Source organism: Ovis canadensis, chromosome 1 (genome assembly GCF_042477335.2).
Source record: "Ovis canadensis isolate MfBH-ARS-UI-01 breed Bighorn chromosome 1, ARS-UI_OviCan_v2, whole genome shotgun sequence".
NCBI classification, from domain to species: domain Eukaryota; kingdom Metazoa; phylum Chordata; class Mammalia; order Artiodactyla; family Bovidae; genus Ovis; species Ovis canadensis.
Genome location: NC_091245.1, coordinates 174249643 through 174393821, shown reverse-complemented (window position 1 = coordinate 174393821; position 144179 = coordinate 174249643). Strand labels below are relative to the sequence as shown.

The 144179-nt window shown below is 37.9% G+C and overlaps 1 long non-coding RNA gene across 1 annotated transcript; it reads left to right on the top strand.

Moving 5' to 3' along the window:
- The first annotated feature begins 38218 nt into the window (after nt 1-38218).
- LOC138419514 (uncharacterized) lies at nt 38219-143362 on the top strand. Its single transcript, XR_011248996.1, has 3 exons — nt 38219-38461; nt 69249-69360; nt 141529-143362. It is a non-coding gene; the product is annotated as an uncharacterized lncRNA (long non-coding RNA).
- The last annotated feature ends 817 nt before the right edge of the window (nt 143363-144179 follow it).

The window sequence follows — 144179 nt, the reverse complement described above, 5'->3', positions numbered from 1 at the left end:
GTCTGAGGCAATTGGCTGAGATATTAATGACTCTCCTAACCATCCCCCCTCCTCCTTGGTCCCAGGGGTATTGAGACCTTGCTGCTTCAGACCACAGTCCACTGACTTCCAGAGTGTGTCCCAGCAGTACCTCTGCCTCAGGCTCCTTTGCGCCTTTGCTGTGGGCTCCCAAAGGGCTCCAGCATAAAGGATGGAGAATGGTAGTAGAGACATGGAACATTTAGTCAAAGGCAGGATACATTCTCTAGAGCTGTGACTGCCATATGTGTCTTTAGGACGGAGCAGAAGCCTTAAGCATTTAGGCCTTGTTTACTTCTATCTGTAGCCTTCAAGTCCACTGAATTACCATCTTACCACTACCCCAACCCACACCCTACCACCAAATATCTAGTAAGATGCCTCTTTTACATAAATATTCAAATACGCTGAATTTACCTCAAAATATTGATCATAGTTTAAAACCAAATATTTCTGTGGCTGTTTGGTTAATGTATTCTTCCCCATAAACTATAAATTCAATGAAACCAAAACGTTTATCAATTTGATCACCACTATATAAAATAGCTGGAAAAATGTTCCCATTAAGTTCTTCTGAATAAACTGATGATTAAAACATTACAGACTATTAACTAGGCTGAAATTTTAACAAAGAGGTAATATCATATTTATTTTTCTGTCTCTTGTTATCTCTAGCCTAGTCTTTTATATGAAATAGACAATGAAAGTGAAAGTGAAGTTGCTCAGTTGTGTCCGACTCTTTGCGATCCCATGGACTGTAGTCTACCAGGCTTCTCTGTCCCTGGGATTCTCCAGGCAAGAGTACTGAAGTGGGTTGCCATTTCCTTCTCCAGGGGATCTTCCTGACCCAGGGATCGAACCCAGGTCTCCTGCATTGCAGGCAGACGCTTTACCCTCTGAGCCACAGGGAAGCCCTGCTGAAATAGACAATACATGCATAATTGAAACAAAAGGACAACAGCGTTGTTTGAGTCTCCTGCTTGAGGATTTTTTTAAGGTCTTCTCTGTATGACAGATCCATGGTCGCCAGCAGCTGTGGGAACATATTTTTTTTTACAGGTCATAATTTAAAGGGAAAGATAAAGGTTTTCCTTTAATATCAATATTAAGTTCTGTATAAAGATTCTGATTTGTGCAACTTGTGTCATATGATTTTCCCTGAGCCAGCTTCTGTGGTCAGAAGGGTGAAATGTTGTGACTGATGGTTAAATGTACACCCAACAGAAAGAGGGCAGATGTGCTCTGATCAGGAGCTCAAAGAGTCATATAGAATGAGGAACAGGTCCTTCCCAAGGATATAGAGCTGTTGTTCTAACAGAAACAAAAAAGATGCAGAACTTCTGTTATATACACCACCACCATTGTTGTCATCAACAACAACCAATATTTACTGCAATTCATATGAATATACAGTAATTGGGAAAGTTGAGAGTGTGATAGACAGAGGTGAAATAGTTCATTAATGATTTATCACCAGGCTATACTTTATTCATAAGTTAGTTAATATTCTTAATTTACTAGGGATAAATTTTTTAGGCAAAATTAGATTCCATCAGCTGCTGCAGACTTAATAGTTAATGTTTAAAATAAAGACCGAGAAAGCTGTGTCTGAAGTTGAGAGTCTTCCTTTATGAGTGGTGATAAGAAGCTTGTCTCTGCTTTGATTTCAAAAAGTCATTTCACTTTGGAGTCTCAAGAAATATTGACCTTCCCTAAAAACATTCCCCTTAAGTGAAACTACTGAGGATTTTTTAAAGGCAGTTAAATAAAAACTAGTGGTTTCTTTTTTTTTTTTTCTTTTTTTCCTTTGCTAAACAGAATCTTTACATTATGCATGATAATAAGTCTAGGTCTAAAGTGATTGATTTTAGTAGGACTACCCAGGGAATCAGATAAAACAAAAACCAAAAGGTTAGTGTTTTACAAATACTAAATGAAAGGCCAAACATCAAAGTTTGGAATTATGTTAGAAATGATTTTTGAATGGGTTCAATATTTGCTTAATTGAGGTTCTCCCTTAGTGAACATGAGGCTCCTCATTTTTCCCCTGTTTTGTTTCACGTCTGTTTTTAAAGACAATTTAGTTTTCTCTAATCCTCAGAAATCAAGATTTGCTAATCCTTCCAACAACCATTCCATTCCTCACTGCACATGAAAGCTTTTGCTCAAAAGTGAAATACAGTCTTGTCTTGGTTTTAATTCATTCAACTCCACTCTCAAAACTTTGTTTTATTTATTTTTTGGCAATCTAATCTATCCATAGGTCCTTTGAATAGCTGTTATGTCCTGGTACTTTTTCAATTATTGGTTTTAGAATTGCTATGCTAACATTTATCCCCAACGTACCTATAACTCTAGCTTCTCTGGACATTCCATTATGCCATTATATCTCAGATTCCAAGGAGATATGTCCCCAGGTAACAAGAGTTTATTCTTCTTTTTTGCTTATTACGGACAACCTCTTTCAGAGGAAATTCAGTGTCTCTCTGTCTACTCCCATTTTCTTTCAGATTCTACCTGGCATAATATTCACATCTAATTACCTCTAGCTCAATGCTTGCATTTCTACACACTAATTAATTCTCTTCTCCCAGAATTAACATTGTTCAAAGGATATCATCGAATGGTTGATTTATGGTATCAAATTCTGAAATAAAAAAGGATATATTTGTAGAATGTCTTTATTTTAAAAGTCTTTGCCATTTCTACTGGCTTTTTCAATCAAGAATTATAGAGCGAATTTTGAACTATAGTCTGCATACATGCTAAGTCGCTTCAGTTGTGTCTGACTCTTTGCGACCCTATGGACTATAGCCTGCCAAGTTCCTCTGTCCATGGGATTCTCCAGACAAGAATACTGGAGTGGGTTGCCATGGCCTCTTCCAGGGGATCTTCCTGACCCAGGGATAGAATCTGTGTCCTTTAGGTCTGCTGCACTGGCAGGCAGGTTCTTTACCACCAGTGCCACCTGAGAAGTTATGCTAGTTAGCTGTGTGTTTTGCAGCAAGTTGTCACTCTCATTTCTATCTTTTTTATTATAAAATAAGAGTAGTAGGTAACTCAAGTAACCTATGAGTTTTCTTGAAGCTCCCAAAGTTAAGATGTTTATTGAGAGCAATTAACAGTGTGTCGTAACAACCCCCAAGCTTTAATAGCTTGACACAATAAAATTTTATTTTTTATTCATATCGCACCTCAGTGCCACTCAGGTAGTTCTTCTGGGTGACTCTCTACCAAGTAACAACTCAGGGGTCCAGGAATCTTCTATCTAGTGTCTTTGCTATCTTTCAGGCTCAACGTGGAGGTCTCTGCTGTTATTCAGTTAGCCAATGAGCAGAGAGATTGTAAAATCTCATGCAGCATTTTAAAAACAGATCCCAAAATAGCATACATTAATTTGGCCACATTCCATATTCCATTGGCCAGAACTCAGTTATCTGGTCTTAAACTTACTGTAGAGGTCTTAAACTTACTTTTGAAGGAACTAGGAGACAAGGTCTTTCTGCATGTCCAAGAAGGAAAATCAAGATTTTAGCAAATTTCTACCACAACCCTTCAATATGAGACTAGTAATTTCCTTCTGTTTCTCTGCCATCCAGTTTCCCATCCTTCCCATCTCAATTTGTTGGATTGATGTTCTTTATTATTGTGCAAGGATCCCAGTATTACCATTTACTACCAACTTGCATGACTTCTGACCTTCAGTTTTTTTCATCTGTATCAGGTTTACCTGAGAAAAAAAACTAAGCTGTCAGAGATGTAGTATGGGCTCAAAACATTTTATTTTTGCTTCCATTTTGTTCTTGTATATTAGAAATATTATCTCATCTATTAAACCTCTACCTTATTATCTCTATAAGCAAAAAAAAAGCTATTATCTTAAATTCTGAAGCCTATCTATAGACATAAATCAACTTACTCTTCATTTCTGACCTTTCCTTATTCAAAACCTTACTGCTATATGATCTCTGTGTCTGCAATGGTCCAACTTCTCTACTCTGCTAGCAGTATTTCACAAATATTTTGCCATGAACTTTCTAGATATATAGCCAACACTGTAGATAGGGTTGTTTATCTGATTTGTTGATAAAGATAGTTAATATTCTTTTTGCTTCAATGTTTGATATTTTATTATCTCTACCATTATCCATTACCACCTCTATCAGTCAGAGGAAGTTTCTTCTATGGCTTTGACTAAAGCATTACTTGAGTAATAGCAACTACTACCTAAAATGAGATTTGGGGTTTGTATCCAAACAGATAAAAGTTTCCATGCATGAACTATTAAAGCTTGTAAACAAAACAAAACAAAACACTTTATACTGAACCTAACTGTGACCCACTTCAAGTTTATATTCCAAAAAATGCAATTATATTTAAAATTCAGGGCTGTCTCTGTTGAGCTGTATGAGGTAGGATAATGACCTCTCTGTGCTCAGTTTTCTCAACTATCAGTTTATAACCTGTGTTTCTGCTTTACCTAAAAATGATGATTTATTTTATTTGTGAGAGGCTCCTTGTGTTTGTAAATATCTTTCCAGTCACAGCAAAATATTTTTTCTTTCTACAAATCATGCATGCGCCTGTGGTAAGTTGAATAATTTCTTCCCAAAACTGACGTCTACTCAGAAACTTAGAAATTAGGAAGAGGTAAGGAAGGATTTTTCTCTGGAATCTTCAAAAGGAGTGTGGCCTTGCTGACAACTTGATCCCTAACCTCTAGCCCTCAAAACTGTGGGAGAATTAATTTCTGTTGTGTTAAGCCACCAGTACTTTTTTATGGTAGTTCTAGGAGAATAATATAATGGCTTACAATTGTTTTTAACCATTGTAATTACTCTTTTAACTTGTTTATCTTCACCATAGTTCTAAGTTCTCCCAGTGATGTTCTTTTTCAGTAGTGTATCCCCTGTATTACTCATAACCTGGTAAGCAGAAGTCTATTAATAGTTATTAAAATGAATGAATGAATAACTCAGTTCATATTGTCTTGGCACTGTTATGCTGTGAATAACTAAACTTTTCTCAGATAACAAGGGAAAAGTGTATCAATATCCTCAGTCAACAATTGTCAAAATTCACCCCAATGAATCATTTTTGCCAAAATCTTGTTTATGCATAAGACAGGAATGAGAATTTGGTGACCTTCAGATTTTCTTGAATATGAATGCTTGTGTTACTGTTTTGGTGTCTCCCTCTCTTGTTATGTTTTCACTGGACTGAGTACCTATATAAATTCTAGAAGAGGCAAATGAAAGAGCAGCTCGAGAATCTGATTTTATAAACATGGACAGCAGCAGCAAGGAGCATCCATGCCTACATTTCTTCTGTTTTCAAAATCTTGCTTTACTTCTGATGACAAAACTTACCCTATTCAATGATTATTCCATCCCAATACAAATCCTCATATATTGCTGAAGGAGATACTATGCAATATGAAGATTTTATAACTGTATCATTTCAAGGACAGTTACATAAAACATTCTGAAATATATTCCAGATTCTATATTGTGTGAGATTCGGAAGGAGTTATGTCTATTTTATTTCCTACAGCTATGTGGTTTCATTGGTGATTGTTATTATCATTTAGTTGCTAAGTCATGTCTGACTTTGCAACCCCATGGACTGTGTAGCCTACCAGGCTCCTCAGTCTATGGAATTTCCCATGAAGTGGGTGGCCATTTCCTGCTGCAGGGGGTCTTCACAACCCAGGGATCAAACCTGTGTCTCCTGCAATGGCAGGTGGACTCTTTACCACTGAGCCACCAAAGAGTCCCTCATTGATGATTACTAAGAATTTATGTTCTTTGTGGACTGACATTGTGTTCTGTTCACTGCTGTATCCCCAGGAAATTGGAAGCTTGCCTGAAATGTTCTATATAACCAGTGAATATTTTAATGAAATGTCCCTTTCCTAATTTACCATGCTGCTGATGACTCAGTGATCAGATTCTGTTTTATGTGCATTCCATGAGATAACTAGAGCAGGGTTTTCAACTTGTACAGTTTCACTGCCAGGGAGCTTTACCATATTCTCTACCCCCCCCCCCCCCCCCTAGCAAATTCAGCAATGCACACTCCAGCTGGAGCACTTCTTTTTCTCACTGACTCCAGTGTTCACCTGAGCACTACTCCTTCATGCTCAGCCTGGGCCCTGTTATTGAGGTTTGATCATCACAACATCTTTCAAGAACAGCTGATTCAAGGACTAGGGTCATCTATACCATGAATTACAAAAATTAATTAGTATAGGTAAGTACAGTTTTAACAAATTATGCATTTTTCTGTATGATTGTGAAGTATTACTTTTCTTTTGAAAAGAAAAATAAAGGTTTAGAATAGATTAAGTGTAATGTCAATCTCTTGTCTTCCTCTATCTTTCTCAACTGCTTTTAAAACTATTATCATGGCCCACAGCTTAAAGATTTGGCACAAAACTAAATCTCCCAAGGCCTTAACGAAATAAGCTTTTCTCTCCTCAATTTGAGATTAAAAGGTTTAAGAATAAAAAAAAATTCGGAAGGGTTAACACTGTGCTCATTTAGTCCATATCAAAATGGAATGTTTACTTCAACTTTTTTCCTGTTTGGCCTTCATTTATCTTTATTGGGGCTGAAATCATAAAGAGAAGTTTCCACTGCCACCCAGTAAGTCAATAACTGCACACCCAGACACCTGAATGGAAACCCTGGCTGGGAATTCTTCCAAATCTGGGAGATAGTTAAGCTAGCTAAGAGAAAAAGCAGAGGAGCAAGAAGATTCTAAGCCAAGAGTAATTAGTAGGCTCAGAACAGCAACTTATCTTTCAGGCTTAAACCAGGAAGCTGCATTCCTAGCATAGGTGCTGAACAAGCAAGCTCTGGTCTCCACTGTTTCATTCCTATCCATGCCTGCCACTTGCTTGTCATGTGAGTTTGCACAAGTTTTGTACAGTCTGTGTGCCTCAATTTCTGCCTGCATAAGACAGAGAAAATAGGTTGTTGAAAGGAGTAAGTGTGTGAATATGTATAGAGTGTTCATACAGTGCCTGACAGTAAGAACTAAGTGGTAGCTATTATTGCAGAGGTGGATGTATTAGGCCATCTTAGCATGAACTGTAAGACACTTATGTAAATAATTTCCCTTTTTGAATTTGTGTTCACTATGCCACCCTCTGATAATTTGGCTTTCCTAGAGAAGGAAATGACAACCCACTCCAGTCTTCTTGCCCGGAGAATCCTAGGGACGGCAGAGCCTGGTGGGCCGCTGTCTATGGGGTTGCACAGAGTTGGACACGACTGAAGTGACTTAGCAGCAGCAGAGAGTCTGTAGAGATCTCTCAGTATCTAGAGAGAATCACTCATCTGTACAAACAGAAAATGATTTAGCTGGCCATAACATCTATTCCTCTTGAGAGTTTCATTTCTCTTTTTAGAAAATGAATGTAACAGACACTTACCTAATGTTATACATTATTAAAATCCTGTAAATTTACCTCTTTTAATAGATCAGAACTTTGAGGAAAATATATGGATAATATAATTCGCTCAATGTCACGTAACAGTAAGTGATAGAGACTTTGTTCAAGCCTAGAATTCTTCCCTTTTTTCATACACCAGGTGATGCTCCCTGCGATGTAGCAAGAGTACATCTTTTGTGGTGTCACCAAGCTCTCTTCTATTATCGGTTGGACTAAAATTCTAGTGGAGGGTAAAAATCTAGTTAAGTGAATCCCTTGTATTTGAGTTAAAGACTCCTCAGCAGAGTGGGCCTGGGTTGCATCCTCCTTGAGGAATGGAAAATAAATTCATATAAAATTATTTGCTTTGAGGAGTCCATGGAAAGCAGCTTCCCCTTTTGTTTGTTTTGCTTGTTTCTTCTATAGTAGTTCACAAACTTCAGTATGCATCCCAGTCGCCTGGAAGACTATGATCACACCTCGTGGCTGGACTCATCCTTGGAGTTCCTGATTCAGGAGACCTGGGCTGAAGCCTGAGGCTTTGCATTTCTAACGCTTTCTCTTGTGATGATGATGTTGCTAGCACTGGGACCATGCTTTGACTCTGTCTTAAAATCAGTGGAATCAGTGCTCTTAAATTGTTCATGTGTGAACTCAGTAAAGCTTAGCTGATCTGATATTAATCTTTAACTAAAATCCTTTTTTCCACCTTTGTTAAGTACTTCAGTTTTTCTTCATTAACCAAAAAGTCCTGATACAAACCAAATAGACCTTGAGTTACCCAAGGCATCACTGAAGTCATTCATTTAATGGCTTACTAATCTCCAGCAATATAGCACAACATTTATATCTTTTTGCTCTTTCAGATTGCATTATTAATTCAGTGACTGTGTAAATATTTTTTTTAATTTTTATTACCTTTAAAATGACATTTTATATAAGATGCCATCTTCTGGACAACGAAATGGTAACCCACTCCAGTATTCTTGCCTGAAGAATCCCGTGGTCGGAAAAGCCTGGTGGGCTACAGTCCATGGGGGTCACAAAGAGTCAGACACAACTTAGTGACTAAACAAACAAACAAAATATCATTATAACATGTCTGATTAAATAAAGAATGCAAGAAAGAAACTGCATACAGGGATTTGGAGATTTTGTTTACCTTACGTATCTGATGGAGTTCACTTTAAGGTCTTGCCCTTAATCGCTAATTCTGAAGGAAGTTCTCAGAACAGGTGAAACAGCCATGAAAATAGTATTTGGAGTTAAAGGGTTGGAGATACTTTAAAGAGCTAATCAGCAGATTTTCCTTAATAAGGTACTATTCCTGTGGCATTTTACTTATATGCAGAATTTACTGTTCATCATTATCATACTTTAACACTTCCTTCCTCCCCACAAGCAACCACAGTATAGTACCAGAAAATGATGAATGGAAAAAAAGGAGTGACTTCACATTATTAACAATAGTTATAATGAGAGCAGCAACAGTGTACATGCTGACCAAAGGCCAACCCTGTCCTAATAAGCAGAGTTTCTCAACATTAGCCTACAGGCTGGATGATTCTTTGTTGTGGTGACTGGCCTATGCATTGCACGATGTCCCAAAGAATCCCTGACTCTACTGACTTAGATGCCAGTAGCACCCTCCCGGTTGTAACAACCAAAATTGGCCCAGCTGACAACCACTGATATAAAGTATATAAGATTATAATCTCTAATTCATAAAGGTGGCATTAGAAATTGAATTTGTCCAGCTTTCCACAATTCATTAGTCCCAGAACAGGGATTCAGGTCCAGACCCTCAGATTTGTCCAGTCTTAAAAAGTTGAAGAAGGCTGAGCGCCGAAGAATTGATGGTTTTGAACTGTGGTGTTGGAGAAGACTCTTGAGAGTCCCTTGGACTGCAAGGAGAGCCAACCAGTCCATTCTGAAGGAGATCAGCCCTGGGATTTCTTTGGAAGGAATGATGCTAAAGCTGAAACTCCAGTACTTTGGCCACCTCATGCAAAGAGTTGACTCATTGGAAAAGACTCTGATGCTGGGAGGGATTGGGGGCAGGATGAGAAGGGGATGACCCAGGATGAGATGGCTGGATGGCATCACTGACTCGATGGATGTGAGTCTGAGTGAACTCCAGGAGTTGGTGATGGACAGGGAGGCCTGGCGTGCTGTGATTCATGGGGTTGCAAAGAGTCAGGCATGACTGTGCAACTGAACTGAACTGAACTGAAAAAGTTGAATAAAATGGGAGCTGCAAATTTCTTTAGGCCAGGATAGAACAATCAGTTGTGATTAATTTCCTCTAAATCCAACTTTTATAAATGAATGTTGCCATATTTAGGCTCTAAATTGTATAGTCTAGTTTTTGCCTTAATTTTTGTTAGATAAATTATGTTCTTGAATACAGTCCAATGTCCACTTATAACACAAGGATTATATTATAAGTCTTTGAATACAGTCCAGGACAAATTATGTCCTCGAATACAGTCCATACATCTGTTGTTATGGCAACAACAGATGCTGTTTGCTTGTGACTAGTAACAATAGTTAAAATAGCTACTGTACAAAGTAGGGCAAGGCTGTGTTGTTCATCAGTCTTTGGTTACTGCCTAGCTTAGGCAGGATTTATGTCTTTTTTAACTTATTAATTTATTTAATTGGAGATTCTGGGTCTTAGGTGTGGCACTCAGGATCTTTAATCTTCATTGTGGCATATGGGTTCTTTAGTTGTAGCATGTGAATTCTTAGTTTCGGCTTGTGGGACCTAGTTCCTTGACCAGAGATCAAACCTGGGCCCCCTGCATTGGGAGCACAAAGTCTTAGCCACTGGACCATCAGGGAAGTCCCAGGATTGATGTCTTGATATGCATTTATTTTGCTGTGTATTTCCTTAGTTGGATCTTAGGATATTGTTCATAGCCTCCTCTCTCCCCCCTCCTCTTTCTATAGTAATGTCCAAACTTGTGTTTTCTTAATTGATTCATCACATAAGTATTATATGTATAAACTTCAACTGAAATTGGGATATGGTATGTATTTTAGATCAACCACATGTGAATAGATAGATAATAGATAGGCAGACAAGCAGACAGATAAGAGTCAGTTGTGGAAAGTATGGAATCTCTATCACTTGTAAGAGTTAGTCAGGGGCTCATGTTCTATCCTGAATGGAAAGAACTGGTGATTGTAGTAATTCCTTTGGGAAAGAGGACTATTTACCTATAAGGCAGTTGGGAAGTATTTAGATGTCGATAATGTAGGGTCATGTATGGATGTGAGAGTTGGACTCTAAAGAAAGCTGAATGCCGAAGAATTGATGCTTTTGAACTGTGGTGTTGGAGAAGACTCTTGAGAGTCCCTTGGACTGCAAGGAGATCCAACCAGTCCATCCTAAAGGAGATCAGTCTTGGGTGTACATTGGAAGGACTGATGCTGAAGCTGAAACTCCAATACTTTGGCCACCTCATGCAAAGAGTTGACTCATTAGAAAAGACCCTGATGCTGGGAGGGAATCGTGGCAGGAGGAGAAGGGGACAACAGAGGATGAGATGGCTGGATGGCATCCCCGACTCAATGCACATGAGTTTGAGTGAACTCCGGGAGTTGGTGATGGACAGGGAGGCCTGGCATGCTGTGATTCATGGGGTCATAAAGAGTCGGACACGACTGAGCAACTGAACTGAACTGAACTGAATGTAGGGTCGTTTACTCCAGAAAAGAACAGGCTGAACAGATATGGCATTATAAACTATCTAATTAAGGTAATTATAGATAGGAGAGAAGGGCTCACAATTTATATTTAGACTATAATATAGAAAGAAAGAAAATGGATATGTGTTATCAGCACAACACACACATACACAATCAAGTACTTAACTTTTGTTGCACTAGATCCTGTAAGATTTGCTATGATTAAATAACTGTCAGAAAGCATACTCATATGTTTTTATGTACCTAGTAAAATATTGTTAAAGGTTTAGTTCCTACATGAGGAAAAACAAAAATCTCATTAAAGGATATAAAACAAATATCTCAGCAAATGGAAAGACAAATCAGCTTTTAGATGAGATATACTAGAATAGACAACTTTATGCTTCTAAAACAAATGTGGACTTAATATCAATCAGAATCCCAGCTGGAAATTTTTGAATATGTAAAAAAATGCCTTACAATTTATATACAGAATAGGTTTTATCGATCTCTTTCACCCCTCTCCACATACAAAAGAATAGTAAGAGATAGCATAACCATAGAAAATCCTGTAAAATACTGATATTCAATTATTATTTTATCAGCATGACATAAATCTATAGAAGAAAAAAAGTATCTAGAAATGAATTATAGTATATAATATAAGATTTTATACCCGACAAAGGTAGTATTTCATCTCACACAGAAAAGATGTATCATTAATAATTAGCCCTGGCAAAATGAACTATCTATTTGCATCTTATACCTTGTGCAAAAAAAAAAAATTTCAGATGAATTGAAGATTTCTTTGTAAACAGTTAAAAAAATAAATTTTGCAAACATCTAGGAGACTACTGCGTGTACAATAGCTAACAGCAAGGATGACCTCTTAACTAATACTGAAAACTCAGAAGCCATAAGAGATAAGATATATAAATTTGTAGCAAAATATAACACAGACAAAATCCAAAGATGTGTAATAGGTTTTGAAAGAAAAGTATGTGTGCTGAAGAATACTGATAATGTTGTCTCTATAATACACACAGGACACTGAAAAATTTGTCAAGATGAGAATAGTAGCTCAATAATAGTCAATTCACAGAGATCATCTTCAAGTGATCAGGTATATGAAAATAATGCTCTGTTAACTTTTTATGTAAAAATAAAATAACTAAGAGACACCACATTACAGCTGTGAGCCCAACAGTAATTTGAAAGGGTGATAACTTGATGGGCAAGTATAAAACCTAAAGTATTAAAAACATTTTGAAATGCAATGTCTCTTAAAATTAAAAATACATATACCCTCTGACACAGAAACCCCTCTTCTTGTTAGTCCAGCCATAAAACAAACCACCAATAGGAAGGATATTTGTTGCAGTGCATTCACAGTAGCCAAATACTACATAGGAAGTAATGGCTCTTCAATAGGAGAATGACTGATAATATGATAAATACATATGACTCCTCTGCAGCCACAAAAAGTAAAACAAACACATAAGAGGCTTCCCATGTGGCTCTAGCAGCAAAGATCTTGCCTGCAAATGCAAAAGATGTAAGAGATAAGGGTTCAATCCCTGGGTCAGGAAGATCCCCTGGAGGAGGAAATGGCAACACACTCTAGTATTTTTGCCTGGAAAATTCCATGGCCAGAGGAGTCTGGCGGGCTACAGGCAATGGGGCCGAAAAGAGTCGGATATGACTGAGCAACTGAGCACACACACACAACCATAAGAAACATAGTTCCTTCCAGAAGAAGCTTAAAAATTCAGGGAGGATCTAAACTTTACATTTATTAAAATTAAGTAGATGTGTTTCAGCCTTGACTCGATATGGTAGCTTAAATCAATTGTAGGTTGGAGAGGTAAGGAGAGGTTTATTTAAAAGAGCCCATTACACCAGATAGAGGGGAACTCAAACATCTGAAAATGAAGTGCGCAAGTATTTAACACTTCCAGCCTTTGCCTCATTCTGGTGCTCAGGCCTATCTCAGTCCTGTATAACTCAACAGGAAAGAAGGACCACAGCTCAACTAGTAAAGTATGTTTCTAAGTATGATACACAACTGTATCTAAAATGATAGGAATCTTGAGGATAGCATCTAAGGTTTCTGTTTGAAGTAAACTCATTTAATTTACCAAAATGCTCTGCCAATCCTTAGCTTTATCCTGATTCTCATTTATGTACACAGACATAATAATTTTTAAGAGCTTCTGAAATATTGCTTGATTATGCTGGACTTTATAGCTTGCATTTCTATAGCATGAAACAATAAGGGCCTTGAGAAAGTGGCCATCTGTTCAATAATAACAACCACCAACCATCCACTCCTTCCCTCCTGGCTTCCAGAACTGGGTTGTGCAGTTTCCTTAACTTGGAGATATTTTGACAGAGCATTAGTTTCTTCCTCAGAATCCAACATAGTGCTTGTTGTATACTAGGCGTGTAATAAATATTTGTTGAATAAAGAATGAAAATATGAATAAATATGGAGCTTATTCTACTATATTCATTGGTCAGTTCTGCCTGTTTGCCTGTTCTGCCGGGCAGCACAGTAGCTTCCTCCAGAGGAGCACCTCAGAAGAGCCCTGGGTTCCCTGCCCTCATTCCTGCCTCCTTTCTATAGCTTCACCTTCTTCTGACTGGCCCTCCCTTTTCTCTTCTACCACCTATCTCCTGCTCCACTGATCCCAGTTCCTCATTCTGATTGCTCAGCTTCCTGATTTCAGTTCTGCCTTCTTGACTTGATATACTGTAGCATGCTCAGTTGCTCAGTCATGTCCCACTCTTTGTGACCCCATGGACTGTAGCCCATGAGGCTCCTCTGTCCATGGGATTTTCCAGACAAGAATGCTGGAGTGAGTGGCTACTTGCAATGACTTTTTTCTGATTGAAGATTTTTGGTGCACCCTCTTCTGCTGCTCTTCCCTTTGAGTAACCTTTAATTCACCAGAACAGTAGAACCCAGCCAGCTGTAACTTAAGAATGAGCTCACGGTTTAAACAGATGATTTCTCCTGTGTTTCTTACCTTCATCAACATGCTGCTTCTAGAGGCTTTCTCCAAGTTATAATATTTGACTCTGTTACTGGCTCTTCATTTTAAATAGCAATTCTTACGCAATCAAAGCTTTGAAATTTCATATTAACCCTCTATGATCTTACCATTTTACATTAAGGAAATAATTTCTGTTACTCCCAAACTAGAAAGATCTTAGAAAGTTATCCACAGTGATGATATGAAATGTGCAACTTCAGAGAGAGAGAAAGAATGCTTTTGACTCTCTACAAGACTTTTTTGGATATTTTGTGATAGTAAGGAGAGGAGAATCAGAATTAAGCAAAAAATTTTTACAAATACCTTATAGAGGAACACTGCATAACCATGTTAGCAATGTTATAGTATAAGTAGTGTTAAAGCAGATAAATGTGCTCTTGGCACACTTATGGTGTAAATCTTGGTAACCTTTTAGGTGTTTTGTTTACATATTTCTGTTTTCTATGTCATTGTCAAATCCACAGGTCTTTCAAACGTGCACACACACACAAATAATCAAGTAAATACATCTGAAGAATAGTAGGTTTAATGAAACTTCTCACTTACCTGTTCAAATTCCAGTTGCATTTATTTCTCTCTAGTCTCAGAAACTAAATGTCAAAGTGAAATAGATGTTCAGTTCAGTTCATTTGCTCAGTTGTGTCCAACTCTTTGCAACTCCATGAACCGTAGCACACCAGGCCTCCCTATCCATCACCAACTCCCGGAGTCCACCCAAACCCATGTGCATCAAGTCGGTGATGCCATTCAACCATCTCAACCTCTGTCATCACCTTCTCCTGCCCTCAATCTTTCCCAGCATCAGAGTCTTTTCAAATGACTCAGCTCTTCGCATTAGGTGGCCAAAGCACTGGAGTTTCAGCTTCAACATCAGTCCTTCCAATGAACACCCAGGACTGATCTCCTTTAGGTTGGACTGGTTGGAATCCTTGCAGTCCAAGGGACTCTCAAGAGTCTTCTCCAACACCACAGTTGAAAAGCATCAATTCTTCTGTGCTCAGCATTCTTCACAGTCTGACTCTCACATCCATACATGACCACTGGAAAAACCATAGCCTTGACTAGACAGACCTTTGTTGGCAAAGTAATGTCTTTGTTTTTTAATACGCTGTTATAGATGGGGTTGGTTCTTTTTAGGGTTTGGTAGGATTCTTGTTTATTTCAGACAATCACAAAGAAAAAGATTCAGAACTTTTGCTGGGTCTTTGGAACATGACTTCACATTTGAAAAACCTAAATGAATTTAGAAACAATTCTGATTCTCAACTCCATCTGGAATAACAACAACCAAATCTCTGGCTTGTAGAGGAAGCAGTATATTTGAAAACACCTCCACGGTGATTCCAGCAGACAAAGTTAAGAACTGTGGATTTAGAATGTGCTGTTGTGCAATTGTTTTCTTTGTTTTAGTTGAATAAAGACAATGTAGGCAATATAGATTGTTTTTATGTATTCCTAGAAAAAAAGAAACAAAAGTCTGCAAAACAAGAAAATACTTCAGTAGGGCCAAGTAAGTGAGGCAAACGGTTATTATTTTATAACTTGATAGACTACTGTCAAAGTATAAACCTGTCTAGGTTGGAATTCACTTTGAGATTCATAGAACTTGCTGGAAAATTAACACATAGGCTTTCTCCTGGCAACACACTTTCCTCAAACTCTCAATTACATTCTGTACTTGTTGTTTCCTGAAGATAATGCTTTTCTTTTTTTATTATTTGCTGTTTAATGTTAATTACTTTTGTCTATTAGAATTACAGTACATTTTAGAATCCAGTGAGTATATTAGTATCTTAGAATATCAACATTTCTTCCAACTTGTCATTCATTATTACAAAGCTAGCTAAAAAACAGGTATAAAATAAACATGGCAAAATGATGTATTTCTCATCCACTGAAATATACTTTTCTGATGAACAGGAAGAAATTAATCACGAATTTAACTCAGTCAAGCAGGAGAGTCCAAAATCTTTACGTAGAATTTCAAGTCCTTGTATATAGGTCAATGACATGTGCAGAGTATGCATAGATGCTTAGCACTGTAATAGGAACCTAAAGTATAAAGTTGAGATTAGACATGACTTACGCCCTGAGAATTTCATAATCTTTCAAAAGAGACGAGATAGGTTCGTACTCAGTGAATATGAATACATACAAAGAAATATTCTGACAGAAAGCGATAAGGAATGGATTGTGCAGATCAAAGAATGAGCCACAGTTAATTGAGGGAAATTTCCCTTGAGATGCTTTCCTGAAATGGGCTCTGAACTTCAATTTAAAGTGAGGGATATCGTTTGTAGGACAGGAATGCTGAGACTGTTCCTTGTATACGTGATAAATTAAATGAAAGGGCTAAGAAGTGAATAATGTGAAGTGGCAGAAAAAAAAAGCTCCTGGATGTCTGTAATGTCTGTGAAAAGGGACATATTGCATCTTGCTCAGCATTTTAAAATTAGCAATTTACTGACAGTTTTCCAAATTAAATGATTTATACAAACATTTATGGATGGAGAAATATGTTTCTCTGATGATAAAAATGCTATAATTTCTCCTATTTTAAAATTCAAGTAGCCTTTATACGTGAAATATTCTTATTATACCTCTTATGTTATAAATATTGTTACTTCTTGTTGAATTATTCTAAAGTTGGCTCCCTTGTGACAGACACGTTTATCCTCATGAAATATCCATGATCTTTTCCATATTTTTCAGCCCCCTTGAAGATAAGTGGGCCCATTTAACTAGTTTTTGGCATGTAGGCTGTGTGTAGAATTGATGTATGTAACTTTCCTGCCAAGGCATTTGAGTTGGTATGTTCCCTCAAGTTCGCTCTTCCCCAACTCATCATCTAGAAGCTGATGCAGACAAAAGATTCAAGCGGTATGGATCTCTGGGTCACTATTTGGATAAGAGCTGCCAAGAAATGTCATCACATTGTAGTAAACTTTATTAGATTACGCCACCGAGATTTTGGTTTCTTTCCCTAATAAAGCCTACACTAACCTCCTTATGTACCCTCCAAGTTTTTGGCATGCATAATCTTTTATTTTAGAAATGATTAATTTCAGGAAAGTGGTGGCAACAGGGGAGATGGGAAAAGCAAAGTATCATTGCAATTATAGACTCTTGTTCCAGCTATAAATCCTTTCTCCCTTGAAATAAACTTTTACATACTATGTCAGATTAAATTGCCTTTGTCTTTACACAGTTTAGCCAGAATAAGGCAACATCTTTCTTTGGGGTTTCTAAAGAGGATGTTATTTATTCATAGAGTTGTACTTGGGCAACAGAGTCAAACTACTTCAATTCTTTGTTGGTTGAATTGCTCTCAATTCTCCTATTTATTTGTATTTATCTTCTATAAATAAAGACTAAGATCATATCTGTTCACTGAACTTCAGCTAAGAGTTAGCTTTAGCCAGAGAACTCGAATATGCTTTAGAACTTGTCTTACTCACCCTTGCAATTGTTAAGACATCTGTGAGGAAAATAAGACTTTTACCAGGAATTAGGGAAGGATATGTTTTTATAGGGGCTAATTAGAGCTTAATGAAATTGAAACACATGTAATTCTTAAGTGAAGTCAGTTTCATGAAGCCTCTGCCATTTCAACCCTTCACCTTGTGTGTCTATTCTTAATCCTCAGTAGAAAAGTGAATCTGGTGTTGTCATAGTGCCAGAAATAAGCTGGCTGCAAGCTCTAAGAACTCTTGTTCAGTAGATAGCAGTCAAAAGTCTTATTCACATTAATAGCGTTTTATTGTTTTTCTTTTTTAATTTGAAAGAAAGCAAGGCCCTTCTTAACTTTCACTTCATTCTTTAATGATAATAACGGTATATGCAAAACAGAGTCAGGCAAAATTCCAGTGATATTACTTATTTAAAATGACAAATTGCAGACTGTATTAAAAGAGCTTTTGAAATTTTTTGAGAACTGCAGCACACTTGGCTGCCACTTTCCCTTTCTTTTGCCCTTGTCCCCTAATCATGCTAAACGGCATATGGGATCTTAGTTGCCTGACCAGGAATCAAACCTGAGCCCCTGCATTGGAAATGTGGCTGGAAGTGAAGAGTCTGAACCACTGGACCATCAGGAAATTCCCTCTATTTTTTAAATATATCAATCTTATCTTCAAAAATCTTTCCAAAATAAAAATATAATATTTGCATATTTATAATAAAGGACATGGTTTTTAAAGACCATTCCTCTATGAACAACATAGTTGATACTTGTGTGTAGAAACATGTACCTGAAAATACTGAGTAAAATCAAACTTTACAAACCAAAACAGATGTGAAGGGAAATGGTAAACAATAATGAAAATATTTTCATTTTAACAGAGATTTGGAGTTTCCCTAAAGTGACCATATTTATAATTTTTGCATATTCTTCAAATACTATTCCTGTGTTAGACATAGAATGAATTTTATCAGTGTAAATATGGTTTGGGCCATATCCGAAGACTGGTAAAATATATATATTTACAAATTACTAGCTGGAATATAGTTGAGAACTAGAAGACAAACAAAATATAAAATGATGTTACGTGTTGATGTTTTCATAGGTCATCTTTTTTCTCAGGCATAGCAGAGAAGGCAGTGGCAATCCACTCCAGTACTCTTGCCTGGAAAAGCCCATCGACGGAGGAGCCTGGTAGGCTGCAGTCCATGGGGTCGTTAAGGGTCAGACACGACTGAGGGACTTCACTTTCACTTTTCACTTTCATGCATTGGAGAAGGAAATGGCAACCCATTCCAGTGTTCTTGCTTGGAGAATTCCAGGGACTGGCGAGCCTGGTGGGCTGCCATCTATGGGGTCACACAGACTCGGACACGACTGAAGCGACTGCAGTTGAGGTGAATTTAAATGGAAGGGAAGACAAGGTTGTAGGACTATGGAACCAGAAAATACAGAACATTGACTTTGGATCTAGATAGCCCCGAGTTCAAATCTCAAATTTACCCCTTGCTAACTGAGAATGTAGTGAATTGAATTGAATTACATTCAACTTCCTACTTTGGAAAGTGGAAGTAATTACCCTTATCTTGCAGAATATTGTGGAAATAATGTGCATATATTTTGTGCATAACCTCAGACTCAGACTGTACTCTAAAATGGTAGTCATCTTTTATATATTTACTCTACACTGTTTAGTAAGAACCTACTATATGCCAAAGACCATGCTCATTCACAGATAAATGAGAGAGAATTCTAGTTTAAAGTCTAGTAGAGGATCATTGTGACTGACCCCACTCAAGCAACACATAGTTAATCATGACTTCTATAGGCATACAATTTAATAACAAGAAGGTACAATAGAGAGAAAAATATTAAGCAACTTCAAATACAAAGAAATCCAAAAAGCTGATGTAATTTAGTGAAGGGGAAAATATCCTGGTATATCTCATCATTTGTGAGGTTATGGCTATATTCAACAGCCAATATAATAATCTTGAGTCATTAAGAGTGGTTAGTAGCATAGACGGAGAAGGCAATGGCAACCCACTCCAGTACTCTTGCCTGGAAAACCCCATGGACAGAGGAGCCTGGTAGGCTGTAGTCCATGGGGTCGCAAAGAGTTGGACATGACTGAGCGACTTCACTTTCTTTTTATATTATAAAATTGTGTGATATAGTTTTTAAAACAATTAAATACTTTATTAATATCTCTATGTTACTGCTGCTGCTGCTGCTAAGTTGCTTCAGTCGTGTGCGACCCCATGGACTGTAACCTACCAGGCTCCTCCCTCCATGGGATTCTCCAAGCAAGAGTAATGGAGTGGGTTGCCATTGCCTTCTCCAGGGGATCTTCCTGACCCTGGGATTGAACCGGGGTTTCCCACATTCCAGGTAGACACTTTAACCTCTGAGCCACCAAGGAAGCCCCTCTATATAATATAAAGTGACTAATAAAAGGTAAAAGCTTACTTTCGTGTAATACTATGTGGAATACTGCATCCATTTTTGATAACATAGTATATATTTATATATTAAGCAACAATAAAAATATAAGTTCAGCTAAAGAAAGCTGAACGCTGAAGAATTGCTGCTTTTGAACTGTGGTGTTGGAGAAGACTCTTGAGTCCCTTGGACTGCAAGGAGGTCCAACCAGTCCATCCTAAAGGAGAACAGTCCTGGGTGTTCTTTGGAAGGACTGATGCTAAAGCTGAAACTCCAATACTTTGGCCACCTGATGTGAAGAGTTGACTTATTAGAAAAGACCCTGATGCTGGGAGGGATTGGGGGCAGGAGGAGAAGGGGACGACAGAGGATGAGATGGCTGGATGGCATCACTGACTCAATAGACATGAGTTTGAGTGAACTCCGGAAGTTGGTGGTGGACAGGGAAGCCTGGCATGTGTGATTCATGGGGTCACAAACAGTCGGACACGACTGAGCAACTGAACTGAACTGAACTGAAAGCACTGTAGGTGCTAAAGCAGAGAGGGAGGTAACGGAGACACTATTCTATATTTAAATGCTTTTAACAAGTTTTCTTTCTGACCATGCCATGTACATCATAGGAGTCTTTGCATCTCCCTACAAGATGGCCCACAGCTGCCCATTGCTCTCTAACAAGTTAACAAAAATATCCTGATAGGAAAAGCTTTTCTTTCCCTTATCAGTACTTTAAGTTCCTTTTAGTCAATAAGAATAATACCAAAGAGTCTTGACAAGGTGTAAATTCAAACTTGCCTGTCACAGAAGAACAACATCTTGAGACAGTCACAAACTCAGCTTTGTTCTTTTTCTTTTGGGAAAATACATTAGGTCTAAGTTTATACTGTCATTTTCCCTTAGAAGATAGTGATATCTTGAATCAGAAAATCACCAGAGTAGCATATTGTTAACCAAAAATGATTCTAAATTAACTGCTTCTGGTGTGTTAATATTCTTGTTGTACCTAATAGGATGGGGCTCAAAAAGTATGTTTTTTAAACTGTTATAGTATTTCTGTTCCTGTTGAAGTTTGCCACATGTTGATAGGAAAAAAAAAAAACACAGTAGATGAAAAATAAAAAGCAAATATGTAGCTTTAATTTATTTTGTTATCTCAGTAATTCCAGGTTGTGGTATCTTGATAATTCCAAACAGACTAATAATTAAAGGAAAGAGCTTTCTCTTCAAGTATTTTTCATTTTGTAAATCATGGCTGAGACGAGTTCAGAGGCTTAAAGGATGTATTTCTTTAAATATTTACTGAGAAAAAAATTTTTTGTCAGATTTCCTTCTCACCACCCAAGATCCCTGAGGACTTCCTGCATGGCAAACTTTTCTACAGAAAGAATTTCATGCCATCATTAGCTTTTGTGAATGCAAACACTTCATGGAAATTTCTGAGTGAGAAGGAACACTGCATCACAGAAAGACTGCTTAGACATGAGGGCTAATTCTTAATTCCAAGCATATCATGACATGTTATATGACAACAGTTTCACTTGAATTTATAGCAGGTGGTTTATTATATATTTCATTTCTTTTAAAGCAATAAGCAATGTCCATGTTCAAAGTAAGAAAATAAACCAGCATTTCAAAACTATCAGTGTTCCCAAATGAACTTTAAAGTTTCTCTTACTGGAAAGAATTTGCATAATCATTTGACATTGGTCTTTTAAAACAGCTTGAAAATGCTAGGTCGCTTCAGTCATGTCCGACTCTTTGACACCCTATGGAATATAGTCCTCCAGCCACCTCTGTCAATAGGATTCTCCAGGCAAGAATACTGGAAAGGGATGCCATACCCTCCTCCAGGGAGTCTGTCCAACCCAGGGATCAAACCCGCATCTCTTACATCTCCTGCATTAGCAGGCAGGTTCCTTACCACTAGCGCCACCTATTGCTCAGTTGTTCAGTCCTGTCCAACTCTTTGCAACCCCATGGACTGCCTCACAAAGGCTTCCCTGCCCTTCACCATTTCCCAGAGCTTGCTCAAACTCATGGCTATTGAGTCAATGATGCCATCCAACCATATCGTCCTCTGTTGTTCCTTTCTCCTCCTGCCTTCAATCTTTCCCAGCATCAGAATCTTTTCCAATGAGTCAGCTCTTCGCATTAGGTGGCCCAAGTACTGGAGTTTCAGCTTCAACATCAGTGCTTAAAATGAGTATTCAGGGTTGATTTCCTTTAGGATTGACTGGCATGATGTCTCTGTAGTCCAGTTCAGTTCAGTTCAGTTGCTCAGTACTGTCTGACTCTTTATGACCCCATGAATCGCAGCACGCCAGGTCTCTCTGTCCAATACCAACTCCCGGAGTTCATCCAAACTCATGTGCATTGAGTCAGTGGTTCCATCCAGCCATCTCATCCTCTGTCGTCCCCTTCTCCTCCTGCCCCCAATCCCTCCCAGCATCAGAGTCTTTTCCAATGAGTCAACTCTTTGCATGAGGTAGCCAAAGTACTGGAGTTTGTGCATTGAGTCAGTGATTCCATCCAGCCATCTCATCCTGGGCCGTCCCCTTCTCCTACTGCCCCCAATCCCTCCCAGCATCAGGGTCTTTTCCAATGAGTCAGCTCTTTGCATGAGGTGGCCAAAGTATTGGAGTTTCAGCTTTAGCATCAGTCCTTCCAATAAACACCCAGAACTGGTCTCCTTTAGGATGGACTGGTTGGATCTCCTTGCACTCCAAGGGACTCTCAAGAGTCTTCTCCAACACCACAGTTCAAAAGCAGCAATTCTTCGGCACTCAGCTTTCTTCACAGTCCAACTCTCACATCCATACATGACCACTGGGAAAACCATAGCCTTGTCTAGACAGACTTTTGTTGGCAAAGAAATGTCTCTGCTTTTTAATATGCTGTCTAGGTGGGTCATAACTTTCCTTCCAAGGAGTAGGCGTCTTTTAATTTCATGGCTGCAATCACCATCTGCAGTAATTTTGGAGCCCCAAAAAATAAAGTCTGACACTGCTTCCCCATCTATTTCCCATGAAGTGATGGGACCAGATGCCATGATCTTTGTTTTCTGAATGTTGAGCTTTAAGCTACCTTTTTCACTCTCCTCTTTCACTTTCATCAAGAGGTTTTTTAGTTTTTCTTCACTTTCTGCCATAAGGGTGGTGTCATCTGCATATCTGAGGTTACTGATATTTCTCCTGGCAATTTTGGTTCCAGCTTGTGCTTCTTCCAGACCAGTGTTTCGCATAATGTACTCTGCATATAAGTTAAATAAGCAGGGTGACAATATACAGCCTTGACGTACTCCTTTTCCTATTTGGAACCAGTCTGTTGTTCCATGTCCAGTTCTAACTGTTGTTTCCTGACCTGCATACAGGTTTCTCAGGAGGTAGGTCAGGTGGTCTGGGATCCCCATCTCTTTCAGAATTTTCCACAGTTTATTGCGATCCATACAGTCAAAGGCTTTGGCATAGTCAATAAAGCAGACATAGATATTTTTCTAGAACTCCCTTGCTTTTTTGATGACCCATCGGATGTTGACAATTTGATTTCTGGTTCATCTGCCTTTTCTAAAACCAGCTTGAACATCTGGACGTTCACGGTATTGCTGAATCTGGCTTGGAGAATTTTGAGCATCTAAGGGAATCTCAAAAGTCTTCTCCAATACCACATTTCAGAGACATCAGTTCTTTGGCACTCAGCCTTCTTTATGGTCCAGTTCTCACATCCCTACATGGCTACTGGGAAAAACATAGCTTTGACTAGATGGATCTTTGTTGGCAAAGTAATGTTACTGTCTAAGTTTGTCATAGCTTTTCTTCCAAGGAGCAAGCATCTTTTAATTTCTTGGCTTCAGTCCATCTGTGGTTATTTTGGAGCCCAAGAAAATAGTCTGTCATTGTCTCCATTATTTCCCCATCTATTTGCCATGAAGTGATGGGACTGGATGCCATGATCTCTGTTTTTTGAATGTTGAGTTTTAAGCCAGCTCTTTCACTCTCCTCTTTCACCTTCATCAAGAGATTCTTTAGTTCTTCATTTTCTGCCATAAGGTGGGTGAATATTATGCTAAAAGTGAAAGTGAAATCTGAAAGTGAAAGTATGTGAAAGTGAAAGTCGCTCAGTCGTGTCTGTCTCTGTGACCCCACAGACTGTACAGTTCATGGAATTCTCCAGTCTAGAATACTGGAGTGGGTAGCCTTTCCCTTCTCCAGGGCATCTTCCCAACCCAAGGACTGAACACAGGTCTCCCACATTGCAGGAAGATTCTTTAGCAGCGGAGCCACAGCGCATATCTGAGGTTACTGATGTTTTTCCCAGCAATCTTGATCCCAGTTTGTGCTTCATACAGCATGGCATTTCACATGACATACTTTGCATATAAGTTGAATAAGAAGGGTGACAATATACAGCCTTAATATGCTCGTTTTTCCATTTGGAACCAGTCCATTGTTTCATGTCCAGTTCTGTTTCTTTTTGACCTGCATACAGCTTTCTCAGATGGCAGGTGAGATGCTCTCGTATTCCCATCTCTTTAAGGATTTTCCATAGTTTGTTGTGATCCACATAGTCAAAGGCTTTAGGGTAGTCAATGAAGCAGAAGTAGATGTTTTTTTTCTGGAATTCTCTTGCTTTCTCTGTGATCCAAAGGATGTTAACAATTTGATCACTGGTTCCTCTGCCTTTTCTAAATCCAACTTGAATATCTGAAGTTCTGGGTTCACATACTGTTGAAGCTAACTTGCAATTGTGCGGTAGTTTGAGCATTCTTTGGCATCACCTTTCTTTGGGATTGGAATGAAAACTGACCTTTTCCAGTCCTGTGGCCACTGCTAAGTTTTCCAAATTTGCTGGCATATTTAGTGCAGCACTTTCACAGCATCATCTTTTAAGATTTGAAATACCTCAGCTAGAAAACCATCACCTCCTCTAGCTTTCATAGTATTCCTAAGGCCCACTTGACTTCACATTCCAGGATGTTTGGCTCTAGGTAAGTGATCACACCATCGTGGTTATCTGGGCCATGAAGATCTTTTTTGTATGGTTCTGTAGTGTATTCTTGCCACCTTCTTTTAATATCTTCTGTTTCTGTTAGGTCCATACCATTTCTGTCCTTTATTTTACCCATCTTTGCATGAAATCCCCCCTTAGTTATCACTAATTTTCTTGAAGAGATGTCTAGTCTTTCCCATTCTATTGTTTTCCTCTGTTTCTTTGCATTGATCGTTTAGGAACCTGGGAAGTTCTAAAAGAAGGATGTCTGTATATACTGGAGTGGGTAGCCATTTCCTTCTCCAGGGGATCTTCCTGACCCAGGGATCAAACCTGGGTCTCCCACATTGTGGACAGATTTTATTTACTGTCTGAGCCATCAAGAAGGCTAGTATTTAAATAGTCCCACCATACCTATGGCATAACTTATGGCTGCTCAAGCAGTGTTATTATTGTTATCTTTCAACACTGTGTCAAATTCCTATTCAAATAAATGAATGTTTCTAATTAAGTTATTGTAACTTGATGGCTACTGCTGAGCAGCTAAGAAACAATTCACAAATATTGAATTGAGAAAATTTTGAGTAGAGGAGTACTGAAAGAACTACTAGGCAACTTACCTTTTTAATCCAAGGCTCCATTATCAAGTGTATGGGAAAATTCAATAGGAAGCTAAAGTACACACTTGTTTAGTTGCTAAGTTGTGTCTGACTCTGTGACTCTGTAAACTGCAGCCCACCAGGCTCCTCTGTCCCTGGAATTTCCCAGGCAAAAATACTGGAGTGGGTTGCCATTTCCTTCTCCAGGGGATTTTCCCAACCCAGGGATTGAACCCACATTCCTTGTTTACCACTGGGCCACCTGTGAATCCCTATAAAGTACACACATACACACCTATTTGGAAGATCCATAAGATATATGTTCTCTCTTTTGTTTTCTCTTACCCACAGTTAAATTTATATTAAAAGAGTTATCATACTTTGGCTTTTATCCTTTTTTGCTTTTCTAACTTAGGGAAAATCAGAAGTTGCTATATTGATTGCTGTATTAGTAATGCTTATGATGGACATCTATCTGCTCTGGGGAGTCATGTCTCTAGTGATTAAAGCCACTCACTGGCTGACATTTTCTACTCATATCTCCAGATTTTCTTATTTGCATTCTTGTATTAAAAATTGCTTACAGATTTTCAAATCAGTGAATTAGGTGACAGTGGTGCATTTGTTGATTTATAAAAGTTTTTCTTTTTCTCAGCAGTTTAGCATAGTTTCTAGTGTAAATAGATGCTCAAAATGCTATAGAATATAAATAAAAGGATAAAGGAGTATTTAGCTACCTTGTAAAGTATACAGTTCGATGTAGCATTGAAACAGCTATCTAACTGCTCCTTCATGGATGTTGTATAGAGCACAGCATCTGCTCATCTTAGGACTGGTTGCTGGACTAGAAGCAGGTACTACTAGACACTAAGTAAGCAGTGCCTGCCATCACTGCCTTCCGTATTCCTCTTAGACTTTATGCGAATTTGCCTATAGCATTCTCAATGTCCTTATGATTCAGACCCCTTCCTGGGAAGACTGAGAATACACCAGAATTGTTAAAGCCAGGGTGTCTCCAACTAAGAAGTGAGTGCTTTTAATTTTAAAATAAAATTTTAAGTGTTTTAGGTATGCTAGATCACATAACAACAACAACAAAACAATCTTCGTATTCTTTTTCATGAAACTTCAGTGACGTTAATACCAAAGTTTGGCAAAGACAGCCAAAAAGAAAAGAACAGAAAATAAGTAAAGAACAAAAGAAAATGTCAAAACTCACAAATACAAATACCAAGCCAAAATTTACAGTTGAAAATCAGCAAACAGAATCTAGAAGCAAAGTGAAAAATAGCACTATGATGGTAAAGTGTGTTGAGCTACTGATTCAATATTAAAATCTATTAACATAATTCAAGCTATTAATAAAATCAGGAAAGCTGAATCTCTGCAGATGATGAAAAATTTTTTGATAAAATTTAGCATCCATTCTTTATTTAAAACATTAGAAACCTTCCAAATATGATCAGTAGCAAGTAGCATGAATTTTATTACTATTACCATTTTACTTTGTTTCCTAGTTGCTAATGAATGAAAGGAAGCAAAAAGGGGAAAAAGTAGCTATGGAAACAGGAAAAGTAGAGATAAAACCAGTACTTTTTTAGATGATCGTTTGTTTGGAAGAAAAAAGAACAGTTATTAATAGTAAAATAAGTAAAATGAGAAGAAGATTGATACACAGGATCATATAGCTGCCATTATACAGCAACTGCCACTTAAATTCTTTGTTGAAAAAAGCGTTCATGTATATGAGCAACAAAAAAGATAAAATATCTGAAATCATAGACTTTATGAAGACAATGTTAAAATAAAAGTTAAGGATATGCAATAGTTTAACACATAGCAATTCATACAATATTCTAGAGTAGGAAGCTTAAATATCATAAAAATATCAATATCCCCTGAGTTAACTTACATATGTCATGCTAATCTTCTAGTCAAGACCTTCTGTTTAAAAATGCCTGGAAGGGGCATTTCCCGTAATGTAAATGAAAACAACATTTTTTTTAAGGTACATAAGTTGATTCTACAGTTTTCTCAATACATAAGTGCTGCTGTGTGTTCAGTTGCTCAATCATGTCTGACTCTTTGCAACCCCATGGACTATACCCTGCCAGGCTCCGGGATTTTCCAGGCAAGAATACTGGAGTGGATAACCATTTCCTTCTCCAGGGGATCTTCCTAACCCAGTGATTGAACCCACATCTCCTATATCTCCTGCATTGGCAAGAGGATACTTTTATTAACACCTCTGAGCCACCTAGGAAGGCCCGATACGTAATTTTGAAAATAAGAAAATAAATTGTGCTATAAAGTTGTTAGAATTAAAGCAGAATGGTATTTGACATGTAAATAAACAGATCAGTAGAAAAAATAGGAACTACAGAAATAGATTTCAATATATATGAGACCTTAGTGGATGATAAATGTGGCTCTTAATACACATGTGTTGTTGGGACAACTAAGTAACCATCTTAAAAAAGTACATAAAATAAATTCCAAGTGTATCAGAATGTAAACATTCAAAAGTTGACATATGAAAGTAATAGAGTAAATATTAAAGTGTAAAAGTAATAGAATAAATATTAAAAGATTTTAGATTAAGCCCTGTTTAATATAAAACAAAATCTAGAAATAATTTTTCAAGTAATAAATTTAATTAAACTAACTTAATTTTCTGAAAAAGGAAAATGACAAATAAAATTGGAGACAATTAAAAACCAGGAAAACTATTTATAACTTTGTCATAGAAAAAGTAAATTATTTAATATATAGCAAGCCCTTACAAATAAGTAAAACTATGTAAACAACTCAATAAAGGAGCAAAAGGTGACTACAGGCCACAGAAAAGAAGGCATAGCTTCTCCATGCAGGAAAATATCCTCAAGCCCACTCATAAGAGAAATGCAAATTAAAAGCCACATAAAGATAACATTTTTCACCTCAGAGAAAGGTAAAGACAAAAAGGTTTAATAACCCTCTGTTTTATTAAGAACTTGGGGAAAGAAGTTCTGTTACATTACTGTGGGAGTGTAATTTTTATATCTCTTTGGAAATATACTTTAGCACAATCTATAAAAATGTAATATTGTATATCCTCTTTGCCCCCAGAATTCCATATTTAGAAATTCACTCTATTGATAAACTCATGGAAATGACAAATATAGAGACAAATTTTTGTGGCATAATTTGTAATAGGAAAGGATTGGCAGTAATTTAAATGTCTATTAATAGGGAATTGGTTAAATAAATAACAGTAATCCATACATGGACGTCTACATGGCCATTTAGAAAAAGCTGAGACAGAACTGTATGTGCTCATGAGGACTATCTCCAAGATATATGATTTAATATATTTTTTAAAAAGCCAAGTTCAAATCAAAGCATGTGTCAAGGGGCCCAAGTTTAAGACTGGCCACTTATTTATATCTCAGAAATTGGAAAGAACTTTAGTAAAAAATATATGATGTAATGAGGGGAAACTTTAAAGAAATCTAACGTGATATTGGCATACTGATCGTATTTCAAACTGACTGAAGGAGAACGTTGAGTCAGAAACGTTGTTTAGCACTGCCTATTCTTGGTCTTCAGTCCACCACTACCCACCCCTTAAAAAGAGTACCTGTATTGCTTAGTATAAGTCATAACTCCAGTCCATGTGGCCAAGCCAGGATACTGTTTACACTGTCCAGACCTTTCTAGTTTTTGAGCTAATATAAAAGAGAAGAGTGAAGAAAGCATGAAAGAAATATACAGGTTAATCTACAATTTCAGTCCACAACTGCTAATGCATGCAAAGTTGCTTCAGTTGTATCCAACTCTTCGTGACCCTCTGGACTGTAGCCCACCAGACTCCCCTGTCCATGGGATTCTCCAGACAATAATACTGGAGTGGGTTGCCATGCCCTCCTCCAGGAGATCTGCCTCACCCAGGGGCAGAAGCAATGTCTTTTACATTGCCTGCATCGGCAGGCGGGCTCTTTACCACTAGCACCACCGGTCAGGACTTAACTGTAGACAACAGCCCCAGGATGTACACTTGAATGTGAACCAGCTGTGTTTGGAGAAGCAGGACATGTAAGCAAATTATCAGTGGTTGGTGGGGAAGGCAAAAAAGTGGTCAGTGATTCTTACTGAGTAAACAGGAGGAAGTGTTTTAATAAGTATGGGTAAGTCTTGTGCTTGAGAAACAGAATATGCAGTTTAGCATTATTATTTAGTCCACACAGGAAGAAACCCAACACTTCTTGACTTATAAGCAACAAAGTGAATTCAGAATCTGTCTAGTGAAATATAAAAAGAAAGCATAATCTCTAAATAAATTTAAGTAAAATGGTAACTACAGTTCAGCAAGGAACATATTGTTTATTAATTTTCTGTCTGTCTGACTCAAATACCATAGCTGCTGTGGACTCTGACATAGCTCAGAGAGTTTGATATTTAATGCCCTATGCTTTTTTAAAGTTGAAATCAGTGTTTCTCTCTATATTTCCCCCCACTGTAACATCCGGTCCTTAAATCCTTATGCTGAGCTTATACTCCATAGTTGTGTTTAGACAGTGAACTGGCCTTTCCAGACCTTTTAAGTAGAAGGGCTTGACTGAAGAAGACTGGCAGCAGTTCAGTTTAACCACCTTTTATTTTCTGAGTTAGTGCAGATAAGGGAGCTATCAGCTTGGGCACCAGGCTCCAGCAGCAGATCCGATTGAAACAGAGATTACAGTAAATTAAGAATTTATCACTTGCAACAGGCTCTCCTTGCAGGACTTGTGGGCAAAGTCACAAACTGGTTGAAGGGGTTTCTTTCCCTAATAACACTGAATATTTATATTTCTGAGGCTAAAAGGACAACTTAAAGATAAAATACGTGTTGGTTTGCAAATTTAGGAGCTTCCCCAGGTGAAATGTGAAGCTGGCCCCCATGTATGGAGGGCAAGGAGAAGCCATAGATAGAGGCAGCCCACTCTGGATAAACAGAATTTATATTCAAGGCTACTCTGATCTTGGGCAACCACAAGATAAGTAGATCTCTGTACCCACTAGTTGAATCACGTCCAGATAGTCTCAACTACACCTTGCTTTCTCAAGGCTGTGAGCTGTGGGAAGGGTGAACAGAAAGTACACTCCAAGTTCAGGGGTAGGGGTTGAGGAGCCTCAAATTCTCCAGAGCCAACTTGCAGGTCAACTGTCAGTCACACTCTCTCCATGACCTCCTCCAACCCTCCTGCTTCCTTCTGGTGGCTACTATCTCACACATCCCTCACCCAACCCCACGCCCACCTTCTACAATGTGCCCTGACTCATCAGCCGGGGCTCCCATTAGCTTGGAAGTGGCTCATTAGGCGGTTATCTGGCTTCTCTGGAGGTAGGTAACACAACAGCAATAGACGCACATGCAAGACAAAACACAGATCAAGATAATGATTCACAAAATGAGTAACGATTTTTTCCACCAAAACCCCCATGAGCCTACCCATGAACCACTGGTTTATTTAAGTCCCCTGTGCTGGGAGCTGGATCACTCAGGATGTTGTTCACTTGTGTCTTCGTGTGAGTTAATAGAAATGATACATTAGCAGACTCATCAGATTTGAACACATAATACTCAGTTTAGATAATGGCACTGGTGCCTTTTGTGAGATAGTAATAATGTCCAAGGCCATCGAATCTTGGAGGACAGCTATTCTCATTAGAGACATCTGGTGTTCAGTACAAACAGAATTCTCCAGCTATTATTTAAGGTTTGCTGGGTGAATTTAGAAAGGGCTTCTACTTGCCGTATAATGTTCCAGGACACAGTGGAAGGGATGCAGATGGTGGCCAAATGATTGAGCCACTAGAACATGCTCATCTAACCTTTAGAGGAAGTAAGTTGGCTTTTTTTTTTTTTTTCACCATGAGATCGATTCTCCCCTGTAGCTAGGGAAAACCCAGGTTGGGTGCAGTGACCCAACCATACAGGTGGAAGCCATGCCAAAGATTCATGCCATACAACCACTGGGTCCTGTTCAGGGCTATCCATTAAATTTCTGGGCAGTCTAAATGGTCCATGCCAAACCAGTCACCATCCTTTGATATGACAGGATGACTGCACAGTTTTGGTGATATCCACCCCACTATCCCTGATGCAATTGGATTGGTTCCATTTAGCGTGATTTTTCTGTTCCCAGCATAGAGCTACCTGGGTTCAAATATCCCTAACTCCAGGTGAGCTACATCAACTCATCTCAGATCCAGATCCGACTATAGACACCCGTGGCTCTGATTGGTGATGTTTTTAGTACCTTTCCCATCAGCAGTTTGATGGGCTACCTGCGTAGTTTGTCAGAAAGAACCCCTACACCCAGTGTTATTGGTAGTGTATGCCACAGGCCAGGCTTCTGGATCAGTATCAGTAATGTCAGGTGAATTAAGCCCTAGGTTTTTCTTGCTACTGGTTTCGGGCCTTCCGATCCCCTCCCTGGAGTGGTGATGCCAACCATGGTAGTCCTGATGAGCTAGAGAAGGGCAGCTGCCCACATATCCATCAGCTGGATTGATACCTTTGTGGGGCATACAAGTAGGCCCATGGTAGAAATGTATTTCCATCAGGTGCCCATCTAATGACCATATACCGCAGGAACAGCAGGAGTCTAAGTTCAAAAAAACCAGTATTTAGTAGGAACTTGTATGGGATAGTCTTCTTTTCCAAAAAAAATTACACTTGTGGCCTGATCCTTCAATGGGAATCTGACCTGGTTGTGTATACCACACACATTGGCCAGGGAAGGCAGCATTGTCAAGAGTGAGGAGATGGACTAGGGGTGGGATATACCAGATCAGGATCCCCACCTTCTCCCTCTTTCGACATTGCATTCCAAGTACAACGCATTTCAATACATCTGGCTTGTAGCACAAACAGTGGGATCCCAGTGGCATTTGAGTAGTTTTGTCTCACCCAGGAATTCAAAGTAACGCACACATCTCAGTGGGATATCCCATTGCAAATCTCAGTAGATAATACCTCTCCCACGAGCACTGGGGCTTAGTGTTCTCAGCAGCCATAGGACACTGATTCACATTTAGAGTTGGGGCAATGGCTGTCTCCTGAGACTACCGTGTCTTTAAGATGTTGGGTTCTAGGCATGGTTTGCCAGTCTGGCACATGGGGCAATAGCCCTAATGACTGATTATTCAATGTGTTAAAATCTGAGACGGTACTTCAGTTCTCCCAGCCAAAGTGGTTTTACCTGTTAGTGATTTAATCTGCTGCTTTAATATTTCATTGTTTCTTTCTACCAATCCTGTCATAGGGGAGATGGAATCTCCATTCAATATCAAGTCCTTTTGCCCAGTCTTCACTTTTGAAATATGACCCTCAATCACAGCCTATTTGATGAAGGTATCTGTTCATGGTACTCATCTTCTCTAATCCATGAAGAATGGAAGCCTGGTTTGCATAGCAGCAGGGGAAAGCTTGCCTTAAGCCAGATGCAGTAATGCAAGCAAAGGCATATTTAGAACTTATACAGAGGGAGGGGGTCAGTATAATCAATTTCCAAACCCCTTACTTGCTGGGAGATGGCCGTATACTCTTTGGCATTTGCCTTAGGCATTGTTAAGAGCAAACGGGAAATGCTGTTATTGTGTTAACCAAGCCAGTCTGTTTCAGGGGCAGTCCATATTCCCAGGCAATAGAGTTGGTAGGGCTTGTACCCAAGCTAGAGAATCAGCTTCCCAATGGCTAGAGGGCGTCAGCATCTTATGAACTGAGACACGGAAGACAGTGAGGACTGCCTCAAGTTTCTGCAGGGGAACCCAAAAGTCTTCCGACATACCCTGACCCCACAATGGCTTATTCATGGTCAGTCTCTACTTGGTTTTCAGTCTCTACTTGGTTTTCATTGTCTAAGCCAGCCATAGGTTTAATTCTTTTGGAACAGCCCAATTGTTAATATAAAGAGTTATACATGTACACCCATGGCTGATCATGTCAATGTATGGCAAAAACCACTACAATATTATACAGTAATTAACCTCCAATTAAAATAAGTAAATTATTTAAAAAAAAAATACGAAGAGTTAACAGCCAGGATCAAAGAGTGATTTTAGCCAAACCTCGATGAACCCACTACTGCTATGATTATTCCTGTTTCCAACCAGATGGTGTCAGTGTTGGGCTAAATGGTGACTGCAGTCCATGTGAAACAGTTGCCCCAAATAGACCCACCTGTATAGCAGGCATCAGTGGGCATTTCCCCCACTCCCTCTTTACAGGCTGCAAGGGCCTCTGCAGGAACAAAGGCAGGAGGATCTGCATGTTCCATGGGGCCTGGTGGAACCTGCATTTCTAGAGACAGTGGTTGGTGGGCAGGATGCTGCGGTAGGTAGGCCAGTCTGTCAACATGGGAGCATGCACCATGGCAGAGGTGAGTGGGTGGAAGGCACCCACTCATTCTCAACCCAGCCCTTCATAGAAAGGGTTCTTATCACGATACACATGATACACTGTTCCGTCATGAGGGGCTCTCCCTGGAGGAGTACACTGCTAGGAGCTGTTGCTCTATGGAGAATCTGCGCCCTATAGAGAGAATCTGCCCCTTTGCAGAGCTGGGACCAAAATCCTAGGGGTGCTCTTTCCTTCTGTTTCTCTGCCACAGTGTTCAGCCCACCCCTTCCAGGGTCTCAGCTACATCTTCTCAGATGCTCACTTTGCACTGGAGGTACCCAGAGCTTTCGTCTGCTTCACTAGTACTTTTGCCATCTGAAATGTGGCTTGCTGCTCTGATCTTCAATCCCACACATACCCATTTCTAGCCAAGTGGTATAAGCGATGGAGGCACTGTGGCAGGTAAAGAAGTCAAGTTTTCCCAAACTCCCAAATCCCCACAGAAGCTGGCACCTCTCTCAGGTTCTTAGGGATTGGATAGGCTTGTATCTAATCAATCACAGCTTGTAAGTCATGAGCATCTTATCCATCAAAATGATGCCACCAAACTTCATAATGGTACATGAACCTTGCATTTTTCATGGTTTATCATCCATCTTTTCCCTCATAGGTATTCAAGCAGAGTCTGCAGAGTGTCCTGCAGTTTCGGCAAGTCTTTACATGTTAACATGATTCAGTGCAATAAGACCGTTTTACCAGTTAGGGAAAGACAACAGGGACAGTTTTCAGGCTACCATCCCATGACATTTGGTGGGCAGCTAGCTTTGAGGAAGCACTTGAAAGGCCCATTGTTGTCCTTTCCATGTGAGGGCAAATTGATTTTGTGACTCAGTGATATGAGATTTACTGAAAAAAGCATTTGCTAAATTCAGTACAGCATGGTACACTCCTATGACTCGGACCAAGCCGTCTATGGTGGTGGCATTGTTGGCACAGGCACATGGATGGGTGCACTATCTTGTTCAGTTCTCCATAGCCCATGATCATCAGCCATGAGTTATCTGGCTTTTTACCAGTCATACTGGGCTCTTGAAAGCACTATGGGCAGCATTTACAATGCACACACAGTGCAGTTCTTGCAGAATTTCTCCTATTTCCTTATGACCCCAGGCAATTTATTTTCTTTGACAGTCACTCTTCATGGGAGTGGTAGGTAGATACACTGGTTTACAATTGGTGTTTCTGCTCAGCTCTGGTTTGATTACTCTAACACAGAGGCAGAATTCATGATAGAGGTTTTCAGAGATTGACCTTGTAGGATTTCAATGCCTGGAATGTTTGGTATCTCGAAAAGGAAAAAAAAAACAAACAAACACCTAGTATTCTCATGGGAGAGAATTTGTACTGACAAAGGGACCTTCCTGACTATAACCACTTACTGCGTGTAAGCACTGATGGTACTGAGAGAGCCAGAAAACTTTGAGGTGGTGACCGTGTATTAGCCTATGTTCAGCTCCAGTGTCAACAGAACTGTCACCTTTTGCTTATTTCTGAGAGGCCAGTGAATAGCGAAGGGCTTCTTGGGTAACACAGTGGTAACGAATCTGCCTGCCAATGCAGGAGACACAGGAGACATGGGTTCAATCCCTGGGTAGGGAAGATCCCCTGGAGAAGTAGATGGCAACCCACTCCAATATTCTTGTCTGGGAAATCCCATGAACAAAGGAGCCTGGTGGCTATAGCCTATGCAATTGTAGAAGAGTCGGACATGACTTAGTGACTAAACAACATAAAAACTGAATAGTGAGCTCAACATGAGGCATCCAATCACCTCTCATACCCTTCACCTGGAGGCAGTCTTGGCCTGCATCCTATACCTGGGCTGTGGAGACACCCACCCTAAGTAGGACTGTAGAGGGAAGTTGACCAGGTCTGTACTATTCAGATTTTAAGGCTTTCCTCATCTGACCAACACAACATTGGGTTGTTAGTGTATCTTTTTGGATATGGTCCCAGTAGCAATAAAGTCAAACCACATTTGTTTCTGGGTTAGTTTTACCAGATCCGGTACAGACTGTTGGGGTAGCATTTTGGTTTTTTCACTCCCATCTCTCTCTTGGGCCTTTTCCACAGCTCAAACCTGTTCCCAGGATTTGTCAGTTTGTGGTTTCTCCTGGATCAGCAGTGAATTGTCTGACATTATAAATGTCTTGTCCCACAGAACCTCAGCGTGGATGTCGATGTTCCACGCCAGGTGCTGAGGGTGGGATGGAGGATCTGGCTTTCACTCCCATGGTGAATGTGATGGGAGCAGAGCCTTCAAAAGCAGAAGCTTAGAAGGCCTGTCTTATTCCCAGCTCCCTAAGAATTTGTCATTCTTCCTCTATGGATATCCAGAGTCCCACAAGCCCAGGGAGATCCCTCTTATTGGGCCAAGCCTCCCTGTAGCTAGAATAACCCAGTCTGCTAAAGAATAGGCACCTTAAACCCTCTGATCACCACATAGGCACTGACAGAAGGCAGGATGTGTAGTGATGTTGCTCATTTTCCCTGCCCAGTCAGGGAAATTCCACTCCACCCTATACCTCAGAGTTGCACTAACCAGGCCTGGATACTTTCCCTGGCCCTTTCCTGGAATTCGGCAGCTAGTTCAACAAGCTCAGTAAGAGTAAATCCTTTCATCATGAACATTTCCTGAATGTGGGGCTGCCCCACCCGCTGGGGGTTGTGGCTTCTGTGTTTTTGCCTTTCCTGTACATTAGGAGTCAGATGGCAGCAGGTGTTTCGTCCATTTCTGTCAATCACCATAATGTCCTCCTTCTCTTGCTCTCCTACATTCCCAAGGATTCCTCCTACTAATGCTCCAGTCAGACTTTGTCACAAACACTGGGACTTTCCTCCATGGCCATTTGCACCCTCCTAGCTTTGTAGAATGGCACCCGAAGTTCTCCAATTTCTTATCCTGCTCTCCCACCTTGTCTGCCAGCCCTGAGCTGGCAGAGCAGTGGACACTGCCTGTCCTTTTCTAATCTCAGCCCTTCTTCCAACTTTCTAACTTGAGCTTCAGCTTCTAGTTGGGCATCCAACAAGGTTAGCCTACCATGGTAACTGTTCATTTCTCTTCTTTGCCTCAGTGTGCTCCATACAGTTCCTTACACAAGCATATTAAACCATTCATGTTTTTAGGGCATCATTCATAGTCACACGGTGATCTATAAGCATCTAACATATGGGTATCCCCTCCCTACATAGAAGTTGATGGCCAACTCGGACTTCCCCTTGGATGCCTCTTCTTTCAAGACCCATTTATTCAGTCTCCTGGGCTGGTTTGCCAATTGCTGGAGCTTTGCTGGTTGAAATCTGGAACTAGCCCCAGATGGTCTCAACACCACCTTGTTCTCTCAAGGCTGCATCCTTGAAAACGACTCCAGTTGTGCGAACATCATTCTAAACTCATGAGAGAAGTAAGGAGTCTTTGATTGCTCAAGTTCAGCTCTTAGGTCAACTTGAGATCATGTCCTCTTGATGACCTCCTCCAACCACATGGAGAGTCTTGATAGATCCTGCCACATGCCAAGTAAGCCGTGTAAGTGACCATCTAGATTATGGTGACGTCAAGAGCCTGGAAATGCCTGGTCTACCTATAAGCTAGCTAATGCCTAAAATCAGTAAATATTCTCTTCCTTCTGTTGGAACAATCTTTAAATTATTAGTAGACATTTTCTCATTAAAATGAATGTGTTTCAGATTTTCCAAGGAATAGGTTTTTAAAAGTTTGAGGCTCTTTCTTAAGTATTTTTGTCATCCCTCTTTACCTACTAGAGTCTTTTCACACTTCATTTTAAAATGTATGTTTAATTATCTATTTCTTTTATTAGAGCTATTAGCTGAAGCTTTTTTTAATCTTCAAAAGTTTATCCTAGTGCCTACTGTCACTTAACAAAATCTCAGTATTTGTTATATCAAACTGAATTTCATTAGACAGAATTGAAGACAGGTTATCCCTTGAAGAGAATAAATTCCTTTGTTTCTTTCTTTAATGAAAGAAAATGGCATAGAATCAACAGCTAACATTACTAAAGACAGACTTCACTTATTGCAAATCATTAAAAGCTTGAGTAACCTTGAACCTTATTTAGTGACTCATCTATTTTAGCTGACAACTTATTTGGTGGACTTGTCCAAAGGCACAAAGATATTAATTGGCAGAAGCAGAACAAGGGCTTATATCTCTAGGCCAATAGAGAGACATTTGTTGCACCACAATTTGTCTTTCTTCTATCTCAGTGTATTGCTGTTTGGGCGAATATGGAGGAATGGCCGTGGGGGGCATATAGCAGTAGGCTCTGGAATGCATATCTGTCCAATCTGGTAAAGGCCAGCTTCCTCATCATTTATCTTTAGGTAAGTCTTACTAAAAAGTACCTCTGAACAGTAGATGCTCTCTATTTGCTTGAACAGTTGATTCTGCTGACTAGAAAGAAAGATGCTGTACTCTCTTATCTAGAGAAATTGATATAATGAGAAACTTGCTTGGGGAATATCTTTTTTTATTTTTTTTTTATTTTTACTTTATTTTACTTTACAATACTGTATTGGTTTTGCCATACATTGAATATCTTTAAAGGTAGTGGAATTCTTACTTGTTGACTTTCTTCTCCACCTTTCTGCCTCTTTTTTGTTGCTGACATCTGCCTGGCATGTTGGGTAGACATCCATAGATGACCTTACTACCTGGTAAATTTGCTTAATAAACTACCTTTAACTTGGTTAAAATGTACCTATCAGTGTCATATCTCCTTTCTGACAAACAACAATGATATGGTTATAAAGAAGTAAATTCTGCCAAGAGAATACACTAGTCATGGAAAATACCCTTTTTCAACAACAAAAGAGACAATTTTACACATGGATATCACCAAATTGTCAATACCAAAATCAAAATAATCATAATAATTCTTTGTATCTAAAGAGGGAGAAGCTATATACAGTCAGAAAAAAACAAGACCTGGAGCTGACTGTGGCTCAGATCATCAGTTTCTCACAGCAAAATTCAGGCTTAAACTAAAAAACACAGGAAAAACCACTAGGCCAGCCAGGTACGACCTCAATCAAATCCCCTATGAATACACAATAGAGGTGACAAATAGATTGAAGGGATTCAATCTAGTAAACAGTGTACCTGAAGAACTATGGATGGAGGTCCATAATATTGTACAGGGGGCAGCAAACAAAACCATTCCAAAGAAAAGTAAGAAGGCAAAGAGGCTTTACAAATAGCAGATGAGAGAAGAGAAATGAAAAGCAAGGGAGAAAGGGAAAGGTACGCCCAACTAAATGCAGAGTTCCAAAGAATAGCAAGGAGAGACAGATTTCTTCAATGAATAATACATTAAAAATAAAGGAAAACAACAGAAGGAGAAAGACTAGAGATTGCTGGGAGCCAGCGTGAGGAACTCCACCCATGGCAAAGGTCATGAGGAAGGAGGCTTGGCATACGCAAAGGCATGATCAAGCCTCAGGAAACCCCCTGTTCCCGAGCATCTAACCCCAAAACCAGAGTCTGTTTTATGCTCTCACCTACACCTCTGACTTTATGGGGGGCTCTGCCCCATAACCAATTTTCTTGGAGAAGGAGTAAACGTGCAGCTCCAAGGCAATAAAAATTCTTGGGCGTGACAAGAGTGTTTCAGCTTACGGACTCCTCTGAAGGTTATCTAGCCCACCTGTATAGGTTCGTCCGGCCACATGTGATTGTTTACAGCCTCCCAATCTGAGAGGCACGAGATGTTTTAGACTTACTAAAGGCAAATTATTTTGGGGAGTTAGAAATTACTAGTATAGTGGGTTGGTTAGGAATTATATTGGTGAAGGGTTCTTCATTTGTTGTGTCAATAATTGCTGCTAATTCCCTGCTCTGGGTGGGACAAGGATGTCTCAGGTCAAACCTCTCTGCTCACAGACTAGCTTGTGTGACAGGTTATCCATACTCCTGCCACTACACACATGATTGTTTACTACCTCTTAACCATAAACAGCACAGAGAGTTTTGGAGTATTTTGAGAGTCTTAATTAGCATAGGGCTTTTTCTTCTTGTTGAGTCAATGATTGCCACCAGGCCTCCATATCCTTAGGCACCTGGGAATATATTAATCAATGTATTTGGAATATAGCAAAGGAAATATAGTAGTTTTTGATGTTAGCAATACTAGACTTCTTGAGTTTTCTCTTTTGTAATAGATCACTGTACTTTGTTATAAATCACTGTGTCCTTGTTATGTAAAAATGTAACTTTATCATATCTTAAGACTAAATAGATCTTAAGGGGAGCATTGGTGAAAGGATTTTCATTTGTTGGGTTGATGTTTGCTGCTAAATCTCCATATTCCCTGCCCTTATAATGAATATAACTAACATATAGGAGAAATAAGTATTAACCTTTAAGATTAATCATGTTAACCATGGGTTAAATAAATTCCTTTCTTGATTGTAACTCACTACACCCTCACCCTATAGGAATGTAACTTTATTTGGTGGGTGGTGTCTGGTTTAAGAAAAAACACCCTTGGAAAAAATAACTTTTTTGGTTATCAGAAAGAAAGGATCATAAAATCCCTAAGACCTTTTTATGTGAAGCACCTGATTTTGATAAAGGTCAGGACTGCTGACTCCCCTGTGACTGTATTCATCCCTATGTGTAACAAAAGGGAAATAAGCAAACCCAAAAATAAAGAAATCGGATCAGTTTCCGGAAAGACTGATTCCCCCATGTCGCTTCTTTCTTGCTCCCGTTTTTCTGGCTGAATTCCCATCTGGAGCATGGATGCTATTCCACGTAATCCAAGTTATTCAGCCTCTTTTTCTCCACTAATCTTCCTACTACACTATCCATTTCTAATCTCTCTATATCTGTAATTAAATATGTATTTTTCCAAAGACGCCGACTCCGTCCCCACCTTCGAATCACCCTGGATCCACCAGGGCTGGACCCCGGCAAGAGATCTCTTCAGGAAACTTGGAAATGTCAAAGGAACATTTTGACCAAAGGTGGGCACAATAAAAGAGAGAAATGGTAGAGACCTGGTAGAAGCAGAAAAGATCAAGAAGAGATGGAAAGAATACATGGAAGAATTGTACAAAAAAGATCTTAATGAACCAAATAACCATGACTGTGCGGTCAGTCTCCCAGAGCCAGGCATTCTGGACTGTGAAGTCAAGTGGGCCTTAGGAAGTACTGCTGTCTGTTGTCACCCTGTTTATTTAAGCAATATGCTGAGCACATCACAAGAGATGTCAAGCTGGATGAATTATAAGCTGGAATCAAGATAGGTGGGAGAAACATCAACAACCTCAGATAATGCAGACAGTATACTACTCAAATGTCAGAAAGCAAACAGGAACTAGAGAACTTCTTGATGACAGTGAAGGAGGAGAGTGAAAAAGCTGGCTTAAAACTAAGTATTATAAAAACTGAGATTTTTAAAAAATATTATAAAAACTGACTTTTTTTTTCAGTCGTGTCCGACTCTGGGAGACCCCATAGATGACAGTCCACCAGGCTCCTCCATCCATGGAATTTTCAGGCAAGAGTACTGGAGTGGGTTGCCATTGCTTCCTCTGGTCTGGCCCAATTACTTTATGGCAAATATAAGGGGAAAAGGTGGAAACAGTGACTGATTTCTTCTTCTTGGGCTCTAAAATCGATGCAGATAGTGACTGTAGCCATGAAATTAGAAGATGATTGCTTGTTGGCAGGAAAGTTAAGACAAACCTAGACAGTGTGTTGAAAAGCAGAGACATCACTCTGCCAACAAAGGTCCCTATAGTCAAGGCTATGGTCTTCCCAGTGAGAGCTGGACTGTAATGAAAGCAGAGCACCGAAGAATTGATTCCTTTGTACTGTAGTGCTAGAGAACACTCCTGAGAGTCCCTTGGAAAGGAAGGAGATCAAACCAGTTTCTCTTAAGGGAAATCAACCCTGAATACTCATTGGAGTGACTGATGCTGAAGCTGAAGCTCCAGTATTTTGGTCACCTGATGCAAACAGCCAACTCATTAGAAAAGTCCCTGATGCTGGAAAAGATTGAAGTCAGAAGGAGTAGAGGGCATCAGAGGATGAGATGGCTGGATGGTATCACCAATGCAATGGACATGAACTTGGGCAAATTCCAGGAGATGGTGAAGGACAGGGAGGCCTGGTATGCTGCAGTCCATGGGGTCACAACAAGTTGGACATGACTGGGCCACTGAACAACAACAACAAATTGGTAGAACTTCTGCAAAAAATTCTAGCAAGGAAACAATGTACCATAACCACGGATAACAATCTGTCACAACTTAATGTCAGGTAAGAGTAGTTGAGTACGCTATAACATTTAATTGTGTGGATTACAACAAACTGGAAAATTCTTAAAGAGATGGGAATACCAAACCATCTTACCTGCCTCCTGAGAAACCTGTATGCAGGTCAAGAAGCAACATCTAGAACCAGACATAGAACAGCAGACTGGTACAAAATTGGGAAAGGTGTACATCAAGGCTGTACATTGATCACTCTGCTTATTTAACTTATATGCAGAGTACATCATGCAGAATCCCAGGCTGGCTGAATCACAAGCTAGAATCAAGAATGCAGAGAGAAATATCAATAACCTCAGATATGCAGATGACACCCACCTTGGCAGAAAGCGAAGAGGAACTAAAGGGCCTCTTGATGAAGGTGAAAGAGGAAAGTGAAAAAGCTGCTTAAAATTTAACTTAAAAAACAAATATCACATCATCCAGTCCCATCACTTCATAGCAAATAGATGGAGAAACAATGGAAACAGTGACAGGCTTTATTTTCTTGGGCTCCAAAATCACTGTGGATGGTGACTGCAGCCAGGAAATTAAAGGACACTTTCTCCTTGGAAGAAAGGCTATGACAAACTTAGACACATATTAAAAAGCAGAGACATTACTTTGCCAACAGAGGTCCATCTGGTCAGAGCTATGGTTTTTCCAGTAGTCATGTATGGATGTAAGAGTTGGACCATAAAGAAGGTTGAGCACTGAAGAACTGATGCTTTCAAACTGTGGTGCTGGAGAGGGCTCTCAAGAGTCTCTTGGATTGCAAGATCCAACCAGTCAATCCTAAAGGAAATCAACCCTGAATATTCATTGGAAGGACTGATGCTGAAACTGAAGCTCTGATACTTTGGGCACCTTTTCATCAGAAAAGACCCTGACACGAGGGAAAAATGAAGGCAGGAGGAGAATGAGACAACAGAGGATGAGATGGTTGGATGGCATCACTGACTCAATGGACATGAGTTTGAGCAAGCTCTGGGAGGTGGTAAAGGACAGAGAAGCCTGGTGTGCTGCAGTCCATGGGGCCGCAAAGAGTTGTACGTGACTTAGCAACTGAACGACAACAAAATCAAAACCAAGGGCAAGGCCAATACCAGCTCCCTAATATGAAATATTTTTCTAATTCCAACAACGGAAAATGCTAACTCAAGGAGTGGTAAACTTTCTGTTTGCCCAAGCAGAGACTGACTGACACCAATCAAGTATACTACAGTGTAAATTTTTTCATTGGGTAGAGGGTTGAGTTAGAAAACCTCAAAAATTCTTCCAACTCTTTTCTAAATATCTGTAGACAGTTGTCCAACTCTCTGTGTAGTTAGACAGTTTATTCCAATGTGAATTTGGACTCACAGCAAAGACTTTAAGCATAGTATGTCTGTTGACCACAATTCTAATTTTAACCGATTGTTCAAAACCTACCAGCTGCATTAGTCATCCAGTAAAGGGAAAGTGAATTAGCCTAGTAAGCTATGTTCTTTCTGAGCCATGACATTTGGTATGTTACCTCCTTGAAGTTTTAAAGTGTCATATGATCTAATTCAGTGTGTTAGCAGTGTTATGATTACCTTATGACACCAATCCTTGAGTGCTGCAAGTCTAAATGCCACATCCCACAGCTTGGCAGAAATACTCTGCAGTTAGGATTTCAGTGATTGCTGGTGAGGTGAGAGACTTTGCAAATGAAATTGAGGTTAGATGGGTGGGAGGGTGTGTAGAGAAAAACGTTTTATATTTCAGTCTCATTTTATGAACTCGGCTCTCCCTTTTACTTATAGGAACTGAAAAATTCTTTTGAGAACTGGATAAACCAATCTTTTTGGTATCACAGATTCCTAGAGAAAGGGAATTTCTAAATTTGAGCCTCTTTCCAGAAATAATGCTAAAAAGTCTGTTTTTTTCCAAACCACTCCCAACCCCCTGCAAGGAAAAAAAAAAACTGTGAAAAGGTCTTCTTGATCTACCAGTGTTTACCAAACTATTTTAATTGACAATATCCTTACAAAATGATCATTTTCTATATCCATACTAAATAGAGAAAGAGCTGAAGAACAAAAGCACAGAACTGGCTTCTAGTTGTTGCAACCAAAACAAGTGTTGGGAGATTAGTGTCTCGGCCTGTGGGTTGAGAAGATTGTTTCTTTAACAGCATAATTTTTATTAGGAAAAAAAATCTTATTATTTATATAAGTTCAACCTTACAAAATGGCCATTTGCAGATAAGACCCAGTTAAATAAAGGCAACTTCTTATGGCCCATCCTAACAGAAAATATGGACTCTCAAGAAAAGCACAGCAAAGGAAAAAAAATTATGCTCTAATCCCTATACTTAAAGGATCAAATATTATACATTGACGTGTATATATAGATATTCATATGTTGTTTTTGCCATGTAGATTTATATACTTTGCATAATTTAAACTACATCACAGCACATAATTTTTTGCAACCTGTTTTTTTTTTCCCCTTACTGGTTAATAATGAGTATTTTCTCATGTCATTAAGTATTCTAGAGCATGATTTTCAAGGACTCCTTGTGTTCATTCCCTCATTAGAATGAGCAAATTAATTTAAGCAATCTTCTATGGCCAAATATTTAATTGCCCAAATATCCCTTTTTTTATAAATTATGCTGCTATAAATATGTTTATAAGGCAAACTTTTGTGTATATTCCCAATTATATGCCAGATATTGCTGGGTCAAATCATGTGCACATTTTCAAACTTCTAATATTTTTGCCAAGTCGCCTCCCAGAAGACAGTATCCACCAGGATCATGTATAAGCATGTATCTTCTAATTTGTATTGTTTTAAATCTCAACTACTCATTTGTTTTTTTAATCTGAATTTCTCAGGACAATTTCAGGGTCATTAAAGTCCTGTTGTGTTTTACATTGATGGTGAACTTTCCCCTAGAATTTTAAGAATAATTCAGGAGCCTGCTTGGTACTATGCTTTTCTGTCCATAACCTCAGACCACTTCAGAGGTAGACTGCTACAGGCTACAAGGAGAAAGTCAAATGCCACAGGCAACAACCTGGGTCTTTATCCTTTAAGGAACTCGGTGCTTGAAATTATGCATCTTCAGCTCCTAATCTAATATTCTACCTCATATCTAATAATGCAGTGGGGCAGAGGTCCTTCCAAGAGAATGGCAGTCCATTAATTATTAGAGGCAAATCCATTGCCTCCTACCAGCTGCTACAAACTTAGATAGATACTTGGTATAGTAGAACAGATGCTGGGTAATCTGTCACTTCTAATAGGACAGGCACTAGTTAAAAACAGACAAGGAGGAGATGTGTTTAAATCTCTAAACAATATGCAATCCTTTAAAAAAAAAAAAAATTCTCTACTTACCTAAAATATCTGAAGAATTGTGACTTTTTTCTACTCCAGAAGTCAGTACTTGGCAAATATGTAAAACACATGGAAGCAGTCTTCAGCTCAACAAGAGGATAAATATTTAAAATAATTAATGCTACCCAACAATGAAAAAGACTGATTCTGATTCAATGAAAAATGGTTTTTCCAGAGTACCAGAATAACTGATCACTCCCTTTTAAATAGTCATATCCCACATTATTAGTCGTAATTATGGAAATTTATAATTGGTTTTACATATTTGCTCCTACTGCTAGACCATGAACTCTTCGTAGCTAACTAATATTCTTTTATGTTATAGGTCTGAAAATAGGATTTTAGAGTTGGCCTCTTATCTACAAAATACTCTTACCCAATTAGAAGTGGATCCTTTTGATCTAAAATTATAATAGCTCTGAAAGTAATAATAATAGATATGGTCTTCTTTATAATTCCAAGTGAATGAGTTATGAAATCGTTTCCTGGGAGAGGAGGGTGAAATGAAAAAAATGGACACCTTTGTGCAAAAAATATAAAGAAGTATAAAAAAAAGAGAAGACGTTGAAGCATGGAGTGTTAAAGACAAAATTTGCTGACTAAATATTTGTTGCTCTTGTTCTTGTTATTGTTGTTGGTTTTTTAAGGGTCCCTTTTGGATGTAACTGACTTCCTGCATGATTTAAAGCTGTTGTTTATTTCAAAAAAGAATCCTGCCTTAAGGCAGTGATATTGTGGGAAAAAGTTAAGTTTTCTTGCCCTTAAGCAAATATGGTATGAAAGGTCATTCGTTAGCTCTGCCAAACTCTCCCTCTTGTAAAAAGTTCAAATAAAACCTTTTTATTAAAATAGTGGAAGTAAGAGCAAGGAGGAGGAAGGAATGGAACACAGGGTGTGGTTGAGATCCAAATATTCCTGGCATCGGTGGGTGAGCCTCTTTGAAACCAAGTATTTAGGCTTGCCAGCTGATCTCAGTACAGTGGCATCCTCTCCTGCACTTGAGACTATGTCTCATGCATTCATTCAACTGTTCACTTAATAAATACATAGTGGGTACCTACTTGTGTGCCAGACCCTGCTGTGGGCTCTGGTGATACAGCAGTGAACCAAATAGACAAAACTTCCTGATTTCATGGAGTTTACATTAGGATGGGTTTTCCTTCAGTAACAGAATGTTAAACCCCAAATGAGTATAATTATGTCAACAAAAGGAGAGGTTTTGTGTTTAATCCTAAAGTAACCTAAATTTAATAAATCTAATAAAATCTGAATTAACAATGCAAGTGCCAGTCTACTCCAGCATTAAACTGTATTTTCAAGGTACGTGAAAGGCACTCCCTACTACAGCTCCCTCCCCAACAAAAGAAGGCTTCCAGCATCCAAGTGGAAAAACGTGAACTGTGGCTAAATTTAGCCAAAATTAGCATCCGTATAGTCTGAGAAATTTTTCAGCCAAGTGAATTGCGTAATCTAAATGCAACCATTTTTTCTCGCACTCTTTCCTGAGAACCATTCCAGCATTCATGCTGCCAGGTCTTATGCTGCCAGCATTGTCAATGCACTTTGCTATAAGAGATTAAAGATTGGCTACAAACAATTTCCAATGAATAACCCTAATTAGCCACTATAGTTGGCATATTTCCTGTTATCTGAAATTAGATCACAAGAGTTGGGTTGAGATGAAAAAGCTCTATTAACTCTCTAGAATTTCAATTCTTATTTACTGGAGGAAACTACTGTTTTAAACTTTATCTGCTACTATCTGAAGAAGTCTGGAGTCAATGGTAATAAAAAGATATGTGGAAGTCTGGACTTTCAGTTTCAGACTTCCAGTCTGGACTTCCCACTCTACTACTGGGACTTTCCAAAATAAACTCAAAAGAACAGTGGCTCTGAGAGATATGTCAGTGGAGTTGTGAAAATAAAAGGAAAGTATCTTCAAAAGATGTCAAAACACATTTTGTAGCTGTCCATATGTACGTGTACCTAATCCTTTCTAACAAATCAATGTTTTTGTGTTTGTTTTATTTTAAAATATGATATTGTTAATCAATAGGTGTCACTTGGACCCAGGTCTGAATCCTTTCTCTTAGAGGTTTATCTCCTAGCGTGCCTCTGCCCCTCAGTCAGGAAGGAGTGTACATGCCACAGTTAGGTGTTTCGGAAGAGCTACTCATCAGCCCCACTGAACCTTATCAGGGCAGCAACTGAGCTGGGTGCGCCTGTTTTGGAGTCCTGTCTGCTATGATCAGCTGCTCTGTGGTGGATTTGCTGATAGTTAACACACCAGATGTCGGGTGCAGCCACAAACACTCTGGAGCTTCTTCTGGGCATGATTAATCATTCAGTTCTACTGACTCCAATGTGATAATCAAAAATGAATTTAAAAGGGGGATGGACCCTGGAAAATTAGTGCAAGAATTTTGAAATGGTGAATATTCTGGGTTAAAATAATAGAGTGACTTCTTTTGAACTATTGGAATGAATCTGTATTTCACTAAAAGTTAAATATTCCCTTGACAAAAGCACTTTCAATAATCCATAAGTAGCTTTTTATCCCTTCTTTGGAAAATTTCTGATAGTCTTTTCAGAGGAAACATGATAACTTTTAAAGTACACCCACCAAGACTGGTGCTTGACCTGTGGGTGGCTTTTTAAAATTAAATACACTGTTATGCTTTTTGTAACTGACCTCTCATGAAATTTTCTTTAAAATATAAACTTAAAGTGTAATAAAATGTATTTTGTAGGTAATGGAGGCCTGTGGTTTTAATTTCTTATCAAATTATTAATTATAAAAATGTTAAACTTGACTATATTTGCCTTTTATGTGTGTACCTGTACCAGAAATTTAAAAAGAATTAGTAAATATTTGAACCAAAACAGTGCTGTTTCTATGTAGGTATGGTGTTACTCTAAATACATTGCAATTTTAAAAAAATTATTTATTTATTTTGGCTTTGCTGGGTCTTAGTTTTGGCAAATGGGATCTTTGATCTTCGTCATAGCATGTGAACTCTTTAGCTGCAGCTTGTGGGATCTAGTTCCCTGACTAGGGATCAAATTTGGACCCCTCATTGGGAGTGTGGAGTCTTAGCCACTGGACCACCAGGGAAGTCCCTACACTGCATATGTTAAAATATTTATTCATCTAAGGCAGAAAGTTGGCAAGTTTCATTCCTATTACACAGAGGGAAAAAAATTGAGGTACCGAACTGAAAGAAGGTAATCCTCAATGGCTCAATGGTATAGAATCTGCCTGCCAATGCAGGAGACATAAGATGTTCTATTCCTGGATCAGGAGGAACCCCTGGAGAAGGAAATGGAAACCCAGTCTAGTACTCTTGCCTAGAAAATCCCATGGACAGAGGAGTTTGGTGAGCTACAGTCCACAAAGAGTCAGACCTGACTTAGCAACTAAGCACCACCACCACCATCAATGAAATGAAATGAAAATATTAATGAACAGATTGAATATTTCAAAACTGTCAGCACAGAGTACAATGAAGAAGAGTGTCAGACATGATATGCTCTCTTTTTCGTTCAGGACTTTGAGGAGGGTTTGGTCATTCAAATTTTTTAAAGTAAAAAATAAATAAAATTAAAAATTTTAAAAATATATAAAAAGTTAGCAATTTTCAAACTGAATTTTCTAACAAATATACATAGAGGATGTTCTAATATATACCTTAGGATTATTTTAAATAATTAAATAATTTGGATTATAGCCATAAGGGAGTGTGTATCAGCCAGGTTTCTCCAGAAAAACAAAAGTACTACTTATAGGAATGGCAACCCCCTCCAGTATTCTTGCCTGGAGAATTCCGTGGACAGAGGAGCCTGGCAGGCTACAGTCTATGGGGTCACAAAGAGTTGGACACAACTGAGCAACTAATACACTTATATAAACATTTGGGCTTCCCAGATGACACTAGTGGTAAAGAATCTGCCTGCCAGTGCAAGAGACAGAGGTTTGATCCCTGGATCAAGAAGATCCCCTGGAGAAGGGAATGGCAACCCACTCGAGTATTCTTGCTGCAAAATTCCATGGACAAGAAGAGCCTGGTGTGTTACAGTCCATGGGGTCACAAAGAGTCCGACACAACTGAGCACACACATATATATAAACATTTATTTTGAGGAATTAGTTTATGCAATTGTGATGGCTACCAAGTCCAAAATCTGTAGGACAGGCTGGTAGATTGGAAACTCTTGGGAAGGAGCTAATGCTGCAGTCTTGAAGAATAATTTCTTCTTCAGGGAAGCTTGTTTTGCTCTCAAGGCCTTTCAGCTGATCAGATGAGTCCCACCCTTGTTAGAGAAAGTAATCTCTTTCACTTAAAGTCAATTGATTGTAGATGTTAACTGCATCTACAAAATACCTCCACACCAAAATCTGTTTGATTAAATAACTGGGTACTATGTCCTAACTGTATGGACAAAGGCCCATATAGTCAAAGCTATGGTTTTTCCAGTAGTCATGTATGGATGTGAGAGTTGGACCATAAAGAAAGCTGAGTGCCAAAGAATTGATGCTTTTGAACTGTTGTGTTGGAGAAGATTCTTGAGAGTCCTTTGGACTGCAAGGAGATCAAACCAGCCAATCTCAAAGGAAATCAATCCTGAATATTTATTGGAAGGACTGATGCTGAAGCTGAAATTCTAATACTTTGGCCACCTGATGCAAATAGCTGACTCATTAGAAAAGACCCTGATACTGGAAAAGATTGAAGGCACAAGAATAAGGGGATGACAGAGGATGGGATGGTTGGATGGCATCACCGACTCAACAGACATGTGTTTGAGCAAGCTCTAGGAGATGGTGATGGACAGGGAAGCCTGGTGTGCTGCAGTCCATGGAGTGGCAAAGAGTCAGACATGACTGAGTGACTGAATGACAATAAATAGCCTAACTAAACTGACACATAAAAGTGTCACAGAGGGCAGGGAATGTGCCTCTTCTCCAGTGTCCAGAAAGGTGTTACGCTCCCACAGTACATGAACATACATAAAGCCAAAAACCTACTACATCTGATTTTAGTGATTTTAATTCATCAACAGAGTTTGAGTAAGTTCTTCATTTTAAAAAACTACTCACTATTGTAATTTCATTCTTTTTATTAACAAGCACACTGCTCCCATTTTTATTGGAATGAATATATTCTGTAGAAGTCAGGGAATATTAGACCTCTCATTTGAAGAAAAGAAAACTGCCCAAAATAGCCAGGGCCATGTCCTCACCTTCTGGTGTTTGCTTATAAACAGAACTGGACCCTCTGTGTTTATATCCCATTTCTGACACTTTTGGCTGTGTGATTTTAGTATCTGTGAAATGGAGCCAGGAGTATTCCTATCTCAGAGCTTGTGTAAAGTACCTGTGTCAAAGCAGCAGCTATGGAATTCTTAAATAATATTGTTTCTGGAGGTATAGGTTACAGCTCTTGGAATTCTTCAGTTTGTTTGATAGATGCATCTGCTACTAAAAAAAAGGCCAAATATTGTGTTTTATTAATACATTCCTGAGTCTGGTAAACTAAGTCAGTGATACTCAAATCTGGATCTGTAAGCTAGTGATGGTCAAAAAACCGTTGGTTACAGATTCTGGTGAGATAAGCACATACATTAATATAGTGATTTGATATTTCTGTGATATTTTTATTGTATTTGACATAAGTGGCAACACATAGTGAATCTGGATAAACAAAACAGAGAAACAGAAAGATCCTTTTGTTTAGGTCATTTACCTCATGGTAAATAATTGGGGAAAAAAACTGGTCTTAGAAATCCCTATGTATAAGAATTCACTGCCAGATAAAAATTTAAGCATTAATTTAAACAAAATTCAGTATGTTACCTCCCATGGAAAAACTAGAGTTGTGTTGGCTGGTTTTGGTCTGTACCTCTACGTTGTTTTGCAATTGTCTATTTAAGTGTTTGTCTTCCTAACTTGAGTTGTGAGATCCTGGCATGCAGGACTTCAACCTTGTTTGGGCTCCCAGGGATTAGAACAGTGATTGGCACATATCTGATGCCTATTAGATGTGTTTTAAATGAATGAAAATATAAATAAGTGACAAAAATAAAACTAGTTAAGGATAGAAAATGAAATAAACTTGTTATTTTTTCTGCCTTGTGATAGGTTGAATGAGAAAGTGATAGAGATATCAATAGATCTAAATAGATATTGAATATTAATAGATGTTAATTAGTTATGGAAAAAATTTGCACTATTCCCTTTCAAATGTATGTCTACTATAAAGAACATACTGCTTTTGAATCTGAATATAGCCACTTATTGACAGTTTTAATAAGTGACCCATACTGTTGATATAGCCTGGAAAAAATAGTTTTCTTTAGCAAAAGCATACTCTTTGAAAACTAAAGTGATTGAAAAGGTGCTCTTTGTTTATGAAGAAGTGATGATTTCTTCCAGAACACAGGGGTCATTTTTTGTTGACATTCTCTCTAAAACTTTAGAACAGGAGAATTTATGGGAATACATAATTGTCTCAGCCTATAATTTACAGCTTTTTTCCTGAAACTTAAAGGACAAGGAACATTGTATTAGTTTTTTGTATGGAGCTTCGAACTGACATCTCTGGCTCAATAATGTTTTGTTAGGGTGACTTCCTTTCAAGAAAACATGTTGTTTTCTTCTGGCATATAAGGTGACATCTCTTTTCCTAATATCTAGGGAAAAAAAGTTTTCTTTTTCCATAATTGGGCAGTTACCTGGCTATCAGTCATGAGTCCCTGATGCCATTTCACATCATTTTCATTGTGCTGTGCTAACACATCAGATAAGCTCATCACAAAACACAGACTGGGGAACAAAAAGAAAGCCAATATTTATTGATCTTTCAGGATGAGTAATTTGTATTAATCCTGGAAAGATCAAAATAAGTGTGTTCAACTAAAACTTACTCAGACTCCAAGGAGCATAAGAATTCTTTGAGGTTTTTGGAGTAGAAAGAATATTATTTCCAGTAGACATGGAAAAAAAAAATCCCTATCGATTATCTTGCTAAAATGACTATGTTTCCATGTATAGTTTTGTAGCATTAAAGAAAATAATTTATATTTATAGGGGTCTACCTGTATACTCCTTTGGCTTGATGCCATAGTGCACTAAAAGGCCATCAGCTTTGCAGTTATACAGACCTGGATTTGAATTCAAGCTCCACAGTCTACTATGTGACTTTGTGAAAATAATATGCAACCTCTAATTTTCCTTTCCTCTAACAGAAATTATAAAAAATCTTTCAATTTATTGTGGCTATTAAATGTCATTTGACTATAAACTGAGTGAAAGTTTTAATGGCTCAGTTTTTGTGACACCATGGATTATATTCTGTCAGACTTCTCTGTCCATGGAGTTCAGTTTTAATGAGGTGGATGAAACTGGAGCCTGTTATACAGAGTGGAGTAAGTCAGAAAGAGAAAGACAAATACTGTACATAAATGCATATATGTCCAATTTTAAAGACGATACCCAGGATCCTACATGCAGGATAGCAAAGGTGACACAGAAGTAAAGAACAGACTTTTGGACTCAGCAGAAGATGACGGTGGGATGATTTGAGAGAATAGCACTGAAACATGTACATTACCATATGTAAAATAGATGACCAGTGAAAGTTCAATGCTTGAAGTAGATACCCAAAGTCAGTGCTCTGGAGGGATGCAGGGACACCTGTACACCTGGGGTTGATTCATGTCGATGTATGGCAAAAACCATCACAATATTGTAAAGCAATTATCCTCCAATTAAAATTAATTAATAATAATAAAAAAAGAATACTGGAGTGGGTTGCCTTTCCCTTCTCCAGGGAATCTTCCCCATCCAGGGACTGAACTCAGGTCTCCTGCCTTGCAGGCGGATTCTTTACCTTCTGAGCTACCAGGGAATCCACCTACAAATTCAGGAGACTCAAGAAACTAGGGTTCAATCCCTGGTTCAAGAAGATCCCCTGGAATAGGAAATGGCAACCCACTCGAATATTCTTACCTGGAGAATCCCACGGACAGAGGAGCATGGTGGGCTAGAGTCTATGGCAAAGAATCAAATGCAGGTGAGTGGCCAAGCACATAGCACCATTTCTAGCATATGGTAGGTCCTCAGCAAAGGTTGAGTTCCCTTCTTTGTGCTTTCCTGCTGAGTACTCCTTTGAAGTAACCTCAGTAGCTTTCACATTTCGAGCTCACTTGTCTGTTTGCAGCTCAACAGATAAAATGAATCCAAACAAACTTAGTGGTATGCATTTTAAGTTTAATATAGTCCTTTTTCCTCCTCAAGAGATCTGGTTCTTCTTTGTGAAGTTGCTGAAAGATGATATCAGCCACTCCGTAAATCCATAGCTCAAGGCCATGACAATATCCATAATCCTACTTCTTGTCCACTCCAGTGTGGAATACCAAATTTAATCCCACTTTTTTTTTTTTGAGCACTGTGATATAATTTATAAGTATGGTTTCTTCTTTGATCCATATAGAGAAACAAGTATTTCTTAATAGAAATAGTTTTATCTTATATACAAGTTTCTTGGTTTTCCTCCACAGTTAATCCTACCCATTTTTTTTAATATCTAGAAATTTATCCATCTTTGAGTAGCAACACAACAATGCATGTATTAAAAAGAATGTTCTTGCTTTGTTTTTCCAAATTCATTCTTAAAAACAGTAAAGAAGAAGTTTGTTCTTTCAATTTTGCTTAATTTTTCTTCACCCACCTACATAAAAAGAAAAGGTGAAGTCTGTAGGAAATGCCAGGTATGATAATGCTATATCAGGAAATTTGCTTCTAGCTCTCTTGCTGAGTGTCCATCTATGCCATTTCACAACATGGTTGTTGGTTTGCTTTTCACCCAGTCTCTCTCTTCCTAAAGCAGTCTCCTGTGGGTATCAATTCAGTCGCTCAGTCATGTCTGACTGTTTGCGACCCCAAGTACTGCAGCACACCAGGCTTCCCTGTCCATCACCAACTCCTGAAGCTTGCTTAAACTCATGTCATGTCCTGTGGGTATACAGGGTTGAAAAATTTGCCCTAAATTCATATGACTTCTTTTTATTTCTAAATGAACAGAAACATCCAGGAGTTTCTTTTATATAAACTAGAAGAAGCTTTTCATAATGGATACAATTAGAGTTTTGCTATAAGCCCTTTGCACTTGAAGATGCTGGTGTGAGGTGAATCTCTGAACTGTCTATACTTCTTGCTTTGCAAACAAGCCTTTTCCGTATAGACTGGTAGGAGGCTAAAGTATAATCTTCAGGGTCACAGAATTTTTACCCACACAAAGCTCCCTTTCATATATATATTTAAAAGTGAAATTGATCTTTCTTTCTCCTTCTCTCTTTCTCTGGCCCAGTTTCTCAGGTATTATGCTCCAAACAGCTAAAAAAAAAAAAAAAAAAAACCTCTTCTAAAAAATCTGTAAAATTATGCAAAAACAGTAATAATTTAGACAGTAAGAATTATTCCCTACCAAGCACCTTGGATGTAGCTGAATATTCACAATTAACATTTGCTTAAAAATGTGCCTTTCGCATGACCATGCTTACCTCCTTGGCGCTTCTTCCTTCAGATATTTAGGACATAACAGGCAACAGATGACTCTGAAGCCCATCTGACAGGGAAGTTTAATTTTAAAAACTCATCCTGTATCATCCTCAGGGATATGCCATTTTCCAGGCTTTTTCATTCAGACCTACCTTTCACCTGAGACTTTTTCTCATCCAGTTCCAAAATTCCCAAACAAAATAAGCACATACCAAAAATACATAGTATTTACCCTGAGCATGAGTGACCTTATAGCTCATGAATACAGGATGACTTGAGAAGTAAAATTCAGTCTATAGCATGAGTTATTTGTTTAAAATAAAGGTGAGAACCAGAAAATAAAACATGAGCAGTGGCTGACAAAAATTCTTAGCTCTCCCCTCAGATATCAATGAGAAAATACATCTGTAGTGTATCTACCTAAGGCCTACATGTGCAACATGCAATATACCTGAGTCGTAGGCCTTGTATGATTCAAAGAGCAGAAAAGGAAGGTAAGAGATCAATGTCAGATTTACTGAATCAAATACTTTGAAATTTCTAGAAAAGAGGAAATTGTTTTTTCCTATAAAACTCATGAAACATTTAATATCCTGTAGTTAAAATTAAGTAAGACCTATTTTAGAATTCTATTTTCTTAAAAAAATTTTTTTTTTGTTAACTGGGACCTCTCCTGTAACTTTAAAAATAAATTTTTGTCATTGTTGACTAATAGAAAAGTTATTTTTTTAAAAAATTACCACTTCAAAGCTTTTTAAAAATATCTTAGATAAGTAGTAATACTATGTGGTTAGCTCTTATTTTGAAATATATGTAGCTTTTAAAATTATAAGTCTAGCATTGGGCTAAATAGGGAAAGATAGAAGATTTTGATTCTAAAGAGTATGGATTGGTGAAAGCAAACAACTACTCATTTAGTAATTATTGAGCATGGTAGACAATTATCCCTTTTTGTTGCTCCAAATAATTTACAATCTTTTTGGAAAGGAAGTCATAACTTAAAATAATAACTTATAGCAAGAATCAGTGAACTTTTTACCTTTTTCTCTAAAAGGTTGAATAATAAGTATATAAGGCTTTATGGGTCTAGAAGCTAGTATATAGTAAATATTTTTAAAAGAGAAAGTACTCTACCCCTCCCACGCCCTTGCCCTGCACTGTTGCTTTCCTTGGAGTGAACTGGCTTTGGTAAGGGGGACTTTGTGTCAGCTGCATCAACTTGTATTATTCTCTCAGCCAAGAGAATTCAGCCTGAGGGGAGGCACTTATTTAGGGGTGTGAGAAAGCAGCTGCTTCAGTCAGAATCACCCTCTGCCTCAGATCTCAGTACGCTCTTCTCTCTTCCCAGTAAGCTTAGACATCTTAACGTAGACAGGTGACCGCAAACAAGGTAGTTCATTAAATTGCCAGTTCCCTAACAGACAGATTCTATCATTTGGTAGATTCTGACATTGGCAGTTGCTACTCAAAATGTAAGTGGTGACCCTAGACAGCATGAGGCCCAGCCACAGGTTAGGGAGTCAGGCATAAGACAGAGGCATAAGACAGAGAGGAGCAGAGAAAGATTCCTGGACTGGCTATCTGAAGACCACAGTGCTACTTTGCTCAGTATGGGTGCCCATAGGTCACAGTGATTTATAAGTAAGGACCATGTACCAAGCACCCTGTTAGATCAAGAAACATTTCTTTAAGAGAATATGCATTGAGCCCAGTGCTAAAGCATAGATAGAGACTGAAGAAAAAAAAAAAAAACTTTCAGAAAGGTGAAGTGAAATTGTCACAGAATGACTTTTTGAAAAGTAAAATCATAGCTTATAAAATACAAAATAGATACATTCAAAGATTTTATTTAGCCAATTTTTATCTCATTCATTATTTAGGAAATCCATGTAATTACATTAGTTCCAAAAGCTAACAGAGAACAGATACATACATGGACATTAAGCAATGCTGAAGTATATTTGCTAATATATACAACATTTGTTTCTTCAACAAGCTAGAAATCAATTTCATCTCCATCATCCAAAATTCATTTGCTTTTCTATGAACAGAAATCATTTGCATTTACCATCTCTTCACAAATTATCTAGAATATTGCAGAATAGTCAAAGACAATGAAAGTTATAAAACCAGATAACCCCAGAAGGGTCCTTTAGATATGATCCACATTCCATTGTAAAGTACCCAGTGATCACTTTTTCCACTTCAGATTCTTTTACCTGACAACAGGAACAAAAAGTAAGATGAAGGTGCAATATGTTTATTTCAGAGACACCTATCTTAACGCCCATCTGAATCCCCAGCTTTCATCATTGACTGTTTTAGAATTGCATGGGATGATAAGCCATTTTTGCTATGTTAAACCTAAAATTGTTCATACAATATTCCAATGCTATAATTTCTGGTCCTTTTTTAGGTAAGGAAACAATTGAGGAGTCAAAGTCGGTGGAAAGTAATAGGCTTTTCAGTGTGGTGTTTTTTTTGTTTTTTTTTTTTTCAGTTTTAGATTTTGATAAAGTTCAATTTATTGATTGTTTTCTTCTTTCATAATTTCATTTATTTCTGGCTGTGTTGCGTCTTGGTTGCTGTGCAGGTTTTTCTGTAGCTTCAGTGAGCAGGGGCTCGTCTCCAGTTGTGGTATGCATGCAGCTTCTCACTGCGGTGGCTTCTGTTGTGGAGCACAGGCTGTAGGCACAGTCTTCAGTAGCTGCGGCACACAGCTCAGTGGTTGCAGCTCCCAGGCTCTAGAGCACAGGCTCAATAGTTGTGGCACATGGGCTTAGCTACTCCAAGGCATGTGAGATCTTCCCAGACAAGGAATTGAACCTGTGTCTCCTGCACTGGAAGACAAATTCTTTACCACTCAGCCATCAGAGAAGCCTGGTGCTTTTCAAGTTATATAATGTACATAGAAACCGTCTCGATTCTACACATAAAGAAAGTCCTACTCACTTCTTTTGGCCAAAGAAGTACAGAAGAAGGAGGGGAAAAACAAAATAAAGAAAGCAAAGAAAAAACAAAACGAATAACACCTGGGAGACCCAGGCACTTTAAGGAGACAAGTGGCGTCTATCATATAACAAATTAAGAAATATTCTGTTGGCAAATATTAGACCTTTCCTCTTTTAAAATGGACATAAGGCTAAAAACAGTAAATACACTGACAGCATGAGGGCAAAGAAGTGGATGGAAAAAAAAAAAAGCAAGTTGAGCTCAAATTTGATATAATGACTATAGTGCTGGTGGGATCTTATAAGGCTCTACAGTAATAAAGTAGCACCTTGTTAGGACAAAGCACAATAAACGATGCTCATGGCAATGACTTGACATCATGATTAAAGGCACAAACCACATTCAGGGCGTTTTCATTGTGAAGACAATTAAAAACACTAAAAATTTTTAGAAGACTTCTGACATGTTTTAAAAGTTTAAGTGGTCAGAGAGAATATAAGACTCTTTAAACTTATTTAAAAAATGAGAGTTTTTTTTTTATATAATTGGAAAAATCTAAGTATGGTTAGATACAGTAATTATAGGGCAGACTGGAATGAGAATAATCAGGAGAAATACTAGTAGACTAAGAAATCTTTGCAAGTTCTAAATATCCCACTAAGGTATAAGATAAAAGGTAAGTCCTCCTGTTCAAATGGTCAAGAACATTTTCAAGGAAGAGATATCTAACTGATCTGACTGCCAATTTTGTGATGTTCAACTTTCACAGTAAATAATAGTAGCTAATCTTTATTATTTCATAGCAAATAAGCCACTGTATTAAATGATACTATTTATGTCTTTGTATATATATAATATATATTTTTCTAATTTCCATAATAAGCATTGAGAAAGATATTATTTTCTCTCTTTTACAGAAGAGGAAATATAACCTAAGAAGCTGAGAGAGGTTAAATTATGATCATGAACTACACTATTACATGGCAGAGATAATTTTGAACCCAGGTTGTATGGGTCTATTGCTTGGACTCAGAAGCATTCTGATATTTTACTCTTTCTGTTTAATGCCAAAAATAGTTATTTAGGTAAATAGTATTGTCCTTATTTTATATAAAAGCAAACAGGCACAGGACAGCAAAGTAGCCAACCTCAGCAGGCATGAAGTGCCAGTGTGCATCCACTAGATTTTTCCACTGGGAGAGGGTACAGTGGACCTGTCTGTTGTGTCTCTCTGCTTGAATTCTCCTAAAGAAGACTCCCCACCTCTCAGCTGAAGGGGCAGCTGTGAGCAGCTTGCTGCAAACTAGAAAATGCAAATACTGCCTTGAAGACATTCAAATTCAGTTTTAAAAACAAAACAAAAATCACATGCTATCTTAACAAAGAATTATCTCCTGGGCTTCTTTTGCTCTAGTCTGCCAATTTGTGACCCAGGGAGTAGAAGGTAAAAGACCAGTTGGGAGAGAATTGAAGAGACAGACAGAAACTGACTCACAGAGCATTGCCGGGTTGTTCTAATGGAAGGCAGTCAGAATAAATACCCATTAATTCCCATGGCTCAGGCCTTGGAGCTATCTTGAATGCTAAAGAACCTTCTGGTTCCAATCACCATTAAAAAGATATGGCTTAGATGTTCAAGTTTTTCATGATTATATGTGTGTATATATATATACGCAAATACATACATATCCCATATAATGTATATAATATACATATATGTCCTATGTATATTTATATGGGATATATATGTATGTGTGTGTGTATACACCTAATAAACTCTCATTACACTAGGTAGCAGGCAGTCCCATTCCGAGCAACCCTATGAATCTAACAAAAACCATCCCACTATCATTATTTGCCTTGAATTTTCCAAAATGTATTTTTCTAACTTTTCACTCCAAACTGTGCTTTGATACACCATGCTATACTCTAGTCATGAATGAACCATGAACACTTCTAATTTTAGAAGTAGGAAAAAAGTCATGTGTGTTCTTCTACAAATTAATATGAATACGATATTCAGTATGAAAATAAATTTTAAAGTGTCAAATTGATTTAAAGTATTAAACTACTGGTTTAGCAGAGAACTCTGCTGACCAATGTTCCAGAGTGCTGTATATTCTTTCAGCACTGATAATGGTGATGGTATAAACCAGTGATACTGACTTTTTAAGAAGTAAGATTCCATGATGAGATCCATGTTAGAGATACTTTTATGAATAATACGTTAGTGTCACTCTAGAAGTAAAGATAATTACCTTTAGAGTCTTATAGCTAAAGGTGGTAATAAGACAGAAGATCTTTTTAGCCTGGCTATGCTTGGGAAAGTAAAAGATATATGGTAATGATTCTGCTCTAAATTTATGAGTAACAAGTTGGGAACCTAAAAAGTCAGGCCTGGGCCCAAGAGGCCTGAACATCAGGGACTAGCTCAAGTCAAAAACCCAACATCATGAATAAACTATGAGAAGGCCCGAATAGATATGACTCTTGACGTCAATCTTTATCTGCAGATCAACATCACAGTATTCCCAGGAGATGTCTAGGATCCATGATATTGCCAACATAAATGGGGAAATAAGTCTTCTTAATTTTTCAGATTAATTTCTCAAGTTCCTTTGCAGGGACATCGTCTGAGGCTTCTTATCACTGCCATCACCACCACTCCCAGATTTTCCAAAGACTGACAATTGAGATGGTACAAGCATTAGTCCTTTTCCAGTTTTCTGTGACGTTGGAAATGGCTTGTCTTCCACTGCAGGACCAGACTAGCAAAAGAAGTGTCTAAGGTCCAGAATGTCAGGCGACGCTGCTCAGTGTGCTGCAAGTGCAGGCTGAATACTTGTACAAAACTGAGAGTGAGCATCTAATAAATTGTGTGAGCTGAACTCTTCACTCTTAGGGAAACTTTCACTCTCAAGCAGGACCTATTACACAATTTGTAGGACCAAGTGCAAAATGAAAAATATGGGACACTTGTTTAAAAATTGTTAAGAATTCTAGGGCAGTGATAGCAGACCACTGAACCATGTATGGGTCCCTTTGGAGGTTCCCACAGGATCCCAGGATCCCACAGGTCTAGGTCCAGCTGTTGAGCTAATCTGAGAGTAAGTGCCTCCTTAAACTTTGCATCCTAAGTGCTCACTCCCCTCATTCTAGGTCCAGTTCTGCTCCATAATCTTATTTACTTATGGAAATGGTTAATTTTATCTGTCAGCTTGACTGGATTGAGGGATGTCTATATAGCTGGTTAAAAAAATTGTTTCTGGACTAGATTAATGCTTGAATTGGAAAAACAAGTGAAGATCACTCTTACCAGCAAGAGTAGCATCATCTAATCTTTTGAAAGCCTGGATAGGACAAAAAGGCAGAGAAAGGGTATATATGTTCTGAGTTGGCCCCTTCCTCTTCTCCTGCTCTTACACATAGGGGCTTCTCATTCTCCAGCCTTTGGACTTGGACCAGGACTTTCAATGTTGGCTCACTTGGCTTTCAAGCCTTTGGACTTACACTGGACCTATTCCATCAGCTTTCCTGGGCCTCCAGTTTGCAGATGGCAAATTGTAGGACTTCTTGCCCTCCATAACTGTAATATCATAATAGTCTCTTTCTCTATGTCTTATTGGTTCTGATCATTGAAGAGCCCTGAACAACACATTCATCAAATTCTATTTAAGTTAACAGTGTTGTGGATACTGCTCTATATGCTGAAGATAGAGCCAGGACGGCTTCAAGTGCAGTCAGGCAAGGCCTCATGCTCAGAAGGATTTGAGGTTGGTTTAGTGCTCTGCTATCATCATCTTGAAAACCTTAATAACATTTTAACAGGAGATTTTGTATTTCCTTTTTGCACTGGACTCCACACATTAGATAACTGGTCCTGAATATAGTAGTGATAGTCGGTCAGTTGTGTCAGACTCTTTGCGACCCCATGGACTATACAGTCCATGGAATTCTCCAAGCCAGAATACTGGAGAGGGCAGCCTTTCCCTTCTCCAGGGGATCTTCCCAACCCAGGGATTAAACCCAGATCTCCTGCATTATAGATGGATTTTTTACCAGCTGAGCCACCAGGGAAGCCCAAGAATACCAGAATGGGTAGCCTATCCCTTCTCCAGTGGATCTTCCTGACCCAGGAATTGAACTAGGGTCTCCTGAATATAGTAGAGAGGGAAACAAAACAATCCCATCTTATGGAACTCATGGTTTATCTGTGCTTATCCACTGCTCTTATGAGATGTCCTAGACAGATTTCAGTCTGGTTCCAACACCCATATGCTTGTGTCTCAAAACTCTGCACTCACCTTGTGGAGCATTATTTTCTATGGCACAGACTTTGTGACAGTTTGGCAGTGTCCATAGGACTTCTGAGCCTCAGTCAAAGACTGATGAGCTTTTGGGCCCCTTCCAGAGCCAGAGTCACCATTTAGTTAGTTTCTGTGCAAAGTGATTTTACTTAAGGAGTCTCATTGCTCTTTGAGTCTTTGCTGAGACTAACCTATTTCACTGCGAGAGAATTACAGGAGGAAACTTCAGGATGAATGGCTTAGGACTTCATTCATTCTCCAAGTGGGGGAGGTATTGACCTCGAGGGGACAAAAGTTGGTTCTTGAGGGATGAAAATAATCTCAACCTCTTTTTGTGTAAATCACAGATATACACAAAGTACAGAAACAAATATACAGTGTATCTCAGGTATTAAAATTTCATGAAATGGGGGAGTAAATAAGAAGGATTATCTAAAAGCGATCCCTAAGGGAACAATTTTGAAGAAAAGGCTGAGAAACACTGGAATAGGTTATTTATATCTTCCCTCATGGAAAGATATAGGATTCACAGGCACGTTTTTGTATCTCTTCCCCACTGACCAGTTTTGCACAACAAGTAGTAAATCAGCTTTTATTAAACCAACGGGAAAAAAAGAAAACAGGAAAAAGGTGTTAACTTTAACCGCCAGACAAAGCTTAAATATCTGGGTTACTCAAATCACCCTTCATAGAACTATAAATATCAGTTTCTCTTGGTTATTTAAATAAATGTTCAGAGACAGATAAATTATCAAGGTTTGAAACAGTTCCTGATGAGAAAGATATAAGGAAAAGAAATGAGAAATATAATCCAACAGCAGAATAAATAGAGATAAAAGTTTGGGAGAAAGTAAATGAAGTAAGAAAATAAAAGTGCAAATAGGAAAAAAAAAAAAAAAGTTTTTTTCCTGATCCTAGAGAGAAAAATAAAACAGAAAAGTCTGTGAAGATTATAAATATGAAAATATAGTTATACTTTATTTTTAAAAGTATAAATATTTTCATAAATTGGCCATGCATAGTTGTACATAGGACCTAAATGTCAACTCAGTTGAATATTTTATAATATTCACTCATTCACTTATTTTTTCAAAATATATTTCTGAACAGTTATTATGTGTCAGATATTATTATAGGTATTGATGATAAGTAAAATTTCTGCTATCAAGTTATATATGTATTCAAGTGAAATAGATTCAATAAATAAATGAAATTAAAAAAAGAAAAATAAGAAAAAATATTGTGATGGGTGGCATTCCAGAAATTAAAATGAATTAATGTGCTGATATATGATCAATGGGGGCTTCCCTGGTGGCTCAGGTGGTAAAGAATCTGCCTGTAATACAGAAGAACTGGATTTGATCCCTGGGTTGGGAAGATCCGCTGGAGGAAGGCGTAGCTACCCACTCCAATATTCTTGTCTGGAGAATCCCCATAGACAGAGGAGCCTGGCAGGCTACAGTCCATAGGGTCCCAAAGAGTTAGACACGACTGAGCAACTAAGCACAGCACATGATCAAAGATAATATCTTTTTTTCAAATATAAATTTATTTATTTTAATTGGAGGTTAATTACTTTACAATATTGTATTGGTTTTGCCATACATCAACATGAATCTGCCACAGGTATATACGTGTTCCCCATCCTGAATTGCCCTCCCTCCTCCTTCTCTGTACCATCCCTCTGGGTCGTCTCAGTGAACCAGCCCCAAGCATCCAGTATCATGCATTGAACCTGGACTGGTGATTCATTTCATATATGATATTAGACATGTTTCAATGCCATTCTCCCAAATCATCCCACCCTCTCCCTCTCCCACAGAGTCCAAAAGACTGTTCTATACATCTGTGTCTGTTTTGCTGTCTCACATACAGGGTTATCGTTACCATCTTTCTAAATTCCATGTATATGCGTTAGTATACTGTATTGGCGTTTTTCTTTCTGGCTTACTTCACTCTGTATAATAGGCTCCAGTTTCATCCACCTCATTAGAACTGGTTCAAATGTATTCCTTTTAATGGCTGATTAATACTCCATTGTGTATATGTACCACAGCTTTCTTATCCATTCATCTGCTGATGGACATCTAGGTTGCTTCCAAGTCCTGGCTATTATAAACAGTGCTGTGATGAACATCTTTGAGTAGATGTCTAAGATACCTAAAGTCGGGGTGTAGTTATCCAAAAGCACAACTCTAGGTGTTGTGTCTTATCATATTGTAGGATGCTTTAGAGTTCCCAAATGATGATTAAGGAAAGAGCATTCCAGACAGAGGGGCTTCCCCAGTGGCTCAGTGGTAAAGAACTCATCTGCAATGGGTTGAGAAGATTCCCTGTAAAAGGAAATGGCAACCCACTCCAGTATTCTTACCTGGAAAATCCCATGGACAGAAGAGCCTGGTGGGCTATAGTTCATGGGGCCACAAAAGAGTTGGATACAACTCACCTACTAAACAACAAAAATATTCCAGACAGAGGCTTCACAAGTTGCAAAGACTAGTTAGATAACTAAGAGACTGAATATGCAAACAGACAATGGCTAGTTAATATAAGACAGTATAACTCTAATTCAAGTCTGCAGCAACAGCACCAAAAGCCAAACCAGCTTTTTTTCCCTATTTTTACCTCTGTTTCCAACTCAATACCTGTAATTTTGGTGTTAAGAATTTTCAAGTGGCTGGGTGATGATACTACTTAATAAATTGGGAAGATGGAAATAAAAATTACTGTGATTTGATAAATCACGAGTTCCTTTTTAGCTGTATTGTTTGAGGTATGAATTAGATCAAAGCTGGCTCATGAATTATTTATCAGTTAGTGACAGGATAAGTACAGAAGATAGGAGTAAGAATTTAGAAATGTTTGTAGCAACTCAATAGAACTGTGATATCCAAGCTTGTGGTAAATAAACTTGTCACATTTAACTGTGTGTTAACCAATTTTTCTGCTGTCAAATTCGCATAGTGAGTTGCATGAGTTAACAGCTACACTAAAAGAACACATTACAGCATGTGATCATTTAAAATTAGTTTGCTAATTATAACTTAGAAATTATAAATTTGAAATCCATTTTTGTCAAAAGAATTTACATATCGTTACAACTCTATAGGATAAATTATTGCAATTGTCTACTCATGAGAGATTGAAGATATAGTTTGAAATTATTTCATCACTACCATTATTTCTAATAAAGATTAACTAAATATCCTAAGTTTTCTAAATTGCTTTAAATTATCTTTTCCACTTCTGTCAGTTTATATCTGTGAGACTAGCTTTCTATTGAACTTTATTTTATTTATTTGGCTGCACTGGGTCTTAGTTTTGGCATGCCAAGATTTCATTGCATCATGCAAAATCTTTCACTGCATTGCACTGACTCTCTAATTGTGGCTCATTGGCTCAGAACTTGTGGCACATGGCCTTAGTTGTTCCATGGCATGAGGGATATTAATTCCCCAACTAGCATCAACCACGGTTTCTCTGCATTGCAAGGTGGATTCTTAACCACTGGGCCACCAGGGAAGTCCATCTATTGAATATTATTAAAGCAGAAAAAATAAGTGCATGTATATGAATATATATATATATATATATGTATATCATTCCCTGAAATAAAATTGTCACCCATCTAAATTAGACTAGATAAGATGCAAGTTTATTTTTCAAGATAAATATTCATATACTTCTTTGTTCAAAGACTACTTACAGAAAATATAACATGGGGAATCACTATTTCACTCTTATTTTTTTATTATAATGATTTCAGAATTAAAAAACTATATGTTGAAGCAATTGTCTATTAATAATACCTATACACATGTGGTAAATAACACATACAGTTTTTGCAATTCATTTTTTCCTATGCTTTTCTTGTTCTAATTATATTTATTGAAATGGAATTTTAGGTCTTTTGAATAAAATGAAAAAAGAGGAGATTGTATTTTTAATACGTTTTTTCTTTATTTTTCAAATAATTTGTTTTGATTGACCTTCACAAAGCTACTAGTCTATGAGGAATTGGAAATTATTATAATCTACATAGTTTTTGCCACAGAAAATTGAAGATGCACTGAATTGGATGACAAAATGAAGATTTTAAAGAAGACAGCTGAATATTTTAATCTGGCATTCTCAGGAAAGATTAGTATTAGAAATTCAATGTTGACATTATCAAGAATGCAAATGTATTTAAGGTCATAGGACTAGGTGGGATCTAGAAATAGATGTGGCCAAAGAAGAGAAGGGGGTTCATCACAGAACCCTTGGGCACTTCACAAACAGAAGTCAGCCAGAGGAGGTAGAAGTTCTAGCAAAGGAGTCTAGGAACAAGTGGTTAGAGAGATTGGAGAAGGAAAAGCAGGAATAGAATGTCATTAAAGCCAAATATTGAAAGATTCTAAAATAGAAGGAAGTGGGTCAACTCTATAAAATTGTGACCTGAGACTGATTAAGACAAAGACAAACATGTGACCATTAGATTTGCCAACATGGAAGTCCTTGGAGATTTTCTCAAATGTTCGAAGTAGAAAGTTTAATGTAGTCAGCTGAGGATGTGGTGAAATAAAACTGGGAAGTGAAATAAGTTTCACTGAAACCATGTATAGAAAAATGGAACAATGAATGAAGCCAAAGGCATATGTGTTTGTGCTTTAATAGAAGAGTAACCAGAAATGTATATATTCATGGAAAATATCCGCACAGTGAGAGAGAAGTTGACAACTAAAAAAAAAAAAAGTAGTTCTTAGAGAAGGGAAAAGGGAATAAAGTGTAGCACACAGCTTGCCCTTTTATAGGAAAGGTGGTAGTGTAATCATAGTAATAGAAACAAAGGAGAAAAGTATGGAATAAGTACAAATAGCTAACAATTACAGATAAATGTAAATGGTGTAACATGGAATTTGTCCAGGTGAAAAAAATAAGAAAACAAAATAGTTTGAGTAGTATTGAGTAGTAGAAGAGGTGGTATATTCAGGTGAAAGATACAGAATTTAACTGAGAGACAATTAGAAAATGGAGTATTAGAACTCAGAAAATGAGAGGATAAAACTTTGACTGGTTGAGGGCCAGGGTATTTTGAATCCTGAAAAAGACCATTATGTACTTTTCTAGGACCAAAAACTGGGTCAGAATTTTGATGGGCCTCTTTTCAGTTACTGCCTTCTAATTTTTCTATAAGAAGGAGAGGTGAAGGGTTAGTTCTGAGAGTAAGGGAGTCCGTTGGTAGAACAGGGGTCTTGAGAAGGTTGAAAGAGCTGTATAGCAGTGTAGTTGATTGAACTAACTAGAACCATGATAGAAGGCTGAATTTCAAATATGGTCCCTTGAGGAAAAATAAGTGTGCCCCAGTCATTCAATCCAACATTGATTTGAGTATTGCTGTCAAGGGATTTTGCAGATGTAATTAAAAGTCTAAGTCAGTTGATCTTAAAATACAGAGATTATTTGGATGGACCCTAGAAGTTGAGCCTTTTTAAACTGAGGTATTTACTAGGCAGGTGCAGAAGAATCACAAGGATTTGAAGTATGAGAGTTCAATAAGCCACAACTGACTTTGCAGATAGAAGGAGCGATATAATGAGAAACGCAGGTAGCTCTTGCCTGGAGAATTCCATGGACAGAGGAGCCTAGTGGGCTACAGTCCACGGGGTCGCAAAGAGTCGGACACGACTGAGCTACTTTACTCTTACTCTTTACTCTAATAGCAACAAGCAGCCTTCAGCTAATAGCTTGCAAGTAAATGGGGACCTCAGTCCTGCAACAGCAAAGAGCGAGTTTTACCAATGATCTGAATGAATTTGGAAGAAAATTTTTCCTCTGGAGCCTCCAGATCAGAGTCCATCCAGGTCACCATCTTAATTTCAGCTTTAGGAGACTTTACTCAGAGACCTGAACCAAGACTGCTTGAACTTTTCTGACCCTCAGGACCTTGAGATAATGAACAGATATTGTTTGCACCTGTATTTTATAATACTTTGTTACACAGCAATAGAAAACTGATACAGCCATGTTAAAGTGTTCCTAGACTGAAGTTGAGGTCCCTGGATCTATGCTCTTCTCAAACAAATGGATTTTCTCCAGAAATCACTAAGCCACAAACCAGAAACCGTGGACAACTGGATTGATTCAGTTTGGGAAATGTGGAGTTTGGGGTGGTTAGAGAAGGAATAGGAACTAAAAGTGGGATTATAGAGAAGCAAGAAAATGACATTTTGAAGTACTGAGGAGTTCTTGAAGTCAGTCCACGGGCAAAGTGGGATAGGGAAGCGAAGACACTGGGGGAAAGGAAGAATATGGAATTAGTTGCTCTTTAAGATTTCAGAGATGAAACAATTTCAAATATTAAAACCTGGTGCCCTGGATTTATGAAGGTAAAAGCATCCAGGTTCATAAACTGATGACAGGGATCCTGAAGTCTCCTAACAATCTGAGAGGAAGAAAGTGGTAAATATAGTGAAGTGGCTAAGATGCTGTTAACCTCAGGAAAGAAGGTGGAATAGCCTGATGATGTGTTTTTAAAAGAGAAGTTTTTATTGGAAATGGGAGAAACAGTGGTTTAGATGCGTGGCATAGGAATTTTAAAAGGTAGTGCTCCTAACTTTGGGCTCGTGGATGGGTGGAACAGAGAACTAGTAACTAGCAGCTCTTCATCCTCTTTCTTTTGTTGCAGCAATCTTGGTGGTCACTTAAAGGTGATGACATCAACAACTGAATCCCTAAGTCACCACTGAAAGGAAGCCCACCCTGCAATGCGAACCCAACAACATCTGCATTGGATTTTTGTAAGAATCAAACTCATTTTTTTAAACCTCTGAAATTGTGCTGTTGTTTGTTACAGCTGTTAGCATCATTTATTTTGTACAGAGATGTAACACGAACATTTAAAAAGGCCTTATCTACACTTGAGTATCCCACAGGCTTGATGTGTGTGTGTGTGTGTGTGTGTATTTTAAGGTAATGCTTCCAAATTCTAATTTACCATTCTAGTAGCCAGAATAATTCTCAAAATTGAAAATGGCATAATTAATCATTTATTTTTCTATGGCAAAACCTCATGTTTTACATATGAATCAAAACTATACATGTATCCTCAATAACATGATGCAGGTAGTAATTAAGCCTTATTAAATTCATCAATGAAAATGCTTGTTTTTATTTGGCAAAACTCAATTTTGCCTTAAAAAAACTGAATAGTCTTTCCTATGCCTGCATTCACAGTATGTTGTGAATGTTGATACTACAGAGCACGCATCTTAATGTGATTTCCCTATTCTGTTAACTGTCTATTTATGTTAGGTGAAAAGCAGAAAATGATTTGACTTTTAAAAATATTAAATACTCTTTGTTTGAAATAATATTCCAAAGTCAAAAATTTTACAGTATATCTTATATACTTTCATTTTTGAAAGCTGAAAATCCATTTGAAATTGGCACTTTTATCCCTGTCAGCTTAGTGTGAAGAGGGCAGGGTCTACAAATTAAATTTGTCCTTGACACTAGGAAGAAAGCAAACTGGTGGTGTTTGGGATGCAGCACATACCTGCTCTGGGCTAGCACACAGCTGTCGTGAGTCTTTTCCATGGTAAAAAGACCAAGATTATGATCATAACCTTGAGTTATCATCACCTTTGGTGCGGGTGTCTTATCTACCTGTAAAAATACTTACAAACTTTAGGTAGATATAATTCTTACACTTATCTAGAGTCAGGAGAAAGCATAATTTTACTTCTATCAAAGAAGGCTAACATATATTTTTTTTACATAATCTTCAAGCACAGAGTACATTTAATCTTTATATAATGATATTACCATTTCACAGGTTTAGTTGCCACAGTGCAACTTAATAATCTTTGTTTATTATTTTTTTTAATTGTAGGCTATATGATTGATGTAAACAAATTTGTACAATGACTGGTTTTATTGCTGTTTTTTTCTTTCTATTCAATTCTTCAGTGTTTTTTTTTTTAACCTGTCCTTTCTGAAAGACCTATTGACCTTTTATAGTCTTATACCTCACTTTTGAGCTCTAATAATCTTCACAGTGTTCTACAATTTCTATAGTTATAGAACTATTCATATATGTGTTTATATACACAGACAAATGTGTCTCTGTGTGTATGGCACTTCCATTGCTATGATTTTATTTCTCCTAATATATCTTTTCATCTTTACATCTTTTCATAATGTGTCCTCTTTGCTTACCAGTGTACTAAGTGATTGGTTATCCAAAGGTGAGCCATACTTGATTTCACAGAGCTCACCTGATTTCATAGAGCTTACAGTTTAAAGAGGAAGACAGGCATTAAAAACTAATTATGCAAATGTATGTAACTGAGCAATGTTCTGATTGCATCTCTAGGAAACATTTGATTTGATTTAACCAGGGAGATCAGAGAATAGCTTTCTTAAGGACAAATGTGAGCTAGGCTATCTGCGGAAAGGGGAAGAGCCCTGTGGCTGGACCCACCAGGGTCCTCTAGAGTTGCTGAAAGAGGACCACAGTGACCGGAGTAAAGAGAACAGAAATGGGAATCTCAATCAAGTTAACAGTGGAGATGTCAGCTGGAGCCAGACCAGGCAGGAGACTCAACCAGATTAAGAAACTCAGTCTTTGTCTTAAGCGCAATAGTGAGTCATTGAATAGTCTTATCAAAGACAGTGGTATGATCAGGATTCCATTAGAAATAAAATATTTCTAAGGAGGTCTAGAGAAGGGAGCCAATAGAGAGGTGTCATCTCCCAAATCACTATTCATCTTCTGAAGTAGGCTGTAATCACCTCACAGACACAAATAAAAATCTTTCCTGGGCTCTGTCCACTGTTATCTTCCAAGCGTCTCGTAAATGAAAACTTAACTGGTTTCCAGGCACCCAGCTGTTATCTGAGTAATAGGGAACTGTCTAAAGTCCACAGGGAGCAGCAAGCCCAGTGAACTGGAGAATGGTGAGTTTCCCCATGAGAACTGCGGATCATTGACTGAAAGTTAATGTTAAGCTGCCCTCATGCTTACCAGCGGCTGCGTTAGCCAGGCCTCTTTCCTGAGCTTTCTTTGGATGTTTCAGACTCTGCTGAGCTGATGGAAATGAAGTCCATAATTTCAGCTATGGTCATTAACCCCCTGCTTTGTGTTTTTACTAATCATTAACATGTCATTTGTGTCACAGAAAGACTTTGAGCTCAGGGAACTGGGACTTCAGTGCAGTGGGGACCAAGTACTGAAAGTAGAAAAGGCATGACAAATTGTATTAACAAAGCTATCCTGGTCACCTTGTACAAAGGAAAATCTCATTCCACCTAGTGCAGATGGTGCTGGGATTTGAAACCCTTTGTATTGTGGAGGAGAAAGACAAGAACATGCACTGTTACTAGGAGGAAACTCGGTTATGATAGCTGAGAATTGCTATATACTTTAGTCATTAAATAATTTAACCTCACTGAGAAAGAAAAACACGAAAAAAGTTTAGAATCTCTAGATCCATTTTCTACTTATGTATAAAATTCAAGTGTAGGTTGAAATAATCAATTTCATCAAATCCTTAGTGATTAGGCATTGAATTTATCAATCTCATTCTTGCCCCAAAGATCTTTTAAACCATGTCTCATTCATTGTTCTTTAGTTACTGTCCCCAGATGGTTAGAATCAAAGCTGCTTCAAATTCAACTGTTTGCCCAGTATGTTTCCTTTGAGCTCTCCTACCCTTTCTTTCTACTCCAGAATTTTCAACCTTGAAGTCCCTGGCTAAGTCTACCATGCCCCCAGACTCTCATACAAGGGGCTACCCAAGAGAGTAGCCTGTACTATGAACTTAGTAACCTGTATTTAGTACTTGTTGCAACACTTTTATTAGTAGTATTTAATTCCAGTATATATTTCATAATAAATCCACTCATTTGTAATCTCCTTGGTGTCAGAGAGCTAATGGAATACTTTATTCAGTGTGGCTTAATGAACAAAATTTAACCTCTCTGGTTCCAATAGGAATCAAAATAACCTTTGCTCTGATTGGTTTCAGAAGTGAGAAAATTCTTGGAATGTTCATTTTTACCTCTTTTTTCTTCAGTTGTATATTTGGGTGCTCAACTTAATTCTCTCTAATTAAGGTCACTAGTAGTCTAAGTCCATTATGCCTATATTCTGGCCTTTGTGCAGTTTAAGTATGCTTCTGGTTATATGTACCTTCATGTATGTTTATAATTTTATAAGATTTGTTTTATTTTATTACATAGAAAGAATGTGGAAAAATAATCTTTGGTTGATAAAAACTATCTCAAATATTTTTCCTATTAATTAGGCTTTACTGGGCACAAAATGTGATTTTTGAAAATAATATGAGTATTAGTTGTGCATTATATAAAACATCTGAAATGAACAGACATAAGAACCTATCAATAAGAGTATGAGGGATTAAGTAAAAGAATTAAAAAAATATGTGATGTTACCTCAATATTATAAACACTAAGAACTATTTTTATTTTATGTATGTCTTTTTTCTCATAACAATAAAATAAGCTCTACTATCTCAAAGCCTTTCATATAAATATTTTATTAATATGAGCATTTATCTAAGTCTACTTTAAAAACATGATTGGAGAAGGAAATGGCAACCCACTTCACTATTCTTACCCGGAGAATCCCATGGACAGAGGAGCCTGGCAGGCTACAGTCCATGACGTCACAAGAATGGGACACGACTTAGCGACTAAACCACCACTACCACCAAAAAATGTAACATTGCAACAAATCAAGCATCAGTCACTGCTGATTTAGCACGATGAGTTTCTTTAGACATAAAGTAAAATCCGGACCTTAATGCTTATCCTCCACTATGAAAATGTTCTTATGTAAATTTCATGTCAGAAAATACACATGACGGTTGATCCCTTTTAGATTTGAAATATCTTCCTTTATGTCAGAGTGCTAAAAATATCTTTAAATCTGAAAAGCATGAATAATCACAACTATTTCTTATTTGGAAAAAGGTTCTTGTATTGTTGCATTTTTGCAGAATTGTCATCATACAGAATTACTTTTCCTCCTAGTGAACACTTGTCTTTATCGATGTGTGGGCTGCTGGCAAAGCTGACATTTTATTTGTTGGCTGGTTTCCCATACACAGTACTTTTGTGTACTGTTCCTTCTTTAAGTGTTTAATAACCAACTGTATATATTGTTTATGAACTTACTAAGAGCAGATCTTAGTGGCATGCATCATGATACAGAAAATTCCACTGCAAGTAATATAAAATAATACTCTGGAAAACCTATTTTTATCCATGCAATTTAAGTGACTTGATATAATAATCTTGTTATATTGAAATAGTCAAGATGGTAAAATATGAGCTTTCTTTTATTTTTTGATATTAAGAAATAGGTAGTATACACAAAATAAAAACCTAAATAAGCATAATCCTGAGGATGTGGATTTAAAAGCAATTTGACCAACTTTCTGAGAAAAAAGTTAAGATTGAGGAAGAAGTATAATTAAAGTGAAAGTCTCTGCCTCAGAACACTCACATGTCAGATTGTGCTCCATGCCTTCAGGCATTTTATCAATCTGATAATGCACACTACTATCTACTACTGTGGCCAAGAAGCCCTTAGAAGAAATAAAGTAGCCTGCATAATCAACAAAAGAGTCTGAAATGCAGTACTTGGATGCAATCTCAAAAATGACACAATCGTCTCTATTCATTTCCAAGGCAAAATATTTAATATCACAATAATCCAAGTCTATACCCCAACCAGTAATGATGAAGAAGCTGAAGTTGAATGGTTCTACGAAGACCTACAAGACCTTCTAGAACTAACACTGAAAAAAGATGTCCTTTTCATTATAGAGGACTGGAACACAAAAGTAGGAAGTCAAGACATACACAGAATAACAGGCAAATTTGGCCTTGGATTGCAAAATGAAACAGGGCAAAGGCTAACAGAGTTTTGCCAAGAGAACGGATTGGTCATAGCAAAATCCTCTTCCAACAACATAGGAGAAGAATCTATATGTGGACACCACCAGATGGCTAATACTGAAATCAGATTGATTATATTCTTTGCAACCAAAGATTAAGAAGCTCTACAGAGTCAGCAAAAACAAGACTGCGTGCTGACTGTGGCTCAGGTCATGAACTCCTGATAGCCAAATTCAGACTTAAATTGAAGAAAGTAGGGAAAACCATGAGACCATTCAGTTCCATTCAGTTCTGTTCACTCTCTCAGTTGTGTCCAACTCTGCAACCCCATGGACTGCAGCATGCCAAGCCTCCCTGTCCATCACTGAATCCCAGAGTTTACTCAGTCTCATGGCCACTGAGTCAGTGAAGCCACCTAATTATTTCATCCTCTGTCATCCCCCTTCATCTCCCACCTTCAATGTTTCCTAACATCAGGGTCTTTTCAAATTAGTCAGTTCTTCTCATCAGGTGGCCAAAGTATTGGAGTTTCAACTTCAGCATCAGTCCTTCCAATGAATATTCAGGACCAATTTCCTTCAGGATGGACCGGTTGGATCTCCTTGCAGTCCAAGGGACTCTCAGGAGTCTTCTCCAACGCCATAATACAAAAGCATCAATTCTTCAGTGCTCAGCTTTCTTTATAGCCCATCTCTCACATCCATTCAGGTATGACCTATTCAGACCATTTAGGTATGACATAAATCAAATCCCTTAGAACTATACAGTGGAAGTGACAGATAGATTCAAGGGATTAGATCTGATAGAGTGCCTGAAGAACTACAGACAGAGGTTTGTGACATTGCATAGGAGGCAATGATCAAGACCATCCACAAGAAATAGAAATGCAAAAAGGCAAAGTGGTTGTCTGAGGAGGGCTTACAAATAGCTGAGGAAAGAAGAGAGCTAAAGGCAAAGGAGAAAAGGAAAGATATACCCATTTGAATGCAGAGTTCTAAAGAACAGCAAGGAGAGATAAGAAAGCCTTCCTCAGTGATCAGTGCAAAGAATAGAGGAAAACAATAGAATGGGAAAGAGTAAAGATCTCTTCAAGAAAATTAGAAATACCAAGGGAATATTTCATGCAAAGACGGGCTCAGTATAGGACAGAAATGGTATGGACCTAACAGAAACAGAAGATATTTAGATGAGGTCACAAGAATACACAGAAGAACTATACAAAAAAGATCGTCATGGCCCAGATAACCACGATGGTGTGATCACTCACCTAGAGCCAGACATCCTAGAATGCGAAGTCAAGTGAGCCTTAGGAAGCATCACTATGAACAAACCTAGTGGAGGTGATGAAATTCCGGTTGATGATGCCATGAAAGTGCTGCACTCAATATGCCAGCACATTTGGAAAACTCAGCAGTGGCCACAGGACTGGAAAAGGTCAGTTTTTACTTCAATCTCAAAGAAAGACAATGCCAAAGAATGTTCACACTACCACACAACTGCACTCATCTCATACTCTAGCAAAGTAATGCTCAAAATCCACCAAGCTAGGCTTCAACAGTACATGGACCATGAACTTCCATATGCTCATGTTGGATTTAGAAAAGGCAGAGGAACCAGATATCAAATTGCCAACATATGTTGGATCATCAAAAAAGGAAGAGAGTTCCTAAAAAACATCTATTTCAGCTTTTTTGACTCTGCCAAAGCCTTTGACTGTGTGGATCACAATAAACTGTGGAAAATTCTGAAAGAGATGGGACTACCAGACCACCTCACCTGCCTCCTGAGAAATCTGTATGCAGGTCAAGAAGCAACAGTTAGCACTGTACATGGAACAACAGACTGGTTCCAAATCAGAAAAGGAGTGCATCAAGGCTATATATTGTCACCCTGCTTGTTTAACTGATATGCAGAGTACATTATGAGAAATGCCAGGCTGGATGAAGCACAAGCTGGAATCAAGATTACCGGGAGAAATATCAATAACCACAAATATGTAGATGACAGCACCCTTATGGCAAAAAGCAAAGAAGAACTAAAGAGCCTCTTGATGAAAGTGAAAAAGGAAAGTGAAAAAGTTTGCTTAAAACTCAACATTCAGAAAACTAAGATCATGGCATCCAGTCCCATCACTTCATGGGAAATAGATGGGGAAACAGTGGAAACAGTAACAGACTTTATTTTCTTGGGCTTCAAAATCACTGCAGAATTTGACTGCAGCCCTAAAATTAAAAGATACTTGCTCCTTGGAAGAAAAGCTATGACCAACTTAGACAGCACATTAAAAAGTAGAGATGTTACTTTGCTAACAATGGTCCATCTAATCAAAGCTATGGTTTTTCCAGTAGTCATGTATGCATGTGAGAGTTGGACTATAAAGAAAGCTGAGCACAGAAGAATTGATGCTTTTGTACTGTGGATTTGGAGAAGACTCTTGAGAGTCCCTTGGACTGCAAGGAGATCCAACCAGTCAATCCTAAAGGAAATCAGTCCTGAATATTCATTGGAATGAATTATGCTAAAGCTGAAACTCCAATACTTTGGCCACCTGATGCAAAGAGCTGACTCATTTGAAAAGACCCTGATGCTGGGAAGGATTGAAGGCAGGAGGAGACAGGGATGACAGAGGATAAGATGGTTGGATGGCATCACCGACTCGATGGATATGAGTTTAAGCAAGCTCTGGGAGCTGGTGATGGACAGGGAAGCCAGGCATGGTGCAGTCCATGGGGTCACAAAGAGTCAGACACAACTGAGTGACTGAACTGAATACAAGCTAGAGGAAGGAATATTAGTTGCCTGTTAAGTATTTCTGCATGTCATTGAATATGAGATTGTACATTCCATGGAAACTTGTGTTTGTTTTTAATACTGATTTGCGTTATACATAAGTAGATCAGGATAGTGTTCTACCATACTCTCAAAGTTCTACACAATAGTATTTCTTGGCTTCAATTGTATTTCTGTATAATGGAAAACATAGTATATGTTATTCTAAGGTCTTCTTGAGTCTTAAGTCTTTCCTTTATTCTGTGATTGATTATATTTAGAAACAGTCTATGTTTACCATCTATGATTGTAGATTGTCAATCAAAATATTTTATCAGTGTTGTACAGATTTCTTGACTTGTGTATGCCTATCTTTTATTGAAGCCTAAGTTATTTGCAGGGAGTACAAAGATCAAGGATATCCCAAACAAACGTAAATGAGGGTTTTAGGATTAAGCTCTAAAAATCCACCCAGAGAGCAGATACTCTTCTTGTGATAGGAACAATTACACCAATGTGGAACTTTGACTCAGGCCATCAGGTAACCTGGTATTACTATTATTATTATTATTTTTTTTTTTTTTGCAATTTGTTCACAAGTGGAAAAGAGAGAGCAAACAGAGTTTACAACCCACAAACTCATGAATGAATATCTATATGTGATAAACTTAAAAAAAAAAAAAACCTCTCCTCCTTATGTTCTAACATGAAAAGGACTTGACAAAGTAACTTTAAATCTCAATGCTTCAGTATTTTCACATATAAAACTTTGAATTAGACACATCAAAAAATACATTAAAACCCCTCCAGCTTTGATACTTTCCTTGACTGGATCACAGACTCTTCTCTTATAAATTTTAGTGGCTTCTGGGCCTGGGTTCCCACAGGGTATGCAGTACAGAGAATAGAAGAAGGAATATAGAGCTTGAGAAAGGAATTAAGTATGATGCTAATGAGACTCACAAGAGCTGTGTGTATTCTTTCAGACTTCTAAGTTTGACAGAGATTTCATACCTGATCTTTCATTTAAACTCTTTGGTGTAGTTACTGCAGATAATATTTTCCTTTATTTTGCACAAGAGGAAGTTGAAATTTTTAAAAAATGACTTGGAAAATAATGACATGTTAGAATCAGTCCTCTCGCTTGATTTCTACAGTGGTTCTCACATTTAGCATTCAGGAAAACCACCTAACTAGCATGTGATATTTACAGATCTCTGGTCTCCTCCCCCAAATAATCTCATTTAATAAAACTGAATAAAGCCCAATATTCTCTACCTTTACCCAACCTCTCATGTGATTCTAATGCATGCTATGAGAAATATCTCCTTATACCTAGTGTGTATTCCAAATACTATTTTCTTTTTCTTTGCTCCCAACCTTGAAAGATATGCCACATTTCATGTGCTGGCAGATTCTTTTTAGGAATGAAAAACACATTTCTTGGATCTCCAATAAGCACCACTAGCACAGACTGATGGGGAATCGAGTGTAAAGCACGGAGACATAGCATACAATGTATTCCATATTTTACTTGGGTTAATTTTTGACAATGCATATGCTAGAAATAAAATATGGTTAAAATTATCCTTAGAAGATCCATTTAATTTGCAATAAAGTACAGTATTCATTATTGTGTATATTCAACTCTACATTAAAAAGAATCTGCCTTGTTATCATCACAAAAGAAGATTTATAAAGGAAAACCAAAAGCATTTAAAAGCAAAATGTCTTACGGTTTTTCTTCTCTGTGGCGTTGAGAGCCTGAGAAAGTTGAGACATCAGCTGAGAGGGAAAGGCAAGACCACAACCCAGTGGCTCACTTTGGAGAAGGGTTTCTTGATGTGATGGGGGGAAAGGGAGGGAGGTATTTTTATTATGCACCTATGCAGCCTGGGGTGAAGGCAATGGCACCCCACTCTAGCACTCTTGCCTGGAAAATCCCATGGATGGAGGAGCCTGGTGGGCTGCAGTCCATGGGGTCGCTAAGAGTTGGAAACGACTGAGCGACTTCACTTTCACTTTTCACTTTCATGCATTGGAGAAGGAAATGGCAACCCACTTCAGTGTTCTTGCCTGGAGAATCCCAGGGATGGGGAAGCCTCATGGGCTGCCATCTATGGGGACACACAGAGTCAGACACGACTGAAGCGACTTAGCAGCAGCAGCAGCATGCAGCCTGGAGTACAGGCCCCCAGGTTTCAAAACACTTCAGAGTGTCTGTACCCTCAACCTGACAGCAGAAGCAAAGGTAGTAGATATTAACAGATTAACCAGAAGGCTCAGAGCATAAGCTCCTCAGAAAAAAACAGAGAAAAGAGAAAACTAGAGAGATCCCATTGTGCATTGTGTAAAACGTGGAAGCTCTGACTGCAAGTGGTAGGGATGAGCAAGGGAAACCCAGTCATGACCAAGGTAAAGTCTTCGCTGACCACGCAGGATCGAGTCATCAAATCCATTACCCACACAAACAAAAATGGAGAATATAATGTTTCTTGCATATGAGTTCACTTGTCACTTAAGATTTACTTGTTTTTCAACATAGCGTTCCTTATGCTTTCTCTTTATTTTTTTTTATTTTTTATTTTTTTTTTAGCTTTTTATTTTTTAAATTTTAAAATCTTTAATTCTTACATGCGTTCCCAAACATGAACCCCCCTCCCACCTCCCTCCCCATAACATCTCTCTGGGTCATCCCCGTGCACCAGCCCCAAGCATGCTGTATCCTGCATCAGACATAGACTGGCGATTCAATTCTTACATGATAGTATACATGTTAGAATGCCATTCTCCCAAATCATCCCACCCTCTCCCTCTCCCTCTGAGTCCAAAAGTCCGTTGTACACATCTGTGTCTTTTTTCCTGTCTTGCATACAGGGTCGTCATTGCCATCTTCCTAAATTCCATATATATGTGTTAGTATACTGTAGTGTTGTTTTTCTTTCTGGCTTACTTCACTCTGTATAATTGGCTCCAGTTTCATCCATCTCATCAGAACTGATTCAAATGAATTCTTTTTAACGGCTGAGTAATTTTATGTCATACATTGATGACTAAAGCAATTTTAGGTTTTGTAACAATCAAAATCATCAGAGTGGCTGGCGTGTTCAGCTGAAGGATAAGCCATTAAGTGAATGAGCTCTAATCATGCTTAGCTGATCTCTAATAATCACTGTACATGCTTATTCAGTAGGAACTAGATGACTTGCTAATTGATTAATTTATAAATGAAACTGTTAATAGTTATTATATTTACTTTTAATAGTAGAAATTAAAATTGCTGCCATTTCTGAGAACTCCTGAACTTTCCATAGTCAGTGCTGATTTGTTAATTTTAGAATTCATATCATTTAATGTAGCGTTGGACCTCGTGCTTTCTTGTTTTACACTGCTCCATCATAGGTGTCTCTTTTCTCTACCACAAATGTGCTAGTGCCTTAAGGACAAATATGTTATCTTCTACCACTGAATCCTTCACAACACCCCATCCAATAACATTTACTGAAGATTTTTTGGCTTAATTTTTGAACTAATCTTATGTTTGCAATTAAAACCTCCAAAATTTAATTAACAGAGACAATTAGCATATCACTTTATCATAATGGAGAGGCCATTTTAGGTCTGCTGAACAATTTCTCAAATTAAGGTAAGGTGATATAAAGGAGAATTTTTCTCTCTAAACCAAAATGTCTTATTTATGCTCCACCTTTCTTAGATATAAGAGGTGTTGAAGTTCCAAGCTACTAGTGAAAGTGAAACTTGCTCAGTTGTGTCCCACTCTTTGCCACCCCATGGACTTTACAGTCCACGGAATTCTCCAGGCCAGAATACTGCAGTGAGTAATCTTTCCCTTCTCCAGGGGATCTTCCCAACCCAGGGATCGAACCCAGGCCTCCCTCATTGCAGGCAGATTCTTTATCAGCTGAGCCACAAGGGAAGCCCTCCAAGCTACTAAATATGTGTTATATTTGTTCATTTCCTGAAAATTTGCCATCCCTTAGAGCAAAAGTGACCCTCATCTTGAAAAACTGTGTTGTGTAAATGTCCTAACAAGTATATATTCTCGTTTATTTTCCCTCTATATTTACCTAAATGTCCATTCTCTTTCTCTTTTTTTCTTACACTCTAGGAAATTTGTTTCCAAATGATAATTCATGAATAAAAAGTATTCCTTCCCACAGTATTAAGTGGTAAAAAATAGCCAGTGGTGTAGAGGATTAGCTAGATCCTTTGATGTTTTGACTTCCTTTTGAGGCTATCCACACTAGTACAACTTTAAGTGGCAGCAAGTTTTATTTTGTGTTCCTTTCTTATTACCACTAATGGACACTTTGGATGTTTGACCTGACTTCAATACTTACAGAGAGCTCTGACAGAAAGCTTATTATATGGTACTACTCTCTTGGCTTTGATGTTCTGTAAATCATGTGTATGATTGCTTCTAGGGGAGAAATTCAAACTCTCTGTACATTAGACACAAGTGAATTCTCTCTGAGACTCAGACTTGTGTCCTTAATCATGAAGTACATAGGGATATATAACAAATAAAGATTATTTCTAGATGCTGAAAATGGAGGTGATGTTTATAACATATTTAGGAGTACATTTTGAGAATTGATGCTGTTAGGATAGCCTTCAAAGTGAGTCATTCCTCTACCCTAGGATATTTTTCCCTTGTTCTTTGCATTACTTTCATTTCTCCTGTTTCAGTGGGAGAGAAAAAGTTTCATTGGTAAATAAAACAGTGATGTCATCCATTTCAGTATCTGCTGTCCTCAGATTATGGTAGAATTTCATTGGGTTACTGAAAGCATAAGTGAACTCTCTTAAAAAGGAATTTTAAAAAATTAAATCATGTCCTTAATAATGCATTTATTTGGTAGTTTGGAATGAAGAATGCTTTTTTTATAGATACAACGCTGTATGTGGTAGTGAGGTTTTTATAGTTTATAAAAGTTAGCTTCAGTGATGTATAGTGTATCAAAAAGAAACTTATGCAACACATTTATCATAAGAAATAGATTTTCCTTCCTGGGGATAGTGAAGAAGAGAAATAATAATATGTATATATTTCTATTGGGTACCAGGACAACTTTAGGACACATTTTTTTTTAAAGAGGCAAAGACTGATTTTTCTACAACTTTTTCTCTCACCTAGCATACATGTTACTACTACCCTCTCATACAAGTGGTGGATGCTGTTAATTGATCCCAGAGCTTTTTCATGCTGAGCTCATATTTGCCTTCAGAATCCTCAATATAGTGATCCAAGCTTTGATAATGAATTCATTTGGCAGGCTATTAAACTGAATCTCAATTTCTTTTTAAGGTAGATAAATCCATCAGTAACAACATCACTTAGCTATTCTTAAATATTTCTAGAGTTGTGGGCTATAACTATTTGAATTTCTATGGCTAAAAATATAATGGAACAATAGAATGCCATTGCCTAAATAATAGGATTTTTCTTGCTACAGAGCATATCAATGCCTAGCATAGTGTCCAGCACAGAATAGGTGGATAATCCATATATGTTTGCTGCTTTTTATTTGCTTTTCATTCAAAGAATCTAATTCAAGTTCACTGTGACTTTTTTCTCAAAATATTAATTAAGGATATTACGTAGGATGTTTCTGTTAATAAAATAGAAATTCATGCCAGATAAAATAATAGTAAAATTATGTGTATTTTTTTAAGTATGCACTTATAAAGGAGATGGGCTTCCTGCCCATCTGGAAACCAGAACAACAGCCAAACCAATACTGTCATTACTTAAGAAGGTCATAGAAAGTTCAGGTATTCAGAGAGCCAATGTCCAAGTCATGCACAGAGTGAGTTATTCTCAGCAAAGATTTTCATAGAAGATCTTAACTTATAGCCACAGATAAGAAGGAACTTTATTTTAAGAGGATTAAGTCTAAAATTATTTGTTCATGATGATTGCCAGGATAGCAAAAGCTTTCTTCCAAAGTCTGGTAGATGAATCAGGAAACTCAGATCAAAAGAGCTGACTGCCAGGCTAGTGACCTCAGAGAGATGCTATCACAGACTCAAAGCTCATTGGAAAAAAAAAAAAAAAACAGTTCAAAAGATTGGGAGGAGTCATTTTAAAAGGTGGTCAATGCAGCAGTGGTTACTGATAAGGAAATTGTTATATGTGAATCTATTCTGTAAGTAGTTGAACATTTCATTACAATGGTGTGATATGCCCAAAGTTAATAGGCATTCACCTGGGAATCCTTTTAGGACCTAGGTAACAAAAAACAGTGAAAATGTTAGCTGCTTAGTCATGTCTCACCCCCTCCCGCCGCCACTGACTCCTTGACCTGTAGCCTACCAGGCTTCTCTTTCCATGAAATTCTACAGGTAAGAACACTGGAGGGGGTAGCCATTCCCATCTCCAGGGAATCTTCCCGTCCCAGGGATCAAACCCAGGTATCCTGCATTGCAGGCAGATTCTTTACCTTGTGAGCCACCAGGGAAGCTCCTGGACCCAGGAGTGATTCCCAAACTAACTAACCAGGGCTTCATTTTATTAATTTATTTTTAACTTTTATTTTATATTGCAGTAGACTTGATTGACAATATTGTATTAGTTTCAGTTATATAGCAATGTGATTTAGTTATACATGCGTGCACGCTAAAAGACTTCAGTCATCTCTGACCATTTGTGACCCTGTGGACTGTAGCCCACCAGGCTCCTCTGTCCATGGGATTTTCCAGGCAAGAATACTGAAATGAGTTTCCATTTCCTTCTCCAGAAGATCTTCCCGACCCAGGGATCAAACCTCTGTCTCTTACATCTCTTGCATTGGCAGGCAGGTTCTTTACCACTAGTGCCACCTGAAAAACCCCTCAGTTATACATATACATGTATCAATTATTTTACAAATTCTCTTCCCATTTAGGTTATTACAAAGTATTGAATAGAATTCCCTGTGCTATGCAGTAGGATCTTATTGGTTATCTGTTTTAAATATAACAGTGTGTACATGACAATCCCAAGCTCCAAATCTGTCCCTCCCCCTGCTCTTCCCTCCTGGTAACCCTAAATTCGTTCCTTAAATCTGTGAGTCTGTTTCTGTTTTGTATTAACAAATGCATTTGTTTGGATCATTTTTTGGATTTCACATGTAAGCAATATCATGATATTTATCTTGATATTTTGCCATGATAATCTCCAATCCATCCGTGTTGCTGAAAATGGCATTACTTCATTTTTTTTAATGATTGAGTAATATTCCATTGTATATATGTACCAACTCTTCTTTATCTATTCCTTTGTTTATGGACAATTAGTTTGCTTCTACTTCTTGGCTATTGTAAACAGTGCTTCATTGAACATTGAGGTGCATGTATCCTTTTGAACCATGTTTTTCTCTGGATGTATGTCCAAGAGTGGGATTACTGGATCATATAGTAGCTCTCTTAATTTCTTAGAGAATCTCCAAACTGTTCTCCACAGTGGCTACACCAATTTACATTCCCATCAACAGTGTAGGAGGGAGGGTTCTCTTTTCTCCACAAACTTTCCAGCACTTTGTTTGTAGACATTTTAATGACAGCCATTCTTACTGGTCTAATCAGGTATCTTATTATATAATAGCTTTAATTTGCATTTCTCTAATAATTAGCTATGTTGGGCATCTTGCCATGTGCCTCCTGGCCATATGTATGTCCTCTTTAAAGAAATATCTGTTCAGATTGTTTGCCCATATTTTGATTGAATTTTGTCTTCTATTGGATATTGACTGCATGAGCTGCTTTTAAATTTAGGAGATTAATGCCTCATCAGTTGCATCATTTGCAAAAATTTTCTTTCCATTACATGGGTTGTTTTTTCAATTTCTTTATGGTTTCTATAGCTGTGCAAATGCTTTTTGAGTTGATTAGGTCCCATTTGCTTATTTTTGTTTTTATTTCCCTTACTCTAGGAAATGAATCAAAAAAAGATATTGCTGCAGCTTATGTCAAAGTGTCTTCTGCCTATCTTTTCCTCAAAGAGTCTTATCTTATCTGGTATGACATTTAGGTCTTTAACTGATTTTGAGTTTATTTTTGAATATGGTGTTAAGGAATGTCCTAATTTCATTTTTTTAATATGTAACCATACAGTTTTTGCAGCACAATTTGTTAAAGAGATTGTCTTTTCTCCATTATATTGTCTTCTTTCCTTTGTCATGGATTAATAGACCATAGGTACATGGTTTTATTTTGGGGCTTTACATCCTGTTCCATTGATCTTTATTTCTGTTTTTGTGCCAATACCAAAGTGCTTTGATGGCTGTAACTTTGAAAGACAGTCTGAAATTAGGAAACTGGATTCCTCCTGTTTCACTTTTCTGTCTCAAGATTGATATGGTTATTTGGGGTCTTTTGTGTCTCCATAAAAATTTCAACATTTCTTGTTCTACTTCTATGAAAAATGCTATTGGTAATTTGATAGGATTGAAATGAATCTGTAGTTGCTTTGGGTAGTGTAGCCATTTTGACAATATTGATTTTTCCAATCCAAGAACACGGTATGTCTTTCCATTTGTTTGTGTCATCTTTGATTTCTTTCATCAGAGTTTTATTGTTTGCGGAGGAAAGGTCTTTTTACTCCTTAGGTAGATTCATTCTTAGGTATTTTATTCTTTTTGATGTGATGGTAAATGGCATTGTGTCCTTAATTTCTCTTTCAGATTTTTTATTGTTAATATATAGAAATAAAGAAATTTCTGAGTATTAATTTTGTATCCTGCAACTTAATCAAATTCATTAATGAGCTATAGTAGTTTTCTAGCAGCAACGTTAGGATTTTCCATGTATAGTATCGTGTCATTGGCAAAGAGTGATAGTCTTGCTTCTTATTTTCTAATTTGGATTCCCTTTAATTCTTTTTCTTCTCTGATTTCCATGGCTAGAACTACAAAAACTATGTTGAATAAAAGTGGGAAGAGTGGACATCCTTGTCTTGTTCCTGATCTTAGAGAAAATTATTTCAGCTTTTCACCATTGAGTATTATGTTAGCTGTAGGTTTGTCATATATGACCTTTATTATGTTGAGGTATGTTCCCTCTATGCCCACTTTCTGGAGAGTGTTATCATGAATGAATACTTAATTTTATCAAAACCTTTTCTGCATCTCTTAATTTGATCACATGGTTTCTATCCCTCAATTTGTTGATATGGTGCATCACACTGATTGATGATTTGCAGATATTGAAAGATCCTTGCATTCCTTGGATAAATCCTACTTTATCATGTTGTATGATCCTTTTAGTGTATTTTTGGATTTAGTTTGATAATATTTTGTTGAGAATTTTTTGTATGTTCATCACCGATAATGATCTGTAACTTTCTTTTCTGTGGTGTCAGTTTTTGCTTTGGTATCAGGGCGATATTGGCCAAATAGAATGAATTTGAGAGTTTCCATTCTTCTGAGACTTTTTGGTATAATTTCAGAAGGCTGGATGTTAACTCTTCTCTAAATATTTGATAGAATTCACCTGTGAAGCCATCTTATCCTGGACTTTCGTTTGTTGGAATTTTTTTAATCACATTAAAAAAAATGTATTCTATGAAAATGGAAATCAAAGGAAAGCTGGAATAGCAATATTCATAACATACAAAAGAGACTTTAGCTTGATAGGGATTGCACTGAATCTATAGATTACTTTGGGTAGTATACTCATTTTCACTATATTGATTCTTCCGATTCATGAACATGGTATTTCTCCGTCTATTAGTATCCTCTTTGATTTCTTTCACCAGTGTTTTATAGTTTTCTATATAGAGGTCTTTAGTTTCTTTCAGTTCAGTTCAGCTCAGTCGCTCAGTCGTGTCTGACTCTTTGCGACCCGATTAATCACAGCACGCCAGGCCTCCCTGTCCATCACCATCTCCCAGAGTTCACTCAGACTCACGTCCATCAAGTCAGTGATGCCATCCAGCCACCTCACCCTCAGTCCCCTTCTCCTCCTGCCCCCAATCCCTCCCAGCATCAGAGTCTTTTCCAATGAGTCAACTCTTCGCATGAGGTGGCCAAAGTACTGGAGCTTCAGCTTTAGCATCATTCCTTCCAAAGAAGTCCCAGGGTTGATCTCCTTCAGAATGGACTGGTTGGATCTCCTTGAAGTCCAAGGGACCCTCGAGTATTCTCCAACACCACAGTTCAAAAGCATCGATTCTTCGGCGCTCAGCCTTCTTCACAGTCCAACTCTCACATCCATACATGACCACAGGAAAAACCATAGTCTTGACTAGGTGGTACTTAGTCGGCAAAGTAATGTCTCTGCTTTTGAATATACTATCTAGGTTAGTCATAACTTTTCTTCCAAAGAGTAAGCGTCTTTTAATTTCATGGCTGCAGTCACCATCTGCAGTGATTTTGGAGCCCCCAAAAATAAAGTCTGACACGTTTCTACTGTTTCCCCATCTATTTCCCATGAAGTGATGGGACTGGATGCCATGATCTTCGTTTTCTGAATGTTAAGATGTAAGCAAACTTTTTCACCCTCCTCTTTCACTTTCATCAAGAGGCTTTTTAGCTTCTCTTCACTTTCTGCCATAAGGGTGGTGTCATCTGCATATCTGAGGTTATTGATATTTCTCCTGGCATAGGTAGATATATTCCTAAGTATTTTATTCTTTTCGTTGCAATGGTGAATGGAATTGCTTTATTAATTTCTTTTTCTACTTTCTCATTATTACTGTATAGGAATGCAAGGGATTTCTGTGTGTTGATTTTATATCCTGCAACTTCACTATATTCATTGATTAGCTCTAGTAATTTTCTGGTGGAGTCTTTAGGGTTTTCTATGTAGAGGATCATGTCATCTGCAAACAGTGAGAATTTTACTTCTTCTTTTCCAATTTGGATTCCTTTCATTTCTTTTTCTGTTCTGATTGCTGTGGCCAAAACTTCAAGAACCATGTTGAATAGTAGCAGTGAAAGTGGGCACTCTTGTCTTGTTCCTGACTTTAGGGGAAATGCTTTCCATTTTTCACCATTGAGGATAATGTTTGCTGTGGGTTTGTCATATATAGCTTTTATTATGTTGAGGTATGTTCCTTCTATTCCTGCTTTCTGGAGAGTTTTTTTTTTTAATCATAAATGGATGTTGAATTTTGTCATAGCCTTTCTCTGCATCTACTGAGATAATCACATGGCTTTTATTTTTCAATTTGTTAATGTGGTGAATTACATTGATTGATTTGCTGATGTTGAAGAATCCCTGGGATAAAGTCCACTTGGTTATGGTGTATAATCTTTTTAATGTGTTGTTGGATTCTAATTGCTAGAATTTTATTAAGGATTTTTGCATCTATGTTCATCAATGATATTGGCCTGTAGTTTTCTTTTTTGTGGTATCTCTGTCAGGCTTTGATATTAAGGTTATGGTGGCCTCATAGAATGAGTTTGGAAGTTTACCTTCCTCTGCAGTTTTCTGGAAAGTTTGAGTAGGATAGGTGTTAGCTCTTCTCTAAATTTTTGGTAGAATTCATCTGTGAAGCCGTCTGGACCTGGGCTTTGTTTGCTGGAAGATTTCTGATTACAGTTTCAATTTCTGTGTTTGTGATGTGTCTGTTAAGATTTTCTATTTCTTCCTGGTTCAGCTTTGGAAAGTTGTACTTTTCTAAGAATCTGCCCATTTCTTCAACACTGTCCATTTTATTGGCATATAATTGCTGATGGTAGTCTTCTTATGATCCTTTATATTTCTGTGTTGTCTATTGTGATCTCTCCATTTTCATTTCTAATTTTATTGATTTGATTTTTGACAGAGCTAAAACAAATAATTTTACAATTTGTATGGAAATACAAAAAAACCTCAAATGGCCAAAGCAATCTTGAGAAAGAAGAATGGAACTGGAGGAATCAACCTGCCTGACTTTAGGCTCTACCACAAAGCCACAGTCATCAAGACAGTACGGTAATGACACAAAGACAGAAATATAGATCAATGGAACAAAGTAGAAAACACCTATGAACACCTTATCTTCGACAAAGGAGGCAAGAATATACAATGGAGAAAAGACAATCTCTTTAACAAGTGGTGCTGGGAAAACTGGTCAACCACTTGTAAATGAATGAAACTAGATCACTTTCTAACACCACACACAAAAGTAAACTCAAAATGGATTAAAGATCTAAACATAAGACCAGAAACTATAAAACTCCTAGAAGAGAACATAGGCAAAACACTCTCTGACATAAATCACAGCAGGATCCTCTATGACCCACCTCCCAGAATACTGGAAATAAAAGCAAAAATAAACAAATGGCACCTAATTAATATTAAAAGCTTCTGCACAACAAAGGAAACTATAAGCAAGGTGAAAAGACAGCCTTCTGAATGGGAGAAAATAACAGCAAATGAAGCAACTGACACACAACTAATCTCAAAAATATACAAACAACACCTGCAGCTCAATTCCAGAAAAATAAACGACCCAATGAAAAAATGGGCCAAAGGACTAAATAGACATTTCTCCAAAGAAGACATACAGATGGCTAACAAACACATGAAAGATGCACAACATCACTCATTATCAGAGAAATGCAAATCAAAACCACAATGAGGTACCATTTCACGCCTGTCAGAATGGCTGTGATCCAAAAGCCTACAAGCAATAAATGCTGGAGAGGGTGTGGAGAAACGGGAACACTCTTACACTGTTGGTGAGAATGCAAACTAGTACAGCCACTATGGAGACCAGTGTGGAGATTCCTTAAAAAACTGCAAATAGAACTGCCTTATGACCCAGCAGTCCCACTGCTGGGCATACACACTGAGGAAACCAGAATTGAAAGAGACACATGTACCCCAATGTTCACCGCAGCACTGTTTATAATACCCAGGTCATGGAAGCAACCTAGATGTCCATCAGCAGATGAATAGCTAAGAAAGCTGTGGTACATATATATAATGGAGTATCACCCAGCCATTGAAAAGAATACATTTGAATCAGTTCTAATGAGGCGGATGAAACTGGAGCTGATTATACAGAGTGAAGTAAGCCAGAAAGAAAAACATCAATACAGTATACTAATGTATATTATGGAATTTAGGAAGATGGTAATGATAACCCTGTATGTGAGACAGCAAAAGAGACACAGATGTATAGAACAGTCTTTTGGACTCTGTGGGAGAGGGAGAGGGTGGGATGATTTGGGAGAATGGCATTGAAACATGTATAATATTATATAAGAAATGAATCGCCAGTCTAGGTTTGATGCAGGATACTGGATGCTTGGGGCTGGTGCACTGAGATGACCCAGAGGGATTTTATGGGGCAGAAGGTGGGAGAGGGGTTCAGGATTGGGAACGCGTGTACACCCATGGTGGATTCATGTTGATATATGGCAAAACCAATACAATATTCTAAAGTAAAAAATAAATAAATAATTTTTAAAAAACTTTAAAAATAAAAAAGAGAGAGACTTTAAAATAAAGACTGTCACAAGAGACAAAGAAGGACACTACCTAAATATCAAGGGATCAATCTAAGAAGTTATAAAAATTATAAATAAATCACCCAATATAGGAGCACCTCAATTTATAAGGCCAATGCTAAGAAACTTAATAGGAGAAATCAACAGTAACACAGTAATAATGGGAGACTTTAACACTGTATTTTCACCAAGGGAAAGATCATCCAGACAGAAAATCAATGAGAAATACAGGCCTTAAATGGCACATTAGACAAGATGAATTTAATTGATATTTATAGAGCATTTCATCCAAAAGGGGCAGAATACACATTCTTCTGAAATGCACATGGAACATTCTCTAGGATTAATCACATGCTGCACTTCAAAATAACTCTCAATAAATTTAAGAAAATGGAAATAATATCAACCATCTTTTCTGACAGTAGTACTATGAGATTAGGAAGCAACTATAAAATATAAAGAAGACAAAGTGAAGATTAAATGATATGTTACTAAACAATCAATGGCTCCCTGAATAAATCAAAGAAGAAATAAAAAAATACCTAGAGACAAATGAAAATGAAGCACAATGATGCAAAGCCTATGAGATGCAGCAAAAACAGTTCTAAGAGGGAAGTTTGTAGCAATATAGTTTTACCTCAGAAAACATGAAAAATTTCTTTATAATTTTATAACTAAAACAACTAGAGAAAGCAGAACAAACAAAACTCAAAGTTAGTAGAAGGAATGAAATTATAAAGATCCAAGCTGAAATAAATGAAATAGAGATGACGAAAACAATAAATGAGCAATGAAAGTAAAAGCTGGTTCTTTGAAAATATAAACAAAATTGATAAACCTTTAGCCAGATTCATCAAGAAAAAGAGGTAGAGGGCTCAAAACAATAAAATCAGAAACAAAAGAGAAGTTACAACAGACACCACAGGAATATAAAGAATTATCAGAAACTGTGTGTGTATGCTAAATCACTTCAGTTGTGTTCAATTCTTTGTGACCCTATGGACTATATTACGCCAGGTTCCTCTATCCCTGAGGTTCTCCAGACAAGAATACTGAAGTGGGTTGCCATGCCCTTCTCCAGGGGATCTTCCAGACCCAGAGACTGAACCCACGTCTCTTGTGGCTCCTGCATTGCAGGCGGATTCTTTACACTTACCCACTGGGGACGCTCCTGTAAGAGATTACTACCAGCAGCTATATACCAATAAAATGGACAACTTGGAAAAATGGACAAGTTCTTAGAAAGGTACAGGCTCTCAAAAGTGAACCAGAAAGAAATAGGAAACACGAACAGACTAATTACAAGAAGTGAAATTGAAACTGTGATTTAAAGAATTGTAACAAACAAAAGTCTGGATTTCATTTTTAATTTTAGTTGGTACTTTTATTTAAGTGATGGAACAAGCTTGGCGATTATAATATATAGCTCTAGGAAGCAAATATTTTCAAATGTTGGTGATCAGCTTCTGTATATATTTTTTAAACCACATACCATAGATTTATGTAAGTATATGAATAGTTTGTATATGGTATCCAAGTATATTACCAAGTAGAAAATTTCATCTCAAATCTCTGCAATGTATTGAATATATAAATTAAAACTGAACTAATATTATTATATGATTACATATGATTTTTGTATTTATGGAAACTTTTTGTAAACTGCCAAAATATTGTAAATATCCTGTTGATTTTATATGAAATGCCTTGCTAGGATAGGTCCTGAATAGAGATATGTTAGAGTTAAATTTGTTCAAAAAAGGTGGGAAAAAGAGAGAGAGAAATCAAACTATGTGAATACCTTGAAAACATTTTGTCATGTAGTTTATTAATGCTTCTCTTAGCATTAGTATTAAACTATTATTGGCCAATATTATTTTCAAATTAAATGAAACCAGTAATGTGTATAGAAGATTCTTTTTGAATAGTGTACTTTGTCACTAATCTGATAATGCTTTAATCTTTGCTTAATGATTCAAATTCTTCAGATTTAAAGAATATGGATTTGGTCCAGATATTCAGAACTAGTTTGTCTGAGTGAGAGGGTATAAACATTTGCAAATGCTTCTGGGTACTATACACTGGTTGGTAAAAACAAGACAACCTAACGATCCCAGCATTAGGGAACAGTTCAACTCGTGCCCCAACCTGCTTAGTTCTCATTTGCTTACTTTCCAAGCAGGGGATATATTATGTAAATGCTAGATGCTTTAGGAAAAACAACAACAACTCCATACAAAGAACTCCAAAAGAGCAAAAAAACTTGGTCTTTCTCTTCCTTTAAGGTTTTAGTGGCCTTAGAGTCCATGTTTTGTTTGTTTTCTTTTGTTTTTGTATATTTGTTCATTTTAGAAGCAATTGCAAGGAAGATATTAACCCATTATTGGTCGTATTATTTGCAAATATTTCCCCCTTCAGTAGAATGCCTTTTTGTTTTGTATATGGTCTCCTATGCTATGCAAAAGCTTTTAAATTTAATTAGGCCCCATTTGCTTATTTTTCCTTTTCTTTCCTTTGCCTTAAGAAAGTGAAAGTGTTAATTGCTCAGTCTTGTCCAACTCTTTGCAATCCCATGGACTGTAGCCCACCAGGCTCCTCTGTCCATGGAATTCTCCAGGCAAGAATACTGGAATGAGTTGTCATTTCCTCCTCCAGAGGATTTTCCTGACTCGGGGATCAAACCCAGGTCTCCTGCATTGCAAGCAAATTCCTTACCACCTGAGCCACCGGGGTAGCCCTTGCCTAGGAGACAAATCAAAAACAATATTGCTATAATTTATGTCAAAGAGTGTTCTGTTTATGTTTTCTGCTAGGAGTTTTACAGTTTTACATTTGCGTCTTAAAAATATCTTTTGAGTTTATTTTTATGTATGGTGTGAAATTTGAAGTGAAATGTTCTAATTTCATTCTTTTACTTGTTCAGTTCAGTTCAGTACAGTCACTCAATCGTGTCCGACTCTTTGCGACCCCATGAATCGCAGCACGCCAGGCCTCCCTGTCCATCACCAACACCCGGAGTTCACTCAGACTCACGTCCATCGAGTCCATGATGCCATCCACATCTCATCCTCAGTCATCCCCTTCTCCTCCTGCCTCCAATCCCTCCCAGCATCAGAGTCTTTTCCAATGAGTCAACGCTTCGCATGAGGTGGCCAAAGTACTGGAGCTTCAGCTTTAGCATCATTCCTTCCAAAGAAATCCCAGGGCTGATCTCCTTCAGAATGGACTGGTTGGATCTCCTTGCAGTCCAAGGGACTCTCAAGAGTCTTCTCCAACACCACAGTTCAAAAGCATCAATTCTTCAGTACTCCGCCTTCTTCACAGACCAACTTTCACATCCATACATGACCACAGGAAAAACCATAGCCTTGACTAGATGGACCTTAGTCAGCAAAGCAATGTCTCTGCTTTTGAATATGCTATCTAGGTTGGTCATAACTTTTCTTCCAAGGAGTAAGCGTCTTTTAATTTCATGGCTGCAGTCACCATTTGCAGTGATTTTGGAGCCCCCAAAAATAAAGTCTGACACTGTTTCCACTGTTTCCCCATTTAGTTCCCATGAAGTGATGGGACCAGATGCCATGATGTTAGTTTTCTGAATGTTGAGCTTTAAGCCAACTTTGTCACTCTCCTCTTTCACTTTCATCAAGAGGCTTTTTAGTTCCTCTTCACTTTCTGCCATAAGGGTGATGTTATCTGCATATCTGAGGTTATTGATATTTCTCCCAGCAATCTTGATTCCAGCCAGTGCTTCTTCCAGCCCAGTGTTTCTCATGATGTACTCTGCATATGTTAAATAAGCTGGGGGACAATATACAGCCTTGACATACTCCTTTTCCTATTTGGAACCAGTCTGTTGTTCCATGTCCAGTTCTAACTGCTCCTTCCTGACCTGCATACAGATTTCTCAAGAGGCAGGTCAGATGGTCTGGTATTCCCATCTATCTCAGAATTTTCCACAGCTTATTGTGATCCACACAGTCAAAGGCTTTGGCACAGTCAATAGAGCAGAAATAGATGTTTTTCTGGAACTCTCTTGCTTTTTCCATGATCCAGCAGATGTTGGCAATTTGATCTCTGGTTCCTCTGCCTTTTCTAAAACCAGCTTGAATGTCAGGAAATTCACGGTTCATGTATTGCTGAAGCCTGCTTGGAGAATTTTGAGCATTACTTTACTAGCATGTGAGATGAGTGCAATTGTAGTTATCCAGTTTTCCCAACATCACTAATTAAAGAGATTGTCTTTTTTCCATTGTATATTCTTGCCTCCTTTGCAAAGATTAATAGAACATAAATGCATGGGTTTTTCCTATGCTCTTTTTTTGTTCCACTGATCTATTATCTATTTTTGTGCCAATATCATACGAAGGGAACATTTTATGCAAAGATGGGCTCGATAAAGGACAGAAATGGTATGGACCTAACAGAAGCAGAAGATATTAAGAAGAGGTGGCAAGAATACACAGAAGAACTGTACAAAAAAGATCTTCACGACCCAGATAATCATGATGGTGTATGTGATCACTCACCTAGAGCCAGACATCCTGGAATGTGAAGTCAAGTGGGCCTTAAAAAGCATCACTACAAACAAAGCTAGTGGAGGTAATGGAATTCCAGTTGAACTATTTCAAATCCTGAAATATGATACTGTGAAAGTGCTGCACTCAATATGCCAGCAAATTTGGAAAACTCAGCAGTGGCCACAGACGAAAAGGTCAGTTTTCATTCCAATCCCAAAGAAAGGCAATGCCAAAGAATGCTCAAACTACTGCACAATTGCAATCATCGACATGCTAGTAAAGTAATGCTCAAAATTCTCCAAGCAGGCTTCAGCAATACATGAACCGTGAATTTCCTGACATTCAAGCTGGTTTTAGAAAAGGCAGAGGAACCAGAGATCAAATTGCCAACATCTGCTGGATCATGGAAAAAGCAAGAGAGTTCCAGAAAAACATCTATTTCTGCTCTATTGACTATGCCAAAGCCTTTGACTGTGGATCACAATAAACTGTGGAAAATTCTGAGATAGATGGGAATACCAGACCATCTGACCTGCCTCTTGAGAAATCTGTATGCAGGTCAGGAAGGAGCAGTTAGAGCTGGACATGGAACAACAGACTGGTTCCAAATAGGAAAAGGAGTATGTCAAGGCTGTATATTGTCCCCCAGCTTATTTAACTTATATGCAGAGTACATCAGGAGAAACACTAAGCTGGAAAAAGCACTGGCTGGAATCAAGATTGCTGGGAGAAATATCTATAACCTCAGATACGCAGATGACACCACCCTTATGGAAGAATGTGAAGAGGAGCTTAAAAGCCTCTTGATGAAAGTGAAAGAGGAGAGTGACAAAGTTGGCTTGAAGCTCAACATTCAGAAAACAAAGATCATGGCATCAAGTCCCATGACTTCATGGGAAATAGATGAGGAAACACTGGAAACAGTGTCAGACTTTATTTTTGGGGGGCTCCAAAATCACTGCAAATGGTGACTGCAGCCATGAAATTAAAAGACACTTACTCTTTGGAAGAAAAGTTATGACCAACCTAGATAGCATATTCAAAAACAGAGACATTACTTTGCCAACAAAGGTCCATCTAGTCAAGGCTATGGTTTTTCCTGTGGTCATGTATGGATGTGAGAGTTGGACTGTGAAGAATGCTGAGCACAGAAGAATTGATGCTTTTGAACTGTGGTGTTGGAGAAGACTCTTGAGAGTCCCTTGGACTGCAAGGAGATCCAACCAGTCCATTCTGAAGGAGATCAGCCCTGGGACTTCTTTGGAAGGAACGATACTAAAGCTTAAACTCCAGTACTTTGGCCACCTCATGCAAAAAGTTGACTCATTGTAGAAGACTCTGATGCTGGGAGGGATTGGGGGCAGGAGGAGAAGGGGACGACAGAGGATGAGATGGCTGGATGGCATCACTGACTCGATGGACGTGAGTCTGAGTGAACTCCGGGTGTTGGTGATGGACAGGGAGGCCTGGCGTGCTGGGAATCATGGGGTCGCAAAGAGTCGGACACGACTGAGTGACTAAACTGAACTAAACTGAACTGAACGAAACTGTTTCAATTATTGTAGCTTAATAGTATAGACTGAAGTCATAGCACATGATACTCTTGCTTGGTTCTTTGTCAAGATTGTTTTGACTTTTGGTCTCTTTTGTTTATCCATACAAATTAAAAAAAATTTTTTTTGCTCTAGTTCTGTGAATAATGTTCTGAATATTTTGATAAAGGTTGCATTGAACCTGTCAATATCCTGGGTATTCTGGTCAATTTGACAATATTAATTCTTCAAATCCAGGAATGTAGAATATCTTTTCATCTGTTTGAGTTATTTTGTTTCTTTAATCATTGTAATAGATTTTTGAGTACAAGCCTTCTACTTCCTTAGTTGGATTTATTCCTAAGTATTTTATTCTTTTTAATGCAATAGTAAATGGGATTGTTTCCTTACTTTGTCTTTCTGCTATTTTGTTGTTAGTGTATGTAAATGCAAAAGATTTCTGTATATTAATTTTGTAACTTGCAACTTTACCAAATTCATTGATGAGAATTAATATTTTTTGGTGACATTTTTAGAATATGTAGAGAATCATGCCATCTGCAAACAGTGACAGTCTTACTCCTTCTTTTCAATTTGGATTCCCTTTATTTTTCTTCTTTGATTGCTGTATCTAGGCCCTCCAGTGCTACGTTGAATAAACTGATGAGAGTGACCATTCTTATCTTGTTCCCAATCTTACAGGAAATGCTTTTAACTTTTCACTGTTGATGTTAACTGTGGGCTTATCATATATGGCCCTTATTATGTTGGGGTATGTTCCCTGTATACATATACAGGGAGAGATTTTAATCATAAACAGATATAGAGTTTTGTCAAAAGATTTTTATGCAACTATTGATATGCACTATGGCTTTTATTCCTCATATGTTGGTAGAATTCACCTCTGAAATTATCTGGTTTTGGGATTTTGTTTGTTGGGATTTTTTAAAAATTATTAATTGAATTTCATTACTGTAATTGTCATAGTCAGGCTTTCCCAGTGTCTCAGACAGTAAAGAATCTGCCTGCAATTCAGGACACCAGATTCAATTCCTGGGCCAGGAAGATCTCCTGGAGGAGGAAATGACAGCCCACTACAATATTATTGGCTGGAGAATTCCATGGACAGAGGAGTCTGTTGGCTGCATTCCATGGGGTAGCAAAGAGTCAGACGCAGCTGAGCAAACAACACACAATTGTTCTAGTCATATCTTCTATTTCTTCCTGCTTTAGTCTTTTTGTTTGTTTGTTTGTTTTATTTATTATTAGTAATTTCTTTTTTTACTTTACAATATTGTATTGGTTTTGCCACACATCAACATGAATCTGCTATGGTTGTACACGTGTTCCCAATCTCGAACCCCCCTCCCACATCCCCTCCCACACCATCCCTCCAGATCAGCCCAGTTCACTAGCCCCAAGTATCCTGCACCTTGCATCGAACCTAGACTGGCAATTCATTTCTTATATGATATTATACATGTTTCAATGCCATTCTCCCAAATCATCCCACCCTCTCCCTCTCCCGCAGAGTGCAAAAGACTGTTCTGTACATCTGTGTCTCTTTTGCTGTCTCACATACAGGTTACCATCTTTCTAAATTCCATATATATGCGTTAGTATACTGTATTGGTGTTTTTCTTTCTGGCTTACTTCACTCTGTATAATCGGCTCCAGTTTCATCCATCTCATTAGGACTGATTCAAATGTATTCTTTTTAATGGCTGGGTGATACTCCATTGTATACATGTACCACGGCTTTCTTATCCATTCACAGGGGAGCCTGGTGGGCTGCCGTCTATGGGGTCGCGCAGTCGGACATGACTGAAGTGACTTAGCAGCAGCAGCAGCAGCAGCAGCGTCTGCTGATGGACATCTATGTTGCTTCCATGTCCTGGGTATTATAAACAGTGCTGAGATGAACACTGGGGTACACGTGTCTCTTTCAATTCTGGTTATCTCAGTGTGTATGCCAAGCAGTGGGATTGCTGGGTCATAAGGCAGTTCTATTTTCAGATTTTTAAGGAATCTCCACACTGGTCTCCATAGTGGCTGTACTAGTTTGCATTCTCACCAACAGTGTAAGAGGGTTCCCTTTTCTCCACACCCTCTCCAGCATTTATTGCTTGTAGACTTTTGGATCGCAGCCATTCTGACAGGCGTGAAATGGTACCTCATTGTGGTTTTGATTTGCATTTCTCTGATAATGAGTGATGTTGTGCATCTTTCATGTGTTTGTTAGCCATCTGTATGTCTTCTTTGGAGAAATGTCTATTTAGTCCTTTGGCCCATTTTTTCATTGGGTCGTTTATTTTTCTGGAATTGAGCTGCAGGTGTTGTTTGTATATTTTTGAGATTAGTTGTGTGTCAGTTGCTTCATTTGCTATTATTTTCTCCCATTCAGAAGGCTGTCTTTTCACCTTGCTTATAGTTTCCTTTGTTGTGCAGAAGCTTTTAATATTAATTAGGTGCCATTTGTTTATTTTTGCTTTTATTTCCAGTATTCTGGGAGGTGGGTCATAGAGGATCCTGCTGTGATTTATGTCAGAGAGTGTTTTGCCTATGTTCTCTTCTAGGAGTTTTATAGTTTCTGGTCTTATGTTTAGATCTTTAATCCATTTTGAGTTTACTTTTGTGTGTGGTGTTAGAAAGTGATCTAGTTTCATTCATTTACAAGTGGTTGACCAGTTTTCCCAGCACCACTTGTTAAAGAGACTGTCTTTTCTCCATTGTATATTCTTGCCTCCTTTGTCGAAGATAAGGTGTCCATAGGTGTTTTCTACTTTGTTCCATTGATCTATATTTCTGTCTTTATGCCATTACCATCCTGTCTTGATGACTGTGGCTTTGTAGTAGAGCCTAAAGTCAGGCAGGTTGATTCCTCCAGTTCCATTCTTCTTTCTCAACATTGCTTTGGCTATTTGAGTTTTTTTGTATTTCCATACAAATTGTGAAATTATTTGTTCTAGCTCTGTGAAAAATACCATTGGTAGCTTGATAGGAATTGCATTGAATCTATAGATTGCTTTGTGTAGTATACTCATTTTCACTATATTGATTCTTCTGATCCATGAACATGCTGTATTTCTCAATCTATTAGTGTCCTCTTTGATTTCTTTCACCAGTGTTTTATAGTTTTCTATATAGAGGCCTTTAGTTTCTTTAGGTAGATATATTCCTAAGTATTTTATTCTTTCCATTGCAATGGTAAATGGAATTGTTTCCCTAATTTCTCTTTCTATTTTCTCATTATTAGTGTATAGGAATGCAAGGGATTTCTATGTGTTGATTTTATATCCTGCAACTTTACTATATTCATTGATTAGCTCTAGTAATTTTCTGGTGGAGTCTTTAGGGTTTTCTATGTAGAGGATCATGTCATCTGCAAACAGTGAGAGTTTTACTTCTTCTTTTCCAATTTGGATTCCTTTCATTTCTTTTTCTGTTCTGATTGCTGTGGCCAAAACTTCCAGAACTATGTTGAATAGTAGTGGTGAAAGTGGGAACCCTAGTCTTGTTCCTGACTTTAGGGGAAATGCTTTCCATTTTTCACCATTGAGGATAATGTTTGCTGTGGGTTTGTCCTATATAGCTTTTATTATGTTGAGGTATGTTCCTTCTATTCCTGCTTTCTGGAGAGTTTTTATCATAAATGGATGTTGAATTTTGTCATAGCCTTTCTCTGCATCTATTGAGATAATCACATGGCTTTTATTTTTCAAGTTGTTAATGTGGTGAATTACATTGATTGATTTGCAGATATTGAAGAATCCTTGCATCCCTGGGATAAAGCCCACTTGGTCATGGTGTATGATCTTTTTAATGTGTTGTTGGGTTCTGATTGTTAAAATTTTATTAAAGATTTTTGCATCTATGTTCATCAGTGATATTGGCCTATAGTTTTCTTTTTTGTGGCATCTTCATCGGGTTTTGGTATTAGGGTGATGGTGGCCTGATAGAATTAGTTTGGAAGTTTACCTTCCTCTGCAGTTTCCTGGAAGAGTTTGAGTAGGATAGGCGTTAGCTCTTCTCTAAATTTTTGGTAGAATTCATCTGTGAAGCTGTCTGGACCTGGGCTTTTGTTTGCTGGAAGATTTCTGATTACAGTTTCAATTTCCGTGCTTGTGATGGGTCTGTTAAGATTTTCTATTTCTTCCTGGTTCAGTTTTGGAAAGTTGTACTTTTCTAAGAATTTGTCCATTTCTTCCACATTGTCCATGCCATTTTATTGGCATATAATTGCTGATGGTAGTCTCTTATGATCCTTTGTATTACCTAATGGTTTGTCAGTTTTGTTTATCCTTTCAAAGAAACAGATTTTGGCTTTGTTGATTTTTTATGGTCTGTTTCGTTTCTTTTGCATTTATTTCTGCCCTAATTTTTAAGATTTCTTTCCTTCTACTAACCCTGGGGTTCTTCATTTCTTCCTTTTCTAGTTGCTTTATGTGTAGAGTTAGGTTATTTATTTGACTTGTTTCTTATTTCTTGAGCTGTGCCTGTATTGCTATGAACTTTCCCCTTAGCACTGTTTTTACAGTGTCCCACAGGTTTTGGGTTGTTGTGTTTTCATTTTCATTCATTTCTATGCATATTTTTATTTCTTTTTTGATTTCTTCTGTGATTGGTTGGTTATTCAGAAGCGTGTTGTTCAGCCTCCATATGTTGGAATTTTTAATAGTTTTTCTCCTGTAATTGAGATCTAATCTTACTGCATTGTGGTCAGAAAAGATGTTTGGAATGATTTCAATTGTTTTGAATTTACCAAGGCTAGATTTGGTCCAGGATATGATCTATCCTAGAGAAGGTTCCGTGTGTGCTTGAAAAAAAGGTGAAATTCATTGTTTTGGGGTGAAATGTCCTATAGATATCAATTAGGTCTAACTGGTCTATTGTATCATTTATTTTTTTTTCTCTTTAATTTTAGTTTTTTATTTTTTAAATTTTAAAATCTTTAATTCTTACATGCATTCCCAAACATGAACCCCCCTCCCACCTCCCTCCCCATAACATCTTTCTGGGTCATCCCCATGCACCAGCCCCAAGCATGCTGCATCCTGCGTCAGACATAGACTGGCGATTCAATTCACTTGATAGTATACATGTTAGAATGTCATTCTCCCAAATCATCCCACCCTCTCCCTCTCCCTCTGAGTCCAAAAGTCCGTTATACACATCTGTGTCTCTTTCCCTGTCTTGCATACAGGGTCGTCATTGCCATCTTCCTAAATTCCATATATATGTGTTAGTATACTGTATTGGTGTTTTTCTTTCTGGCTTACTTCACTCTGTATAATCGGCTCCAGTTTCATCCATCTCATCAGAACTGATTCAAATGAATTCTTTTTAACTGCTGAGTAATACTCCATTGTGTATATGTACCACAGCTTTCTTATCCATTCATCTGCTGATGGACATCTAGGTTGTTTCCATGTCCTGGCTATTATAAACAGTGCTGCGATGAACATTGGGGTACATGTGTCTCTTTCAATTCTGGTTTCCTCGGTGTGTATGCCCAGAAGTGGGATTGCTGGGTCATAAGGTAGTTCTATTTGCAATTTTTTAAGGAATCTCCACACTGTTCTCCATAGTGGCTGTACTAGTTTGCATTCTCACCAACAGTGTAGGAGGGTTCCCTTTTCTCCACACCCCCTCCAGCATTTATTGCTTGCAGATTTTTGGATCGCAGCCATTCTGACTGGTGTGAAGTGGTACCTCATTGTGGTTTTGATTTGCATTTCTCTAATAATGAGTGATGTTGAGCATCTTTTCATGTGTTTGTTAGCCATCCGTATGTCTTCTTTGGAGAAATGTCTATTTAGTTCTTTGGCCCATTTTTTGATAGGGTCGTTTATTTTTCTGGAGTTGAGCTGCATAAGTTGCTTGTATATTTTTGAGATTAGTTGTTTGTCAGTTGCTTCATTTGCTATTATTTTCTCCCATTCAGAAGGCTGTCTTTTCACCTTGCTTATAGTTTCCTTTGTTGTGCAGAAGCTTTTAATTTTAATTAGATCCCATTTGTTTATTTTTGCTTTTATTTCCAGAATTCTGGGAGGTGGATCATAGAGGATCCTGCTGTGATTTATGTCTGAGAGTGTTTTGCCTATGTTCTCCTCTAGGAGTTTTATAGTTTCTGATCTTACATTTAGATCTTTAATCCATTTTGAGTTTATTTTTGTGTGCGGTGTTAGAAAGTGATCTAGTTTCATTCTTTTACAAGTGGTTGCCCAGTTTTCCCAGCACCACTTGTTAAAGAGATTGTCTTTACTCCATTGTATATTCTTGCCTCCTTTGTCAAAGATAAGGTGTCCATATGTGTGTGGATTTATCTCTGGGCTTTCTATTTTGTTCCATTGATCTATATGTCTGTCTTTGTGCCAGTACCATACTGTCTTGATGACTGTGGCTTTGTAGTAGAGCCTGAAGTCAGGCAAGTTGATTCCTCCAGTTCCATTCTTCTTTCTCAAGATTGCTTTGGCTATTCGAGGTTTTTTGTATTTCCATACAAATCTTGAAATTATTTGTTCTAGTTCTGTGAAAAATGTGGCTGGTAGCTTGATAGGGATTGCATTGAATTTGTAAATTGCTTTGGGTAGTATACTCATTTTCACTATATTGATTCTTCCAACCCATGAACATGGTATATTTCTCCATCTATTAGTGTCCTCTTTGATTTCTTTCATCAGTGTTTTATAGTTTTCTATATATAGGTCTTTAGTTTCTTTAGGTAGATATATTCCTAAGTATTTTATTCTTTTTGTTGCAATGGTGAATGGAATTGTTTCCTTAATTTCTTTTTCTACTTTCTCATTATTCGTGTATAGGAATGCAAGGGATTTCTGTGTGTTGATTTTATATCCTGCAACTTTACTATATTCATTGATGAGCTCTAGTAATTTTCTGGTGGAGTCTTTAGGGTTTTCCATGTAGAGGATCATGTCATCTGCAAACAGTGAGAGTTTTACTTCTTCTTTTCCAATTTGGATTCCTTTTATTTCTTTTTCTGCTCTGATTGCTGTGGCCAAAACTTCCAGAACTATGTTGAATAGTAGCGGTGAAAGTGGACACCCTTGTCTTGTTCCTGACTTTAGGGGAAATGCTTTCAATTTTTCACCATTGAGGATAATGTTTGCTGTGGGTTTGTCATAGATAGCTTTTATTATGTTGAGGTATGTTCCTTCTATTCCTGCTTTCTGGAGAGTTTTTATCATAAATGGATGTTGAATTTTGTCAAAGGCCTTCTCTGCATCTATTGAGATAATCATATGGTTTTTATTTTTCAATTTGTTAATGTGGTGAATTACATTGATTGATTTGCGGATATTGAAGAATCCTTGCATCCCTGGGATAGAGACAAGGATTGAGAAGATGCAAGAAAGGTTTAACAAGGACCTAGAAGAAATAAAAAAGAGTCAAAATATAATGAATAACACAATAAATGAGATCAGAAACTCTCTGGAGGCAACAAATAGTAGAATAACGGAGGCAGAAGATAGGATTAGTGAAATAGAAGATAGAATGGTAGAAATAAATGAATCAGAGAGGAAACAAGAAAAACGAATTAAAAGAAACGAGGACAATCTCAGAGACCTCCAGGACAATATGAAACGCTCCAACATTCGAATTATAGGAGTCCCAGAAGAAGAAGACAGAAAGAAAGATCATGAGAAAATCCTTGAGGAGATAATAGTTGAAAACTTCCCTAAAATGGGGAAGGAAATAATCACCCAAGTCCAAGAAACACAGAGAGTCCCAAATAGGATAAACCCAAGGCGAAACACCCCAAGACACATATTTATCAAATTAACAAAGATCAAACACAAAGAACAAATATTAAAAGCAGCAAGGGAAAAACAACAAATAACACACAAGGGGATTCCCATAAGGATAACAGCTGATCTGTCAATAGAAACTCTTCAGGCCAGGAGGGAATGGCAAGACATACTTAAAGTGATGAAAGACAATAACCTACAGCCCAGATTACTGTACCCAGCAAGGATCTCATTCAAATACGAAGGAGAAATCAAAAGCTTTACAGACAAGCAAAAGCTGAGAGAATTCAGCACCACCAAACCAGCTCTCCAACAAATTCTAAAGGATATCCTCTAGACAGGAAACACGAAAAGCGTGTATAAACCCGAACCCAAAACAATAAAGTAAATGGCAACGGGATCATACTTATCAATAATTACCTTAAACGTAAATGGGTTGAACGCCCCAACCAAAAGACAAAGACTGGCCGAATGGATACAAAAACAAGACCCCTCTATATGCTGCTTACAAGAGACCCACCTCAAAACAAGGGACACATACAGACTGAAAGTGAAGGGCTGGAAAAAGATATACCACGCGAATAGAGACCAAAAGAAAGCAGGAGTGGCAATACTCATATCTGATAAAATAGACTTTAAAACAAAGGCTGTGAAAAGAGACAAAGAAGGCCACTACATAATGATCAAAGGAACAATCCAAGAAGAAGATATAACAATTATAAATATATATGCACCCAATATAGGAGCACCACAATATGTAAGACAAATGCTAACAAGTATGAAAGGGGAAATCAACAATAACACAATAATAGTGGGAGACTTTAATACCCCACTCACACCTATGGACAGATCAACTAAACAGAAAATTAACAAAGAAACGCAAACTTTAAATGATACATTAGATCAGTTAGACCTAATTGATATCTATAGGACATTTCACCCCAAAACAACGAATTTCACCTTTTTTTCAAGTGCTCATGGAACCTTCTCTAGGATAGATCACATCCTGGGCCATAAATCTAAACTTGATAAATTCAAGAAAATCGAAATCATTCCAAGCACCTTTTCTGACCATAATGCATTAAGATTAGATCTCAATTACAGGAGAAAAACTATTAAAAATTCCAACATATGGAGGTTGAACAACACACTTCTGAATAACCAACAAATCACAGAAGAAATCAAAAAAGAAATCAAAATATGCATAGAAACTAATGAAAATGAAAACACAACAACCCAAAACCTGTGGGACACTATAAAAGCAGTGCTAAGAGGAAAGTTCATAGCAATACAGGCATACCTCAAGAAACAAGAAAAAAGTCAAACAAATAACCTAACTCTACAACTAAAGCAACTAGAAAAGGAAGAGTTGGAGAACCCCAGAGTTAGTAGAAGGAAAGAAATCTTAAAAATTAGGGCAGAAATAAATGCAAAAGAAACGAAAGAGACCATAGCAAAAATCAACAAAGCCAAAAGCTGGTTCTTTGAAAGGATAAATAAAATTGACAAACCATTAGCCAGACTCATCAAGAAGCAAAGAGAGAAAAATCAAATCAATAAAATTAGAAATGAAAATGGAGAGATCACAACAGACAACACAGAAATACAAAGGATCATAAGAGACTACTATCAGCAGTTGTATGCCAATAAAATGGACAACGTGGAAGAAATGGAAAAATTCTTAGAAAAGTACAATTTTCCAAAACTGAACCAGGAAGAAATAGAAAATCTTAACAGACCCATCACAAGCACGGAAATTGAAACTGTAATCAGAAATCTTCCAGCAAACAAAAGCCCAGGTCCAGATGGCTTCACAGCTGAATTCTACCAAAAATTTCGAGAAGAGCTAACACCTATCCTCCTCAAACTCTTCCAGAAAATTGCAGAGGAAGGTAAACTTCCAAACTCATTCTATGAGGCCACCATCACCCTAATACCAAAACCTGACAAAGATGTCACAAAAAAAGAAAACTACAGGCCAATATCTCTGATGAACATAGATGCAAAAATCCTCAACAAAATTCTAGCAATCAGAATCCAACAACACATTAAAAAGATCATACACCATGACCAAGTGGGCTTTATTGTATCATTTAAAGTTTATGTTTATTTGTTAATTTTCTGTTTAGTTGATCTATCCACAGGTGTGAGTGGGGTATTAAAGTCTCCCACTATTATTGTGTTATTGTTAATTTCCCCTTTCATACTTATTAGCATTTGTCTTACATATTGTGATGCTCCTATGTTGGGTGCATATATATTTATAATTGTTATATCTTCTTCTTGGATTGATCCTTTGATCATTATGTAGTGGCCTTCTTTGTCTCTTTTCACAGCCTTTGTTTTAAAGTCTATTTTATCTGATATGAGTATTGCTACTCCTACTTTCTTTTGGTCTGTATTTGCATGGAATATCTTTTTCCATCCCTTCACTTTCAGTTTGTATGTGTCCCTTTTTTTGAGGTGGGTCTCTTGTAGACAACATATATAGGGGTCTTGTTTTTGTATTCACTCAGCCAGTCTCTGCCTTTTGGTTGGGGCATTCAGCCCATTTATGTTTAAGGTAATTATTGATAAGTATGATACTGTTGCCATTTACTTTATTGTTTTGGATTTGGGTTTATACAGTCTTTTTGTGTTTCTTGTCTAGAAAGTATCCTTTAGCATTTGTTGGAGAGCTGGTTTGGTGGTGCTGAATTCTCTCAGCTTTTGCTTGTCCGTAAGGCTTTTAATTTCTCTTTCATATTTGAATGGGATCCTTGCTGGGTACAGTAATCTGGATTGTAGGTTATTTTCTTTCATCACTTTAAGTATATCTTGCCATTCCCTCCTAGCCTGAAGAGTTTCTATTGAAAGATCAGCTGTTATCCTTATAGGAATCCCCTTGTGTGTTATTTATTGTTTATCCCTTGCTGCTTTTAATATTTGTTCTTTATGTTTGATCTTTGTTAATTTGATAAATATGTGTCTTGGGGTGTTTTGCCTTGGGTTTATCCTGTTTGGGACTCTCTGGGTTTCTTGGACTTGGGTGATTATTTCCTTCTCCGTTTTAGGGAAGTTTTCAACTATTATCTTTGTCTTCTTCTTCTGGGACTCCTATGATTCAAATGTTAGAGTGTTTCATATTGTCCTGGAGGTCTCTGAGATTGTTTCTTTTAATTCGTTTTTCTTGTTTCCTCTCTGATTCATTTATTTCTACCATTCTATCTTCTATTTCACTATTCCTATCTTCTGCCTCCGTTATTCTACTATTTGTTGCCTCCAGAGTGTTTTTGATCTCATTTATTGCATTACTCTTTATATATTGACTCTTTTTTATTTCTTCTAGGTCTTTGTTAAACCCTTCTTGCATCTTCTCAACCCTTGTCTCCAGGCTACTTATCTGTAATTCCATTTTGATTTCAAGATTTTGGATCATTTTCACTATCATTATTCAGAATTCTTTATCAGGTAGATTCCCTATCTCTTCCTCTTTTGTTTGGTTTGGTGGGCATTTATCCTGTTCCTTTACCTGCTGGGTATTCCTCTGTCTCTTCATCTTGGTTATATTGCTGCGTTGGGGTGGCCTTTCTGTATTCTGGCAGTTTGTGGAGTTCTCTTTATTGTGGAGTTTCCTCCCTGTGGGTGGGGTTGTATTGGTGTTCTGGTGGGTGGAGCTGGATTTCTTCTCTCTGGAGTCCAGTGAAGCGTCCAGTAATGAGTTATATGATGTCAATGGTTTGGGGGTAACTTTGGGCAGCCTGTATATTGAAGCCCAGGGCTCTGTTCCTGTGTTGCTGGAGAATTTGCATGGTATGTCTTGCTCTGGAACTTGTTGGCCCTTGGGTGGTACTTGGTTTCAGACTAGGTATGGAGGCACTTGATGAGCTCCTATCGATTAATGTTCCCTGGATTCAGGCGTTCTCTGATGTTCTTAGGATTTGGACTTAAGCCTCCTGCTTCTGGTTTTCAGTCTCATTTTTACAGTAGTCTCAAGACTTCTCCTTCTATACAGCACTGGTGATAAAACATCTAGGTTAAAGATGAAAAGTTTCTCCACATTGAGGGACACCCAGAGAGGTTCACAGAGTTACATGGAGAAGAAAAGAGGGAGGAGGGAGAATGAGGTGACCCGAATGAGATGAGATGGAATCAAAAGAGGAGAGAGCAAGCTAGCCAGTGATCGTTTTCTTATGTGTGCTCCACAGTCTGGACCACTCAGAGAGGTTCACGGAGTTATACAGAGAAGAGGAGAGGGAGGAAGGAGACAGAGGTGGCCAGGAGGATAAAAGAGGGAAATGAAAAGGAGAGAGACAGATCCAGCCAGTAATCTGTTCCCTAAGCATTCTCCACTGTCTGGAACACACAGAGATTCAGAGTTGGATAGAGAAGAGAAGGGGGAGGGATGAGACAGAGGCGACCTAGTGGAGAAAAAGGAGAGTCCAAAGGAGGAGAGAGCAGTCAAGCCAGTAATCTCGCTCTCAAGTATAAATGGGTACTGAAGATTGGGTTTTTTAAGGTACAAAATTGATAACAACTACCAAAAAGCAAAGATTAAAAATCTAGAGTAGAGGTTGGATTTTCAAAAATACAATATTAAAGAAAAGAAGAAGAAGGAAAAAAAGAGTCACACAAAAAAAATTTTTTAATATGAAGTTTGCTTTAAAAATAGGGTCTTTTTTTGAAAAGTAATAGTAGGTTATAAAAATGAAAATTAAAGGAGTAATAGAGGACTTAAAAATTTTAAAAAGTTATTAAAGAAGAAGAAAAAAAGAATGATCGTAAAAATAGTAAAGATGTATCTAAGACTTTCTGTGGTGGTGTTGTGTACAGTGTGGGGTCGGTTCATTTTTGGATAGTTCCTTGGTCCAGCTTTTATTTCTCAAGATCAATAGGCCCCTTCCTATGTAGTTGGTACTAATGACAAGGTTTTAATCTATTGTACCTGTCACTTCCAAGGCGATTCCGTCTGTTTTAGCTTCTTCTGTTTGCTGGTCTCTTCAGTGTATGATTTCTGCCCTGGCACAAGGGGGCGGTGGTGGACACTTTATTTAGGCTCACTTGTTCAGTTGCGCTGTGGGGAGGGAGGGACGCTGCAAACAAATAACACTGGCATGTGCTCGCAGTGTCTCAGCCACACTGGGCCTGCCCCCGCTCACGGTGCACACAGCTTAGGCTTTAGGTTGCTCTGCCCGGAACCATCCAAGGCCGGCCCTGGGCTGCATGCACCTCCCAGGTCTAAGTCGCTCAGGCTCAGACACTCAGGTGGTCCTCAGAGGCGCAGACTCGATTGGGCCTGCATTCTGTGCCCTTCCCAGGTCCGAGTAGCTCAGGTAAGCATGGTTGCTGCGACTTATCACCTCTCCCGTCCCTGCTGCTCGGTTTTCTGGTGTACAATTGGCACACCTTCTCAGGTGGATGATGACTGTCCAGAACCCCAAGAAGTCTTAGTTAGCAAAAGAGCCTGCTTGACGTTTGATTGATAATGTCTCTCTGGGGCTGTGATTCCCCCCTTCCAGCCCTTCTGGCTCTGGCTGTCTGTCACCGGAGGGATATGGTCTGCAGCCAGCTAATTCTGTTCTGTCCTTTGTTCTGTGCACAGTCTTAGTGGTGTCTTATGTTAGAGCTTTTCACGTGGTAGCTATCCCACAGTCTGGTTTGCTAGCCCAAGTTAGTTTGCTCTGATTACACTCAGGGCATTCGGGCCCAATCCTTACTCTAAGCAATGCAGCCCGCGCCTTCCTGCCCAGCCCCCGCTTGCTAGTGGTGGATGCAGGTGTCTGCGCTGCTTCTCCACTGGGGGAGTTGCCATTGGGCTCGTAATCTGTGGGTTTTAATTATTTATTTATTTTTCCTCCCTGTTATGTTGCCCTCTGCATTTCCAAGGTTCACCACAGACTCGGCAGTGAGAGTGTTTCCTGGTGTTTGGAAACTTCTCTCTTTTTAAGACTCCCTTCCCAGGATGGAGCTCTGTCCCTACCTCTTTTGTCTCTTTTTTTGTCTTTTATATTTTTTCCTACCTCTTTTTGAAGACAATGATCTGTTTTTCTGGGTGCCTGATGTCCTCTGCCAGCACTCAGAAGTTGTTTTGTGGCATTTACTCAGCGTTTAAATGTCCTTTTGATGAATTTGTGGGGGAGAAAGTGGTCTCCCCGTCCTATTCCTCTGCCATCTTAGGACCACCTCCCTGCTTTAGTCTTGAGAGATTGTACATTTCTAGGAATTTGTCTATTTATTCTAGTTGTCCCTTTACTGTATACAAACAACTGTTTGTAGTTATCTGTTATGATCCTTCATATTTCCATGGTGTAGGTTATAATGTCTCCATTTTAATTTCTGTTTTTATTGATTTACATCATATTTCTTTTTTCCTTGATGAGTCTGGCTAACAGCCTATCAGTTTTACCTTTTCAAAGAATCAACCATTAGTTTCTTTGGCTTTTTTATATTGATCTTTAATCTTTATTTCATTTATTTCTGCTCTGAACTTTATTATTTCTTTTCTTATACTAAGGGATCTTGTTTGACCTTTGATGTGTAAGATTAGATTGTTTGAGAATTTTGTTTGTTTCCTGTAAACTTCCCTCTTAGCACTGCTTTGTTACATCTCATAGATTTTGGATAGTTGGTTTTTGTGGCTTTCAATGGATACTTTATGAAAATTTTTTTTATTGACTTCAGTTCAGTTCAGTAGCTCAGTTGTGCCTGACTCGTTGCAACCCCAAGGACCAGAGCATACCAGGCCTCTCTGTCTTACAAAGTTATAATAGTTTCTGGTATACAGTATAGTAATTCAGTTGTGTTTTCCATATTCTTTTCCATTAGGGATTATTATAGAATACTGAATATATTGTAGTTTCCTGTGCTACACATAGGACTTTGTTGTTCATCTATTTTATATATAGTACTTTGTTATCTGCTAATTCTAAATTTCTGATTGGTTCCTCTCACAATCCCTTTTCCCTTTGGTAATCATAAATTTATTTTTTATGTCTGTGAGTCTAAAGTGATATTTATCTTTGTCTTTCTGACTTACTTTAGTTAGTATGATAATATCTAGGTCCATCCATGTCACTGCAAATGGCATTATTTCATTATTTTTTATGGCTGAGTATTAATAATATTCCATTGTGTATATGTACACATTTTCTTTATCCATTCACCTTAAGAGACATTTAGGCTGCTTCCAGGTCTTGGCTATTATTAATAATGTTGTTATGAATGATCAGATGCATGTTTTTTCAAATTATAGTTTTTCACCAGATGTATGTCTGGGAGTGGATTTGCTGGATCATATGACAAGTCTACTTTGGCTTTTCAAAGAGCCTTCATACTGTTTTCCATAGTGGCTGCACAAATTTACATCCCACCAGCAGTGTAGGAGGGTCCTCTTTTCTCCAAAACTTCTCCAGCATTTGTTATTTGTAGACTTTTTAATGATGATGGCCTCTCCAGCTACCTTTTGAGTTCTTTGATTTCTTCAGAGATCTATTGGTTGTTCAGTAATATATTGTTCTGCATCAATATGCTTGCATTTTGTTTTGATTTTTCTGTAATTTTTACTTGTAGTTGATTTCTAGCCTCACAATATTGTGTTTAGAAAGACACTTGATATGATTTCAGTTTTTTAAATTTACCAAGGCTTATGTAATCTATCCTGGAGAATTGTTCATGAGCATTTGAAAAGCAAGTAAATGTTATATATATATAAAGTCCATCTGGTATCATATGTCATTTATGGCCAGGGTTTTGTTATTGATTTTCTGTCCATATAATCTGCATTGACGTAAGTGGGCTGTTAAAGTCTACCACTTCTGTTGTGTTACCATCAGTTTCTCCATTTGTGCCTGCTAATAACTTGCTTTATGTATTTAGGTGTTCATATATTGGATTCATATATATTTACAATGGTTATATATTATTTTTGGAATGATTACTTGATAATTATATAATGCTTTTCCTTGTCTCTTGTTGCAGTCTCTGTTTTCAGTTCTATTTGGTCTGATATAAGTATTGCCATTCCAGCTTTCTTTTGATTTCTATTTGCATGAAATCCTTTACCTGTCCCCTCAGTTTCAGTCTGTGTGTATCTTTAGATTTGAAGTAAGTCTTTTTTAGGAAACATATATATAGCCCTTTTTTTCTGGGCCCATTTGGCCACTCTAGGGCTTCCCAGGTGGTGTTAGTGGTAAAGAACCCACCTGACAACACAGGAGACATAAGAAAAGCTGGTTCGATCCTGGGTCAGGAAGATCCCCTGGAGGAGGGCATGGCAAACCACTGCAGTATTCTTGCCTGAAGCATACCATGGACAGAGAAGCCTGGAGGGCTACAGTCCACAGGATCAAAAAGAAATGGACAAAACTGAAGTGACCTAGCAGCAACAGTAGCAGCAAACCATTCTGTATCTTTTGATTGGAGCATTTAGTCTATTTACATTACAAGTAATTATTGATAGGTACATACAACATTTTGTTAATTGTTTGGGGATTGTTTTTATAGTTCTTTTTTCTTCCTTTCTTTTTCTCTCATACTCTTCCTTTATGATTTGATGACTGTCTTTAATGTTAGGTTTAAGTTCCTTTATCTTTTTGTGTGCATATTTATCCAAAATGTATCAGTTCATACAATTAAAACTCAAAAAACAACCCCATTAAAAATAGGCAGAAGACTTGAATAGAGAGCTTTCCAAAGACTAGAAACAAGTGGCCAACAAGCATATGGGGCACTCAAAACTGCTAATCATCAGAAAAATGCAAATTAAAACCACAATGGGATATCATCTCACATCTGTCAGAATGCCTATTATCAAAAAGACCACAAATAACAAATGTTGGCAAGGATGTGGAGAAGAGGAAAACATTGTACACTGATGTGGGAATGTAAATTGGTATAGCTACTGTGGTAAACAGTATGAAAGTTCCTCAAAAAAGTAAAAATAGAAGCCATCACATGATTCATCAATTCCACTCTTGAGTATATATCCAAAGAAAATAAATGTACTAATTCAAAAAGATATATGCACCCGAATGTTCATAGTAGCACTATTTAGAATTGTCAAGATATGAAAGCAACCTAAGTGTCCATCAACAGATGACTTAATAAAGAATATTTTGGAGATATATATATATCCAAAATAATATTTTATTTTGGAATATATTCAACCATAAAAAGGAATAAAATTTTGTCATTTTCAACAATATTTATGTACCTGAATGATATTATTTTAGTGAAATAAGTCAGAAAAATACAAATACTGTAAGTTATCACTTATATATATAATGTCAAAACTGAAATAAATGAATATTTTAAAAAAACAGAAAGAGACTCAGATATTGAGAACAAATTAGTAGATATCATTAGGAGGAGGAATGAGGAGATGCATGAAAGAGGTAGGAGATTAAAAGTTACAGACTACTGTGTATAAAATAAATAAGCTACAATGATATATTGTGCAACCCAGGGAACATAGCCAATATTTTATAATAATTATAAATGGAGTATAACCTTTAAAACTGCTAATCTCTATGTAGTACACCCATAATTTATATAATTATTGTACATCAATTCAGTTCAGTTCAGTCGCTCAGTCGTGTCCAACTCTTTGCGACCCCATGAATTGTAGCACGCCAGGCCTCCCTGTCCATCACCAACTCCCGGAGTTCTCTCAGACTCACGTCCATCGAGTCCGTGATGCCATCCAGCCGTCTCATCCTCGGTCATCCCCTTCTCCTCCTGCCCCCAATCCCTCCCAGCATCAGTCTTCTCCAATGAGTCAACTCTTCACATGAGGTGGCCAAAGTACTGGAGCTTCAGCTTTAGTATCATTCCTTCCAAAGAAATATCCTTCAGAATGGACTGGTTGGATCTCCTTGCAGTCCAAGGGACTCTCAAGAATCTTCTCCAAAACCACAGTTCAAAAGCATCAATTCTTCGGTGCTCAGCCTTCTTCACAGTCCAACTCTCACATCCATACATGACCACTGGAAAAACCATAGCCTTGACTAGACGAACCTTAGTCGGCAAAGTAATGTCTCTGCTTTAGAATATACTATCTAGGTTGGTCATTAACTTTTCTTCCAAGGAGCAAGCGTCTTTTAATTTCATGGCTGCAGTCATCATCTGCAGTGATTTTGGAGCCCCCAAAAATGAAGTCTGACACTGTTTCTACTGTTTCCCCATCTATTTCCCATGAAGTGATTGTACATCAACTATGCCTAAATTAAAAGACATGAGGGATTATATAAACAACATTAAAACTATTCAAGAGTTTGCCACATTAGATGGTGAATGTTCCAGTATAAGAAATTTTTAAACAATATGAATATCCAGTGGACAAGGAGGACATAGAAGAAATTCCTTCCTTAGATGGTGAACTAGATTACATGCCCTTCAATACCCTTGTCTGCAATGTCTTTATGGCTTTATATCCACTTTCTGGGCATCCCAATGCCAAGCAATAAGAGCCTGATGAGAGCCACATTGCTAATTTGTTTGTTTGTAAAGAAGAAAGGAAGGAAGAATTATGGAGAAGAGAGGAACTTGGGTTGGGCAAACTGAAAAACACAAATTGAATTTAAAGTTAACTATACTTCACTTTTATTAATATTAGAATAGTGCATACATACATTAATATATTATAAATAAATAAAAAATTGCACTGGTTCTGCTCTAAACTCCTATACAGACCTCCCCAAACCAGTTGTATTGGGTTATCTTGTTGATGATCCTGTCCTCTGAAATGGTTCCCCTCCTTCTACCCTCTTCTCAGATATCATGAACAGTGAGCCTGACAAAGCAGTTAGGGTGACTTGCAGAGGTGAGGGCTGCTGGTATACACTGAGAGATCACCTTTAGTCAGTGTAAGGATTCATCCAGTGATGCCCCAGTGTAGGTTCAAGAAAGCTCTTATTGATCTCCCGACCACTCTATGTTAGTAGCATTAATGGGAAGGTTGTTTTTTTGTGTGTGTTCCACCACATACACTCCGGAACACACACTCACATACCACATACCACATAGACTGTGACATGCATATTCCCAATTTCTGACTAGTTCCTAAACTCTGAGACTCACATATCCTTTGCAATTACTCCAGTTTTGTCTAAATTCTTGTGCCATTGCCTTTATTGTTGTTTATATGTTGTTTATGTGATTATGCCCTCACTTTACTCCTCAAGTCTACATTTATTCTCTTTTCCTCAGGAACTAATTTGGCTAGTATCTTGAATGAAGACTTGTGTCTTTCTTTTGGCAACAAGGCCAGAGATGGCTTTGAATAGTGACAGGATTAGCTTCCACTATTCCCTACCATTGTATTTCTGTTCTTCTACCCCCTCCCTACTTCCATCCATTTCTAACCCTCTCTGCTTTACTGCAAGCTCCCTTGACCTCTGGATTCTGATTAGAGTTGAGCAAGAGTATGCACTAGTAAGTACTGGCGAGTTCAAAAGGTGAGACATAGAGGAGTCAGCTCTGTGGTTCAGACAGAGGCTACCTCTTTTTTTATTTCTAATTTATTATTTTGATTGAAGGATAATTGCTTAAGATAATTCTGTTGTTTTCTGTCAACTCTCAACATGAACCAGTCATAGGTATACATATACCCTCTCCCTCCTTAGGATGCTGTCCTCCCATATCTCTGACTCCCACTAGGTCCTGGAAATTTCTTTTCCTCCCCTTCCTCTGCAGGTGTTTAGTTTCCTTCTGTTTTGCTAGTTCCTGAGAGTCTCTTGACTGCAAGGAGATGCAACCAGTCCATCCTAAAGGAAATCAGTCTTGAATATTCAGTGGAAGGACTGATGCTGAAGCTGAAACTCCAATACTTTAGCCACCTGATAATTCATTTGAAAAGCCCTAGGCTGGGAAAGATTGAAGACAGGACAAGGGGATGACAGAGGATGAGATGGTTGGATGGCATCATCAACTCAATGGACATGAGTCTGAGTAAACTCCAGGAGTTGGTGATGGACAGGGAGGCCTGGCATGCTGTGGACCATGGGGTCGCAAAGAGTTGGACATGACTGAGTGACTGAACTGAACTGAAGCGGGTACCTTATATCCCTTTTTGATTACCTTATTTGTGCTCATGTCTCTATAAATAGTTTCTTCATTAAATTATCTTCAATAGTACCTTCTGCTTCCTGTTGGCATACTAACTAAAACTTATCTTCAGAACCCCTATTGCCACCCAAATATCCATCAACTGATGAAGGGATAGACAAATTGTGGCACTGTATGTACATAACAAAAAATGATATTCAGCCATAAAAAAGGAATGGAGCACTGCTACAACATGGTTGAATCTGGAAAACATGCTAAGTGAAAGAAACCAGGCACAAAGTTATATATTACATAAAACCATTCATAACAAATATCCAGAATAGGAAAATCTATAGTGATACACCCAAATCAGTTGTTTCCAGGTGCTGGGAAACGGGGAAAATGGGGGAACTGCCTAATGACATAGCGCTTTTTTTTTAAGCGTGATAAAATGTTTTAGAACTAGATAAAGTTGTGGAACATTGTGAATGTACTAAATGCTACTGAATTGTTCACTGTAAAATGGTTAATTTTATGTTATGTGAATTTTATTTAGTTAAAAGAAAAATGGAACCTCAGAGAGACAGAATTCTCATAGCAGGAATGTGGAAACTCTTCCTGCCCATCATAAACAAGTGGAAGGAAATGCTTGCTTCAATCCTAACTCCCTGCGTTACACATGGACCTCCCGCCATGATTACATCCTGCCCTTTAATGCTAACGCTGCTGTTATGCATTCGTCTTCACCTTCCTTTATCCTATTTACTGTCCCATTTACACTCACCTTTACATTATTTACTTTTGACTTTCACAATCTGAAACACATCTGCTGAAGTTTATTTTCTGATATATCTTGGTTCTAACTTTGATTCAATGCCTATTCCAAGGCAAAATTAATACGCTCATTTTTCCCTTTGAAAACCCATTATAATCTCATTCTTCCTGGCTACTTATTATTGGGTTGCTAAGAGTAGATCCACAACTACTTGTGAGAAATTTATTACATAGGTTAGCCTGCCAAAACTAGACCTTTCATCAAAAGCATGCAAATGTATTTTTAAAAAGCCACATCCTTTAGCTTTCTTATTAATTCAGAATAAAGAGCAATGTTTTGACTTTACAGAAAATGACGTTGAAAGCCTTATAAGCATTATTCCTTGGAAGCATTTTATAATTTGATTCAAACATTAGTAAAAAAAAAAAAGTTGATGCCTACAGTTTCCTATCTTTCAGAACTTTTTATTCTTTTTTGTTAGATTTTCCTTTTCTTTCTTTTCATTAAGATTCATCAGTAAGACTTGTGCTCTTTTTCTCATGTTGGACTCTCAGATTTCTTGAATTAAAGCCATTGTCTTCTTTTGGCATAATCATATGATAGAAAGGATAGCTTATTCAACATATTTTTGAAACATATTATAAGGGTCAGGTACAGCCCTTCACATTTTTGGTACCGAAACGAATGTGTTGATCTTGGCTTCAAAAAACTCATAGCCTAGTAAAAGAAGCAAATGAATAAAGAAATGTCCATTATAGGGGGCTTTATATATAGAGGTTCTAACAGAGGCAAAAACAGTGTGCTATAGAATTGCCTAACTCTATGAAGGTAGCATGGAGAAGCAAAGGGCAACCCACTCCACTGTTCTTGCCTGGAGAATCCCATGGACTGAGGAGCCTGGTGGGCTATGGTCCATGGGGTCACAAAGAGTCGGGCATCACTGAGTGACTATCACTTCACTTCACATGAAGTGAGCAAAGAGAGAGAAAAAAGGTTATAAGATGGATGGATTAAAGAGAGAGCACAAAAGTGCTTCAAAAAGGTGATAATGTTTAATTGAGCCGTGTTGGCTTAAAGCTCAACATTCAGAAAATGAAGATCATGGCATCCGGTCCCATCACTTCATAGGAAATAGATGGGGAAACAGTAGAAACAGTGTCAGACTTTATTTTGGGGGGCTCCAAAATCACTGCAGATGGTGACTGCAGCCATGAAATTAAAAGACACTTACTCCCTGGAAGAAAAGTTATGACCAACCTAGATGGCATATTCAAAAGCAGAGACATTACTTTGCCGACTAAGGTCCGTCTAGTCAAGGCTATGGTTTTTCTTGTGGTTATGTATGGATGTGAGAGTTGGACTGTGAAGAAGGCTGAGCACTGAAGAATTGATGCTTTTGAACTGTGGTGTTGGAGAAGACCCTTGAGAGTCCCTTGGACTGCAAGGAGATCCAATCAGTCCATTCTGAAGGAGATCAGCCCTGGGATTTCTTTAGAAGGAATGATGCTAATGCTGAAACTCCAGTACTTTGGCCACCTCATGCAAAGAGTTGACTCATTGGAAAAGCCTCTGATGCTGGGAGGGATTGGGAGCAGGAGGAGAAGGGGACAACAGAGGATGAGATGGCTGGATGTCATCACTGACTCGAAGGATGTGTGTCTGAGTGAACTCCGGGAGTTGGCGATGGACAGGGAGGCCTGGCGTGCTGCAATTCATGGGGTCACAAAGAGTCGGACACGACTGAGTGACTGAACTGAACTGAACTGAATTCTAAATAGTTTTCCAGGAGTATAAGAAGGAGAAAGGCAAACTTAAGGAACATCATGCACAGAAATTCCATGACATAACATAACATGTCCTATTTAAGAGCTGGACATAGTTCAGCAAGACCACTCAAACATTAAGTGAAAAAAAGGGTAAATAATGAAGCAGAAAAATTCATAATGGTTTGGTTACAAGGAATTTGGGTTCTGTAATAAAGGGTTTGGACCATGTCATTAGGTAAAGGAAAGCCATAAAATGATTTTTAACCCAAGAGTAAACAGTTTAAATTTGTAAAATATGGACAATAGGTAGAAGGAAACAAATACAGATCATTAAACAAAGAGGTTCTTAGGATGGTGCAGGTGAGTAATGATGAAGGCTGGACCTAAGGCGCTGGTTGCAGGGACAGATAAAGTAAAACAAAATAATGAATGCAAAGGTCATTGACAGGAATGGTGAGTGATGGGAAATGAGAGATACTTATAGAAGGAGTCATAGAAATTCCCAGATTTCTTATTTGGTTAATGGCATTACACTCATAAGATTGCTCAATATAATGATGTCAAAGATGAAGCAAATTTGTGTCAAGAGCAATGACAAGTTCATTTTTAGAGCTAGAGAGTTTGGTTCAGTGGAATATTTAGGTAGAACAACCCAATAGGTTATTATATATACAGGGCTTCAGTTCAGGATAGAGTTTAGAGATTCTTTTAGTCATTTAGTCATTTTCTCCACTCTGTTAGAGACATGAACATGTCTGAGCTCTCAATTCTGGCTTGGGTCTTAGGGATTCAGGATATGTATGTAGTGAGAGAAACTGGACCACTGATTTGGGAATATGAAGCTCAGGACTTTGAATTGTGTCTAGGGATTCTGTCTAGGAATTTAAAAAAAAGGATAAAATTATCAAAATATAATACAGTTCAACCAAAACATTAATTTAAAGGTGTCTAACAGAGAAGCTGAATCTAAGTACAAGGACACCATACCAAAGCAGCAGAATTCAGATGGGAGGCACAAGTCACAGAGCTTCCCTGAGCCACCAAAGTATTTCCCCAGATTATTGTAAAACCAAGTTAGCAGATGGAGAAGGCAATGGCACCCCACTCCAGTACTCTTGCCTGGAAAATCCCATGGATGGAGGAGCCTGGTAAGCTGCAGTCCATGAGGTCGCTAGGAGTTGGACACGATTGAGTGACTTCACTTTCAGTTTTCACTTTCAGGCATTGGAGAAGGAAATGGCAACCCACTCCAGTGTTCTTGCCTGGAGAATCCCAGGGACGGCAGAGCCTGGTGGGCTGCTGTCTCTGGGGTCGCACAGAGTTGGACACGACTGAAGCAACGCAGCAGCAGCAGCAGCAGATGGAAACAGAGGCAAAGGAAGGATTAGCTCCCTAGAATCTTAAACAGTAGGTTTGATATTCTTTCTTGACTTCCCTGGTGGCTCAAAAGTTAAAGAATCTGTCTGCAGTGCAGGAGACCCATGTTCAGTCCCTGGGTTGGGAAGATACCCTGGAGAAGGGAATGGCTACCCACTCCAGTATTCTTGCCTGAAGTTTTCCATGGACAGAGGACCCTGGTAGGCTACAGTCCATGGGGTCCCAAAGAGTTGGACACAACTGAGAGACTAACACTTTCACTTTCACTTTTGGGGGGGGGATTCTTTAATATAAATTAATAGTAAAATAATGAAAGAATAGTTAAGTAGGAAATGACAATCCACTCCAGTAGTCTTGGCTGAAAAATTCCAGAGCTACTATCCATGGGGTTCTAAAGAGTCTGACATGACTGAGCACACACACACACACACACACACACACAGTGAAAGAATAGAGTGAGAAATGTAAAGAATCCATAACAAAATGCCAGAGAATATGAATATATGTGACTTTTATTTTGGATCCTCTGAAAAGCAGACACCGATATGCAATAAGACATGCAAGAAATGTATTGAGGCAAATGCCTTTGAAAGATAAAAGGTGAAAGCAGGACAGGATAGGTAGTTTCAGACTAGAAATTTTGTTTGTCCAGAGAAAGATTGTCCAGATGATGGAAAGTTCCTGAGACAAAACATCCATCTAGAATAAGGGGTCATTTTTAGCAAGGCAGTGGGAGGAGGGACTCAGTCAGGTCAGAGAAGGGGGTGGGAGTGGGCAAAGAGTGTTCAGAGGCTGCAGCTGGGGCTTTTCAGCCAAAAATCTACCTCACAGCAGGGAATCTGATAAGTGCATTTTTATGGCTGCCACAATAATAAACCAGGAGATTAAAGACTCGTAGAAGAAAAAAAGTCACAGTTAAGATTAGAGTCAGGAAAAAAGTGATACATTTGAATACCTGGAGAGAAAAAGGATTTAGGGAGGAAGATGTAGTCATGTAATGCAGGATTTGAAATTCTGAAAGGTGTTTGATAAATCTTTTCTCTCTTTCACCATATATTATATCAGAAGGTATTCCTAATCCATATTTTGGTGAAAAAATACATTTTTATATGTTTCTATTGTCAGTGAAAATCTAACCAGTGAATTTTAATCTTCTAAATAGAAATAACAATTTACTCTTCTCTATACCAGATGCTCAAGTCACAGAATACTGATTTTATAAGGGTCTGTTTTCAGACAAAAATTTGGAAAGAACTTTCTATATGTCTCTCTTAAAATCATAACATATTCACATATTATTAGCATATGTGGTGGTCATGGAAGTGTGGCCACTCAGATCTCCTTTGAAAAGAACCAGCAATAGCAGAGATAATGGACTGACAGCCCCCAGCTACCAACATTCAGATCCATTGCAGCATTCACTTTGAAGAAAACCTGCCACAGGGCTGGGGCCCACTCAGTGACTAAGCATGGCAAGAGTTCTAGAGATGGGCCATTGTGACCCAGTGTAGGATTCAGTTTGATCAAGACTTTCTCTCAACTGTGCTACTGTCTGAAGTCTTCCCTCTCATCTTTCATAGGTGATTTGAAGGACTCCCACTTTCATTCTACTCTATCACTTTTTAGCCTTTATATCTTTTTATTTCTATTTTTTAACCAAAATTATCTGTTTTGTACATTTGATTCCTTTTTGGTATCTACTTCCCAAAAACCTCAAACTAATACAATGCATTAAAATCTTTAAGTCTGAGAAATCTTTACAGGCAAAAAAGAAATTACTTTAATTTTATTTAAATCAGTTTATTTAAGATTTTCCTGTCCTTTTCTTATAGGACAATTGCCATATCACAGAACTAGTAGAACATATTAAGTTCATCATTCTAATTTATTTAACCTTCTCAATTTTCTGGAATGTAATCAACTTTATCTTCCTACCTTTTGTCTCCTTAATTTCTTGATGGAACTCTTCAATTATATTTCAGGTCCATACTCCACACCCTGCTGTTTGTTGAACTTAGTTCTAATAGAATTATTAAGCAGTTTCTAGGTATCATTTAAAAACTCAAATTCAATTTTAGCTGATTGCTGCCTTGAAATTGACACTAATTCTCCGGTTCAACTTATAGTTAGTATGTAATCTCCCTACGCCTCTGGAATATTTTTCAGATTTTCTTGGTAAAATTGAACACTGATCATGTTCCTATACTTAGACACTGTTCTCAAGCTATGCATTAATTGCAAACTATCATTTATATAGAGGATATCCTAATCTATCTGGGATCAGCATGCTGACTGGGTATAGCCAAAAATTGAATTCCTCAAGCATACATATCAGTTGTACACATATTCAACAAAAAGTCATTGAGAAAATTCAATATACCAGCCATACCCTGCAGTATTATTTGGACTGTTTCTACTAATTCTCAGAGAAACTTAAATAGAAGGCATTACAGATCCCTGTTCAAGATCAAAGGATTCATTCTTCCACTTGCTTAAAGTGAAGTGAGCAAAGAGCTCCCAAACATCAACATCTCAGTTGCTTTAGTTAGAGTCTCCCAAGATCATGTTCTCTTCAGGGGAAGTCCAATGATTGACTACCATGTGGGAATAAAGCCTGGCTTCCTCATCCTAGCTTGTGATACAGTGCTGTTCTAGATTCAAAACTCCCCATGGTCCTCTGAGACTGCATGCAGACTAACTTCTCCCTTAGTTCAAGCCTGCTTCTTTCTCTTCTCTTTTAGAGATGGTGATTCCAAAAGCACTCCATAATAATGCTTTACATGCTCATTTGCAACTCAATCTGCTTCCAAGGGACCCCATCCCATAACCCCCACCCAGTAACAGTTGGTATTGAACATGGTTCAAGAAAACAGAGATGATGGTGGGATTTTGTAACCAAATCATTTTACCATCTTACCAGTAATGAGGATTCCATCACTGGGAAGTGGAGTTCAGATAGCCCTTAACACTGGTAACAATATCATTATTAAAAATTTTTATTAGGGGTAAAACGGAATGATAAATCAGTGGATAATAATTCACCAGCTAGTATAATATTAAAATATTTGAAATATGGAGAAAATAGAAACTATAAGGGCTATCAAATCGAGTGACTGTCACTCAGATCAATTAACCTTTGGGAAAGATAGAAAAAGGCTGAGAGTTAAGTGTGAAAAAACTACAATGCCTCCTATGTGACATACTAAAAGGTTCTCATATGCTCTAACTGAAGGGTAGAGATAGCTGGGATGAGCCCAAGAGCCTAAACATAAAAATACCAGAACTCCAAAGCAAGTCATATTTGTGGCCAAAGCAACTCCGCAATAGTGGTTAAAAGTGTGGAAATTTGACACATGGAGCAGGTATACCTGGTTTGGTGTATCTGCAAATCTGGAAACCTCAGTTTTCCTTGCAAGACAACAAACAGCTAGCCCACTTTAAAATGTGCCCTCCACCCTTGCCATATAGGCCAACATAACACAACTAGGGAAGTGTTGGTCTATGTAATGGTTAATTTTACATGTCAACTTGCCTGGATCACAGGTCAAGCATTTGCCCAGACATTTGGCTAAGCATTATTTCAAGATGATATTAGCATCTGAATCAGTAGACTGAGCAAAGCAGATTGCTTTTTCAAACATGGATGGACACCAGACAGTCTGCTGAGAGTCTGGACAAACAAAAAGGCAAAGAAAAGGAGAATTCACTCTCTCTTTCTGCCTGATTGTTTGAGCTGGGATATCAGTCTTCTGTCCTCAGACTGGGACTTACATTATCAGTTATCCTGGTTCTCAGGCCTTCAGACTTAGATGGAAAGACAACACAGGCTTTCCTGCTTATAGACTGTAGGGCTTTTCAACTTCCATAATCACATGATTCAATGCCTTAAAATTTATAACATGTATATATCTATATGTTTATTGACCTATACTTGCCTAAAGGTATAATTGTATTAGTCACTCAAGTCATGTCTGATTCTTTGCAACTCTATGTACTGCAGCATGCCAGGCTACTCTATCCATGGGATTCTCCAGGCAAGAATACTAGAATGGGTAGTCATTCCCTTCTCCAGGGAATCTTCCTGACCAGAGGATTGAACCTGGGTCTCCTGCATTACAAGTGAATTCTTTACCATATGAGCCACCAGGGAAGCCCCTATAGGTATAATATATATTTATTAAACATGTGTTATATATAACATGTGTTATATATAACATGTGTGTGTATACATATATATATAACTGTATATAATGCACATATAAACCAATGTATATTTGTTCTCTTTCTCTGGAAAACCCTGATTAATGCAGTGCAATATGGTAGAGAAGGAAGTATAAATCCAAATGAGCTCTCTTTAAGAAAATTAGAGATACCAAAGGAATATTTCATGCAAAGATGGGCTCGATAAAGGACAGAAACGGTACGGACCTAAAAGAAGCTGAAGATATCAAAAGATGTGGCAAGAATACACAGAAGAACTGTACAAAAAAAGATCTTTATGACCCTGATAACCACGATGGTATGATCACTCACCTAGAGCCAGACATCCTAGAATGTGAAGTCCAGTTGGCCTTAGAAAACATCACTATGAACAAAACTAGTGAAGGTGATGGAATTCCAGTTGAGCTATTTCAAATTCTGAAAGATGATACTGTGAAAGTGATGCACTCAATATGTCAGCAAATTTGGAAAACTCAGCAGGGGCCACAGGACTGGAAACAGTCAGTTTTCATTCCAATCCCAAAGAAAGGGTAAGCCAAAGAATGTTCAAACTACTGCACAATTGCACTCATCTCACAAACTAGAAATGCTCAAAATTCTCCAAGCCAGGCTTCAGCAGTATGTGAACCATGAACTTCCAGGTGTTCTAGCTGGATTTAGAAAAGGCAGAGGAACCAGAGATCAAATTGCCTGCATCCATTGGATCATCAAAAAGCAAGAGAATTCCAGGAAAATATATACTTCTGCTTTATTGATTATGCCAAAGCCTTTGACTGTGTAGACCACAACTACTGTGGAAAATTATTCAAGAGATGGGAAAACCGGACCACCTGATTTGCCTCCTGAGAAATCTGAATGCAGGTCAGGAAGCAACAGTAAGTACTGCACATGGAACAGACTAGTTCCAAATCAGGAAAGGAGTATGTCAAAGCTATATATTGTCATTCTGCTTATTTAACTTATATGCAGAGAACATCATACAGAGTACTTTGGGCTGGATGAAGCACAAGCTGGATGCAAGACTGCAGGGAGAAATATCAATAGCCTTAGATATGCAGATGATACCACCCTTATGGCAGAAAGTGAAGAAGAACTAAAGAGCCTCTTGATGAACGTGAAAGAGGAGAATGAAAAAGTTGGCTTAAAACTCAACATTCAAAAAATTAAGATCATGGCATCTGGTTCCATCACTTCATGGCAAATAGATGTGGGAACAGTGACAGGCTTTATTTTCTTGGGCTCCAAAATCACTGCAGATAGTGACTGCAGCCATGAAATTAAAAGAAGCTTGCTCCTTGGAAGAAAAGCTCTTACCAATATAAACAGCATATTTAAAGGCAGAGACATTAATTCAGCCTACAAAGGTCCACCTAGTCAAAGCTATGGTCTTTCCAGTAGTCATGTATGGATGTGAGAGTTGGACTACAAAGAAAGCTGAGCACTGAAGAATTGATGCTTTTGAGCTGTGGTGTTGGGGAAGCCTCTTGAGAGTCCCTTGGACTGCAAGAAGATCAAATCAGTCAATCCTAAAGGAACTCAGTCCTGAATGCTCACTTGAAGGATTCATACTGAAACTCCAATACTTACGCCACCTGATGCGAAGAACTGACTCATTTGTAAAGACACTGATGCTGGGAAATATTGAAGGTGGGAGGAGATGGGAATGACATAGGGTGAGATGCTTGGATGGCATCATCGACACGATGGACATAAGCTCCTTGAGCAAGCTCCAGGAGTTGGTGATGGACCGGGAAGCCTGGTATGTCTCAATCCATGGGGTCACAAAGAGTCGGACACTACTGAGTGACTGAACTGAACCATCAGGACCAGAAGAGTGCAAGTCATTGGATTTTGCCCTCATAGATTTTACAATCTAATGAAGGAAGGCAGACATGAGAAAATAAAAATGCCAATCAGGTAAACTTTATAGTTCAGTTCAGTTCATTTCAGTCGCTTAGTCATGTCCGACTCTTTGCAACCGCATGAATCGCAGCACGCCAGGCCTCCCTGTCCATCACCATCTCCCGGAATTCACTCAGACTCACGTCCATCTAGTCCGTGATGCCATCCAGCCATCTCATCCTCAGTCGTCCCCTTCTCTTCCTGCCCCCAATCCCTTCCAGCATCAAAGTCTTTTCCAATGAGTCAACTCTTCACATGAGGTGGCCAAAGTACTGGAGCTTCAGCTGTAGCATCAGTCCTTCCAAAGAAATCCCAGGGCTGATCTCCTTCAGAATGAACTGGTTGGATCCCCTTGCAGTCCAAGGGACTCTCATGAGTCTTCTCCAACACCACAGTTCAAAAGCATCAATTCTTCAGCGCTCAGCCTTCTTCACAGACCAACTCTCACATCCATACATGACCACAGGAAAAACCATAGCCTTGACTAGACGGACCTTAGTTGGCAAAGTAATGTCTCTGCTTTTGAATATTCTATCTAGGTTAGTCATAACTTTTCTTCCAAGGAGTAAGCGTCATTTAATTTCATGGCTGCAGTCACCATCTGCAGTGATTTTGGAGCCCCCGAAAATAAAGTCTGACACTGTTTCCACTGTTTCCCCATCTATTTCCCATGAAGTGATGGGACCAGATGCCATGATCTTCGTTTTCTGAATGTTGAGCTTTAAGCCAACTTTTTCATGCTCCACTTTTACTTTCATTAAGAGGCTTTTTAGTTCCTCTTCACTTTCTGCCATAAGGGTGGTATCATCTGCATATCTGAGGTTATTGATATTTCTCCCGGCAATCTTGATTCTAGCTTGTGTTTCTTCCAGTCCAGCGTTTCTCATGATGTACTCTGCATATAAGTTAAATAAGCAGGGTGACAATATACAGCCTTGACATACTCCTTTTCCTATTTGGAACCAGTCTGTTTTTCCATGTCCAGTTCTAACTGTTGCTTCCTGACCTGCATACAGATTTCTCAGGAAGCAGGTCAGGTGGTCTGGTATTCCCATCTCTTTCAGAATTTTCCACAGTTTCTTGTGATCCACACAAGTCAAAGGCTTTGGCATAGTCAATAAAGCAGAAATAGATGTTTTTCTGGAACTCTTTTGTTTTTTCCATGATCCAGCGGATGTTGGCAATTTGATCTCTGGTTCCTCTACCTTTTCTAAAACCAGCTTGAACATCAGGAAGTTCATGGTTCACGTATTGCTGAAGCCTGGCTTGGAGAATTTTGAGCGTTACTTTACTAGCGTGTGAGATGAGTGTAATTGTGCAGTAGTTTGAGCATTAGTTAGATGGTAACAAGTTTCACGAATGGAAAATAAAGGAGGTTAGATAGATTGAGAATTCAGTATAAGGAAACACAATTTTTTAAAAAAATGTATTTTATCTTCACTGACATAAGAATTAAACTACTAGTCCAAGAAGTTGAGGGCATTAGTGTGAATATCTGAGGAAAGCAATCTGGTTAGGTGGAAAGACACTGAAAAAGTCCAAGAGTGAGACAATGCTTGGCGTGCTAAAGAAAAGCAAAGAAGAGTGAGAAAGAATATCCTAGGAAAAACAGACTGAGAGGGTGGTGTACTGGAAGCCAAGAGAAAAAAGCATCAGATAGAAAGAGAATTGATCAGCTGTGTCAAATTCTACTGCCTGCCAAGTTAAATAAGGACTGAGTAGACTAATAAATTTAGCATTACATAAGTTCTTGGTGTTCTTACAAGAGCAAAGAGTTATGGAGGCAAAAAGCAAATAGGAATGGATTTAAGAGAGAATGGGAGAAAAGTAATTAAAAGCAGGAGAGGCAATAAATTCAAGGATTTTTTCTTTCAAGTATAAAGTGAGAATTAATACAGCACTTGGGAGTGGATGGGGGAGTGTAAGCACAAGAGAATTTATTTCATTTTGTTTTGTTTGGCCATTTGATTTTTTAAGCTGGTTTCTTAACTCAAGGAATAATCCTTTGGAGGAGGGAGAAAATTAATGATGTAAGAGAGAAAGGAAGAATTGTTGGAGCAATGTTTTTTGGGTAAAGAATTGGATTTAACACCTAAATGAAGAGATTGGCTTTAGATAAGAACACAGAATATTATTCAGCTGAATAAAAATAACTTTGCTTATGACAGAAGAAGACTCTTGAGAGTCCTTTGGACTGAGAGGAGATCAAACCAACCAATCCTAAAGGAAATCAACCTTGAATATTCATTGGAAGTGCCTGATGCTGAAGCTGAAGCTCCAATACTTTGGCCACCTGGTGTGAAGAACTGACTCATTGGAAAAGATCCTGATGCTGGGAAAGATTGAAGGCAGGAGGAGAAGGGAGTGACAGAGGATGGGATGCTTGGATGGCATCATCGACTCAATGAACATGAGTTTGAGCAAACTCTGGGTGATAATGAAGAATAGGGAAGTGTGGCATGCTGCGGTCCATAGGATTGCAAGTGTCAGACACAACTGACAGGCTGAATAACAACAATAGTAATTAGAATCACTAAAATTTCATACCACAATGTAGAAACATAATGGTATTTATATTATATTAATTTAAATATAATACAGTGTGAAAGTTTTCTCAAGTAGACCTCACTAAGAAATCAATGAAGCAATCCTTAAAGAGACATGGTAAGAGAAATTCTTTATATGATATGATATGATCTGTAATGTCTTTATTCTTGAAATCTCAGATTCAGTTGATTCTATGTATTTCATTTTAACAATAATAGAATTTTTTTTTCTGAAAGAATTCTTAGTTTGGTCACAGGTTCCTCACTCTGTGCTTATTAGTCCTCACCTGATTAGGAAATTTCACTTTATGAATAGGATCTGTAGAAATGATATTTTAAAAGTTGGTTTTTACCCAGTAGATTTTGGAATCTCTTCATGCATGGCTATATTCACTATCTTCTGCAGGATGTGATCTGCTCATTGTAGCTAGTTTAATAAATTAATATTAAAATTAATGTTAGTCTCAAATTCAGTCATGCAAGAAATGTTAAAAAAATACATTTTTTATGTCCATTAAATCTGCTTAAATTTAATTCCAATCTTCCATCTTAGTGAACTAGGAGGGCATTAAATTTCAGTCCTAAAAGGGACCTTTTCCTTACTAGAGACTTCTTTCCTCCTACCTTATCCCTTTCCCTTTTACTCTCCTACCTTATCTTTTCTCCCTCAAAAAAGAAAAGAGAACAAAGAGAAAAATATGGATTCCAGTTTTTCATCTACTAATAGTGACAATGTTATGCTCATTGTCTGATTTCACAGAGACCTCTTCTAGCTCAATTTCTCTTTGCACAAGTATCTTTGCTGGGATGGGAATGCCTCATGAATGAGGTGCACATGTGCATACCACACGGCAGTTTTCTCTGAGGTCTGGTTACCTCCCCAGGACATTGCCACAAAATATCACCAATTAATGGTTGATGATTTCAGCTGTTTTCTGGGGCCCTGGAGTCTATCCTCCAGTGCTCATTTCTCCAGGCCTCCAATTTATTCTTCCTTTTGTTCAGGCTTTCACTTCTACAAAATATGGCAACAAGGCTGACTTTTTCTTTTAGTAGCTTTTGCTTATGCCTATAAGCAATCCCTGAGTAAAGAGGCAAAGTAGGTTCTAGTCAATTTCTTCAAATGAGATGTGGAAGAAAAAGAGAGCATAAAATAAAATAATATTTCAAAAAACTATCCTGCCACAAATTATAGCTTTCTCCAGGAAGGTATTAACTTTTATAATGAATTTGAGCTGAAAATAAATTCACTGTCCTTGGAAAGAAATATGGACTGTATTATAATTCCTAACTAACATTTTGACATTTCCACATTCCTAGAATTTTTCCTGTGCAAGACTTTTCATATCTACTTCCCTCCTTGGTGAAAGAGATAGGGTTTACTGTAATTATATTTTATTCAGTGATTTCACTACTTTATTATAATTCACACTCCAAAATAGACCCATGTGGATGGTCTATAAACATGCTTTCCCTCAACTAATAAAATACAAACAATACTGTCATTTATTTATATCTATCTATCTGTCTATTTGTGTGTGTGTGTGTGTTTTAGTCACCCACTCTTGTCCAACTCTTTGCTACCCCATGGACTGTAACCTACCAGGCTCCTCTGTCCATGGGATTCTCCAGGCAAGAATATTGGAGTGGGTTGCCATTTACTTCTCCAGGGGATGTTCTCAACCCAGGGATCAAACATGGGTCTCCTGAATTGCAGACAGATTCTTTACCATCTGAGCCAACAGGGAAGCATCACTAAATAATTTGTGACCACATTTCCATAGACAAAAGGTTCTAAACTCTTCTTAACATGATTTTATCATTAATTCAAGAAGAATATTCTTTTGATCTCCTTATCCATATTGATGATTTTATTACTGGGTGCAAAATTGTAACACCTTGAGCTACTGATAATTATTATATTATCATAGCCTCCATCTAATCAAAAATTTATGAATGTAACCTTAATCATATCTAGGTATCCAAAATTTGACTGTTTACACATAAAGTTATACCTTTTGTCTCTTATTTTCTAGTCAGTTCTTTAGCTTCAATTTGAAAAGGAAATATAGTTGTCTAAAGAGATTTGGGTCAAGGAAATCATTCATGTTCAGAATAATTTGGAATTTAAGAAATAAAAATGTTAAAATATTTAAATTTAAAAAGCATTAAAATAATTTTCCATTCCTGGTGAAATCGAGGCTAATCACCAGTTAGACATTAAATTATAGCTTTCTTAATTATAATAATCTGTAAACTGCCTTCATTACTCAAGCTCCCTTTAATTGTTTTGTTTTTTGGTTTGTTTGGTTTTTACAAAAGTTTGCTTGTCCTCTAAGTGCCACGTAGCCTAAATGATAAAATGTTTTGCTCAGGAAGTTGAAGTCAGTTGTATCTTTTTAAGCTCAAGCAAGTAATGACTGGTTGGGACAACTGACCCTCGAACTGTGCACATACAAGTGTCTGACTGGTGACCTTTAAACATCAAAGGAGAAAAAACTCCACCCTCAGTACATTAATGATGCCATTTCCAAACATTCCCTCCAGGAAGAAGTTTAGTCACCCCTGACCTGTGGCCATGGGACTGGAGAAGGTCAGTTTTCATTTCAATCCCAAAGAAATGCAAAGCCAAAGAATGTTCAAACTACTACACAATTGCACTCATGTCACACGCTAGCAAAGTAAAGCTCAAAATTCTCCAAGTCAGCTGTCAACAGTATGTGAATCGTGAACTTCCAGATGTTCAAGCTGTATTTAAAAAGGCACAGGGACCAGAGATCTAATTGCCAACATCTGTTGGATAATAAAAAAGCAAGAGAGTTCCAGAAAAACACCTACTTCTGCTTTATTGACTATGCCAAAGCCTTTGACTGTGTAGACAACAACAAACTCTGGGAAATTCTTCAAGAGCTGGGAAAACCAGACCACCTTACCTGCCTCCTGAGAAATCTGTATGCAGGTCAAGAAGCAACAGTTAGATCTGCACATGGAACAACAGACTGGTTCTAAACCAGGAAAGGAGTGTGTAAAGGCTGTATATTGTCACCCTGCTTATTTAACTTACATGCAAAGTACATCATGCAAAATGCTGGACTGGATGAGGCACAAGCTGAAATCAAAATTGCTGGGAGAAATATCAATAACTTCAGATATGCAGATGACACCACCCTTACGGTAGAAAATGAAAAACTAAAGAGCCTCATGGTGAAAGTGAAAGAGGAGAGTGAAAAATTTGGCTTAAAACTCAACATTCAGAAAACTAAGATCATGGCGTCTGGTCCCATCACTTCACAGCAAATAGATGAGGAAACAATGCAAACAATGATAGACTTATTTTCTTGGGCTCCAAAATCCCTGCAAATGGTGACTATAGCCATGAAATTAAAAGACACTTGCTCTTTGGAACAAAAGTTATGACCAGTCTAGACAGCATACTAAAAATTGGAGACATTACTTTGCCAACAAATGTCCATCTAGTCAAAGCTATGGTTTTTCCAATAGTCATGTACGGATGTAAGAGTTGGACTATAAAGAAAGCTGAGTACCAAAGAACTGATACTTTTGAACTGTGGCATTGAAGAAGACTCTTGAGAGTCCCATGGACTGAAAGGAGATCCAACCAGTCCATCCTAAAGGAAATCACTCCTGAATATTCGTTGGAAGGACTGATGTTGATGCTGAAACTCCAATACTTTGGCAACCTGATGTGAAGAACGGACTCATTGGAAAAGACCCTGATGCTGGGAAAGATTGAAGGCAGGAGGAGAAGGGGCTGACAGATGAGATGGTTGGATGGCATCACTGACTCAATGCGCGTGAGTTTGAGTAAACTCCAGGAGTTGGTGATGGACAGGGAGGCCTGGCATGCAGTCCATGGAGTCGCAAAAAGTTGAACATGACTGAGCAACTGAACTGAACTGACCATGGCCCTGCCTATCAAAATAAGGCCCCGTTTACCCCTCAGTCAGTCTCTCCCATCAGGAAGCTTCCATAAGTTTCTTGTCCTTCTCCACCAGAGGGCAGACAGGTTGAAAGCCACAATCACAGAAAACTAACCAAGCTGTTCACATGGACCACAGCCTTGTCTAACAGTGGAACTATGAGCCATGCTGTGTACGGCCACCTAAGACAGACGGGTCATGGTGGAGAGTTCTGACAAAACGTGGTCCACTGGAGAAGGGAATGACAAACCACTTCAGTATTCTTGCCTTGAGAACCCCGTGAACAGTATGAAAAGGCAAAAAGATAAGACACTGAAAGATGAACTCCCCAGGTCGGTAGGTGCCCAATATGCTACTGGAGATCAGTGGAGAACTAATTCCAGAAAGAATGAAGAGACAGAGTCAAGGCAAAAACAACACCCATTTGCGGATATGACTGGTAATGGAAGTAAAGGCCAATGCTGTAAAGAACAATGTTGCATAGGAATCTGGAATGTTAGGTCCATGAATCAAGGCTAATTGGAAGTGGTCAAACAGGAGATGGCAAGAGTGAAAATCCACGTTTTAGAAGTCAGAGAACTAAAATGGACTGGAATGGATGAATTTAACCCAGATGACCATTATATCTACACTGTGGGCAAGAATCCCTCAGAAGAAATGAAGTAGCCATGATAGTAAGCAAAAGAATCCAAAATGCGGTCCTTGGATGCAATCTCAAAAGAGGCAGAATGATCTCTGTTCGTTTCCAAGGCAAACCATTCAGTATAACAGTAATCCAAGTATATGCCCCGACCAATAACACTGGTTCTATGAAGACCTACAAGACCTTCTAGACCTAACGCCTGAAAAAATTGTCCTTTTCATGATAGGGGACTGGAATGCAAAAGTAGGAAGTCAAGAGACACCTGGAGTAAAAGGCAAACTTGGCCTTTGAGTAAAGAATGAAGCAGGGCAAAGGCTAATAGAGTTTTGCCAAGAGAATGCACTGGTCATAGCAAGCACCTTCTTCCAACAACACAAGAGAAGACTCTATGCATGGACATCACCAGATGGTCAACAATGAAATCATGTTGATTATATTCTTTGGAGCCAAAGATGGAGAAGCTCTATACAGTCAGCAAAAACAAGACAGGGACCTGACTGTGGCTCAGATCCTGAGCTCCTTATTGTCAAATTCAGACTTAAATTGAAGTTCCCCATTCCTCAGCCTTGTCTCACAAATATCTGGAGCCTCTTAGGGAGGTACATTTGAAATTTGTTCTCCCATCTTCTCGATTGGCTGCCTCATGAGTAACCAAACCTTTTCTCTGGGAGGAAACTTGGTGTCTCAGCCTTTGGTTTGCTGCCTGTCCTACAAATGAAACTGGTGCAGGTGACGCTAGTGGTAAAGATCCCACCTACCACTGCAGGAGACCAAGTTCAATCCTTAGGTCAGGAAGATCCCCTGGAGGAGGGCATGACAACCCACTCCAGTATTCTCACCTGGAGAATCCTCATGGACAGAGGAGCCTGGTGGGCTGTAGTCAATATGGTCGCAAAGAGTCGGACGTGACCGAAGCGACTTAGCACACACAGCAACACTGGGAAAGGGCAGAATTTCCCAGTTTCTCCAGCTTAGTTGTAGTAGTACTAGTAGTTGTAGTAGGAGTAGCATCAGCAGTATATTTCAGGTCTGGGAAGGGAAGAAAGAGGGAGAAGACAGACCAACTGCGGAACATTAGACTCCTAATGAAAGTTTTTGTTTAGAATGATAGGTATATTGACTATAAATAATGACCCAGAGAGATGTTATGGGGAGGGAGGTGAGAGGGGGGTTCATGTTTGGGAATGCATGTACACCCATGGTGGATTCATGTCAATGTATGGCAAAACCAATACAGTATTGTAAAGTAAAACAAAGTAAAAATAAGAATTTAATTAAAAAAAAAAGTTTTGCATGTGTATATGAGCCCTTGCAAATTTGAGAGATTCCAAAATATGTAAAATCTAGCCTGGTGTTTATCAATTATAGTTGGTGATTTGTAGTGAAATAGAATCCCCCCACCTAACATATGTACACTTGCATCCCTGTGAGGAGTCCTTATTGTGCTTGTTTTCTTATGTATTGTAATAAAGAAGAAAGATGATGGCCGGGGGAGGGGCGGGGGGAGTGGAGTATGGGTGAGTGTAGATAAGGTGATATAAGCAATTGGATAGACTAGAGCAAAGGAAATACTTTCCAAAGCAAGGAATGGAAAATCATGGTGATTTTATAAGTGTGTAAACATATTGAAGTCAAATCTCATACAAATATTTTTAAGTGTACTGGATTGTTAATCATAGTGTGCCAATAAAATATGACACAACAGATGTGCTTCTGGCAGATGCTAAAAAAAATCTGTTACTTTGTAGAACCACATCCTCCATAGTTATTGGTTAATTATATCCATGCCTATTGATGGAAATCACAGACTCCAGCTTCCCTAGAGCTTCAATTATGGTAATTAGTTCAATCTATAGACAAGCTGAGATCACTGCACGTGTGTGTACCCTCAACACACATGGGAATACACAATATCATTATATAATTTGAAAGCTTTCCTTTATGTGTTGGATTACAAATTTATCAAGTTTGTAGAAAATTATGAAAATATATAATTACTTTCTAACTAGTTAAAAAAGTATTTTCTTCTGTTATTTGCCTTTCTGTTTCTTTATATCCTTCTAGTATACTTTTAAATTATTCTTAGAATCTCTATGTCATAAACCTTAGAGAGAAAGATAAGAATCAGGCATAGAGGTCTGAAAAATATTAACTCTCAGGTTTATAAGTATTCCAACCAGATTTTACAATAATTCTTTTGTACTGTTCTATGTATAGTTTTAAAATTTGAAAGAACTCTTATCTTGATTCTTTCTTTTTTATTTGATGTGCCAATACAGATGTGTATACTTTTTTATATCCTTTTATGCTTCAGTTTTACATATTGCTTTTTTTAGGTGTGAAGTTAAAAAAAATGATATTTTATAGCATAGGCAAACAAAATATCTTTGATCTGGAATTGAAGTTAGTTGAGATGAAAATGATTGGACAAGCACCTGTATCTGGGAAATGTGCTTGCAGCTTAAAATGCTCCATAACTGTTTCTGGCATCTGCACCATAAACGATGTCAGTTAAAACAGATTTATGGAAATGCTACTTCTCTCCACATTCAGTTTTATGTCATTCTATATTCATAACAGACTTATTAGAAATGGTCTAAGGCCATATGAGTACCAGTTATGGTTAGGATGGCTTACTAATTCATTTCATTTTCAATTCTAACTTTGACTAAAACCTAGTTTTAAACTTAAGATGACTGAAGTTATAGAGATATATATGCAGATATTTAGAATATCTGTAATAGAAGACATGTTTGACTCCTTTAAGAAGCAGATTTTATATTTGTCATGATGTTTTGTACCATTCAGTTATGTCAAGTCTATGAATGACTTCACAGCCTTTATGTATATCTATATTATACATTTAGATACTTACGAAAAGTCTGGAGAAAAAGTAGGTTAAAAACATTATTCCAGTCTATTGATACCCTTTGGGCTGCCCCTAAGTCAAAATATGAATAATTGAATATATTGGCTAAATTTTTGCTGAGAAGTACTTGAATACTAGAGAATCTCACAGAATAGACAAAATTGAAAAATTGAGAAGATGAAGTAATCTCAGTGACCTAGAATAAATATTATAAACACTGATGACTATAATAAATGTTCCTTAAGTCTAGCAGAATATATGATATCCAATGTATTTTGTTTCAAGAGACCTCAACAACCTCAGCCTCCAGAAAAACAAATCCTAACGTGCTATCACTTTAAATGCCAGTATTTAGTTTATTGCTTTTAGGTAGGGTCATCATATGGCGTGAACTATAATACATGAAACATATTAAATTGAGGAGTATAAGCTCAGACCCATTATTTCTTATGCTTATTTGCAGATCATCCATACTAACTTCTACTACACCCCAACTGCCCAGTGGAAACTTTTGTATACCATAGGATTCTAAAGAACTGCACTAGGGCATTGATTCCAAAAGACCACGCCATTGTATCTGTGTTTTTGATGGCAAGAGAAATAACCCAAACCAAGCCTACTCTTTATTATAATACTACAAATGAAAAGCTATGGACAGAGGTTCATAATGCGGTACAGTAGGCAGTGACCAAAACAATCCCAAAGAAAAAGAAATTCGAGAAAGCAAAGTGGTTGCCTGAGGAGGCTTTACACATAGCTGAGAAAGAAGGGGAGCAAAAAGCAAGGGAGAAAGGAAAAGATACACCCAATTGAATGCAGAGAACTAGAGAATACCAACAGGAGATAAGAAGGCCTTCTTAAATGAACAGTGCAAAGAGTAGAGGAAAACAATAGAATGAGGAAGACTAGAAATCTCTTCAGGAAAATTGGACATATCAAGGGAGTATTTCATGCAAAGATGGGTACAATAAAGGACAGGAACAGTTTGGACATAACAGAAGCAGAAGAGATTAAAAGGTGGTGAGAATACAAAGAATATGCAGAAGAGGTCTTAATGACTGGGATAACCACGATGGTGTTGTCACCCACCTAGAGCCAGACATCCTGGAGTGTGAAGTCAAGTCAGCCTAAGGAAACATTACTGCAAGCAAAGCTAGTGAAGGTGATGGGATTCCAGGTGAGCTATTTCAAATTCTAAAAGATGATGCTATTAAAGTGCTGCACTCAATATGCCAGCAAATTTGGAAGTCTTAGCAGTGGCCACAGGACTGGAAAATATCAGATTTCATTCCTATCCCAAAGAAGGGAAGAGCCAAAGAATCTTTAAACTACAGTACAATGGCACTCATTTCGCATGCTAGTAAGGTTATGCTCAGAATCCTTCAAGCTATGCTTCAGCAGTACATGAACTGAAAAATTCCAAATGTACAGACTGGATTCAGAAAAGGCAGAAGAACTAGAGATCAAATTGTCAACAGTCATTGGATCATAGAAAAAGCAAGAGAATTCCAGAAAAACATCTGCTTCATTTACTATGCAAAAGCATTTGACAGTGTGAATCACAACAAACTGTGGAAAACTCTGAAAAGGTGGAAATACCAGACTGATCACCTTAACTGTCTCCTGAGAAACCTGCATGAAGGTCAAAAAGCAACTGTTAGAACTGGATGTGGGACAACTGACTGGTTAAAATTGGAAAGCGAGTACATCTGCATTAATTTTATGCAGAGAACATCAAATGAAATGCCAGGCTGAATGAACCGCAAGCTGGACCAAGACTGCTGGGATAAATATCAACAACTTTAGCTATGTAGATGATACCAATGGCAGAAAGTGAAGAGGAACTAAAGAGCCTCTTGATGAGGGTGAAAGAGAAGAGTGAAAAAGTTGGCTTAAAACTCAACATTCAAAAAAACTAAGATCATGGCATCTGGTCCCATCACTTCATAACAAATAGATGCAGAAATAGTGGAAACAGTGACAGATTTTACTTTCTTGGGCTGAATTCATTGTGGATGGTGACTGCAGCCATGAAATTAAAAGACTTGCCCCTTGGAAGGAAAGCTATGACAAATCTAGACAGCATATTAAAAAGTAGAGACATCACTTTGCCAACAAAGGTCCATATAGTCAAAGCTATGATTTTTCCAGTAGTCATGTTGGGATGTGAGAGTTAGACTATAAAGAAGGCTGAGCTCAGAAGAGTTGATTCTTTCCAGTTGTGCTGCTGGAGAAGACTCTTGAGAGTCCCTTGGACTGTAAGGAGATCCAACCAGTCCATCCTAAAGGAAATCAACCCTGAATATCCATTGGAAGGACTGATACTGAAGTTGAAGCTCCAATACTTCGGCTACCTGATGCGAAGAGTTGACTCACTGGAAAAGACCCTGGTTCTGGGAAAGATTGAAAGCAAAAGGAGAAGGGAGTGCAGAGGATGAGGTGTTAGATAGCATCACCAACTCAATGGACTTGAATCTGAGAAAACTCTAGGAGACAGTAAAGGACAGGGAAGCCAGGATGCTGTGATTAATGGGGCCACGAAGATTTGGACAGGACTTAGTGACTGAAACAACAACAACAAACGTGATAGTCATGCTTAGAGACTCTAAGAAATAAAATTCAAGGGAATAGAAAACCTTGAAGAATACTAAGAAAAATATGAACAATGAAAAAAGAAAATTTAAATTCTAAAAACAATGAGACCATCTGACTAACATGAAGCTTTGGTTGAAGACCGCAATGTCTAGGGAGTAGCTTGTTATGGACATTTGCTTGGTAAAACACTAATCTCACTACTTCCCCAACCCTTTGATATGCTTTTTTTTTAAATAAAAGGCTAATTAAATTATTCATTTTAATAATGTAAATAAGGTAAAATTAAAATGTAAACAACAATAGGCTATGGTTCTTCCAGTAGTCATGTATGAATGTGAGAGTTGGACTGTGAAGAAGGCTGAGCACCGAAGAATTGATGCTTTTGAACTGTGGTGTTGGAGAAGACTCTTGAGAGTCCCTTGGACTGCAAAGAGATCCAACCAGTCCATTCTGAAGGAGATCAGCCCTGGGTGTTCTTTGGAAGGAATGATGCTAAAGCTGAAACTCCAGTACTTTGGCCACCTCATGCGAAGAGTTGACTCACTGGAAAAGACTCTGAAGCTGGAAGGGATTGGGGGCAGGAGGAGAAGGGGACGACCGAGGATGAGATGGCTGGATGGCATCACTGATTCGATGGACGTGAGTCTGAGTGAACTCCAGGAGTTGGTGATGGACAGGGAGGCCTGGCGTGCTGTGATTCATGGGGTCTCAAAGAGTCGGACACGATGGAGCGACTGAACTGAACTGAACTGAAGTGCTTACTATGTCTCTGAAATTTTACCAACTGCTTTACTTGAATTATTTCATTTCATTTCAGTTCAGTTCAGTCTATATGGTAAAGGTATTATTATTTTCTTTTTGGTGAAGAGAAAATTGAGAAAGAAATAATAGAGCATTGTATTTAGACTTTCTTTAAAATTTTTTCTTAAAAAAATTTAGACCTATTCTTCATGACTCAGAGGTCCGAGATAATTATTTTTGCTTCTAGTATTTCTTCTACTTAATACTTTCAACTAATATAGAGACATATTTGTTAATATATTTTGATTCATTTTCATTTATCTATGAAAACATTTTAAGGTACTTATCAATTACATTCTCTTAGAGATGTTAATTATCAATCTCACCATTAAAGGGAATTTTTATAGTTGTTTACTTTTTTTTTTCTGTTACTCTATTTTAAGAGAAAACAGGATTTGAATACCAGTAGACTGATCTTACGTTTAATTCTAATACTTCATGGATTTGAATTATATTCAAAAGCAAAACCCTTTCACAAAACCTAAAATGTTAACCAAAAATAGCTTAAAAGCTGTCTAAATGTAAGAGTTAGAGGAGTTACCAATATATTATTTAGAGATAAAAATAAATTAATAGAGATATAAATATATTTAAGTGTACAAAGTTAAACAAATATTAAGAAAAGTAATGCAATGACTAAAACCAAAAGGTGGAGGAAAGAGTAGGAAAAGAGAAAAAAAGGAATTATGCTAATTTTCATTTTGCCTGTATAGGAGAATTAATAAATAGATCCTCAAAAAGGAGGACCTCAAAGTGTTTTTAAAAAGATAACCACTATAACAGAAAATGTTAATCTTCTTTATTAAAAATGTCCATGAATGTTTGACATTCATGCAAATGTGTTCTTGCACATGTACATGAAGAAAAACAAATAGACCGCAGGTGAGTTTTGTGGACTTAAAAAGGAAAGGCACAAAAAATAATATGACAGAGCTGAGAGCAAACATTTCTATCATAACAATAACAGAAGATGAGCTAAAATGCTATATTCAAATAAATAACCTTAGATTTGATCTCAAAGCAAAATCCAGCTCTAAATACTACATAAGAAACTTCCAAATAACCTGACTGAAAATAAAAGTGAATCACAATTTTATCAGACAAAAAGAGAAAGCAGAAGTTATTGTTTGCATTTCTGACAGGTTTGAAATTAAGCAAAAAATAATAATAATAAATTTAAAAAACAATAATGGTTCTGTAAAGAATGTTAAAGGATGCAGATCATACTAGAGTCGTGCACCAAACTACACAAACTGTTTAAGTAAATAAAAATATAAAAGAAATCTGAATGAAGATATCAAATGTATTAGTTATAATTAAAATACCATATTTTAACATTCCTGGATAAATTAAGAGCTACATATATTATATTCATCAGTAATGGTTTGGTTGCAAGTGACAAAAATTCCACTTAAATTACTATAGGCTGGAAGCAACATTTGTTAGAAGACATATAACCATGGCTAGGCTTCAGCGAAGATAAGAGCAAAACTGATATGCTGCCAGAACTAGCTTGGTCTCATGCCTGTCTCTAAATTTCTGTCTCTACAGATCTGATCCTCCATGGAGGATACTCCAAGGATGAAACGTCTCTGATGGCAACCTGAAAGCCTCCCAGGTCCTCTACCAGAGGGTAACAGAATTGCTCTCTTTTAAAATTCCTAAAACATCCTCAAGAACAGTTCTCAATAGCCCAGGTTTACTCGGGTGCCCATCTCTGGGCCAATCTGTCCATGGCCCACCTAGGCATAGATTCCCCATCTGAAATAATCCCGATGAGCAGAGAAGAGAGAAGTGTCAAAAGATGTCTGTTTATATTTGCCCAGCCAAGTCTGGGGATAGGAACAGGAAGATGACTTCCTAAAGGTGAGCACTGTTTGGGACAAACAGCAGGTGTCTTGTGACTCTAAAATGTTTATCTCCGGCAGCACTTATCAGAGCAAAAGGTTGAAAATAATTTGTTTAATAAAAAAATACATAATACATCTATTCTACATCAGTGACTCAAATAATACTTATGGAGAGCTTATCATAACAGAAGAAGCACTATTATATAAAGTTAATGAAAAAAATTGTCATTATATCTAAAAATTAGTGAATTTAAAAAATGGGAAAAAGACAAAAAAAAAGCATTAAAAATGAGTACTATACTCTATGTGACTTTTTTTTCCTTTTTGATAATGTTTTCCATACTAAGTATGTAATACTTTTATGACAGAGTAAATAATAAGCTTTTTTTCTATTAAAAAAAAAAAGAATCCTTACCTTTGCCAGTTCTTCCTTCCCTCACATATTTGGGAGGAGTCTTGGTAGGGTCATAATTAAAACTTAGACAAAGATTTTCTCAGACGAATAATCTAAGAGTCATAATATCATGGCAACTATGGAAGATATGGAGATTAAAGGATATCCTCATTACCAATTCATATTTCTGTGATGTCTTTTATTACGCATTATGATTTAACTGCAGACTGCTTTGTTGAAGAATCTAAAAGCTCAGAGAAATAGAGAAGGGCACAAAACCTGTAAGATGTGAGATGTGGAGAGATTCCTTAAGTCCCAAAAGGGAAGGGTCCTGGTTAATCCGAATAGTTTAAATAAGGATATAAGATAGAAATCATGATAAATTTAGAAAATGGCAATTTAAGTACAGCATAAATAGTGTGCAAGTGCTGTGAATTTAAACACTTTTCCTGGTGTGAAATTTTCTTTTTAAGTGATCCCCTACTGTGACTTGTTTCTTTTACCTTTCTTGCTGCTTCTTTAATGAGGAGTTTTGGAAAAGTGTGTGACAACATCTAAATGCAAAAGCATTTGTCTGGGTACTTAGTGCACTTGTTGTAGATTTATTGCTAATTCTTGTATCTTGCTGGCATCATCAGGCATATAACTCTACAGCTGGAAATCTGCAGTTTACTTCTACACTTTTTTTTTAAACCTTCTGAGGCAGTCTTGAGTTGACACCAGATAGGGCAACAGAGTTAGTTACACAAGAGATCTCAGTTCCCAGGACAATGATAACCTGGAGAAAGGAAACTCACAAGACTGCTGGCTTTTTGGATAAAGATGTGAAGCAGGCATTTCTTAAACTATTCTGACTTATTCTGGTTAGAATCCCAACAACTTTCCCTGGTGGCTCAGATGGTAAAGAATCACCTGCAATGCAGGAAACCTTGTTTCAATCCCTGGGTTGGGAAGATCCCCTGGAGAAGGACATGGCAACCCGCTCCAGTAGTCTTGCCTGGAGAATTTCATGGACAGAGGAGGCTGGCAGGCTAATATCCATCGGGTACCAAAGAGTCAGACACAACTGAGTGACTAACTTTTACTGCTTTCACTTTCAGAATTCCAACCTCAAATAGTTAAAGAAAAAAAAAAAAAGAAATAACAGAACAATATCTGACCCAGAAAGAGAGCTGAAAAATATTTAATCCTTTCCTGTATTTTTCTATTAGTAAAATATATAATATTAACATAATAAACATAATATATATATACATACATATTTGCCTACATGTAATCATGTCTATATGCACATTGTGTGTATATTCCTTAATAATGAAAAAAATGGGTTTTTAAGAGTAAGAATATATCATTTTATATACAAAGAAAAGTGGAAATATTTTTCTATTTTCTTAATCTCAACATGTAGGTGAACACTAACATGGAAATAAGCCTTCCACCCCTAATTCTCTGTGTTTATGTAACAATAAGAATTAGTCTTCTGTGTGTCTCTTTGATGAACATCTTGGGCTCTGTTCAGTAAGCAAGGATCAATACCTGTTTCTGGAGGTATTTGCTTAAAGATTTGAGTAAAAGCAATTTTAAAAAGCCATAGAGAGAAACTTTTTGTCCACTTTGTCTACTGCCCATATTCTCATTGTAAAAGTCTGTCTTCATCTTTCTCAAAAATTAACCTGCATGTTAACTCTCTTGTGAATCCAAGCCCCTGCATTTCCATTTTTGTCATCCCACTAAGATTTATGCAACCACTGTACTTAAACTAACTGTTCCGCAGACTTACGAACTAGCCATATTTAATTACAGAATGGAGGAAATTAGAGTCCAAAGAATTGTACTGTGCCTCAAGGTCATCTAAGTCCCTCTTGGTATTTTATGTTGTGGTCCTCAGTACTGTATGGGGCACATACACACACATACATACCATATAATTATTCAAAAAAACAAAATGTATTTGTTTT